Source organism: Acomys russatus, chromosome 2 (assembly GCF_903995435.1).
Source record: "Acomys russatus chromosome 2, mAcoRus1.1, whole genome shotgun sequence".
Taxonomy (NCBI): Eukaryota; Metazoa; Chordata; class Mammalia; order Rodentia; family Muridae; genus Acomys; species Acomys russatus.
The window spans coordinates 2441579-2583963 of NC_067138.1; the positions used below are offsets into that span (position 1 = coordinate 2441579).

The following is a 142385-nucleotide window of genomic DNA, read 5'->3' on the forward strand; positions in this document are numbered from 1 at the left end:
CCTGAGGAAGCCTATTTAAAGTCTGTCAGTTCCGCAGTGTCCGCTTTAGCCATTCTGTCTTTGGAGGTCTGAGTGGTGGCCTAGACTTTGATAAGGTTTTCAGTACCACGCAAGCAGGCTGGCAGTACTTGGTCTGGGCATAGGAGCCTCCGAGTCAGTCCCTGCTATCACGTGATCCTGATTCCTTCTGCTCAGATCCCAAGACCTTTTCACACACTGCCAGTAAGTAGAGACTCCTTATGACCCCTGAGGGCAAGGGTCCCTGTTTGTCCAAAGAAGGCATACTCACATCCCTCACATGTTAAATAAAAGTAGCAACAGAAGCAGCAGCAGCCATGGGCATGAGTTAATATCATTGTGAAGAAGAGCTGGACAGATGAAGAGCCTGTAAATTGCCATCAGGCATGAAGAACTGGGTTCAGACATGGCTGACAGCCAGGCCAGAAGTCTTTGCAGCAGAGTTCCTCAGCTGTATTGTCAGGGTATTATGCCTGCAAACAATGACATCTAATTATTATTCTTAACAGTTATTGCATTACATGGTCTTGATAAATATGTAGCCCAGGTTGGCTAGACACTTAAATATATAGCCTAGGTCTTAAACTTGTCCTCAGTGCTGAGGTTATAGACAGGTACTCTCACATGTAGTTGGGTTTTTTCCCTTAATTTTAAAATTAGTTTTATGTGTATGGGTGTTTTCCCTGTGTGTGTGTGTGTATGTATGTATATATATATGTATATATATATATATATGTATGTATATATATATGTATGCATATATATATATATATATATATATGCGTGTGTGTGTGTGTGTTTCTGTGTGTGTGCAGTGCCCAAGGGGACCAGAAAAGAGTACTAGATCTCCTGGAACTGGAGTTACAGATGGTTGTGAGTCACCATGAGGGTTCTGGGAATTAAACCCAGGTCCTCTGGAAGAGTAGCCAGAGCCCTTCACTGCTGACCCATCTCTTTAATCCCCCCCCCCTACACACGCACTTTTTAAAAAAAAATAAATATGTCTGTGTTTGAACTTCTGGAGACTTTGTAGCTGACTGCCTGGACTAAGAAGCTCATCACTTCACTGTTGTAAGTGAATAGTTCTGTGGTTTGAGAGTAGATCATGTGGCCTCAAGTACTCTGCCCAGCATGCAGAAGGTCCTAGGTTTGATGTCCAAAGCCACTGCTCTTCACTAGAGTGAAACCACTGGAGAGATGTCACCACCACTCCCTTAAAAAAAGAAGCCTGTGGTACCATAACTAAAAGGTAGTAAAGGGGTGTTGGACAAAAAATCGAGGCCAGCCTGGTCTACAAAGGGAGTCTAGGAGAGCCAAGGCTACACAGAGAAACCCTGTCTCAAAAAACAAACAAACAAAAAAATGTCTACTGCAACCATTATCCCACCCCCTGCTAGATGAGGAGACTCAGGGATGGGAAATTTAACTTGCCCAAGGTTTAGGGCTTGAGTCCACGCAAGCCTGCATGCTTGCCCATGTCTCTCTGCTTCTCTGTGCGTGATGTGATTTTCCTCGTTTTGACTTGCAGGGCCCAGAGCTGCCGATCTTAGCGCCGTGAGATTGCAAAGTCAGCCTAGAGCCCGTGGCTCCGAGGAAAGCCTGCATCCAGGCCCAGAGGGAGGAGAGCCAAGCAGGCGGGGAGGGGTGAAGAAGTATGCCAAGACCCTGAGGAAAAGAAGGTCCTTCCTACAGACGGACCATACCTCCCAGGTCTCCTTCCCGCTGGAGCCATCAGCCTCCCAAGACAAGATGGATGATGTGTGCTACTATGACAGAGAGCCATACTTGACCCTCACTGCCCCCTCCCCAACTGTGTCCTCCCTGCAGGACATGCAAAGTGAGCCAGGCCTCCTGGAGACCAAGGCATTGGGGTTGCTGGCTTCCCTGAGGGAGACAAAGAGCAAAAATCCAGTCTCCAGGATCATGGAGATGGAACCGGAGACCATGGAGAACAAGTCAGTCATTGACTCTCGAGTGTCTTCCATCTCTGCCATTCGCCTCAGAATTGACCCCAGCAATTCAGGGAATCTTGAGGCTGCTCCCTTGGCTGCCACCACTGATGATGCCTCAGCGAGCATCCCTCACAACCCCCATTGCTCCAACCCCGGTTCTCCCAGCCCACAGGCTGCCCAGGTCAGGCCTTTCCAAATCTTAGCTCCAGTTCAAGACTCAGGCAGTACCGCCCCCAAAGAACTCACCCCAGGGGCTGGGGACAGCACTGTCCCTCTCTCTATTGCTGGCTCTAATCCAGACAGCCCAAGGCTACACCACATCCCTCAGAAAGACACATCAGAGCCGGAAGGGGTGCAATCGGAAACGGAGTCGGGATCTTTCCTAATAGATCATATACAAGAAGTTACCCCCAAATTCACAGGGCCCTTGTGTCCGGGAGATGAGCCTACAAGTATTGAACATGGAGGAAATTTGGAAGAGACGGCCTTTGCCGCAGTAGAGGTACAACAAGAACCACGGTCTTTGGAAAGTGACAGTGAAGGGACACACAAAAATGGCCCAAATTTATTTCAGAAGGGACTTGGGAAGGACTCGAATGATTCCAAAGATAAGAGGTCACATAGTGTTCTTGATGTTAGTGCTCCAGCTGGCGAGATAACCAGCCCCCTCTCCTCAGAGGCTTCTGGAACAGGGATAGGACAAGCCTCATCTGACTCCCAAGGGGAACAGAAAGAAGCCATAGGCCAGGCCAGCCAGGAACAGGAACTATTGACGGAACTGGACTTGGGCCCTGATTTCTTACTTGGGAAGCAGACCATTCCATCAGCCTCCCCTCCAGAAAGGGTCAAGGCAGAGCAGCTTATTCATGTGGGAGGAGAAGAGGCAGCCCCCGTGGTCAGTCCTCAGCAGGTCTGTGTCCTTACTGGACCATCCCTGCCAAAGCTTTCACCATGCCAAGAGGAGCCACGCTCAGCAGATTCAGGCCACGGCTCCCCAACAGAAAGCAAAGGCAACAGTCCTATCATCTGCCTTCCACCCGAGAGGTCTTTCCTGTGCTTTGCCCTGGAGAGCCATCCTGAAGGCTCTACCAATCTCAACAGGACCACCTCCTTGGGTTTTGCTGACATGAACGAAGTGGTGCCTGCCGAGATTGGCATAGAGCATTGCAGATGTCAGTTCTCCTATGCCACTTGCTTCCGTGGCCCTCAGCCTGAGATGGAGGAAGAAGATGGGGACCCACAAGCACAGCCTACTGCCCCCCTTACCTCACCACCGGCTGCAGGATGCCAGGTGACTCTGCCGGGGAGACCAGCCAGAGCCTACAGCTGTACCACACCCCTGTCCAGGAAAAGCCACATCTGGCCAGAGTACTGCTCCCGAGCTCTGAGACAGCTAAAAACTGCCCCTGCAAGTGCCCCCGAGGGCTTTGTCCAACTTACAGAGAGCCTGCTGGAGCTACAGGACATTTTAGAAGCTTCCTGGGGGGTTGGAAACAAACACCCCCCTGAGAAGTGCACCTGGCATTTTTCAGAAAGCCGGAGCCGCCTCTGCATGGGCTCTCAGAAGCTCCTAGCCAGCTGTCAACACGTGATCAGAATGGACCAGTCCCCTGAGGAGATGCAGGGTGCTGTGCGTGTTACCTTCCAGCATCTGGTCCAGCTGGCCGGCCTCTGCTTCCAGTTCACAGACTGCAGCCGCTGCTCCACCCGGCACAGGGAAGTGGCTGGGAATCTGAGGGACGTGGTATATACCTACCACCAATTTGTGGAGGCTGCAAAACTGACCTGTGAGAGAGGCTACCATGACCTCAGTGTGAAACTCTTGGCTCGTCAGTGCACAGCCCTCACAGCTGCTGTATTCTGTTTGACCCAGAAGTTCCGGGCATCCACTGCCCTGTGAACAGGTTGCCTACCCAGGGCCCCTTTACCCTGCCTGGAAGGTTCTCCAAGAAGCCTCTTGTAGTTCTCCACCCACCTCCTTCAAATGTTTACTACATAGAATATTCAAATAAACTGCTGCTTACTCTTGGTCTGTCTTGTTCTGAGTGATGGTAAATTTGGATGAAAAAAAATGTTCATTTTTCACTCAACAAACATTCATTTCCTCTGTACCAGGCCTGTACTAGGAACTTGAGAAACAACAGGCTGTGTGACATAAGCCTTTTCTTCCCTGATCAGAATGTGCTGGGGTACAGTTAAGGAGATGTCCAGCCAGCCCGCAGGTATCTATCAAACAAACAAACAAACAAAGTTTCAGGTTTGTCCCATATTGTCAGGAATTGCTGAGAAACAGTCTTGGTCGCCTTGTTACATTAATTCACCACTAACCTTTGCAAGCAGGTAGATACATGTATTACTGATAGATTCTACCCTCCCAAGTATGGAGTTGCTGCACCTGTGCCTGTTATTCCGGCTCAGCAGCCTCTCTGCTGCAAGCACAGGTTGCCACTAGGTGGCAGTAAATTCCCTAGCTCTGTGGTTCTCAATCTTACTAATGCTGCAACCCTTTAATAAGTTCTTCATGTGGTGACCCCCCCAACCATAAAATTACCATTGCTACTTCATAACTATAATTTTTCTACTGTTGTAATGTAAATACGTGACCCCAGAGGGTTCTAGACCCACAGGTTGAGAACCACTGCCTTAGCTGCCTCATCACCCATGTGCAGGGTTATTCTGGGCTTTATCTAAAACTGCATCCTTGACCCTTGCACCATGTTTCTACTTTTAATATTATAAGGCAATCATTAAATCTAAGAGTCCCAGCACTTGGGAGGCAGAGGTACGTAGATCACTGTGAGTTCCGGGCCAGCCCAGTCTATAAAGCGAGTCCAGGACAGCCAGGACTACAAGAGAAACCCTGTCTCAAAAAACAAAACAGCAAAATCTAAGAATCAACGTTGCCATTATTTGGCTAATATTAGAGCAGAAGAAATAGAATTAATGCTTTCCTCACTGGCCCCAGCTGAGCGAGTTAATTCTACTTAGCCATCATGGACCTGGAAAAGCTTCTTAAAGTTTTTGTGTTTTGGGTTTTCTCTCTTGTGCGTGAGAAGACTCATATTGCCCACTCCATAGTGTGGAAATCTAGGAAGCGGGGCAGTAAGTTGTCAGTGAGTGCGGGTAACCCTGCTCCATATTTACAGGTGTCTCTACTAGTCTGAACGTCATTCCCTGCCCCGACCCCAACACCCCAACACACATGCATTGCTTTCCCATGCCAGACAAACCCATTTCAAGCTTTCTTTGGAATACCTTTTTCTCTGGCTTCTCTTGTCTGGTCAAACGTGGCTTGGTGGCTCACTGTGGGCTCAGAAATCCCCCCCCCCCTTTTTTTTTAAACTCCTATTGCTGATGCATTATGAGGTCAGCACTCTGCTCTATAAGGCACCCTAAGTCCCTGCCATGCCCAGCAAGAGCAGGCCCAGAGATGAGTCAGTCACACCCTATGGCTCTCTCCAGGCAGAAGGGAAGCCATACTTGGGCAGTGAGAGGAATACATGTCCCTTCCAGCTACTTGTCAGCAGAGAAGTAATCAGTACACATGCCTGGAGAGGATTGGCTTGCTTGCTTGCTTGCTTGCTTGCTTTCTTCCAGAGCTGAGGACCAAACCCAGGGCCTTATACTTGCTAGGCAAGCTAAATCCCCAACCCTGAGGATTAGCTTTCTTAGAATAGTGTTTCTTATAAAGCTTCAAATAAACTTTAAGCTCTTGAATGCAACTTTGGAGTGATTTCATGATAGCAAAGGAGCAGGGCACCAGGCTAGAAAGCAAGTTGGGCGGTGTGAAACAGGACTTGGAACTTCTGCTGAGAAGATCCAATCAGCTTTTCTCTGTGGCCAGGATCTGTTCATTCACCAGGGAGACTCCCCAGGGCTGGATCCTGACTGACCTGAACCATACTGTGCCCAATTAACTAGAGCCTACAGTATGCCAGAAGCCTTACATAGATAGTTTGAATACTTTGTAAAGTATAACATTTTACATTGTTGCATGTTTAATGGTTTTGTGAGAGATAGCTAAGGCAGGGAGGAAGAAGGCTGAGGCCTGCAGTTGAGGCTTTCAGTAATGCGTTGCCACCTTGGCAGAGAGGCCCTGTGGGCACATAGAGGAAGGGAAAGCAGGTTGTCCAGATGAGACCTGATAGGCTGAGGTCAGCTGCTGGGGGAGGGGCGCCCCCATCAGAGGAGAATAGGGCAGAAGAGGGAGGGAGAGTGGGACGAGCAAGATAAGAATGAGAGGGTAATAATCTGGGATGTAGTCTGAATGAATTATAATCAAAAAATTGAAAAAAGTGAAACAAACAGGCACACACAGTCACATAAATTTTTTTAAAAAATGATTATTTTTAAAACCCCACTGTGGAGCTGGGCCAAATAGGCACACACAGTCACATAATTTTCTTTAAAAAATTATTATTTTCAAAACCCCACTGTGAAGCCTGGCGTGGTAGTGCACACCTTTAATCCCAGCACTCGGGAGGCAGAGGCAGGCAGATCTCTGTGAGTTCGAGGCCAGCCTGGTCTACAGAGTGAGTCCAGGACAGCCAAGGTAACACAGAGAGACCCTGTCTTGAAAAACCAAAAATTAAATTAAATTAAATTAAAAACCCCACTGTGAAAGAAAACTTAGAGGAGAAGAAATACAGTATGCAAATGCCCCTGGTGTGGTTAAAGCGTTGAGAGATCAGAGCAGTTAGACTGGTTGGGCTACAGGGTCAGGATAGACTTGGGAACTGCTGAGGCATCTTTGGGGCCGGGGGAGCATATGTGGAAGTGAAGGAAGTAAGAAAATTGGCAAGACTGGCTAGGAGGTCTTTTTTATTTGTGGGAGAAGTGAAATGACAGCAGAACATGAGGGTAGAGAGGGACTCAGTACGGCTAAATAGAGGGCAAAGGGACAGATGACTGTGAGATCAGCCCAGAAAGCACCATCGGAGGCCACTCGACCCACGTTGCATGCTGCACTAACCATGTTGGAAAGCAATGGGGAGCCAGAAGCAGCAGCAAACAAAGAACTGGCAGAGCTGGGTCATATAGGAGAAAGGGATGTTTGTGTTAGCCAACAAACCAAAGCACTCAGCATGGTGGGACGCAACAAGAATCCAGCAACCCAAGCCGGGCATAGTGGTGAGTGCTTTTAATCCCAACACTCGGGAGGCAGAGGCAGGTGGATCACTGTGAGTTCAAAGCCAGCCTGGTCTACAAAGCGAGTTCAGGACAGCCAAGGCTACACAGAGAAACCCTGTCTCAAAAAACCAAACAAACAAACAAACGAAAAGAATCCAGCAGCCCTAAAGCTGAGGCAGGAGGATAGTGAATGAGGTCACTTTGGGTTACATAATAAGACCCTGTTTTCAGGCAGGTGGCCCATGCCTTTAATCCCAGCACTTGGGAGGCAGAGGCAGGCGGATCGCTGTAAATTCAAGGCCAGCCTGGTCTACAAAGTTAGTCCAGGTCAGCCAAGGCTACACAGAGAAACCTTGTCTCGAAAAACCAAAAAATAAAAAAAAAGATAAATAAATAAAATAAAGACCCTGTTTTCTTGTTTGTTGGTTGGTTTTATCTTGTTTATAATTAGATTGAAGTATTGATTGAGGGAACATGTGCAAAGAGAAGTCCAGAAGTAAGTCAACCAGGTTTGGGGTTCTTGAAGGGGAAAAAAATTCCGGCTTATTTATTATATGGTGTCTCTGAAAGAATGTGACTTCTAGGAATGCAGGAGTTAAGTGAAAAGTAGCAGATATCTATATCAACACAAAGCTGAGGGGTGGGGACTGGAGAGACCGTTCAGCGGTTGAGAGTATCGACCCGTCTTGTAGAGGACCTGGGCTTGGTTCCCAGCACCCACATGCTGCTCGTAACTCTTTGTAACTCTAGTTCTCGGGGCTGGGGGGATCCAATACTCTCTTCTGGCTTCTCCAAATACCGGCACACACGAAGGACAGATACATATGCAAACAAAACACCCATACACATAAACAAAAACAAGTCTAAAAAAATAAACAAATAAAGACAAGGCTTGGACTAGTCCCTTCCTGCGTCTGAGCCTGTTTCTGGATTGATAGGCGGAGAGAGATACACAAGGGGTGTGGCTAGCCGCAAGACTCCTTGCCTGCTAAATCTTGTCTGGGTTTTGAACTTGAACTGCAGGGTGGCGGAGGCACCACTGTGTGCTCAGGAAAGGGCTGTGTTAGCTCGTGGCCTCTGCTGGCTGAAGGGAAACCAAAGGAGGCATAAGGGCCCCATACTGATTGAAGACAAGGTAGGTAGGTAGTTTAAAGCTTTGGTTTATCCCAGTTTTGCGGCTAGCCAGAAAGCAATTGGTCACCTGTTTGAGCTAGAATTACCACCTTCAACTAACAGACCCAGTAACCCAGAATATAGTAGCCCAGCTAGCCTAAGTAGCATCCTTTATTGCGTTGCCAGACTAAAAACTACAATTCCCAGAATGCTACTCAAAGCCGATCAGAAACCGGAAGTGGTGCGGGGGCGGAGCCTACTGTGCTTTGGTCTCTTCTAAGCGAGGTGTGAGCGTCAGGTACGTTGGGGGTTGGTTTTGAGGGTTGACTTTAGGGACTGGGGGTCCTGGGCACCACACAGCCCAGGCGCTTCTGAGTCTTGCCTTCCTGAGGTCGCAGGCCGCGGGCCACCCGGACCCACATTCCCTGCGGCCTGGGGTCTAGGTAGGTGTTCTATTCTGAAGGTGCTAGGGCTGAGGTGCAGCTTCTTTTGGCTTGCCACTGCCCAGAGTAAGAAAGCTGGAGACCTGTGCAAGCAGAGGGTGACTGGATACTTAGTTGTGTTTAGCAAGCAGTGGGAATGGGACAGAAATCAACTTGGAAAGGAGAGAACAAAGTTGATTTTTTCCCCCTTGATAAGGGCACTAGGTAACGTAGACTAGATATTATGTGTGTGTTCATTTTACATACACCCCAGATTCACTAAACTGTATCCTTAAATATTTCATCTTCAGCTAGATGGCAGTGGCCTACACCTTTAATCACAGCACCTGGGAGGGAGAGGCAGGCTGATCTCTGAGTTTGAGGTCTAGGACAGCCAAGGCTACACAGAGAAACCCTGTCTAAAAAAAAAAACTTTAAAAAAAGGGGGGGAAGGCAGAGGGCTGGGAATGTAGCTCAGTGGCAGAGCACTTGCGAAGCGGACACAAGAAAAGAAAAAGAAACCTGGTTGCTGGCTTACGTTTCATTAGTGTTATTGACTCGGTGGCTCAGTGGTTAGGAGTGTGAACTGCTCTTGCAGCCCACTGAAGTTTGGGTCTCAGCACTCACATTGGGCAGCAGCTCATAAGCACCTGCAGCTCCAATTCCAGGGAATCGGGGCTCTCTTCCGGCCTCTGCATGCACTGCACACACCCGCAGCAACCCACAGTCACACACAGAAACCCACACTCAGACATACGCATGCACACCTAATTCTAAAAAATTAAAACAAAACAAAAAAACAAAACAAAACAAAAAACAAAAAAAATTAAAAAATAAAAAATTAAAACATAAAATTACTGAGTTTTAGGTTGGGATTAGGACAGAACTTCCAACAATTCTTGAAACATACACTTCTGCTACCTTGTACCACATATTTATGCAGAGTAGCATTCTCGGCTGTGACAGTCGCAAGATCAAACCATCAGCTCTGGAAAACACATCGCATTCCATCCGATAGTATCCAATGTTCAGTCAAGATGTAAAAAAAACCAACCATGTCCTTCTCATTAGGATGCAAATGTGCTCTTATCTCTATAAATGGTAAAACTATTTATAGGTCAAAGAATTGTCTAGAAATGAATTTCTTTATGATTTGTTATCAGTTGTTTGAGGTGTGTGTGTGAGCGCATGCATGCGCATGTGCACACTTGTGTATCCTGTATACCTAGACTTGCATACAGATTTCTTGCATACACTGTCACAGGGAGGAGTCAGGCTCTTGCTGCACAGGCCAGATGGCCTGACTTGGGTCCTCAGACTCCATGCAAGGGGAAGAGAGAACTGACTACTCTGTCTCCTTTGATCTTCACATGCGCGTGTATACTCCCCCCGCATGTCATGCGCGCACACGTCCTGGACACGTGTAATAATAAGTAACTAACGTAATTTAAATTTGCTCTTGGGTGAAAAGGGGTTACGAGTAGGAAGTGTTTAAGCAGCCCTGACTTAGCAGGGCATGATGGTGAACACTTTAGTCCAGGCACCCAGGCTCTCTGTGAGTTCTAGGCCAGCTTGCACAAGCATCCTGCTTCTCTGATTTGGGAGTTTGAATACCATGGTGACTGTGCTGCTCCTAATTTTTGAGCCTCAGGCCTGGAAGGGATATTAGGCGTCCTCAGTGGTGGCTGGCTTTTCCTTGGGATGGTTCGCAGAGGTAGGGTCGATATGAGGCTTGAAAGTTCTGACCTGTCACCAAAACCCCAGAAATCTACCTTTTTTTTTTTTTTTTTTTAAACTGGCTCAGGACCATGTATGTGGTAGGTGCTTAAGAAATATTTGCCAAAGGACTGATTCGAAAATAAACTGAGTCACACGACATGCTGCAGTCAAAAACTTGACTCACTGTGGGTGTGTACTGATTGCTTGGAAACATCCAGTCCTTGTGCTCCACGAATTATCTCTCTGGAGTACTCCCCAGCATGCTTTTCTCAGTCAGTCAGTCTGGGTCGGTATTGTACTCCTGTTCATCACCAACACAGAAGCACTATCTGTCTTCAGATGCAGGGACTTAGCTGTGTAAGTGGCGCAAGCACATGGACCGTACGTGGGAAGAGAGTGCTCAGAGAACAGACTCACAGGTGTTGCAGGCACAGAACGGCTTCCCAGAGGACGCAAGTGAAGATGGACTCTCTGAAAGCTTCCGGCTTCTGCAGATAGATGTGGAATACGAGCCCCGGGAGGAAGAGGCCAGCCCTGCAAACAGTGCAGCATGGAGCTCGGTGGGTGCCGTGAGCTTGCTGTGATGGTTTCCCAGAGACCCCTGTTCTAAGGGTTGATCCAGGAGATTAAGGGAGCTGAGAAGGAATTCTGTGTGTTCTAAGTGGTGACTCTATTCCCTGCTAGTTGGATTAAAGTTTCATTTTTATTTGAGTCACAAGAATGTGAGTAAAAATTTTTAAAAAGCCGGGCGTGGTGGCGCAAGCTTTTAATTCCAGCACTCGGGAGGCAGAGGCTGACGGATCTCTGTGAGTCTGGTCTACAAAGCGAGTCCAGGACAGTCAGGGCTAACACAGAGAAGCCCTGTCTCAAAAACAAAAGAAAAGAAAGTTTGATATCTTCAAAAAGGTTTAGGGACTCTAAACTCTGTTTTGAAAATTCTGTCCCAAATGGGTTTTCGATAACCTTGGGCAAGTCATTGTTGTGAGGTAGGTGAGGGTGATGTTTCTAATTATAATGTGGGTAAGAGTAGCATCCAGTGACAACTCTTGCCTCGCATGCTCAAGGCGCGGGGGCGGGGGGGGGGGGGAGTGGGGGGGCGCGGAGCCAGATCCCGAGCAATGCAGTGATAATAACAACTCATCACCACGCGCAGGGTGAAAATAAAATAGCAAAAGATCATGGCGGTAAAATAAAAAATGAACACAAGCCAGTAAGCTTGTTTTTAAGACAAAAATCTTTTTTCCTCTTTATATATAAATAAAAAGAAGGTGACTGCTTTCCATTTTCCTTTCTGGTGCTTATGAAGTTCTCAAAACAATTTTGTTTTCTGGATAATGGAAGAAAAATGTGCAGAGAAAACAGAGACGCTGGGAAAGGATAGTCTCCTCAAAGAAGAGCAAAAGGAAGCAGGAAAAAGAGAGGAGGCGAGCCAGGCGTGCAGAGCATCCAGACGACGACGGTAAGCATGGCCACTGATGAAAGCACGCGTTGTTTTCAGCCCACTTATGTTCTTGCGTTGCTAGGAGAGCAGGCCCTGTTACTCCGTTCTCTTGCAAGTCAGAGTACCAATGTAAGGTTGCTTCTAAAGTAAGAGCTAAGTGAGCATCTGTGTTTGTAAGCTAGGAACAGAAGAAATGATGCCAGTGGTAGGTTGCTCAGACTTATTCATGCCGTGTGTAGCCCTAAAACCATGCATAGACTATGTCGGGGCTGCTGCACTCCATTGTTATCCCCTTTCTGTAGAAGAGATGGGTTCAGATTAGATAATGTGCTCAGAAAATTTGGCTTACAAATGAACAAACAGAAGTGACCTTAACACACACTTTGTGTGCCAGAGCACACACTCTCCTCCAAAACTAAATGAGAGATCTCTCTGCCTAGACAATTCCATGGATTGTGCAAAAAGAGCTACTAGTTACGGTAAGTCCAGTAAGGACACTGGACTCAAAATCAGTATTTTAAAAAAAAACCGGCCTTTGGCCAGGTGGTGGTCGTACACACCTTTAACCCCAGCACTTGAGAGGCAGAGGCAGGCTGATCTCTGTGAGTTCGAGACCAGCCTAGTTTATAGTGTGAGTTCCAGGACAACCAGGCTACACAGAGACACCCTGTCTCAGAATAGCAAAAACAAACAAAAAAAAACAAAAAAGAAAATAGATTTTTTTTTCCCTCACATAATATGTTCTGATTACAGCTTCCTGTTGTAGAAAATATTTTTTGCTTGTTTCAGTTTTTTTAGACCAGTAGTATTTGGTTTACCCTAGGTTTCGGATAGCTAGTCTCTGGCTCTTGTGTCAGATATGGACGGGCTCCACCTTGTGGAGTAGGCTGTAAGTCAGATCAGATAGTGTTACTCTCACATGCTCTGTGCCACCGTTGCCCTAGCATGTTTTGTAGTCAGGACACCGTATCAGAGGGCTTGTGGCTGGCTACTGTTTATGCTGCTCCTCTGGTAGTGTGTACGGTGCTTTCCTGTAACAAAGCCAGTGGAATACAGAGGTCAAGCTCTACATAGGCACCAGCTCAATGTCTCTGTCCCTGCTCGGTGAGTGGTGCAGGTGTTGTTTTCAGCGATGGTGCCTGGCTGTCAGTTTGTAGAGAACAACCTACAGTCTTAGCAACAGCCTGGCTTGTCTGGGGACCTCCTATGGGACCACTTTGGCTAAAAACTCAGATGTAACCTAATCCCAGTGCTTCAAGATTCATTTGGTGACAAGAGATGGCCAGTTGGGACTCTGTCTCCTCATTATTTAGCTCGCCTTCATATATATACATATTTTTATATATGTATATATTTTAGGAGTCTTCCACTGTATTAGGTTTGCGGTTTGCATACAGCCCCTCAAGTGGTCCTTCATTTTAGCTGTCTCTCCCTGTACTCCCCCTTTCATAGCCGTCTTTCTTCTCTCTCCCCACTTGATCCTCCTGTTCCATCCCTCATCATCCATCCGTAGCTATCTGTTTTATTTTCCTTTCCTAACAAGATCTGCCTGTTCTACCTAACTTCTGTGGCTCTATGGATTATAGCTTGGTTACCATTGACTTTACAGCTAACGTCCACATATAAGAAAATACGTAGGATACTTGTGCTTCGGGCTCTGGGCTATCTTCACTTAGGATGCTTTCGTGATGTCATGTTTTTAAATGGCTGAGTAACACTCCATTGTGTAAATAATACCACATTTTCTTTATCCAGTCTTCTGTTGAGGGACACTTAAGTTGTTTCCAGTTTCTGGCTGTTATAAATAGAGCAGCAACGGACATGGTTGAGTAAGTGTCTCTGTGGCAAGATGAAGCATCCTTTGGGTATATGCCCAAGAGTGGTGTGGCTGGATCCTGAGGTAGATCAATTCCCATCATCCTGAGGAATGGACACACTCATTCCCATGGTGGCTGCACAAGTTTGCGTCCCACCAGCAGTGGATAAGTGTTCCCTCTCTTGGCATCCTCACCACCATGAGCTGTCACCTGTGTTGTTGATCTTGGCTGTTTTAATGAGTTTAAGATGAAATCTCAAAGTAGTTTTGATTTTCATTTCCCTGATGGCAAAGGATGTTGAACTTTTTTTTGTTGTTGTTTCTCAGCCATTTGAGCTGGTTCTTTTTAGAATTCTTAATTTAGATCTATACACCATTTTTTAAATTGGGTTATTTGATTTCTTTCTCTCTTTTTGTTTTTGTTTTGTTTTTGAAAAACAAAAACAAAAAAGGTAGTATCACCACTGCCAGCTGGGTTGCCTTTTGTTTGTTTGTTTTTTGGTTGTTGGTTGGATTTGGGCGGGGGTGGTTTTTTGTTTTGTTTTCAAGACAGGCTCTCTCTGTGTAGCCTTGGCTGTCCTGGACTCACTTTGTAGACCAGGCTGGCCTCGAACTCACAGTGATCCACCTGATTCTGCCTCCCAAGTGCTGGGATTTAAAGTGTGAAGCACCATTCCCGACTGTTATTTGATTTCTTGATACCTAGTTTTTGTTTTGTTTTCTTTCGTTTTGTTTATGATTCTTTATGTGCTTTGGATAAGGTATTAGCTCTCTATCTGATGTGTGGTTGGTTAAACTCTTTTTTTTTTTTTTGGTTTTTCGAGACAGGGTTTCTCTGTGTAGCCTTGGCCATCCTGGACTCACTTTGTAGACCAGGCTGGCCTCGAACTCACAGCGATCCGCCTGCCTCTGCCTCCCGAGTGCTAGGATTAAAGGCATGCGCCACCACGCCCGGCTAAACTCTTTTTCCCATTCTGTAGCTGCGGCTTTCTCCAAATACTTCTCGGTTTCATGAGGTCCTATTTATTAATCGTTGATCTTAGTGCCTGAGCTTAATCCTTTCTGGTATTTCTGTCACAGGCACCTGCCCACAGCACAGCAAACGTTTCTTGAAAGCCTTAACCAAAGAGAGACTTTTGGAAGCCAAACACTCAGGACCAAGACTGTGTGTCGACTTGAGCATGACCCACCACATGTCAAAAAAGGTGAAACACCCAGGGGCTAAGGGGGGCAGGGAGGAGCCAGCTTTTGTGTGACAGCCGCCAGCCTCAGTGGCTGTGGTAGTCTAGAGGCATCTAGTTTTCTGTTTTAGGATACCCAAGTCCATAGCGGCTTCTGAGGAGGAATGTAGGTTCTTCAATTTGGTTTGCATTCTGTCTTCTTTTTGAGCTTCCCAGTCTGGCCATGATGTTGACAGTCTGGATGAAGCCAGACCCTAAATCTTTGTTCTTGCACCTGGAGAGCGCCCAGTGGGTGACAGCTGTGTGACTGTCCTCTGCCAGGCTAGCATGCTTCTGCTGACTTGGGTTCTTGCTTTACAGGAACTGAGTCGGTTGGCTGGACAGATCCGAAGGTTGTACGGTTCCAACAAGAAAGCCAGCAGGCCCTTTTGGCTGTGCCTCACTGGATTCTCGGCTGGCAGTCCCCTCTACGAAGAGTGCTTGAGGATGAATGATGGGTTCTCTTCCTACTTGGTAAGAGTCCAGTGACTACTGCCCAAGTTACCTAATGTGCCCGTGTCCTAATAGAAAAGGCTTTACGTGTTCATCCCTAATGTGCTTTCCGAGTATGGTCTCCACACGCACACAGTTAACTGCGTCTTTATTGCGTTTATTTAGGATGTGTACGTGTGCATACTGTGGCCTGAGTACAGAGGTCAGAGAACAACGAGAGCTGGTCTCTTCTTTCCACTGTATGGGTCCTAGAATAAGACCCAAGCCAGGCTTGGCAAGCCGCTGGCGTCCTTTTCCCCACTGAACTGTCCCATCCCTGGCGTTGTGTCTGTAGTGAACACATAGACACTTTTTTTCTTGTCACCTATTCTCTCTGCAGTACAATATAGCTGAATATGGTGGCTCGAGCTGTAGTCCCAGTACTTGGGAGGCTGAGACAGAAGGACTGTCACAAGTTGGAGGCTAGCCTGCACTGCACAGTGAGTCCTAAGCCACTGTGAGGCCCTGTCTCCAAAAACAGTAAGGGGAAACTGTAACTACAGCATAAGAGCCACTGACGTGTACTAGGCACTACAATAACTGGAGGTGATTTAAGGTCTTCAGGAGCATTAACGTAAATGTAAGCATTGTCATTAAATCTGAGGGACTTGAGCATGCTTAGATTTAGGGATCTGTAGGGACATCTTGGAACCCCATGAGTGCTGAGAGGCAACTGCATTGTCCAGGTAGAAATGATATTTTCTCCTGGTTGCACTCTAAAGTCTCAGGATCTTTCATTAGTCCTGAGTTTTGGTTTCTTTCTCACGCTTGCCCTGCCTTGGCAAGCTCCTGTCCCTGGCATCTAGGACTGTGTTTGGTAACCTGTCTAGTTCCTGCTAGACTATATCCTAAGCAACGTGTTTGGAAAACAGTAATGGAGAGGTAGGAAACGTGGTTGTTGGAGGAGAAGAAATGATGCTTCTAGAAGGCAATGTGGCTTTACGTTGCTTTTAGGGACAAGTACAGGACTTGTCAGCTCTTTGCTGAGGATCTTATAAAGGCAACAGGAGACATGCACGTGAGAAGTCAGCTGCACGTGAGAAGTCAGCTCTGTCTCCACTAAGAATGTCCCTTTGTGCTGCTGGGTAGCTGGCACTAAGTTATTCCAGCCTCCTCTGGGGAAAGCATGAGGCCATAGGCGTGAGGGGTGTGCTGGGTGGGGCTGCACCGCTAGCCGGCTCCTGTTGCTGCTTCACCAGCCTCTCCTGAGGTGATTGCCTTTGCCTTCACCCTTTCCTAGGTGTCAGTCTCACCCCCTCTGCAGAAACCTGGTATTCCTATCCCCAGTGGTGGTATGCCCTCATCTGTAGTACTGGGGTACGCTCCCTGTCCCTCTGGGAGCCCCTGTCACTTTCTGTCTCAGTTCTGCCATTTAAATGTCTGTGCTGGTTGGGTGTGGTGGCGCATGCCTTTAATCCCAGCACTCAGGAGGCAGAGGCAGGCGGATCACTGGGAGTTCGAGGCCAGCCTGGTCTACAAAGTGAGTCCAGGACAGCCAAGGCTACACAGAGAAACCCTGTCTCAAAAAAACAAAAAACAAACAAACAACAACAACAAAAAAAAAAAAACAAAAAACAAAAAAAAAATGTCTGTGCTGCGGCTTCCCAGCACAGCTGGAGCCGTGCTGCCCGGCAGGCGGTGCGAGGTGTGCGCTGTGCAGTCTCACTGCCACCCACCTCTGCATTGCTTTTGTGCTTCCAGCTCGACGTGATGGAAGAAGACTGCGTGAGCTGCTTTCCCCTGGAAGCACTTGTGTACCTGACTCCTGACTCGGAGCACCGTAAGCACCGTCCCTTCCGTGTGGGTTTGCAGAGTGCTCTGTCCATTACTCCCTGTGGCACACGTGCTGCCACTCCATGCAGGTGACTGTGGGGGAGGAAGTATCGGAGGGATGAACTGACCTCTCTGTGGGCAGATAGCCAGCGCTGCAGTTTAGCCATATTCAGTTGGGCTTTATAATGTGCCTGGCAATCCAGTTTCCTGGCCAGCTTGCGTCAGTCTCTCTCTCTCCCTCTCCCTCCTCCCTCCCCGTGTCTCTCTCCCTCTACTGGAATATCCTCCGTTTTACATACTTTTCACACTTATTTATTAATCCGAGGTTGGTCATGGTATTCATAATTATTTCACATTCTTGTCATTTTAGTTTTGTTTCCAGATCAGCCAGGAGTCTGTCTGCTTTGTCTTCCAGAGGATTAGTGTCTAGTTGTGTTGTGTTAGTTGTATTAATATTGTTGATATTTTTTTCATTTTGCTTTCTTTGGATTTAGAAATTATAAAACAAATTTGATCTCAGTGGCCTTCATTTTCTCACTAGCTCTTGAAGACATTGATCTAAACACAGTTTATGTTATTGGTGGACTTGTGGATGAAAGCATTCAGAAGGTAAGTAGACATTTTAGCCCCCACACCCCCCACACCCCTTTTATTTTATTTTTTTGAGACAGGGTTTCTCTATGTAGCCTCAGGCTGGCCTCGAACTCACAGAGATCCTCCTACCTCTGCCTCCTGAGTGCTGGGATTAAACCAGCTCCTAGCCATTTTAGCCCATTTATAGCAGAAGCGTTTGCTCTGTTCCTGTTTTACCCAGAAGGCCTAGCAGCTGTGTGGGAACAGGAAGAAGAGCTTATTGTTCCTAGGGCGCCCCTCCTACCTGGAGGCAGCCTCTCTCCTTTCTGCCAGGTGACTCTTACCTTGGCTCTGCATTTTGTTCCAGCACTCTGTTCTGGGCTTTTCCCAGGGTAAGTTTCTTGCTGGTGTAAGTCATATTCTAAGACCTCAAATTCAATCAGATCGTCCAGGCTTCTTTGTTAGATTTGTTTCTTTTTTGTTGTTGTTCGTTCATTCGTTTGGTTGATTGATTGGTTTGGTTTTTTGAGACAGGGTTTCTCTGTGTAGCCTTGGCTGTCCTGGACTCACTTTGTAGACCAGGCTGGCCTCGAACTCATAGTGATCCGCCTGCCAAGAGTTGGGATTAAAGACGTGCGCCACGTCTTCCAACTGTAGATTTCTTTCTTATTTTATGCATAGGAATATTTTGCTCACATGCATGTGAGCATCATGTGTCTGTGCACCATGTGCATGCCTGGTTAGCGCCCCTGGAATTAGAGCTGTACATGGTTCTCAGCCACCTGTGGGTACTGGGAATTGAACCCAGGTCCTCTGTAGGAACAACAAATGCTTTTAACCACCCAGCCATCTCTCCAGCCCCAGTTTTAGGCTTCTTTTGTTGAATTGGTGTTTCATTAGAATAATTAAGCTGTTACTGAAGTTTTGTTTGTTTGGTTTTGGTTTTTTTTTTTGTTTGTTTTTTTTGGTTTTTCAAGACAGGGTTTCTCTGTGTAGCCTTGGCTGTCCTGGACTCGCTTTGTAGACCAGGCTGGCCTCGAACTCACAGCGATCCGCCTGCCTCTGCCTCCCGAGTGCTGGGATTAAAGGCGTGTGCCACCACTGCCCAGCTCAATTAAGTGTTTTAACCTAGTGTTCTGTGATGTCATAATAGGGCAAAGGACCTCCTACAGAAGCAACCTGCTAACAGGAAGTCATTGTTCTTGCTGCTCCCAGTGTTATCACTGATTCCGGCCGCTGATTAGGTGAAGGCATACACAGCTATCTGAGAAACATGCTGTCACAGTGACCCCTGGCAGATGACCATGGCAAGAACGTGCTAGTACAGTGAAGCCATTGGTAGTTACCACCCTCTCCAACGTGATGAGACTGAGCATCACAGAAGTGACATTCTGTGTCTCCTGGTGAGACGCTCTTTCCTGTCAAGTATCCTTGCTCACATTTTGAAAGATTCAAATTTAATCACGAGGAGACAAGGAGTCCAGGACAGGGCATTCTGCAAGACAACGGACCTTCCAGAAAAGCCTCTGTAATAGAAACTGAAACAGACAGAAAACTGCCTCAAAGGACTGTAACAAAATAAAGCAGAGCTAAGTGGGCTGCCGTGTCTGTGTCCCACCTGCCTGCCCTGCCCTCCAGTGAAGGCGCAGTGCTGAGTGCCGGGCTGCTGGACCCCGGTTGCTCACCTTCACACTCCAGCTTGCGGTCAGCTGCTGAGTGGAGATGACGGGAGCGACAGTTAATGTAATCATTCTTTCAGATTTCTTAGATTTGAGATATTTTAATATAAGTAGTTGGGCTGGGCATGGTGGTGCCCGCTTATCCCAGCACTCGGGAGGCCGAGGCTTGTGGATCTCTGTGAGTTCAAGGCCAGCCTGGTCTACAAAGTGAGTCCAGGACAGCCAGGTCTACACAGAGAAACCCTGTCTCAAACAACAACAACAACAAAGCAAAAAAGCAAAACAAAACAAAAAGCTGGGAGGAAAGGGTGGAGTTTTTTGTTTTGTTTTGTTTGCAGTCAGAATCACTCCTTACCCTCACTTGTCAAGTCTCCCGCTACAGGCAGATGGCCTCTCTGGGGCAGTGAAGTCCAGCAGGTCAGTGAGCAGTGAGCAGTTTAGATGTGAAATCTGAACACATTGTCCTCTTATTTTTCTACCAACTAAAAGTAGCACCATGTGGGAATTTTCAAAACTGGCAGTATCTATTATAATGAATGTCTGTGTGGGATTTGTCTTTTGTTTTGTTTTTTTTGTTTGTTTTGGTTTTTCAAGACAGGGTTTCTCTGTGTGATTTTTGTAATAAAATTTGACTTACAGAAGGTGACATTTCAAAAGGCCCGAGAACACTCTGTCAAGACAGCCCGCTTGCCAATCCAGGAATACATGGTCAGGCGCCAGAATGAGAAAAACTACCATTCAGAAATACTAGCCATCAATCAAGGTACTGCTCACATGTCGTCTCGTAGGCCTTTTTCGTGGGTGGTCACTATGTTTCCTGTCTGCTCCCACTGCACTGCTCTATAGCTCACGCTGGGACCACCACTTTGCTTTGACTTGGTCACCTGCATGCACTTGCTGGCACACGCTCTGGCCACTGAGAGCCGTTCCTCATTTTCTTCTTGTTCCTGGCTAAAGCTATACCTCAGCCTCCTGCAGGGTTCACTCAGTTCAGGAGTGCCTGGGCTGCCTCCCCTGCCGCTGCAGGCCCCCTCAGGCCCTGTTAGTTCCTGTGGCTGTAGCGCATCCCTGTCGTAGTGTTGTCCACTCACAAGCTCCTCCTTGTAAGAGGCAGTGTCCTTGCCGCTCTCCTCCCATCATCTACCACCATGTGGCTTAAAGGACATTTGGTCAGTGAACTATTCCACAACGCCCTTTTCTGCATTAGTCCTTCCAACTAGTCTTTTCTCCTGAATGGTCACCAACTTCTGTCCACCCTCTGGCAGTGTTTGATATCCTGTCCGCTTACTTTGAGACTCACAACTGGCCTGAAGCCTTGAAGAAAGGAGTTTCTCCAGGAAAAGGCTATGTCCTCCAGGACTCAGTGGAATGACAGGCAGCCTAAGATGCCAGCTGCAGGAGGGAAAGTGCCGGAAGTGTGGTAACCAAAGGACCAGGCAAAGGGTGCCAACGGCACAGATTGTCCTTTACTTACTATCTTGGATCTTTGAAAGCCATCAACAGCAAGGGCATTTTATGCTTTGTGTCACCCACAATGTCTGGCTCACTGGAAGTGCCCTGATAAAATATTATGGTTAAAGAAAAAATTATGTATTAAGGAATTGTCAAAATATATGGCATTTTGAATGTTAATTCATTTTGGGTGTTACATTTATCTCTATTCGTGAAGGGTCTTCTTTTAGAGATGTTTATATGATTGTTAGAGGTTTTCACTGAACTTGAATAAAATTACTTTTCTATCACCTATAAGTGTGCTGATTTTCACGAGCTCAGGCATATGCTGCACATAAGCTTCCCTGCCCTGGCCTGCCCTTCTTTAAGCCTCTGTTCTTTCCTGTAGCTCTCATCCTACCAGTGATTAAGGTCACTGAGGGCTCCTCCCTTCTAGTCTGTATAAATAGCTTTGTGTAGCCTTCTGAGCCTTTGTATACATCTAATAAAAAGCAAGCATGTTATCATTGGTAAATCCAGCACAGAGAAGCCAGAAAAGAATGCTGCGCTCCGACAGACCAACACCTTCACCTCCCTTTGCTACACACAGGCAAGTCTTTTCCTCACGTCCCAGGTGCCCCAGCCATTTTGGGTTTACTTGACGGTTAAGTAGCTAGCAAATTCAGATGTTTTCTTAATCTCAAAAGAACCAAGTTACCTCTTTGCCTACTTCCTTCTCTTTTCACATCGAATCCCTCAGAAACTTTGACTTGATATGTTGATTATGTTATTACTGAAAAGTAGGTGAGGCCTCAGGAAACCCCTTAGGATTGTCAGCATACTGGATGGCTCATGCAAAGAGACGAGGCTGCATGAGCTCCAGGGCTGATGTTAGCCCAGAACCACTCACCTTCTATCATCTCCATTTTTGCCCACAGAGGCATTAACATAACATAAACAGCATAGACTCTTCTCTGCAACTCTAGTCCAAACCTCTCCTCTTTACCCACAACCTGAGCACATGCTTTTTTGTTTAAGGTTGTGGGAATTGTGTCACCTAAATAACATTTGCCCAGACTTGGGCCACAAATCCTCATCATACTGGTAAAGAAAAAGACCTGAATACGTTAAAAAACAAAAACCCTGTATTATGAAGTAGAGTATGTGGAGTTACAACATCCTGTAACTTCATTTGAAAAACAAACACCCAATAAAGTGGCTGAGCCTAGGCCATGTTACTCTGTGCCCAGTATTTGTATGAGGGTTAGTGTCCTCTGCGGTTACCAGGAATTGTTTTATAGTTAGCTGGAACAGTACTTTTTACATTGATAAGCACATGAGTATAAGCTGTTACATACTAGTCCACTGGCTTATGGGATTACAGGCGAGTTATTTCTCTGCTTTAATTGATATGTTCAACATCTGCAAACAAGTTTTACTATCATAACCAGAAGACAATTTTAATGTTGAGTTACAGCTCATTATAGAAGCAGCATTATAGCAGAACTAAGGGAGGTAACTTCAGATACTACAAACAAAATTTATTATATAAAAAAACCTTACAATTTTCTCATCTATGCATGATTGAAGACCAGTAACTCTTATAAAAATATTTTATTGGAGTCTGCTAAGACAATAGGCATCTTCAGAAGATCTGACAGGAAGATGTCCACCTGAAAAAAGGTTTCCCCGGGAAACTCAGTCTTGACTAAGATATCCACTAAGGACACGTACACATCAACTGTCTGCCAATCTGGCAAAGATCTGTTTTCTTTGATCTGTTGTCATGTGTTCACACGCCTCTAGGACATTCGCCAGAATTAAAGTCTGCTGAACGGTTTTTGCCTTGACCCATATTCTTCCATTCATTCCAAACACAATCTCCAACGGATAGAGCTTTCCCAGCTCTTGAATGATTTCACAATCTGGAGCTAACAGCCTGGCAGGAAAGATGAATGAAAACAAAACTTAATAAAGCAGTAGTGCGTTCCGGCTGTCCTGAAGGAGACTGCTTTTCTGGGCAGAGCTCCGTGGCTACAGAGCTGCTCAGCATCGTCCCCCCAAACAAGGCATAGGATGCCATCTGCTGCCCTTTTTCTAGCACCGCCCTCCCCTTGCCCTTTTATTAGATGAGGTCTACCTCGGTCACTTAAACTACTCTCAGATTTGTAGGTCTGAGAACTCCTCTCTGCTTCAGTAGCTGGGACTACAGGAATGTCCCACCATGTGCAGCTTAATACCCCTTTTCTTCCCAGAGCCTTCTACTTCTCAGACACAGCACAGTTTACAATGGCGGGCTATGTCCTACGAAGAAACTCATGTCACCGAGTTGCATAACATAGATGGATCAAGTCTCTTTCCCCTGAACACCTTAATTCTAGACTTGAGGATCATAGCGCTATAACAGTGACGTGGTGGTGGCGGGGTTGTTACCTACAGTGCCCACAGGGTCCTTGACATTTACTTTCCTGTCCGTGTTAGTCCCTCCCTGGTACTTGGAGAGTGTTATTTGAAACTAAGGCTGAGGCTCAATAACATGCTTCTTAACCATCTCAAATTCCATCCGCACATGTGAAGGGCAATAGAAAGACGCCTAGGAAGGGAGCTCTGAACTTCAGTGGCTTTAGAAGCAGAGCCCCTTAGAATAATAGCACAGCTAAGCCAGGCATGGTGGCACACAACACCTATAATCCCAGCACTCGGGAGGCAGAGGCAGGTGGATCACTGTGAGTTCGAGGCCAGCCTGGTCTATAAAGCGGTCCAGGACAGCCAAGGCAAACAGAGAAACCCTGTCTCGAAAAACAAAAAAACAAAACAAACAAACAAACAAAAAAAGAATCGCACAGCTTGGGTAGGTGATGGTCTAACTGCCCCCGTGGGAACTGTGAAACCTTTCAGGACAGTGCCAGGGGCCGTCTCCACATGGCTACTTAAGCCGAAGGAGCGACCACATGCCTGAGTATATTACATTACATGTAATACAGACGCTTGGTAATTTTCTACAAGTGCAGATTGCATCTGTATTCAAGTATCTTAGAGTAAGGAAGAGCAGTTTTTACATATGGATATGTCAGTTATGAAGAGCAGCAGGCCTTCTGAGAGAGAAGAAAAGGACAGGATGGAGGAAACTTCAAGTGTAATGTATCAGAAAAGCACTAAAAGGACTGCAGAGCTGGCTTGGTGGTTAAGAGCACTGACTGCTTGTCCAGGGGAAGCAGGTTCAGTTCCCAGCACCCACATGGCTCAGGACCAGCTGTAACTCCAGCTCCAGTGGATCTGATGCCCTCTTTTGGCCACTAAGCATGAACTAGGTACATAGACAGATGCAGGCAAAACACCCAAGCACACACACAAAAATAAAAGGCACTATACCATACAGCCAAATAGCATCTAAATTTGGTATATTTAGACTAAGAGGGCAGAACTAAGTTCATGAACTTACATATATGCTAAAACACTGACCTTTTAAAAATATCTTGTTATGTGTTTATGGGGTTTTGCCTGCACTGCACATCTGCAACCACATGTTTGCAATACGTGCTGAGGCCAGGAGGGGGCGTTGGAGCCCCCTGGAACTAGTTGTTAGTTTCCATGTAGTTGCTGGGAATTGAACCTGGATCCTCTGGAAGATTAGCTAGTGCCCCCTCTGAGCCCCCTCTCCAGCCTCCTAAAATAACACAACTCTAAAGAAAACCCAAGACATTGTCAAAGAATCCAAATCCTAAAGATTTATTATTTTCAACCAGGTATAATAACTGCTGGGGAGCCCCTACCCTTAACTGAGAACCAGGGACAGTTGAGGGCTTCTGCGGGAAGTGGGTCAGTTTTCTTTAAAGCTGATGGTAGGTGGGCCACACTGCAGTGGGTGGCCCCATATTTATGAATATATGCACAGCACAGATTGGACTGAGGGACTTACTTATTTTCACATAAATTTAGGAGGTGGGGAGGGGAGGGGAGGAAAGTTGGAAGGAAGGTGGGAAGGAGATGGGAGGGGGAGGGGGAATATTATCAACATGATATACTATGCATGAAATTCTCAGAATGAACATATCATATTTTAAAATTATCATTAAAGAAGGCAGGACAGTTAACAGGCATCATAACATTTTTTTTTTCAGGCATCATAACTTACTTTCTAATTAAGCCCAAAGTCACTTTGAAGAGCAGACCGTCCTGTCCAATCACACCCATTCCATTGGCCCGTCCACAGCTGTCAATACAGACCATTTCTGGTTCCATGTCTTTATTGGCAACCAGACACTGACCATAGATGAGATCGCCAACCTATAAAATTAGAAGAAAAGTTCATTCTTCACGCAGATGTCCTAGAGGTGCTGCTGCAGGTACGGTTCCGTGCGCAGGAATGCCAGCAACCCACAGTTCTGAAGCTCGGGGGCTGATGTCCTCCCATCACACACCATGAAATCCTCCACTATGAGCCATTTCAAGGCCTCAGAACAGCCTTCAAGATTGTACTGTCCAACTTCTATGTAGTCCCATTCAAATTTATATTTAACCTTATATCTAATTAAGGAATATAAAATTCAGCTCCTCATTGCATTAGCTACTTTTCAGTGGCTCAGCAGCCACATATCACTAGTTCATCAGTCAGAGCAGATACAAAAACAAAACAAAACAAAAAAAACTCAGCATCATTGGAGAATGTTCTATCAGTACTATTTACCAAAAAAAATTATATATTTGTCTAGAGGAAGGAAAAACTCATGACATCCATATTCAAAAGAAACTGTGACGAGGCTAATTCAGATACTACTTCATGGAAGATTCGCTTCAAAATATCACAAAACTGAACATTACAATGAAGAAGCTAAGGAAACAATGAATTTATTTTCTTCATTCAACATCACAAATGCCAGTGTTGAGAGCTGGCTCTCAGGTTAACAGTACTTCCTGCTCAGAGGGCCCAGGTTTAGTTTCTAGCACCCTCACAGTAGCTCACAACCATTCATAATCAAGTGTGGGGGGCTCTGACCTTCTCGTCTGATCTCCACAAGCAGCTATGACAATGGGCAAATACATACAAGTAGGCAAAACTCATATGCATGCATTAAAAAATTATGTTTGAGTTCCCACTGTTTTGGGTGGCTACAAAACCTAGAGGGAGTCGTAACACACTTTATGCCTTGAAGAAACACGTGGTCTCACCAAGGCAATTGAGAATGAATAAGCTCATCAACAAGACGTTCAAGACTAAACCCAGCGCTGTGGTGAAGACACAGGAAAAATGATCACAGCGACCTTACAAACAGTTACGTTTAGCCTGGACCTCAAAGGATGAAAGTCTCATCAAGTCTCATAGGCTGACGAGGAGACAGCACAGTCCAGACAGAGGAACGCCAAGGGAAGGAAACAAAGACCCAAGGGAAGGAAACAAAGTTCAGTGGTGTTGTAAAGCTTAAATATAGTTCCATGAAGTACCTAAGTCTGTGGGAAGACCCCTGGAATACAATGCCAGTGAATTCTGCATGACTTGAACAACTTTTTTTTCCTGTTAAGAAGGGAATATGAGTGGCCTTATTCATAATAGCCATAACATGGAAACAGCCTAAGTGTCCCTCAGTAGAAGATTGGATAAAGAAACCGTGGTACATTTACACTATGGAATACTACTCAGCTATTAAAAACAAGGAAATCCCAAAATTTGTGGACAAATAGATTGAACTACAAATGATCATGAATGAGTTAACCCAGAAGCAGAAAGAGTCACATGGTATATACTCACTTATATTTGGACACTAGCCCAAGGGACATGTCCCATGAAAGTCTTCAATTATCAGGAAAGTGGGACAGAGGGGAGGACATCCTATTGGGACTTTAGGTGAGAGAAGCATGGGAGAATGGGGAAATAGAAGGATCCAGAGGGCCCTAGAAACCTATAAGAACATTATAACGGGCGGTTCTGGGCCCAGGGGTCCTGCTCAAACTATGGCACCAGCCAAGAACTGTATGTGCAGTAAACTTTGAACCCCTACCATCTGTCCTAGCCAATTGACAGAACATTCTCCACAGTTGAGTGGAGAGTGGGGTCTGACTTTCACATGAACTCTGGTGCCCCATATTTGACCACGTCCCCTGGCTGGGGAGACCTGGTGGCACTCAGAGAAAGGACAGCAGGCTACCAAGAAGAGACTTGATACTCTATGAACATATACAGGGGGAGGAAGTCCTCCTCAGGGACAGTCATAGGGGAGGGGAGTAGGGGGAAAGCAGGAGGGAGGGAGGAATGGAAAGATACAAAGGATGGGATAACTATTGAGATGTAATACGAATAAATTAATAAAAAAAAAAGGGGGGGAGGGAATATGGCCAGGCTTGGTGGTATACACCTATAATTCCAGCACTTGAGGCAAAGGCAGGCAGCTCTCTGAGTTTAGGGTCAGCCTTGTCTACAGAGGAAGTCCAGATCAGCCAAGGCTACACAGAGAAACCCTGCCTCGAAAAACAAAAATGAGCCAGGTGTGGTGGCACAGGCCTTTAATCCTAGCACTTGGGAGGCAGAGGCAGGTGGATCACTGTGAGTTCAAGGCCAGCCTGGTCTACAAAGCAAGTCCAGGACAGTCAAGGCTACACAGAGAAACCTGGTCTTGAAAAACAAAACAAAACAAAACAAAGAAAAACAAAAAAGAAAAATAACAAACAAGGTGGGGAGGAGTTATGAAAGGTTATGAGGATGTCAACAGACCAACACAGGAGCATTGATGAGACTGTTGCCCAGTCCTGTCAAAAGGGAGCAAATGCCTGAACACGTTGAGACAAACATGCAAAAACTACGAGACGGAACACATAAGATCAAGTGACTAAAGACCCCCGAGAGCTGAACAAAACGCAACAGAGACGTCATCCAAGTCCCAGCTCAGGTGGACAGGAAGGAGACGGCTAACGACCCAGAAAGCGCAACCTGAAAACCTGCTCCTCTGTCGGCTCCAGGGCTTTGGAGCCAAGATGACCAAACAACTGCCAGTGCCAGTGTCCCTTAGACTAGGGCCACTTTCCTTGTGCGGTGTATTTGGACATGATAGGAAAGGGGATGGGGCGAAGATAGCGGATGTAACTCTTCAACCTGTAGAGAAGAACCAAGGTGACAAGCGCAGTGGTGACAGCAGGGGCTCTGGAGCTGCAGCACAGGAGGCCTTCTTGTAAACCATCTCGGAGAGCTGGAAGGATAGCCTATGCTTTGGGGACAATTAAGATAGCCCTCTGACTAGTTACATTATGGGGAGTGGCTATTTTTTTTTTTTTTTTCCTATTGTTGAAACCCAAAACTCCCACCGTTACCTGCACATTTGGTCTATTTCTTTTAGTTGCTCCTTCAAACGCCAGGTAAGACAAAGAAGCTGGTTCACTCCCTCCAACGTCAACTTTGAATATATCTCCAGATTTCGCAATCACTATGCCAATCACGTGGTCTCCTTTCACGGGTACATACTACAAAACAGAATGAAAGACCCACCATAAGCGATACCATCTTCAGCAAGTTTTATCTAGGTTGCTCACGGTGGGTCTCAACCAATCCTCCCAACTCATATTCCCCGGGGCAAGTAGAACTACAAAAACCGGCCCGCACCAGTCCAGCTTTGTAGCCTCATATGCAGACGACCTGGGCCAGGTTTCATACATTTCAGCATCCTATCCGCATCCGACAGCCCAAGAATCCTTACAGTAAAGGAAGCCGCTACCACTAGACACTACTCCTATGCGGAAGCTCTTAATTATTCTATGGCAAACTTAACTCCCTGTGACTTCAGATGGCAAGCCACAGCTTTCTACTCTTAGGGCTTTGGAAGACAAGAGCTTCCGGGGCCTTTCTCTCCTTTTCTCCCTTCTCAGGGTATGCTCCTGTTGTGGTTCCTCTAGAGAAGATGCAGAGAGGGACCTAGAAGCTACCACGGTTCTAAGCTCGCCTTAACCTATCATCATCCCACTAGCAAGGAGACTTCTCAGAACAAGAATTCCACTTTCGCTGCAGCACTGCCTCTCCGACGTCCCTCACCCGCTTCTGTTGCGAGTCCACCCAGTAAACGCCGCCTCCTCCTCCACCAGGCTCCTTGTGACGCAGACGGCCACACTTGGTGACCAGCAGACGGTCCCCGCAGCGTCGCAAACCCGGGCCACACACTACGCGCAGCCGCGGGCGCGTCCCCGCACTCAGACGTAACTGCTGCTCCCCGGCGCCGCCGAGGCCATCTACGTCCTCGTGCTCCGGGAGCACCAGCTCCTCCCCAGGGAGAACCACCTGATTCAGCACACTGTGCGCTACCCGCGCCCGGCAGCCTGCCCCTGACCCGGCTGCACCCGACAGCACTTCTGCCATGGCGGAGGTCACCATCGCAGCTTCCGGCATTGTACTTCCGCTTCCGCTAGCCCGCCCACCAGGGTTTTTTACTTTCCGGTGGTTGTGGGCTCTCTGATTAAGGAAGGCTTTAGCCTGACAAACTAGTCGCTTCACCTCGTGGGTACTCCTCCCCGCCGCACGCTGCTGTGTCTATAGCTAGCAGCCCACTCATCTTGTGTTCTTTCCATGGATGGAGTCCTCACTTGCCGTGTTTCGTTGTTTGTTTGTTTGTTTGTTTGGGCTTTAGTATCAACAGGTGCTGGAACTTACGGCCTTTGGGAACTGAACTGGGCTACTTTGGAGACCTTTACCTTTCTTTCTACTCTGCCTATAGAAAGTTAGCCCAACTTTTAACCAGGAAAAGTACTGTTGTGTTTTTGGTTTCGTTTTTTGTTTTTTTCAAAATATAACTTTAGCTGTTGTTGCCGATTGACATTGTGTACAATACAAAAAAAGAACAATATCAGTACCCATTTGTCTCCCTCGGTGTGTTGTCAGCTGTAACTGGAATCATTGGTAGCTCATGGTACCTAATAGATTTAACACTTTTCTGTGTATTTCTCCCTGGCCTCCCCCGCCCCCAGCGCTCTCGCAACACATCCACACTTTTTCACCTTGAGTCAACCCTTCATGGCTTGGGAAAATCAGTAACTTAAAACAATTCTTGCAACTACTGGGAGCACATTAACAGCTACGTGAGAAACTTAAATCCAAAAGCCACAACGCAGGAATTTAAGAACTTCCAGGTTTCTGGCTTGGGGTGATTGTGAAACCAGCATTTCTCATATCAGTTGGCATCTTCAATGAGTAGTTCGTTCAGTTTTGCAGCAGCAGTGAGGGACTTGACATTGACGTTGACTGATGCCGGTTGTTCATTGCTTTGCTACCAAGGAGAATTTTTAGATTTTTAAAATTTTAGGGGAGCAACATTATACTTCCTCCAAATTTGGCAAGGCGCTGGCAAACCATTTCATCCCTTGGGTAGTAGGGACAACTGAAATATAACTGGTGCTGCAGCCAGGTTGTTAACTAGTCCTATGTTAACTAGTGGTAGGCAGACAGATAGGGAGAAGCACTACTATAGCCCAATAATAGCTGCACAAACCACTCAGACTCTGGTCGCAGTCAGATACGGATGGTTTATTGAGCGTAACACCCCAAGACTGACCATGGTCAGGGACACAGCAGACTTGGGGGCCAAACTGTGACACCGGTTTGCTTTCAGGGCAGCCTTTTTATAGGAACACCAAGTGCAGAAGATGAGGGTGAAGGGGGGGGGGGTCAGAAATGCATCTTAAGTTCATCTTGGCTAACTAGATAGTGTTATCAGCTCATCTTTAAGCTGGGTGGTCCCAAGTGAGGTAAGGGAAGTGGTCTTCCAGAGTACAGCCAAGGGCAGAGATAACGTAGAGTGCAAACAGAGTGTAGCCAAGTGTAGAGATAAGAAGGCATGAGTTATGACACTATTGAGTCCAAGTAAAATATAAGGTTAATTTGACCCTCTGGCAGGGTCTGTTAGTGTCAGCTGTGAATAACTACTTCTAGGAAGCAGAGTGTTTTTCCCCCCCAATGGAAGAAAATGACACCTGTTTACTAGGAAGGCTAGAGTGGATTTTTAAAAAAGATTTATTATTATGTATACAGAGCTCTGCCTGCATGTACACCTGCAGGCTAGAAGAGGGCATGAGATCATGTTATAGATGGTTGTCAGCTACCATGTGGTTGCTGGGAATTGAACTCAGGACCTGGAAGAGCAATCAGTGCCCTTAACCTCTGAGCCATCTCTCCAGCCCTCTGGAGTGGGTATTAATAACAGGTAATTTTACTATTCTGTGGTGCCAGCTCTCACCTGAATCCTTTATCTTGAGCATTCTCAGTCAATAGAATCCATCCTCATGAGAAAGAGCCCATGTACTTTGCAAAAGTTTGCTGTTATAATTATTGAAAAAAAAACTTTCCTCCCTAGGCCCTATCCTGAGCATTATTTCTCAGTCAGTAGAACCCTCTCTTGTGGAAGAGGTCACAGGTGCTCTGCAAGATGTAAGCCTTGTTGAGATAACTGTCACAAAGAAACCCTTTTTACAAGTTTTACTGTTTAAGTACATTAAAAAAAATAAATAAATAAAAAACAGGGCAGTGGTGGTGCATGCCTTTAATCCCAGCACTCAGAAGACAGAGGCAGGTGTGAGTTGCAGGACAGCCAGCCAGGGCTACAAAAAGAAACCCTGTCTTGAAAATAAACAACATACAAATAACCCCCCCCCCAAACAACAACAACAAAAATAACTCCAGAAGTTTGAACCCCCAGCCCTGCAAAGTCATGCTAAAGCTAGTTTCTTTCTGCTAACAGCAGAGTTTGAAGGACCTCATATTTTTGTCTCCCCCAGCAGGGCCCTTCCTAATGGACTGGTTCAACAATTCAAGGTCAGCTCTGGACATGTCATACAGCAGTTCTGGCCCAATCAACCATCCCTAAATTTAGGGGAGGAAGACTCTTCAGAGACTTTAAAACCTCCAGCCTCCTTGAAGAGACTGACTTTTTAGGCTGAGTGCCCCCTGGACTTCGAAGGTCTTCTTCTCGGTGTGCCTGTTGGTATGTGTCTCCTCGCCCCTAACGAGCACATTTCTTTAACTGATAGTTCTGTCCTCCGTGTTCAAGATGTTTCTGCTTGTGGAACTCCAGGTTTTTCTTGCCTTTAAATTCTTGTTTTGGTTTTGGTTTTTGGTTTTGGGAGAAAAGGTCTCTCTGTGTAGCATTGGCTGTCCTGAACTTGCTTTGTAGACCAGGCTGGCCTCGAACTCACAGCGATCTGCCTGCCTCTGCCTTGTGAGTGCTGAGATTAAAGGCGTGTGCCACCAGGCTTCTAAAAGGAGTGGGGGCAGCACTCAGAAAACAATGATTTTTTTTCATTTTTATTTTATTTATTATTTATTTATTTATTTATTTGGTTTTTTGAGACAGGGTCTCTCTTTATTAGCTTTGGCTGTCCTGGACTCGCTTTGTAGACCAGGATGGCCTCAAACTGCCTCTACCTCCCGAGTGCTGGGATTAAAGGATTAAAGGAAGTGAAGGCAAAATCATTAGAGACCCAAAGCTCAAGGCCGGAAGGAGTGGGCCCTTGCAAGCACTGCCCACCAGATATGCCCAGAGAGCTTCGCGCTAGAAGTGCTTCGACCCCTTGGGTCCCTGCAGCAGCCTGAGAGTAGCAGTGCGCCCCCAGCAGTGGGGGAGCCAGAGCGAAGCTGCCTCAGGAAGTGCCGAAATAATCGGAGGTCCCTTTTAAAGGTGGTGGAAATGACTGTGGCCGTTGGGGAACAAAAGAGGACACTAAATGACCGTGCAGGCCGCATGGGTACCTCTTTCTCAGCCTGGCGCGTGTGACTTTCCCCTCAATTGCCCGGGTGGACTAAGCTGCTTCTGTAGTGGGAGTTGGCAGCAGAGGCCATTTTGGTGGCTGAACTGTTACCACCCTGAAAGGTTGGACGTCTGCCGAAGCCTTACAGACTTTTCCTTTCTCTTTCTTCTCCCTCTTCCCTCCCTCCTTTCTCTCTCTCCTCTCTCGGTCTCTCTTTCTCCAGCATGTGTTTGTGGAGGGGTGGATGTTGGAGGGCTTCTTGCAGGAGTCATTTTTCTCCTATTGCATTAATTCCATGGGTAGATCAGCCAGGTTTTCGGGTGTGGCCGCCAAGCCTTAGCTGGAGTGATGGGCGCCCCCAAGCTTCGTTTCCATTGCTCAACATTGGGGATAGTGTTTCCCCTCTGATGATCAAGGGGCCTCACCCAAATTTGTTATCGTAAGAATTAGAGGACAAGTCAGAGTGGAACAAGATATGTTTATTTAAAAAAAAAAAAAAGATGTTTGTTATATTAAGGAGAAAGACACAATGCACTTGAAAAGATCTAAGTGAGAATGTGAGTAAACAGTAGTAGGTTCCTCATGGACTTGGGGTCTTGGAAGCCACTTAGACTGCAAGTTTAGATGTTCAGAAAAGTATTGCTGGCATATTCTTTTTTCTACCTTCAAAGAAGATACCTTTTTAGATAGGCTCTACGGGATTGTGGCTGGAGAAGTATATAAAATATTAATAAAAAATATCTTCCCAGCACCCGGGAGGCAGAGGCAGGCGGATCGCTGTGAGTTCGAGGCCAGCCTGGTCTACAAAGTGAGTCCAGGATGGCCAAGGCTACACAGAGAAACCATGTCTTGAAAAACAAAAAAACAAAACAAAAAAAATCTTTACTTACTGTCTTAGTTAGGGTTTTATTGTTGTGAAATGACACCATGACCATCACAACTCTTACAAAGGATCCTGGAGAAGGAGCCGAGAATTCTTCATCTTGACCCAAAGGCTACAGAAGGAGGCTGTGAGCCACACTGGACGTTGCTTGACCATATATATATGACTTAAAAGCCTGCCTCCCCAGCGACACACTTCCTCCAACAAGGCCACACCCACCTCAATTAGGCCACACCTCCTAATAGTGCTACTCCTATGGGCCATGCATTTAAACAAGCGAATCTATGGGGCCAAACCTATTGAAACCACCACACTTACACGTAGGTTACAAGAGTTTGGACTTAAGATACAACCTTTGAGTTAAAGCTTTTTACGTTTTTGGTGTGTATGTTTGGGCCTGTGCATGTATGTGGGTGCACGTGCCTGTTGAGGCTGGAAGCGAGCATCTGGATCCCGTGGAGCTGGAATCACAGGAGGCTGCGAGCTGACCAGAGCTGGTGTTGGGAAGCAAACGCAGAACCGTGAAACAACTGCCAGCTCTTTTTATTGCAAGGCATCCCTCCAGCTCCTCATGACCTATGTTTAACAATCTCGTTTGTGATGTTTCTCAAAAAGTATAGTTCTTTTTCCAGGTGGTCAGGTCAGTTATGTTGAAGATTCTTGGGTGTCATCGGAATAAAGACAGAACATACCAGATAAGCGAAAGGCTTTCTTTTCTACACCCCTTTTATCTCCTAACTATATCCTGCCTTAATGAGCTCAGGCTTTCTCTTCCCCATCTCCCCCTTTTTTCTCTCTCCTGTAAGACACTATGATTTGTTCTGAGCAGGTTATTGAGTAAGGCAGGCAAGCTGAACCCTGGTCTCTGTCCTAGGAGATGTCATTGACTCCATGGGAAGATGCCCAGCATTATGTTGTTAATAGCAACCTGATAAAGGACATCTTCTCTGAGACCTTTCTTATACAGGAGGAAGGTGGGGCTCAAGATATGTTTCCTCCAAGAGGTAACTTTTTGTTTGCTTGCTTTTTGTTCTTCTGAGACAGGGTTTCTCTGTGTAGCCTTGGCTTTCCTGGACTCACTCTGCTGGGATTACAGGCATGTGCCACCATGCCCGGCAACTTTTTTTATATAATTTAATTTTTGGGTTTTTGTACATTGGGGTTATGTCTGCAAATGTGAAGGTGTTGGATCCGGTCAGGCAAGAGTTACAGACATGTGAGCTGCTATTTAGGTGCTGGGAATCGAATCCAGCTCCTCTGGAAGAGCAGCCAGTGCTCTTAACCACTGAGCCATCTCTCCAGCCCCTAAGAGATAACTTTTAAAATGGACCTTTGATGTTTTTAGATTGCTGGTTTCTAAAATTTAAAATGAAGTACAGAACAAAAGAGGGGGGGGGGGAAGCCCATGAAAGAATTGTTACTATCTTTATTTGAAGTATAAAATGTAATCTGTGAACATCATACAAGAGACTAGTTAATCTGTGACTGCCCACAGTTACATCATAGAAGAGACTAGTTGCTACATAGGTTTTGGGTTTTGAGGGCTTTGGGGTTTTTGTTTGTTTTGTTTTTTGTTTGTTTGTTTTTTCAAGACAGGGTTTCTCTGTGTAGCCTGGGCTGTTGTCCTGGACTTGCTTTGTAGACCAGGCTGGCCTCAAACTCACAGCGATCTGCCTGCCTCTGCCTTCCAAGTGCTGGGATAACAGGTTTGTGCTACCACACCCAGCTGCTACATAGATTTTTAATCAGAAAAAAATCATAACTTCTCAAATATAAAGCTTACAGAAACATTAAATGTGTTTGAAATTCCATAAAATATCACATGACTTCTCTATTTTCATCCCCCAAATTTGAACTTGTGTTATCAGCTATTAATAGATTTTTATTTGGAATGGCATTCAAGTTGGGGCCTCGTGTACTACAATATAAAACTAATATTAAATACCCTAGTTACATGCTTTTCTAGTTTACAACAGATTTGTCATTTGTGTTTCTAAAACAAGGACACATCCCTCTAGTTTATGTTATCATTTTGTAACATACACATGTGTGACATGCCACCCATGTGTGTCCCTTCAAAGACAATTGCAAAAAGTGGCAAGACTCTAAAGCCAAGATGACTGGTGGTTTGAATGAGAATGGCCCCTACGGGCTCCTACGTGCATGCTTAGCCCTCAGGTGATGGACTGCTTAGAAGGATGAGAAGGTGTGGCCTTATTGGAGGAGGTGTGTCTCTGCAGGTGTGCTTCCGGGTTTCAAAACACTCTCTCTCTCTCTCTCTCTCTCTCTCTCTCTCTCTCTCTCCCTCTCTCTCTCTGCCCCTCCCCTCCCCCCTTTTCCCCCACCCCCTTAGCCCTGTGACTAAGGAAGGATCCAGGATGTAAACCTCTCAGCTACTTCCTCATTAACATGTCTACCCGCCATGCTGCCATGCTCCCTGCCAGGATGACCATGGACTAAAACTCTAAACAAACCCCAAATTAAACGTTCTCCTTTATAAGAGTTGCCTTGGTGATGGTGCCAGCCAAGGCAGTGACTAAGCAGAAAGCAAGTTCTGCCACCACAGCATCAGTGGTTCAGGCAAGAAGTTCTTGTTACTTTTAAGACTGAAAACAGCAGGCACATCAGCAGTGGTTCACATATCTCCTAGTCCCATGGAGAAAGTGCATGGCTCATGACATGGCATGCTTATAAGTCACTGAAGTGCAACAGTTGGAATCTTGCAGTAGAATTTTCTGTGATTCCACCTTCCAGGACTTGCTGGCAGGCCTGAGGTGCTGGGGAGAGCTGCTTGTTGATCTGTTCATTGAGAAGCATCTCCTGGAGGCCTCCACCATGGAACTGCCTGATACAGAACTTGAGTTGGCTGTTTCCAGTCACCAAGTGAAGTGATAGCAAGAGCTGAGGAAGCGGTCAAGTGTTGTGAGCATGTTAGGCCCAGGAAGCTTTTTTTTTTTTTTTTTTTTTTTTTTTTTTTGAGACAGGGTTTCTCTGTGTAGTCTTGGCTGTCCTGGACTCACTTTATAGACCAGGCTGGCCTTGAACTCACAGCGATCCGCCTGCCTCTGCCTCCTGAGTGCTGGGATTAAAGGCCTGCGCCACCACTGCCCAGCCGAGGCTTTCTTTATACTATGCTTATTGTCATGATAGCAAAGGAAAACTGTTTTCAATGTCCAGAGTAGCCAGTGCAAGGTGAATTTGGAGCAGAGGCAGCATGGTGGTAAATAGTAGCGTATGTTCTCATGGAGTTAGAAGACCCAACTTAGCATAACAGCAGTGAAGAGTCTGCCTAGGCCCAGATGACTTCTCTGGTGAAAAGGACCAAAGGTAAAGAATGAATACACAGCCCTGTGGATACGTGTATGCCACTTGACTAACTCCAAGGATGTCTGCTCTTGTGCTTCTGTTCATCTTTATGATAGAAATTCTACCAAGAACAATTTTGTAAGAAATAGTAATAAGGGCTGGAGAGATGGCTCAGTGGTTAGGAGCACTGGCTGCTCTTCCAGAGGTCCTGAGTTCAATTCCCGGCAACCACATGACACAACTGTCTCTGACTCTAGTTACAGAGGATCCATCACCCTCTCACAAACATACATGTAAGGCAAAAACACCAATGCAAATAAAATAAATAAGTTTTTAAAATGGTAATAAAACTATCAGTAGAGGTAAAGATGTGTATATGCGGGTGACATGTTCTAGGATATAGAAAATCCTAAGGAATCCACAAAATAAAGCAATACAAGTTCAGTGAGAGGGTAGGATTCAAGAAATTCAAGAACAGTACAAGGAAATCAATTGCATTTTTTATACACTTGAAATAAACAGCACAACATAGTGATTTCGAAGTAAGCCCGGGGTGTGTGAGGCCCTATCTTTTCACACTCTTAGAGATCTGCCTGGTTCTGCTTCCTGGGTGCTAGGATTAATGGCATGTACAACTGTACTCAGCCCAAGTTCAGCTGATTTTTGACAAAAATGCCAAAACAATTCAGTAGAGAAGAAAAATGGTCTTTTCCAGAAGATGTTAGGACACCTGATACCTGCAAATGGTATCAGGTTGATACTCTTTTCAAGTGACATACAGAAACTCTCTCTGTAGATCAAAGACCTTAATATGAGAACTAAATTAAAACTCTTAGTAGACAGAGATAATCAGGCAGGAGGTTCCTAGAGAGGAAATTGCCAAACTCACAAACACTTAATAAAGGAGAACAAGTAGGGCTGGAGAGATGGCTCAGAGGTAAAGAGCACTGGCTGTTCTCCCAAAGGTCCTGAGTTCAATTCCCAGTAATCACATGGTGGCTCACAACCATCCATAATGAGATCTGGTGCCTTCTTCTGGCTGCAGGCACACATGCAGGCAGAATAAATAAATATTTAAGAAAAGAAAAAGTAGGCTTTAACACAACTAACAAAACACATAGGAGAAAATAGTTTTAAAAATTGAGTATCTGGAAAAATGTGATGAAAGTCATTATTTTACACAAACAAAAATGCTAAACCAGGTGGTGGTGGCACAGGCCTTTAATCCTAGCAGTAGGGGTAGCAGAGGCAGATGGTTCTCTGTGAGTTCGAGGCCAGACTGATCTACAAAAGCTAGTCCAGGACAGCCAAGGCTACATAGAAACTCTGTCTCAACAAAACAAAACAGAACAAAACAAAAACAAGTTAAATCATCTGATAAAATATTTTTTAAAGTTTACATTTCAATAAAAAGACAATTTTGCCAATTTAAAAGAGAATAAGAGAGCCAGGCATGGTGGCACATGCCTTTAATCCCAGCCCTTGGGAAGCAGGTCTCTCTGAGTTTAATGCCAGTATGGTCTACAAAATGAGTGTAAGATAGCCAGAGCTACACAGAGAAACCCTCTCTCAAAAAACCTAAAAAAAAAAAAAAAAAAAAAAATTAAAATAAAAGTGGGCAAGAGGGCTTGAGAGATAGCTCAGGTAGAAGCAGTGTTTGCTGCCAAGCCTGATGACAAGAGTTCAATCACCAGGACCATATCATGGAAAGAAACCGATTCAGCAAATAGTTGTCCTCTGTCTGCACATACCACATGTGCACTGTGGCATGCCTACCTCCAACCCCTGTAAAATAAATAAATGTCATTTTTAAAATATAGGGCCTGAAGAGCTGGGTCAGTAGTTTAGTGAGTGGTCCACAACTGCCTATAACTCTAGCTCTGGGAGATCCAGCATCCTTTTCTGACCTCCATGCACACACACACACACACACACACAGAAGTATTTTTAACAAAGTGTAAGTGGCATGGGTTCTAAATAGATACTCCTCCAGGGGCATATATGTGATATATGTATGGCCAGTAAGCACATGAATAAAGGCTTAAATCTGTGAGTCCTCTGGTCTTATGGGCACACCTTCAATGACCTAACTTGTTTCGTACTAGGCTGCATATCTTTGTTGTTGTTGCTGTTTGTTTGTTTTTCTTTTTCTTTTTGTTTTGTTTTGGTTTGGTTTTTGTTTTTTGTTTTTCGAGACAAGGTTTCTCTGTATAACAGCTCTAGATGTCCTGTGACTCACTCTGTACACCAGGCTGGCCTTGAACTCACAGCGATCCGCCTGCTTCTGCCTCCCGAGTGCTGGGATTAAAGGCATGTGCCACCATGCCCAGTTTATTTTGTTTTTCAAGACAGGGTTTCTCTGTGTAGCCTTAGTTGTCCTAGACTCACTTTTCGACCAGGATGGCCTTGGACTCATAAAGATCCGCTTGCCTCTGCCTCCCAAGTGCTGGGTGGGCTACATCTCTTAAAGGTCCTACCATCTCCCAGTCATACCAGAGGTTGGCCATGAGTCAATGTCCTTTAACACTGCCTTTTGAAGACATTCCAGATACGAACTACAACATCGATGACACCTGTTAGGTGGGTGCCCACCTGTAAGTCTGGTGAGGTTCTTAACAAACGAAAGTTGCTTTTTAAAATTTTTATTTGATTTTTTTTATTTTTCGAGACAGGGTTTCTCTGTGTGGCCTTGGCTGTCCTGGACTTGCTTTGTAGACCAGGCTGGCCTCGAACTCACAGCGATCCGCCTGCCTCTGCCTCCCGAGTGCTGGGATTGAAGGCGTGCGCCACCACATCCAGCAAAAGTTGCTTTTTTGTGTGTGTGATGGTATAGATTCAGAATCAAATCAGCTGGATGTGTTTGGGGGGAAAGTGGGAAACATGTTTATAGATTGGATTAAATTTAAAGGTAAAGGGTAAAAAAATAAATAAAAAATAAAGGTAAAGGGTATAAGTGTCACTGTTTACTTGCCAGGGCAAGGTCACCTGATATGGCCTCCAGGAATGAAATGAGGCTTCGGTTGGAGGGGACACAGCAAGACTGAAGTTGTGACAGTCACACTGAGAGCAATCATGCCTTTATCAGAAACAGAGTATAACAGCAGTTGTCAGGGTCAATACAATTGTACTTGCCAGGACACAATAGTGACATTTGCAAGTTAAACATGGTACACAAGATCAATGTCTAAACCCAGTCCTCCTGTCAAGCAACGATGCTTCCTTGACTTCCGGGGCAGCATACAGACAAACACAGAGGCCTGGAGGCTTCACTGCCTGAAGGAGTGAGGGCATCAGTCTCTTCAGGAAATGGAAGGCATAGTGTGGCTCAGGAGCCATGGACTCTAGCCTGAAAACCTTATGATGCATGCCCCTCAAGGCAGCTAGGCCACACCAGTTCCATGGTACTCTGTAAAAGGGGCCAGAGAGTCGGCCCAGTGCTTACAAGCATGTGCTCTTGCAGAGGGCCAGAGTTTGATCTGCATGTTGAACAACTCATCACCACTATAACCTCAGCTGTAAGGGATCCAGATGCTTCTGGTCTCTACAGGCACCTGCAGTTGCATGTGCATAAATCCCCTGATACATGGAATATTTTTAAATGATAACAAATCTTTAAAGGTTTTGTTGATTTGTTTATTGAGACAGGGTCTCTCTTATGTAGCTCTAGCTGTCCTGGGGTTTGCTATGTAGATAAGGATGGCCTTGAACTCACAGAGATTTGTCTGCCTCTGCCTTCCAAATTATTATTGGGTTGCCATCTTAGGCAGTGAGCTTTTTTGTTGTTGTTGTTGTTGTTTTGTTTTTGTTTTTCAAGACAGGGTTTCTCTGTATAGCCTTGGCTGTTCTGGACTCACTCTGTAGACCAGGCTGGCCTCGAACTCACAGTGATCCGCCTGCCTCTGCCTCCTGAGTGCTGGGATTAAAGGTGTGCGCCACCACTGCCCAGCGGCGGCGAGCTTGTATAGACAGTATAGCACATGGTTCTGAATGTGAGCTCTTGGGGCAAAAGTGCCTGAATTGAATCCTGGCTTTTTGGCCTGTTTCTTATTTTTAAAATGGGAAGAATACCAACCAAATTAATCTTGAGTTTTGAGTATATATCAGATTAAGGGACAATTGGACACATTCTAGGGGTATTTGATTTCTCTTTCATATGAAGTCTATGTGATAGGAGTGTATTTTCTTGAGTCCTAGATGTCTCCATAGTTGAAGGGACCCAGTTTCTTGGCTTTTAACTCTAATTCTTGTTGTCATTGCATGAGGCCTGTTTCAGTGAGATTAGCTAAGCCCGTTGATCATCTTGTCTGAAAATGGAAACTGTCATTCTAGGCCTTGAAGAGACCTCTGCAACAGGATCCAGGGACTCCGCCCAGACAAGACCCAGCTGCTCCTACTTCTCTTACTTGCCTGCATCTCTCTACATGAACCTTTCTTCCTCTGCGCTATTCAGTCTTCTTTTTCACAGTCTCTCCCTTCTATTGTGTGGTCAGCCCATCCTTACTCTAGTAGACTCGCTATACCTCATGACTTTTAACCCTGACATCCCTGCCAACTACCTCAGATTCTGCCTGCCCATGTCAACCTCTCAGATATATGAGTTATAAAGACAGAGCTTTGGGACCTGGGAGCCTCATAGACCAATGGCTATTTACCTCACCCTGGCTACTGCACAGGAAAGATGATTGACATTTGCAAGACTTCACAGCCTAGAACTTCCCCTTCAATAGGATACATGCGTGTTGCAGGATATTTGATCCCATTGTGAACCCCCGAGACTGTGAACTAGAAAAACCAATTTCTAGTTGTGGTGTGGCTTATCCCTAGCACATACCTTTAATCTAAGAGTTTTATGTAAACAGGAGTCAATAAAGTTAACTCTGGGTCAAGAAGCAGAGCAAGCAACCAGCTGAGAGGGATTAAAGAAAAAGAAGGGACATTGAGTTGAAGAGTATTTAAGACTGTGGAGGAGGAGAAAAAGCTTTTCCCTTCTGGGATGTGAGCTAAGTAGGAAGGTCAGCTGGGTGCTTTCTTTGCCTCCCTGAGCTAGTAGGCTTTAGACCCTGCATCTGGCTCCTGAGTCTGTATTGGTAAAAATCAAATGATAGGGATTTTCTTTCTTTATAACAACACATGTGCTTGACAGAAAGATGGGGTGCGGTGAAATGTGTAAGTCAGCAATAGGCTGCTACAGAAGGTGACACCTGTGAAGAGCGCTCTTCACAGAAGTAGAGCCAACAGAAAATATAATTAACAATGCCATTATTTCATGGTGGGCTCAGAATCCTTTTCAGGATAGGTATGGCATTTGACACTTGTTCATATGAATATAGTGTAATACTGAGATTGCCTAGATTGCAAGACCCCCAAAATGACCCCCAGGACTTGATACCAATGCAACATACACAGGGGCCTATATTACAGGCTGAGAGCTTCAGTTCACAATCCTTCCTGATGCAGCAGGATAGGAGAGTGGTACCAAAGCTTCAAGGGCAGTGGGCTTATAAGGAAAAAAATTGTAATTAGGGGTTGAGGTCACAGGGAAGAAAGGAAAAAACTATTAAGCGGGGCTTGTGGGTCACAGGAATGTCGACCTTCAGGCAGGTTGGGTGGAGATTGAATCTGGAGGGGGAAGTTTTTGTTGTTGTTGTTGTTGTTGTTGTTTTTAATCTCAGAGGAACATTGGAAGTTAACTGTATCTCATCACTCCAGTGGAGTTTCTGGAGACTGCTGGTAGGTCTAGTTTATGGCAGTGCATGGTCTTTCCTGAAACACAGGAAGTGAAGTCACCTGGAAGACAAGTTCATTACATACAAAATATAGCATTAATTTTGCCCTTACAATAGAAGTCCCACTGTCTGGTTTGTAAACCACTGGAAAACCAGAAAAGGAGATGAATTCAGTTCAAGGCTAAAGGCTGAGAACTGGCAGCTTTGATACCGTGGAGTAGGAGACAGACGTTCCAGTATAAGAGATGTGAATCTTGTCCTTCTGCTGGTCCTTGTCAAATAGAGTTCCTTCAACAAGAATAGAGGTGGATCATTTTTAACTTGCCTCTTCTAAATTTTTTTTTCGAGAGGGTTTCTCTGTATAGCCTTGGCTGTCCTGGACTTGCTTTGTAGACCAGGCTGGCCTCAAACTCACAGAGATCTGCCTGCCTCTGCCTCCCTGAGTGCTAGGATTACATGCGTGTGTCACCATGCTGGCTCAGATAATCTCTTCTAAACCACTAATGGATGTTAGCCACTATGGTAGTTTGAATGAGATGTCCCCCGAGTCTCAGGCTTTTGGCCACTTGCTCCTCAGTTGGTGGCACTGTTTGTGGAAACTTAGGTAGTATGGCCGTGTTGGAGAATGTCCATCACTGAGGGTAGGCTTTGAGATTGAAAAGCCTCACCTACAGCTAGTTTTTATGGTACAAGATGTGAGCTCTCAGCTGTTCCTGCTGCCATGCTTGCCTCTGCACCACCATCATGGACTCTTAACTCTCTGAAGCTACGAGCCCAAATAAGCTCTTGTTCCTATCAATTGCCTTGATCCTAGTATTTTATCACAGCAACAAAAAAGTAACTAAAACAACAACTACCTGGGCATGACTTACTTGCGCAGTCAAGCTGACACATTAAAAAAAACATTACAGACTAGTTCTGGTCTCTTCCTGTAAGGAGACACCATGACTAACACAACTCTTATTTTAAAAAGCATTTTACTGGAGGCTTGCTTACAGCTTCAGAGTTTTAATCCGTTTTCTTTATGGCAAGGCCCATAGTGGCACACATTGTGCTGCAGCCATAGTGGAGAGCTTTTGAGACCTCAAAGCCCACCCCCAGTGACACACTTCCCTTACACAGTCACACCTCCTAATCCTTTAATCTTTTCAAACAGTGCCACTCCCTAGTTGTTACTCAAGTGCCACAGCAGGGAGCTGGAGAGGTGACTCAGCACTGTGCTTGCTGCTCTTCTGGGGATTATTTGAGTCTAGATTCCAGCAACTAAGCCAGGCAGCTCACAACAGCCTGTAACACCAGCTGCAAGGGATCTGACGCCCTCTTCTGGCCTTGATGGGCAACAGCACTCGAGTGCACATAGCCGGGAATAGACACATACACATGTTAAAAAAATAAATCTTTGCCCAGCGTGGTGGCGCATGCCTTTAACACCAACACTTAGGAGGCCGTGGCATGTGAATCTCTGTGAGTTTGAGGCCACCCTGGTCTACATAGTGAGTTCCAGGACAGCCTAGGCTATGTAGAGAGATCTTGTCTCAAACAAACAAAAATATTTTTTTATTAAAAAAAAAAAAAAAAAATCAGGGCTGGAGAGATGGCTCAGTGGTTAAGAGCACTGGCTGTGCTTCCAGAGGTCCTGAGTTCAATTCCCAGAAACCACATGGTGGCTCACAACCATCTGTAATGAGATCTGATGCCCTCTTCTGACAGGCAGGTAGAGTACTCATATACATAAAATGAATAAATCTTTTTTAAAAAATCAGGCATGGTGGTGCATGCCTATAATCCCAGCACTTGGAGAGGCAGAGGAGAGCCAAGGCTGCACAGAGAAACCCTAACTGGAAAAACAACAACAAAAGGTGTGAGGGGATTTGACTCACTCAGGCAGCCTGATTCAGACAGCTTTGCTTTATACTCTCACAGCTTCTGTTTATCTTGAAAGACCCCCGAAGGGAGACCCTCACTCAAGCCTCGGGATGGCGCGCACCCAAAGACACACAAACGACCGTAGTTTATTGGCAGAGCTCCAGGTCGACACGTGTCTCACGCAGGAGACAGAGGGGTCGACCCAGAAGCCCAGGGGCTTGGGGTTTATATGGTCAAAGGTCGGGGGGAGCGGGAAGTTTTGGCGCGGCCACACACGATTGGTTGTTTCAAACATTTGAACATCAGCAAATTGCATAGGCAGATCTGGGGTAAGGTCAGACTTAGTCACACGGGAACAGTCCGTGGTTCCTGTTTTCCTCGGAACCTGAGGGTAGATGTTTATCTGAGCTAATGACACATCTGGTTAAACTCAAACCTGGAACATTGTGTGTGGGCCTCAAGGGGGATTAAGCAAACACCATAAGATCAGATGAGGGGACTTGACCATGTCTGGTACCTGTTTCTCTCAGAAATTTGTCCTTGTGTATCCTCCCTATCTTTTATGGCCAGCCGGTCCCTGGAACACTCAATAGGTCTTTGTCTCCTAGCTCCGCATTCTTTGTGACTTATCATCTGGGGCCTTGGGCTAGCAAACCTGCTGACCTGCATCTTAACTATTTGGGCTTATGAGTTAGAGAGCTAATTAAAAATTCTCTCTCTCAATCTGAGTGGTCAGCTTTCTGAAAAAACATAATCACGATTTTCTGCAGCCTTATAGCTTTATATGGTAAAAGAAACGAATGGGTTGTACGTTCAGATTGTTTCCCTCTTTCAGCTTGAATAACATTTGTTGTTTGCTGTTTAACTTTAAAACCTTTTTAATTATTATTTTTTAACCTTGACTTTTATGTATCGAGTGTTTTGCCTGCATGTATGTTTGTGTAATACATGTCTGCAGTATCCATGGAGGCTAGAAGGTATAGGATCTTGTGGGATTAGAGTGAATAGATGCTTGTGAGTGGCCATATATTTGCCAGGAATCAAAGCTGGGTTAAGAGCAGCCAGTGTTCTTAATCACTGAGCCATGTCTCCAGCTCCTGTGGACTAACTTGTTCCTTTGTTTGGTTAGTTGGTTTTTGTTTTTTCAAGATGGGGTTTCTCTGTGTAGACTTGGCTGTGCTAGACTCATTTTGTAGACCAGGCTGGTCTCGTACTCACAGCGATCCACCTGCCTCTGCCTCCTGAGAACTGGGATTACAGGTGTGCGCCACCACGTCTGGCTTGGAGTAACTTTTTTAAGAGACAGGACTACATAGTGGGAAGAATAGAGACTCTGGAATCTGACAGTCCTGGGTTTGAGTACAGATTCAAAGTTACCTCTGTGTGACCACTGTAGCCTTTCTGACCATTAATCTCCATATTGGTAAAATAGAGGATTTTAGGAGTACTAGAAAGTATATGTAAAATCCTGATGGAGCTGGAGAGATGGCTCAGTGGTTAAGAGTACTGCCTGTACTTCTAAAGAACCCGGGTTCAATTCCCAGCACCCATATGGCAGCTCACAACTGTCTGTAACTCCAAGATCTGACACCCTCACACCAACGCACATAAGTTAAAATTAAATAAAAAAAAAAAATTTTTTTTTTTTTAAATCCTGATGCTTGGTTGGTAGCAAGCACTACCCTGGCAATCACTTGGTACACTTAAACTGCTCTACTCCTGTTGGATGTATCTCACGTGGACTTCTTCTTTTTTGGTTTTCCTTTTAGTACTGAAGCTCCAACCCATGGCCATGTAAATGCTAAATAGAAGCTTCATCACATCCCCAACCCTTCAAGTCAAGTGCTGCAAATATTCCACCATACCCTCCCTACATCACACATTCCTGATTGTTGCATGTTGTGCCCAGACTCCTTGTCAGACTACTCAAGGCCGTGACTTTTAACCAGTGGAAAGTGACAGAAGATGGAATCATGTGTCATTTCTCCTTCAGGACCAAACAAATAAGAATGGCTATCCAGGAAATTCCTTTAGTAGTGCATCTAAACTTGTCTTTATTTCCTTTTACTCTCTTCTTCGTCTTTTGAAAAGTAAGGTTTGGAAAAAGTTGCCAATGGTGACCCTCAATTCTTACCCTTTTGAGGATGAGCAAGAGGAGAATTCCAAACCCACTGCTCCTTACCCTGTTCCCTACAAGAAGGAGCTGCCTTTTGCCACTGTAGAGCTCATGCAGGAAATGGAAAGAAAGGCAGGATACACCTACTGCAGGGGTCAGTGCCAGTGGAGACCTGTACTGGCCTCAGTGTAATCTCCAGCACTGCTTGCCACAGTCTGTCTAAGCTCACCACTGGAGCAGACCCTTCTTGGGTCCACGTACCCTAGTCCATATGATTTTCTCTTGGTGTGCCTCTAGGCTTCGGTGGCTGTACTCTGTCCCTTAGTCCTCTGTCCGCTGTGACTGAGGTGTACTCTGCAGTTCTGCCTTGCACTGTTTGTAGTGTGGATAACCAGTATACCTTGCAAGAATGCGTGCTAGCTGCTTCAGTGATGGGTATCTTGCTCTTTCCTGTAAAAATCAAGCAGAAAAGTGAACCCAACAATCTGATTCAATTATATTCTGTATATATTCTATTATATCCCATTATAAATATTTTGATGTTTTCTTCCTTATTTTCTTTGTAAAAATTTCCATACAAATTTCTTTTTTTTAATTTATTCATATTACATCTCAATTGTTATCCCATCCCTTGTATCCTCCCATTGCTCCCTCCCTCCCATTTTGCCCTTACTCCCCTCCCCTATGACTGTGACTGAGGGGGACTTCCTCCCCCTGTATATGCTCATAGGGTATCAAGTCTCTTCTTGATAGCCTGCTATCCTTCCTCTGAGTGCCACCAGGTCTCCCCATCCAGGGGACGTGGTCAAATACTAGGCATCAGAGTTCGTGTGAAAGTCAGACCCCACTCTCCACTCAACTGTGGAGAATGTCCTGTCCATTGGCTAGATCTGGGTAAGGGTTTGAAGTTTACTGCCTGTATTGTCCTTGACTGGAGCCATAGTTTGAGTGGGACCCCTGGGCCCAAATCTGCCTATCATAATGTTCTTGTAGGTTTCTAGGATCCTCTGGATCCTTCAACTTTGCCATTCTCCCATGCTTCTCTCATCTAGAGTCTCAATAGGATGTCCTCCCCTCTGTCCCAGTTTCCTGGTTAGTGAAGACTTTGATGGGACATGCCCCTTGGGCTAGTATGCAGATATAAGTGAGTATATACCATTTGACTCTTTCTGCTTCTGGGTTAACTCACTCATTATGATCATTTCTAGTTCAATCCATTTGTCCACAAATTTCGGGAATTCCTTGTTTTTAATAGCTGAGTAGTATTCCATAGTGTAAATGTATCACAGTTTCTTTATCCATTCTTCTACTGAGGGACACTTAGACTGTTTCCATGTTCTGGCTATTAAAAATAAGGCTGCTATGAACATGGTTGAATAAATTTTCTTGTGTGCTGGAGCATCTTCTGGGTATATTCCAAGGAGTGGAATAGCTGGGTCTTGCGGAAGCCCTATTCCCAGTTTTCTGAGATAGCACCAGATACATTTCCAAAGTGGCTGTACTAGTTTGCATTCCCACCAGCAATGAAGGAGTGATTTGCATTTCCCTGATGACTAAGGAGGTTGAGCATTTCTTTAAGTGTTTCTCAGCCATTCCATGCAAATTTCTTTAATGAAGCTGTTATCTTGAATGTGTTTCTAGGTCAAAACATCATTATTTTTAGTGGTGCCTTTCATGAGAGCACCTCTATAAAGATACAGTAACTTATCTCAGCAGTCTACCAGAAGTAGACTTGAGCTTGTAACAAACTGCCCATGTGTATATCTTTGTATATATATATGTTTGTCCATGTATCTCTCTTTGTACATTCATGAATCCCTTTTTGATTGTAGTTTACTTTTGCTTGTTGCTACTTTTTCCACTATAAATAATTTGTTTTGCCATTTGTAGAATAGCATTGTAAAATCCACTGTATCAAATCAACTATATTGTGTAAAATAATTTCTTAAAATTTTTGTGAAAGCACATTTTAATAAAACTGAACCAAAATAATTATCTCTGAACATTCGTATGATAGCTTCTGCATAAATCAATAATTGCTTCCCGTCCTCGGGTACCTTCCTGCAGTGCTCCACAGGTGCAGCAGGAGCATGACTGACAGTGGGCTCACCTTGTGGGGTTGAATTGATGCAGCTCTTCAGCTCCGCTCAATCGTGTTGCATGGATGTTCTTTTTGCAGGGAAAAGAAGGCAGCTCTGACCTTAATATTTACCTTACTGTGCAGTAGCCGAGATTGGACAGATATGGCACCGATAGATTCCTTTATTTTAGACACTGGACAGTCCGATTTTTTTTAAGTGTTAATGTTCTTGAATCTTTAGGCTTCAAGGCTGAATAGGCAGTGCGCCAAGAGATTGACTGTGTGACCTACATTTAATACAGTAATACACTCCCACCCCCACCCTCGTCCAATCTCAGAGCTGGTAATCCGATCCAGTCTCGTCAGGCACAGAGCCAGCCAGTGCTCACTGACAGCTGTGGACCGACTCTCGCTGCTAGTAGTCGGCTCCGGTGCGTCCGGCATTGCTCACAGAGGGATAGTGGCTCCTGACCTCACAGTCCTCTGGGGAGGTGGCGTTTACGACTCGGCGGTGTCCTTGCTTTTTCATCCCTGGCGGAGCGCAGCCTAGCGGCAGCGCGGGTTTCCCAACCGGCGAGTTTAGGACGCAACACCCGGAAGTGGCGGCTGGAGCGGGATCGCTGAGTTGTCGGGCGGCGGGACAGCGGCCCGGAATAGGGGGCGGGGGCGTTGGTCATGTTTCCCTTCGGGCCCCACAGCCCGGGCGGGGACGGGGCGGCTGGAGCTGAGGAGCCGCCGCCTCTCGGAGGGCCGGCGGCAGCATCCAGACCGCCCTCTCCTGCTCCGCGGCCCGCGCCTCCACAGCGAGGAGCCGACGCGGCCCCTCCCCCGTCGGCCGCCGGGAGCCCTTGCCTCCCAGGCCGCCCGGCTCTGTCCCCGGACGATCGCGCCGGAGAGCTCGCGACGCCCGGAGCTCTAGAGTTGTCCGCTGCCGCGTCGCAGGCAGAGCTGTCACCGTCGTCCTCGCCGCGCAGACGCTCGAGGCCAGACTGCAGGGCGGGCAGCCGGAGCCGGCAGGGCCACAGCGCTGGCTTGGGCGGCCCTGGTGCCAGACTGTTCGGGTGGCTGAGAGAGCGAAGCCTCGGCCGCGGCCTGTTCGTAGACCCGGCGCGGGACAACTTCCGCACCATGACTAACCTGTATGGTTCCATCCACCCTGCAGACTCCGTGTACCTCAGCACCCGCACCCACGGTGCTGTCTTCAACCTCGAGTACTCGCCCGACGGGTAAGCTCCTGCGCCCCAGCTCGTTCCCTCTTGAGGCTTGAGGCTGCTGGCCTTAGTGCCCTGGTACTTTGAGAAGCACAATTGTCACCTGTCTGTGGGCCCCTCCTGGCCTTTTGATGTAGGCAGGTCCAGTGCCTCCCTTCGGAGTCGTGGAGGCTTGGTGAAAGGGGAATACGCTAACACAGTAGTTGCACAGTAAATAAAATTTTTAAAAGATTTTTTTTTTATTCATTAAGTATACAATGTTCTGTCTGCATGTGTGCTTGCAGGCCAGAAGAGAGCATCAGATCTCTTTATAGATGGTTGTGAGCCACCATGTGGTTGCTGGGAATTGAACTCAGGGCCTCTGGAAGAGCAGACAGTGCTCTTAACCTCTGAGCCATCTCTCCAGCCCAGTAAATACACTTTAAATAAATGCCCATCATTTTGCTGTTGTCCTCAGTTGGCTTTTCTCTGATCTGAGTTTGTGTTAAAGGTAGAAAGCTTGCAGAGTCTTTGGACCTTGTGCCAGATCCTGCCACGAGGAGACAATCGAAAGCTCCAGAAAGATACTAAGCCACTAGAGAAATACGTTTCTCGATGTTTGGACCATTTGTGGGATCAACTACGTGTTGGGTTAGGGGTATCCAGCCTTTTTCAGGACTGGTAAGATGTTTGCTCTTGGTTCACTTTAAGCTGTAGGGAATTTTCAGAACTCTTATCTTGTGCATGTTTAGCAGAGGAAACACTGCTCATGGCTCCACCACGAAATGACATAACTAATAGCGTTCTTACATTAGGCCTCTGGGCTACTACTGGTCTTTGCTTAGTTATGCATGCATTCATTCATTCATTCCATCAATCCCTCATTAACTAGGGGCTCCTGGAACACTTGATAGGCTGCAAATATATAGCTAACAGTGGTGAGTAAAATAGCTAACTGCACCCCTTTTACTGAACCTGGGCTCTATTCAGCTGGATACTGGATTCTAAGTAATGTACACAAGTTGAGATAAAGGCTTGAAGTTTATTAATCTAGGGCATTTAAGGTTATCCTGAGAAAGCAACACTTGGATTAAGACCAGAAAAAAATTCAGAAGCTTAAATGAGTCAAGATTTCTGGATAAAGAATAGAACTATTTCATAGGAGTATGAGCTTATGTTGAAGGGTCATATTAGCGTATCATGTTAGAGGAAGTAGAAATGATTTTCAAGGAAGAAAGACCTAAAATATGCTGAGGAAGAAGGAAGAGAACACAGTTACTGAGCAAGTAAGACCTGTTCTAGTTTATTGATGAAAATGCTGATTATCCCTGGCACTAAGATGCTGGGGCTCTTCTTCATAGCAGTTGGCTGGGGCTTTAGCAGCCGGTACATACTGAATTTGGAAGAAAACTGATGAGAAGAGAAACTTTAGTTAGCTGAAGCTTATTTGTAGCACCTTCTTCGTTTATTCCTTTGTTTTGTTATTTAGTTTTTTGACACAGTGTTTCTCTGTGTAGCCTTGGCTGCCCTGGACTCATTTTGTAGACCAGGCTGGCCTCGAACTCACAGTGATCCACCTGCTTCTGCCTCCCGAGTGCTGGGATTAAAAGTGTGCACTGCCACTTCCCAGCTCCAGAAGCATTTTTTAGAAAGTAATTTTTCTGGTACTGGGCCAGTGAAATGGCTCAGCAAATTGAGATACTTTCTGTGCAAGGTTGGTGATCTGAGTGCTGATCCCTGGAACCCACGGAAAGATCAAGGAGAGAACTAGCTCCACTAAGTTGTCTTCTGCCCTGCACATGCACCCATGTAAAGCACACACACACACACACACACACACACACACACACACACACACACAAATAATAGTAATAATAATAATTTAAGAGACTTTAATAAGTGTATATATTAAAATTTCAAGAAAGCAAAAGAAAGAATGGATAATTCCCTTTCAAACGAATAGAGAAAAAAGTATGAAATAAGGGAAGAGATAGAAAAGGAAGGTAAGAAAGTGTGACTCAGCGGGTAAAGTGCAAGGAGGACCTGATTTTTGCATTCCTGGTACCCACTACACATGGGTGTAGAAGCTGGTCATGGTGGCTCACACCTCTAATCCCAGCACTTGGGAGGCAGAGGCAGGCAGATCACTGTGAGTTTGAGGCCAGCTTGGTCTGCAAAGTGAGTCCAGGACAGCCAAGGCTACACAGAGAAACCCTGTCTCAAAAAAAGAAGAGGAGGAGGAGGAAGAGGAGAAGGAAGAGGAAGAAACAAAAAACCCACAAACAAAAAGCTGGGTGTGCTGTTTTCTCTAATGCAGCACCTTGTGGAACAAGAGCAGCTGAGCCCTGGGGCTCATTGACTAGCTATTCTAGCCTGAACAGTGAGTTCCATGTTCAGTGAGACTGTCTCCAAAACACAAAGTGAACAGGCTAGAGAGATGGCGCAGTAGTTAAGTGTACTTGCTGCTCTTGCAGGGGACCTGGGTTCCAGGTCCTGCACCCTCATGGCAACTCACAACTGTCTGTAACTCCAGTTCCAGGGGAACCATCCTGTACATACATGGTAGAGGAAGACACTTGATGTTCAGCCTCTGGTCTACATGTAGACACACACACACATGCACACACACACACACACACACACACACACACGTACACACGTTTATCCACATGTGCACAGATAGGCAAAGGTAAGAAAGTGACAAAAGAAAAAAAGAGCTGTTGATGCTGCTTGATATCAGTGGTAAAGCATTGTGGGGTTAATTTCGGTACCTCACCATAGAAGATGAAGTATAATTGATAAAAAGCACAAATAATAGCTTAAAATAAATCCAAATGTTACTACGCACAATAAATATAAGTGTTCTAATGAAAAAAATAAAAAAGCAAAGAAGAAAACATAGTTCTAGGTGCCAGGAGTCTGAAGGCAGGAGGACCACTGGCCCTATAAATTCAAAACAGGCTTAGACAGTATATCAAAACCTTATTTCAAAAGGATACACAAAGATTGTTAGATTACAGGGGAAAATAGTTAAAATGGTTAGAAATATATATCAAAACCATTCTAAAACAACTGGCAAATTGTATTAAAGGGAGAATAAAACTGGCTTGAAGGGAAAAAAAATTCCTCAAGCAACTAAGTTATAATGATGAAAACTCAGCTCTTCCTGGAAACTTGAATGGATAATTACATAGATTAAGCAAGTATTAGATTTAAAATATAACAAGGTTTGACACTCCTGGGAGAAAACAGCAAATTTATCACCATAAGGGAAAACTTAATGTATATAGTATGCCTCTGTTAATTAGACAGACCTCAACAGAAGAATACATTGGTAAGACAGTATCACCATTTTTCAGTATGACTTAAAATGTTTAAGTACAGAGCACTCTGCACTGCTGTGACATTCAGCCGTACACACGGATTCAGCTGTACCAGCTGTTAAAATATTGGTTCATTCCTAGTGATTGAAGTTAGTTCCCCGGATGTGTCGTCACTGCAATACACACTCCTTGACACTCCTAGAGTAACTCTTCATATTAGCAGTTAAACAGTTAAGAACAAGCATAGCAAGAGGCTGTTAACAAAAAGGTATGTGGAGAACTGTAAACCTGCAGTTGCTCTCACTGATCCTCCCCCATACACAGTGTGCTCACGTGCCAGCCCCCTGTGTACCTGAGGGTGGAGCTGTATCTTAGGGCTTCTATTGCTGCAGTGAAAATACCATGCCCACAAAGCAAGTTGGGAGAAAATGGTTTATTCAGCTTATACTCCCAGATCTTAGTCTATAAGTGAGGAAGTCAGGACAGGAACTCAAACAAGGTTGGAACCTGGAAGCAGAAGTTGATGCAGAGGCCATGGAGGGGTGCTGCTTACTGGCTTGCTCCTCATGGATTGCTCAGCCTGCTTTCCTATAGAACTCAGGACCACCAGCCAGGGATGACATCACCCATAGTGGGCAGGGTTCACTGTGTAACTTGGCTGTCCTGGAACTCACTCTGTAGAGCAGACTGTCCTTGAACTTAGGATCCACCTGCCTCAGCCTCCAGAGTGCTGGGATTAAAGGCATGTGTCACCACCACCAGGCCTTGGAAATAAAGATTTTAAGCAGTAGAAATGAATGAAATTTGAAAATAGAAATACTCAACATGAAGAAAAGAATGTCTTTGAAATGATTTGTAATAATGAAAGCATATGGCATTGATCAAGAGGCTGCACAAACAGCATTCAGGATAGAAAGGGGAGCATTTAGACGGCTCAACAGATAGGAGCACTGGCTGCTCTTCCAAAGGTCCTGAGTTCAGTTTCTGACACCTGCATGACGGCTCACAACTGTCTATAACTCCAGTTACAGAGGATCTGACACCCTCTTACAGACATACATGGGAGGCAAAACACCAGTGCAAATAAAATAAATTGTTTAATAAAGTAAAGAAAAGGGAGCATTTATCAATAATCCCTAACCAAGTATGGTAGGTACAAGAGGTAGAAATTTCAACTTTCAAGAACTAGTAGATGAAGTGCTTTGACAGCCTTCCAACAGAATAATCAGAAAAGTTTTAGAAAAGTATGTAATAGTTAATGTAAAGTATAAAAAAGGCTTATGTTGAAGGGATTGTAAAATTACCAGAATAATCAAGAAATTGCAAGCCCAAAATCTAGAGATGTGGGCTCTGCATTTGAGGTGACCTTTCTCTTAGAGCCATCTGTCAGTTCCAAGAGCAGCAGCCTAGAACTGTAGAGGGTTCTAATGGACACACTGCTCAGGGTGAATGGAGGGAAATGCTGCAGCTTAAGATCTGACAGAGATGGGCCTGAGTGGAAACTGTGTAAGAATATACTCAAGGCCTAAAGTTGGATCAGGGGTAGTTTCCATAGCACTAAAGCCAACTTCACATCATCTCATTCCCTAGTAGATTAAGATGATCACAGCCGGTTATGGTGGCTCACTCCCGCAGTCCCAGTATTTGGGAGGATCACTGAGACTTCAAGATCAGCCTGGGCTACAGAGAGAAACCTTGTCTCAAAAAACAAAACAAAAGAACAACAAGGGCTAGAGAGATGGCTCAGCGGTTAAGAGCACTGCCTGCTCTTTCAAAGGACCCGGGTTCAATTCCCAGCACCCACTTGGCAGCTCACAACTGTCTGTAACTCCAAAATCTGACACCCTCACACCAACACATATAAATTAAAATTAAATAAAAAATATTAAAAAAAAAAAAAAAGAACAACAAAAACCAGTACAGCCAAGGCTTCACAGAGAAAAACCTGTCTCAAAAAACAAAACAAACCCCACCAAAACAACAACAACAAAAGTGTGGGGAGGAGGTTCAGGGGTGTAGGTCAGTGAGTGAATGAGAGTGGTTTACCTCTAGTCTTACAAAACCTACTTCAGAATTTTTTTCATTGAATTTGCTTGCTATAATCCAGTGCTAAATTATCTTTGGGGTGTGTGTGTGTGTGTGTGTGTGTCTGTCTGTCTGTCTTTGGGGTGTGTGTGTGTGTGTGTGTGTGTATGTGTGTGTGTGTCTGTCTGTCTTTGGGGTGTGTGTGTGTGTGTGTGTGTGTGTATGTATGTGTGTGTGTGTGTGTATGTGTGTGTGTCTGTCTGTCTGTCTGTCTTTGGGGTGTGTGTGTGTGTGTGTGTGTGTGTGTGTGTGTGTCTGTCTGTCTGTCTGTCTTTGGGGTGTGTGTATGTGTGTGTGTGTGTGTGTTTTCATGTTGGGGGGAATATGCGTGTACATAGGTACCAGAGGTCATTCAGTGCCTCTTCTCACTCTCTTTACTTTTTTGTTTTTGTTTTTGAGACAGACTGGCTAGTCAGAAAGCCCCAGAGATATCCCTGTCTGCTTCTTCAGTGCTAGGACCATGATAGAGATGGAGCTCAGACCCTCATACTTATATGGCAAGCATTTTATTAATGGAGCTGGCGTAGTATAATTGCTAAATGATGTAGGAGGACCAGCCCACTGTGGGCCATGTATGTCTATGCACTTGTATGAGTTGATGTGCACCACATGGGTTTGGGTGTCTGAGAAGGCCAGTGGAAGGTGTGGAATCCTCTGGAACTGCCATCTTGGTGCTGGGAACTGAACTTGGATCTTCATGAGTACAGTAAATACTCTTAACTGCAGAGCCATCCCACCAGCCCTATCTCTAAAAGGGACACTCAGTAGAAGAAACCAAACATATAACAGATGAGCTGTCTGAAAACAAAACAAAACACACACACAGAAACAGACCTCCTTAGGATTAATGAGATGGCTTTGTGGGTTAAAAAGAGGTGCACACACACATAAACTAATTTTTAAAAAAATTTTTTAAGAAAAAAAAGAGGACTGGCAAAAATGACTCAGCAAATTGTCCTCTGAACCTCCTCCTCCAACACATACACCATACACACAAATAAATTAACTTAGTGATAAAAATAGCATTATAAATCAATAGAAAAAGGGTAAGTTTTATATTAAAAAATGTAGCTGGGCAATAGTGGTGTACTCCTTTAATCTCAGGACCCAGCAGGCAGAAGCTGGTGGATTTCTGTCTACAGAGCTAGTTCCAGGACAGCCAAAACTACATAGTGAAACCTTATCTCAAAAACCAACCAAAAAACAAAACACAAACAACAACAACAAATATATATTTGGTATAAACCATCCCCTTTCCAGTATATTTTATAGAAACTGATAAGAAATACATAATTTGTTATCTCCCCTGACCCTGAGTTTTCTGATACACATTTGTTTACAACTAACTTAAATTTGAATGACATTTTGGAAGCTGAGAATGGTGGTATATGCTTGTGATTCCTGCATGCAGGGAGTTGAAGCAGGAGGATTGCCCTAAGTTTAAGTCCAACCTGGGCAACATAGTTCAGGGCTAGCCCGAACCAAATAGTGAACCTTTATCTCAAATCAAAACAACAATCCCCATATATATATGTGTGTGTGTGTGTGTGTTTGTTTTTCATTTTTACATTAAGCTGCTTGTCTTAGTCAGTATTCACTACTAAAGAAAGCATTTAGCCGTGTGGTGGTGGAGCATGCCTAGCACTCAGGAGGCAGAGGCCGGCAGATCTTTATGACTTCAAAGCCAGCCTTGTCTACAGAGTGAATTCTGGGATAGCCAAGGCTATACAGAGAAACCTTGGCTGGGGGTGGGGGAGGAGGGGGAGAAAGCATTTAGTTTGGGATTGCTTGCAGTTTCAGAGGTTTAGCCCATTTTCATCACAGCAGGGAGCACGGCAGCACAAAGCAGACATGGTACTGGGGAAGTAGCTGAGAGTTTTACATCTGGATTTTCAGGCAACAGGAAGAAAGAGCCACTGGGCCTGGCTTGGACTTTTGAAACCTCAAAGTCCACCCCCCAGTGACACACTTTCTTCATTAAGGCCACACCTCCTAATCCTTCTCAAGTAGTGCCGCTCATGATGACTAAGCATTCAAATATGAACCTATGGGGGCGCCCCTATTCAAACCACCACCCTGTGCATTTATTAACTTCTGAAAGGTTGAGTAATTTCCCATTATTCATGACTTACTTTGCAGTTATCTCTAATCAGCCACAGTCCACAAAAGACAAATGGAAAATTCTAGGAATAATTCCTAAGTTTTACATTTTGTGCCATTTTTCATAATTTGATGAAATCTCTTATCATTCCACTCAATCCTACCTGGGACATAAGTCATTCCCTTTTACTGTTTTCATACTGTATGCAAGAACACATGCTAGTCACATGGTAACTATCTGGGGTTTCACAGTGCTTGCATGATACTGTTATTTTAGGTAGTGAGACCTACAAAGCACAAAAGTAGTGCTGCTGGGAGCGGAGTACACCAGAAAGAAGCTAAGGCCTGCAGTGGGGCAATGTGCTCTTAGAGCAAGCACACTTGTGTGACTTGTACCACCGTGTAGTTGTAAATGTTGTGTTTGATTGTAGTTGTTAGTCTTTACTGAGTCTAATTTGGAAATAAACTTTATCATAAGTGTCGGAGGGAGGCAGTATGTGTGGAATTCCTTACTATTTGGAGTTTCAGGCATCCACTTGGAGTTTGAGATAATTCCCTCATGAATAGGAGGACAATTATGATGCTCCATGGCTTATACAATCCTCATTCCCTCATGTATATTTAGGTTGCTTTCAATTTCTTCTTTTTACAGTAAAGCATGTCTTTACATGCTTCTCTGTATTCATTCATAATTATTTCACTCTACTAAATCTACTAAGTGTTGCTGAGGCAAGCTGTGCGTGTTTAAAATGCTGGTGGGCATTTCAGAGCTGCTCTTTGCACATGAGCGACATCAGTTTACACACACTTCATTATGAGAGAGTAGTACTGCCAGAACGGCTAGTACCAGTCTGCTGAATATTTGCTGCTCACATACAAACCTGGATAGGACAATTTTATCTGTAATATGTCTAAGTATAAGTAAGTGAGCCAAAGAGTGTTAGAAGAGTAAACAAGAGAGCTGTGTGCTTTCCTTTCAGGTCAGTGCTGACAGTTGCTTGTGAACAGACTGAAGTTCTGCTTTTTGACCCTATATCTTCAAAGCACATAAAAACCCTGTCTGAAGCACATGAAGACTGTGTGAATAATATCAGGTGAGTGTGCTGGTGAGTAAGCAGCTCTTTAGTATGACTCAGAGTCAGCTTGCAAGTTAGTGAAAATATGTCATGCGTTATCCAGTTGTAAAACTTACATTATAATTACAAATTTTACTGCTCATAATTTTTGAACTAGAACCTTTCTGTAATATATTGTTCACTTCCATGTGATCTTTTTTCTTTTCTCTTTGTGTATCAAGGTCATCATTATAAACCTCAGCCATGTACATTGGCTTAACATCTCTCACAATCAGACTACACCCACATCCAGATCATAGTGAGGAAAAAAACAAACAAAAAACCAAAACACATGCATAGAAAACATCTTTGTAATAGCCTTGGATACTAGCTGTTTCCCTATTCAATTATTTGGGAAGTAAATTACAGTTCAACAGTTAGGGGATTATTATACAATCCTTAAAATGATGATTGTAGAGACTACATAACAGCATAGACAAGTGTTTGGGATTATGTAAGTTAAAGTCTTACAGATTATACAAATATGAAATGATAAAGAAGAAAAGATTAAAAGATTGTTTTTAACTTTTAGCAGTAGTTTAGAGTGGGTAATTTACCATTAACTTTCTGTTTTCCAAGCTATGAAAGCATGAATATGAAATTGTGTTAGTTTTATAATTATTATTTTTAATCTTATTTTTAAAAAGGAATGTGAAAATTGCTTGTCATTTAGGTGGCATGCTTCATTGTAATGTAAGTCCACTGGCTTATCCATACAGAACCAGAGAGAAAGTATCACAAAATTGCAGTCAGGTTCCAAAACAAATGTCATCTCTGGCCAACGAGGACAGACTGAGGTTTGCACAGGGCTGAAGCTGTGGGGCCTGGTCTGACTCCAACACTGAACCTGGACGCTACTAGTTAAAAAGAAGTTTTGTGTGAAGAAAGAGCCCAAGTCACCACATGAAGCCAGGGCTTTAGTTGAAATGTCTGTCATTTTTGAAAGGCTGAAAAAAAAAAACTAGTTTGCTCCCTGAGGTTGTAGGTTTTAGCTGATAAAGACACAGCCTCAGTATGGAAATTAAGTGAAGCTATTTGTTTTGGGTCAGTGACTGAATGTTTATGTGTGTTGTTTCCAATATTATCATGAAGCTGGAGCCCTGAAATGTCCTTATAGACCCCAGTGATAGTCTAGGGGCTCAGATGACCAAGTAAAGGCAAGCCTAAAACTCTTAAATAGGAAGGGAGAGAAAAAAGTTAACTTCTGCTCAAGCCTATAATCAAAAATTCACCATTCATGAAGACATCTAATATTAATACAACAAATTCAAATCACCAGAACAGGGATTTCTCTGGATAAAATTAACGTTATGGAGTAAGTAGTCCAACAAAGACTTTATTTTTAAAAATAAATTATTTATTTTTTTTTTGACTAGGTAATACATGCACGTGGTACAAAATTCAAAGGTACAAAAGGGTAAACAGTGAAAAGTAAGTCTATCTCCACCTCTGTCGCCTAGCCACCCAGTTTCCCTCCCCAGAGGCAACCACTATTACTAATTTGCTATCTTTTTAAAGATAGTTTATGCATGTACAAGCATATAAACATACATACACACACACACCCCACATATACTTTTATATAAATGGTAGCATTCTACACATACTATTATATGCCTGGCCTTTTAACTGAACATATTTAGAGATCATTTCACATTAGTATCCATGGAATGGTCTTATTCTTTTTAACAGCTGCATAGTATTCCATTGATTGGGAGAAACTTAAAACATTTTTAGGCTGCTTAAAGATGTTAAGGAATACTCTCCATTAGAGTGAAGAGTATAAATTAACAGGTGAAAGAAACAGGTTTATAGAGTAAAGAACAACTCGAATGCATGGAAATTAAAAATGTTGCTATATAAAATATATTTTAAAGGGGGAGGTGGGAAAGTCTATAGCTCAGTGAGAGGCCTTAGCATGTGCAAGGTCCTGGGTTGGATCCCATATCATTGCTGTGGAAGACAGAAAAAGGCTGACACTTGCCAGGTGTGGTGCCCCTGCCTCTAATCCCAGCACTTGGGAGGCAGAGGCTGGTGGATCACTGTGAGTTCGAGGCCAGCCAGGTCTACAAAGTGAGTCCAGGATAGCCAAGGCTACACAGGGAAACCCTGTCTCAAAAAAAAAAAAAATTAAAAAGACACTTAAAGGAGTGTAGTTCTAGTTTGGGGCTGGGGATGTAGCTCAGATGTAAAGTATGTGCTTAGCATGTGTGGGGCCCTGAGTTCAATCTCTAGCACCAAAATTAAAAGTAAAAACTCGGGGATGTAGCTTAATTGGGAAAGTTCTTGCTTAGCATATGTGAAGCCCTGGGTCTAAAAACAAATTATTTATTTATTTATTTTTGACTAGGTAATACATATGCTTGGTACAAAATTCAAAGGTACAAAAGGGTAAACAGTGGAAAATGAGTCTGTTTCCACCTCTGTCACCAGAATCGGATGTGGTGGCTCAGGCCTGTAATCTCAGCCCTTGGAGGGAAGTAGGAAGACTGGGAGGGATTCAAGGTAATTGTTGGCTATGTGCTGAGTTGGAGGCCAGCCTGGGCTACATGAGACCCTGTCTTAAAAACAATAAAAAACAGGTAATAACAATACAGAATTTAAAATAGACAAAAAATGTAAATTTAATTGGTCAGATGAACTTTATTCTTCCATGATTGATGAGTGAATTGAAAGTTAGAAAATAATACCAAAATATTCAACTAGTACATACAAAAGGGGGGGGATTAAAAAGTATGAGTATTTAGTTAAATACAGGATTAACTGAGAAACTACAATATGTATAAAGAATTGTAAAATACTGGACTTAGTGGTGCGCACTTATAGTCCAGGCACTTGAGAAACTGGAAGATCCCAAGTCTAAGGCTAGCCTAGGTCTTGAGTGGAAGTTCGTCCGTTAGTTAGTTAGTTAGTTAGTTAATTGTAAATAATAAATCCAGAGATTTCTGGAAAGTTAACTTAATAATTGTTTAGACTATTTAGTGATGAGGGAGAACAGTTATCTTTAGAGTCGGAAACTGATTCAAGGTGAATCTATATCGGGATAGGTTGTGGTAAAACTCTAGATTAAGATCATAAGAAGTGGACGCTGGAGAGATGGCTGAGTGTTTAAGAGCACCAGCTGCTCTTCCAGAAGGCCTGGAATTCTCAGCACCCACATAGAGTTCACTATCTCCTGTCACTCTAGTTCTAGTGGATCCCACACCCTCATCTGACCTCTGGGTACCAGGCACAGATGTGGTGCACAGACATACATGCAGGCAAAAATATTAAAAGTGCAGTGGACATGGTGACACATGCCTTTGATCTCAGTACCTAGCAGGCAGACGCAGGCAGATATCTGTGAGTTTGTTAAGAAGCTAGTAAAATTAAAGGTCAATTACATGTGAAGGTATGATAAATAAACTGACAAAACATTTCCCAGTTGGTATGAGAAGAAAATGAAACGTATTTGATAAGGCAAGAACATGTACCACATTACATCAGGTAAATATAATACAGACTGAAGAATTTTAATTAGGTGAAATGCTCAATATAACTATTAATAGTGCAGAAAATATAACTCTGAGGGGTTTTCTTTAGTTTCGCATTGATATGTTTAAAACAAAACTAAAATGAAAGCAGTAAAGTAGGTCCAGTGGCATGTGCCCGCAGCTTCCGCTACTTAGGAGGCTAACGTGGGAAGAGCACTTGACATCCAGAGTCATAGGGAATAGGAAAACCTCGTGTACAAACCGATAAGCAGTGCTAGGGATGTAGCCTAGTGGTTAGTGCTTGCCTGACACCTAGCCTGTGGGAGGCCCTGGGTTTGATTCTTAGCTTTGCATTGCAAAACAACAAAAGAATAAGACAAAATCTGTAGGTAAGCACTGTCCAGTAGAAATATAATGCTAGCCACATAGGTAATTTTTATTTGTGAATTTTATTACTAGAGAAAGAAGCAAAATTAATTTTAATATATTTAGCCCTATATTTTCAAAATATTCTAATTTCAACATGTCAATACAACAAATTTTTTTTAGATATTTTACTTTTATTTTCTAATATTGCCTTCAAAATGCCATGTATATTTTATATTTAGAACACATCTCAGTGTTGTAAGTATAAGACTGGCCACATAGCAAGTGTTTGGAAGCCAAATGGGGCTTACAGATACCATACTTAACAATCTGGCTTCATATCGTGGCAGCAATAGGTCACTGCGGCAAGTCTTATAGTGTGGATGGTACAACATAGTAAGGCCCACATCGTGCGTAGGAAGAAGACAGGAATATTAAGCAATTTCAGACATTTAAATGCATGCATTTTTTAAACTTAAAGGAATAATTAAAGTCTTATTATACAAGATATAGCTTTCAGACCACCAGAAAGGAAGGACATGTGGCCAGTTCAATAGGAATAAGAAAGTTTAAATTGTTTCTTAACTTAAAGCAGAGGAAGACTAAGAAATAGAAGTCCTAAATATAGATCTTTCACAGAAACACACATACATTGATATTAATTAAAAGACAGTCTGGAAGCAGAAAGTGATGGTACACACCTTTCATCCCAGCATTTGGAAAGCAGAGGCAGGCCGATCTCTCTAAGTTTTGAGGCTAGCCTGGTCTACAGAGCAAGTTTCAGGACATCCAGGGCCACATACCAGGGAACCTTTGTCTTGAAAAACAAAAACAAAAACAAACAAACAAACAAAACCAGAAAAACAAAAAAAGAGAAAAAGAAAAGGAAAAGTTATTCTGGCGCTGGGCATGGTGATGCCTTTAATCCCAATACACAAAAGGGAGATAGAGGCAGGGGAATCTCTGAGTTCTAGGTCAGCCTGGTCTATATAATGAATTCCAGGACAGCCAGAGCTACACAGTCAGACTTTCTCAAAAACACAAAACAATAGTGGGGCGTGGTGGTGCACGCTTTTATCCCAGCACTCAGGGAGGAAAAGGCAGATGTAAGATACCTGTGAGTTTGAGGTCAGCCTAATATAGAAAGTGAGTCCAGGACAGCCAAGGCTACATAGAGAAACCTTGTCTGAAAAAAGAAAAACTGGGCTGGAGAGATGGCTCAGAAGTTAAAAGCACTGACTGCTCTTCCAGAGGACCTGAGTTCAGTTCCCAGCAACCACATGGTGGCTCACAACCATCTATAATGTGATCTGATGCCCTCTTCTGGCCTGCAGGTGTACATGCAGGCAAAGCACTGAATACATAAATAAATAAATATTAAAAAAAAAAAAAAGAAAATCAAACCACAAAACAACAAAACAAAAAAGACAATGTAAAATTTGAGTGAGAAAATATATATGTGTATGAGAATATATATTTTTAACAAATGAGAAAGTTAAGATTATTATCAGTATTGGACAGCTGAAAGAGCAAAGGCATTCAGGGTAAAATGCAGTAGTATTTGTAGTAAAGGAAATCTCAAGATAATCACAAGCTTTGTATGGACCTTAACCCCGGCCCTGACATCACAAAGCAAATGCAAAGTGCCAAGACCAAGACCATAGTGATAATGAGGGTTGATGGCTGAGTACAGAACTGGTCAGTGTAACTCAAGCTGTTGAAGAATTAAGACTGCTTATTTAAAATGTCTAATAAAACAAATGCTGAATAAAGTAATTATATACATGTCTGCACATTTTACTCTAGTGCTTAGTGAACAGGCAAGAAAGGAGCTCTTGGTCCATAAAGGAAGTAGAAGCAGGAACACTGAGAGGTAACAGGCTTCAGCTTTTACCCTGTAAGATCTGTTGGTGGCACTGAGATTTTGTTTTGACAGGGGACAGGAGACTTGATTCTAGGGTCAGTTCCATATAAAGATTCTTTTAGAAGACTGTAAAGTCTGAAACCCAAAAGATGTCACTTTCAGCATAAAGGTGACCTGGAAATAAAGCACTCTAAATCTAAACTAGCATGGCAGAAAGGGTTAACCGCAAGCCAGTCCTCTTACACGCTGGCACTGCTGTATAGTCCAATACCTCCCGCCAGATTGGAACACAGAGTTTCCAAGTTATCTATAAATCAAAACCATGTAATTCAGCCAGGTGTGATGGCACAAAGCTTTTAATCTCAGCACTCCAGAGGCAGAGTTAGGTGGATCTAGTCTGGTCTGCGTAGTGAGTTCCAGGCTGGCTGGAACATTAAGAAACAAATACTGGTTGGGGTAGTACATGCTGATAGGATTTGGTGAAGGAGGTAGAGCCAGGAAGATCAGAAGTTTGAGGCCAGTGTGAGCTATACATTAAAAGCAAAACCAATAAAACCCAAACAAAACCCACATACAAACAAAATGAAAAACAGGCGTGGTAGTGTACACCTTTAGTCCCAGCATTTGGGAGGCAGAGGCAGGTAGATCTGTGGTCCACCAAGCAAGTTCAAGGACAGCTAGGGCTACACAGAGAAACACTCTCTGGAAAACAAACAGCAAAACCCGCACAAACATGCAGGTCCTCTCTGAAGTAAACTAAGTACCATAAAAAAAGCCAACTCTCTCCAGATTAGTGTATTAATGCAGTGTACTTCTGACTAAGATACATACCATCAGAGGCTTTCTTAAAACTAACTTTAAACATTTTTGTTGAGTGGTCTGCCATGAACAGCTGAAGTTGTTTTGGAGAAGACTAAACTGTTGGAATAACACCCTTCCTGATATGAAATTTAGTCTTGGGACAGAGCTAGAGCAAGTGATAGTGGAATGAAATAGAAGCCGACTTAGGAAATGCAAACAGTTTGCATAAGAGCAAAAGCATCGCAAATCAGTGGGGAAAATGGAAAGATGAAATTGGTTATATACATGGAAAAGAAAACAAAATCTGACCCTTCTCATAGCATGGCTGAAAATAACTTATTAACTGGATAGCAAACCTTTAAAGTCTCCAAAGAAAGTAGAGAATATATTTATATTCTTGAGACACTAAAAGCATAAACCATTAAAGGTTGGTGAGTTCAACTGAGTAAACCAAATGTCATTGTAGTTTTGTTTTAGAAGCCCTAACAGTTTGGGGAGGTAAAGGCCAATAGAAGACACTTCCAATCATGGCCAGAAGGATTTTGAGTATATTAAACCTTCTAATAAAATGTGCAGAGAATCACAGTGAGCAATAAATACAAAAAGGGTTTCAAGCTCATCAGTTGTCAGTGGAGAAATACAAGTATCGATGCGAAGTAGAACACTTAGGTAGTCAAACAGTTCAGCAGTGCCTGGTAAAATTAAAGATCACTATACTTTAAAAAAATCAATACACACCATAACCATCTGAGTTAGATGCACGAGGAAGGAAAGATTCGTTATAGCACTACAGTAATAAAAAGGAGAACGTGAGTGTTGTTAAGAGGAAAGTAGATACATTTTAGTGTACAATGGAATACTATACATCAGTTAAACGAACCAAAACACCCCAAAACTGTAAGGATGAGACAGAAAGGCAAATTGTAGAGTGAACTGTATGGTGTGATACCATTTATATAAAATTTTAAAACTTTAAAACATAAGCTTGATAGAGGCATGCATTTGTTCTGTTTTATCCTAGCACCCAAAACTCTGCCTTGTACATGGTGGGTGCTTGCTAAATATTTCCAGAATGAATTGGTACAAACACTCTGAAAAATGGATATGTACATATTATTAATTTATAGTATTAAACACATGCATGGGGAATGACAAATTTTGCATAGTGGTTCCCTCTGGAAAGGGAGGGAGGGGAATGGGCTTGGGGAGGGACTCACCATGTACTTCAAATATGTTTGTATTTTCAGACAATTCTGAAAGATAACCAAGTGTTAACATTTGATAAAGCTAGGTGGTGGGTATCACAGGTGTTTGTTGTATTTGTTCTAATTGTCTCTATTTCTAATATTTTACAATTGAACATTTTTATATCAAAAGGAATATAGACTTGTATCAAGTTGTTTGTCCCCACTCGAAAAAACCTTTGACTAACCTGTTTGAATTCTTTATCAGTGTCAGCTCTCATGTGCTGCTGTCACCATGCTGCCATCGCATTCATGCCTACAAATTTGGACCTGCTTCTTTGATTTGTTGATTAGGGTTTTGAAATTTGTTTAGAAGCACAAGTAACCTAAGAGGTTAAGAATCTGAAAGGTCTCTGGGTGCATGAACTTAAGTGTACACTACTTAATAAGACTAACTTCCATTTATTGTGTGTCAAAAACCAATAAAACACTTTTCATATGATATATTGTTCAAGATTTTTAAAATGGGGGTGAATGGCAGATGACAAGTTGCTTTGCTGCCAGACTTGACAACCTGGCTTTAAACTTTTGGACCCACATAGTGGAAGGAGAGAACCAGCTCCACAAAGTTGTCTCTGACCTTTACATGTATATCGGAGTGAGTGAGTGCGTGCATGAGTGTGTGTGTGTGTGTGTGTGTGTGTGTGTGTGTGTGTGTGTGTGTGTGTGTGTGTGTGAAATCGAACCCCAGTCCTCTGGAAGAGCAGCTGGTGCTTTTAACTGATGAGCCATCTCTTCAGCCCCTAGGCTTACTTCTTACTCATTAGAACTTTATTATATTTAGACGTAAGAGTCGATGTAGCAATCCAGGTCCCTGTAATTATGAGATTGTAAGGAGAAAGTACCAGGGTACCTATAAAAATATTCACTTAGGGCTGGGCATGGTGGTGCATGCCTTTAATTCCAGCACTCAGGAAGGCAGAGGCAGGCAGATCGCTGTGAGTTCGAGGACAGCCAAGGCTATACAGAGAAACCTTGTCTCAGAAAACCAAAAGAAAAAAAAAAAAAACAGTGTAGTGCCTACTTATTAATCCAGAGTCTGTTTTCTCCCTCTCATAGGCTTTTTTGGTCTTATGCTATTTTGAATATCTCATACAATATAAGACAAATACAGTATTTGCCAGTTGAGTCATTCCTCAAATCCCTGAAAGTGATATTGCGGAAGTGGTCAAGATACATACACAATCATTGGCAACAGAGGATCTGTTAGAGGAAATAGCCGAAGAACAAAGTGATGGAAACAGTGGCACAGGAGACACTTAAAATTTTGTGATTATCTTAGTGGCTCTTGGGACAGTTGATAAAATTTGAGGATTTATGGAAAAGTGATTGTAGTATAAAACTCAAAAATGAAGTGAGGACATCATATTCTATTATAATTTCATTGCAAAGATTATACAAAAAACAAAAACAAAAACAAAAAAAAACCAAGATTTAATCCATTCTAAGAATTTTCATCTAGTTACATAAGTGGAGAAATTTCTTTTCCTGATTGTTTTAGTTTAATTTTAAAAAATCAACAATATTTTGAGATGTAGGCTCTAAAAGAATTCATTTTTAGTTGCTTTTATCCTTAACCAGTTTTCCTCCAATAGAGGGCTTAGGCACTCCAGATAGAGGTCCACCAGAACCTTTATACCAACTTAGTTGTGTGGGAACAGTTGAGAGGCTCTGATTTCAGTGTTTGTGCAAGAAGAGCTTCTACTTGTCAGAGAATGTAAGGTTAGAAATTCTATCTCATAGATATTCTTTTTCTAAGACAGTGTCTCATTGTAGTCCTGGCCTTGAATTCACTATATAGCCACAGATGACTTTGTTCTTCTGATTCTCCTACCTGACTTCCCACATGCATTCTGGGATTGCAAACTCAAGGCTTCCTGTGTACTAGGCAAAGACTCTACCAACTGAGCTACATCCCCAACCCAACAGTCTACAGCTTTCTAGGCCATTCTAAGTTGTTCGTTTGCTTGCTTGCTTGCTTGGTTTTGGTTTTTCGAGACAGGGTTTCTCTGTATATAGCCTTGGCTGTCCTGGACTTGCTTTGTAGACCAGGCCATTCTAAGTTTTAATTGGAGAGGATTGGACCACATATCCAAGGACTTATCTAATACTTTATATTCTGTACATGTACATATTTTGGGATTAAAAATTGCCATAGATAGTATCTTAATCCACACGCCACCCTTACGATTGTATGGTTTAGTCTCTTTACCAATATAAGAAATTTATCAGTTAATGCTTTGGGGGGAAATGAATGAAATAAAGTCAAAGTATTGAATTTTACATTAAGGTAAACTCAATTAGAAATTATTAGCTTTTACTCCAAGATTCTTTGTACACTTTGGAAATTAAAATATCCTTTATGCAACAATTACTTTTTAGTTACTTTATTAACAAATACTGAAAAGCTGATTTCCTCCATCTTACTTAATTTTAAAAATAGAAACTCAAAAGTTTGGCGACCTGGTCATCTAAATGATCCTTCTAAAACTCCTGTGTCATCATTTCCCTTTCTTCCTTAAGGCACTTGAGGTGGCTGGGAGTGCTGGTACATACCTTTAATCCCATCACTGGGGAGGAAGAGGCAGGAAGAGGCAGGAGGGTCTCTGTGAGTTCAAGGCCAGCCTGGTTTGCATAGTGAATTTCAGGTCAACCAGGGCTACATAGTAAGATCCTGTTTAGAGGAGGTGGGGGGGGGGGGGGGGGGGGGTGGGGGGGGAGGGGAGAAAAGCCACTGGAATACATCAATGATACGTTCTCCATCTGTCTCCTCATACCTGTGTGTTTCTTAACCCCTGGGAGTTCCTATTCAGTTCAGTCAGCTCTCCTTGTACTCTTCCCTAACCACCCTCTTTATTTTGTTTATTTCACATAATTATTTTATGTAACAATGTGCTTTTGTCTTCTGGCTAATGAGATCCTTTATTCACTCATTTAGTAACTCTTTACTGATGAAACTGGAGATGTAGCTTGGTTGGTGAAATGTTTTCTTTGCATGAGTCAAGCCTTGGGTTTGATCTTCAAACCACACTAACTGGAAGTGGTGGCCCATAAGACAGACATAAATTCAGTGTTATCCTTGGCTATATCTCCAGCTTGAGGCCAACCTGGGCTATGTAAACCCGTGCCTCTAAGTAAATTAGATAAACACATGTGCTTGGCAGTGCAGCTCTAGTCACATGGTGGTAGGTATTTTCCCTGTCTTCAAGGAACTTATAGCTTTATGAAATTGCTCCTTATGCTACAATGTTAAATATTATGATAGAAATGCAGAGGCCAGCCTGGTCTGCAGAGTGAGTCCAGGACAGCCAGAGCTAACAGAGAAAGTCTCTCTCAAAAACTAAAAACAAAAAAAGTGTAGCGTGCTGGCACTGGGGAAATAGCTCAGTGGATAAAGTGTAAGTGTAGGAATCTCAGTTCAGATCTTCATCATCCACAGAAAAGCAGGGCTTGGTGGCACTCACATTTATAGCCTCATCCTAGCAGAAGTGGCAAGCTTCAGGCTCAGTCAAGAGACCCTACCTCAAAAGAACAATATTGGAAGACAACCTCTGACTCCATCAGCGAATACATGTGCATACACAAATATACCACACATGCACCCCAAATATTATAGAGTGATTGGGGAGCTTATGCAAATTTGTACACTACCCTAAACTAGATAGAGTGGGAAGGCTTCCTAGAGGAGATGACAGCTAAATATTAAAAAGTAAACAAAATTAAAATGGTGGTCCTACCACTAAAGCATGTAAGTCTATGGCCATGCCACCCTGAATGTACTAGGGAGGCCCACATGTAGAGCCAAGTGGCTAGTACTGGATGGGACGGAGCCTGGGAATACCAGGTGCTGCAGGCTTATAAAAAAGGAAGGAAAAGCATGATAAACTATAAATTGCAGTAAGGTCATGATGTTGTTTACAGATATTGACACTTATTTTGGGCAGACTTATATGTAATTTTATGTTGGAAGAAGCTTCAGAATTCATTTGTTCTACAGGAGACTAGGAAGTTGTATGTAATAGTGTTCGCTAAAGACATCATCCTACTATTAAATTAAAAACGAAACTGTGAGTAGTGAGTTGTGTTTGTATAAAATATATTGTTACTAAAGATTGGGAAATGAGTAAAAATGATAAAAGTCTATATTATAGCCTAAGTCTGTCTTAAAGTCTTGACTAATAAAATGTTGTCATGGAAGATTATTTGGAGAATGTTCTTGAATTAATAGATTTAAATAATGGCAATTGAATTGCACACTTTGTATGTAAATCTGTTGTAAGTAGGACAAGACATGACTTGTAGATCTCTATTATTAGAATCTTTTATCTAATACAATGTTCCCTGAGCAGTCTAGTCCTTAAAATCTGTTGCCTGTTAAACTTTCTCTTTTCTTTTCCTGGGCAGATTCTGGAGTTCTTTCCTTTCTTTCTACTAACTGTGCTCCAAACACCTATTAACAATTTTTAGTTTCAAATAAAATCAAAAGTGACATAGGCCAGTCAGAGTATGTCTCTAATTATTAGAGCCTGGCAGTGTGGCTGTGTGGACAAGGGGCACTGTCTGTGTCAGAGTCTCTGCCGTACAGGGAGGTTGCATTCCTTTGTTTCCCACCTGTAATATAGAGATTGTTTCTAAAGTCATATTTTCTTTCAGTAAAGATTAAATGAACCAGTTTTTCTTTTCTGCTTTTGTAGATTTCTTGATAACCGGCTGTTTGCTACCTGCTCTGATGATACTACAATAGCACTATGGGATCTGAGAAAACTGAACACCAAAGTATGCACTTTACATGGTCACACTAGCTGGGTGAAGAACATCGAATATGACACTAATACAAGACTCTTAGTAACATCAGGATTTGATGGAAATGTCATTATTTGGGACACTAACAGGTTTGTAAATAGGAGACCATGTTAGGAATGTAATACTGTAAAACTTTTTTCTCTTTAAGAGGTGGAGAACAAGTTTAGTGTTCTGCTCTAAAGTGGGGGAGTGGGGTATCAAAAGTTAGCTTTGGTTGGGGAAAACAAACAAGTGATTGCTAGGCTGGGGACGTGGCTCAGCTAATTGAGCACCTACCTTTAGTATGCATGAAGCTAGGCGTTTGCTCCACATCCTCTCATAAACCAGACATGGTGGTGTAAGCATGTAATCCCAGCACTCCAGAAATAGACACAGAAATCAAAAGTTCAAGGGCGTTCTTGGTTACATAGCAACTTGGAGGATAGTCTGGGCTACAAGAGATGCTCCTGTCTGAGGGGTGGGGATGGAGGGGGGCAAAAGAAAAAGTAAGAAAAAGTGAGCATGGTGGTATGGGCCTTTTAATCCCAGCACTCAGGGAAGCAGAGGCAGGTGGATCTCTGAGTTCAAGGCCAGCATGGCTTACAGAGTGCATTCCAGGACAGCTAGGGCTATGTAGAGAGACCTGGTATTAAAAAACAAAAACAAAAACCCATGGTTCCTTCTTTTGATTGCACTTAGTCATATATTAAAACTAAAGATTTTGAAACTAAGAATATATATAGTTTAGTGGCAGAGACCACTGCAAAAAGATGATGAGGGAATTTATATAGGCAGGAGACCAAGACATATATCTAATGAGTTCCCTAAGTATAAGGGAGAATATCTTTATTTCCTATGTGAATCAAAATATTTCTCATTCTTTGGACCTTAGGTTCTAAATGTACTTATTCTCTAACTTTTAAATTGTGTTTCGATGCATTAAAAGAGCAGGACTCCTTTGGAATTATTCTAATCCAGAAGCAGTGGTTAGAAATGATGCATGGTCTCATTTGGATCGTCCATGGAGGAAGGGGATGGCTGCTGGCACCAGTTTGGCAGAGACTGGCTCACAGCATCCTGTAGCTCACAGCAGTTTACACAGCAACCTCAGTTAGGAAACACTCAGGAAAATGTTTCCTTACAGAGAACTTGTGACACTTGGGAAGTACTTAAAGTGTGCCTGTTGCTAACTGTGGTGTGGTGAGTTGTTCATACAGTTGACATATTAGAGTCTTCAGATTTATGTTAAAAAGAGATATTCTTAGTTAAAAAAAATTTCTAGATACTTCCAATTGTTTGAGTGAAGGACAGAGTTACTGTCTTTCAACAGATAAAAACACACCTTTTAAAATATAGATGTAGCACTCGGGAGGCCACCTGGTCTACAGAGAGCCTAGGACAGCCAGGGCTCTGTTATACAGAGAAACCTGTCTTGAAAAACCAAACAAAAGAAAAAGATATAAATGTATAGGGGTGGAGGTGGGTGAAAGTGTTAATTTAGGAAGAAAATTTGAGTAGGAATATAATTAGAAGCAAAACTTGACAGAATTATAAGAAAAATATTTGAAAAGAAAAGAAAACAAAACAAACAAGAAATCGGTAGGAAATAAGGTAGGCCTTTAAAAAGGCAGGAGATGAGTTAGTATCATGCCAGGAGACCTGTGTTCCACCCCAGAGCCCACATGGATAAAGAAGGAGAGAATGGACTCCACAAAGTCCTTTGACTTACAAGTGTGCGCATGTGCGCGCACACACACACACACACACACACCATGCTTATCTAGAAAAAACTTTAAAATTGAGTAAGGCTTTGGGAGATTTAAATATTAGCAAGTATGACATACATTCTTTTTTTTTTTTTTTTCTTTTTAGACTTCTGCTCCCTGAAACAGTGAAACAGACCTAGAACCAATTAAAAAACAAACAAACAAACAATTTGTACTAAACAACATAGTAGGTAAGAAATGCTATCACACAAACCATTTTCTCTGCAGTCAGCCCAGTTTAGTTAACAGTTATTAGAAGATTCCACATTTATCTTAGCATTGTAATTCGAGCATTTGAGAGATTGAGACAGGAGGAGAATGAGATTGATGTTAGCCTGGGCTACATATAGTGAGATTCTATCTGGGAGGAAGAAAGGGAGAGAAAGTTCCACGTGTAGTCTTCAGTAGTGAAGACTGAAAATTGATGAACTTATTAAAAGAAATTGAGGGAAAAAGGCAGTAAACTTAATAAAAGTACATGTACGGAAATAATAATAAAAGAAATAGAAGTTAGCTGGGTGTGGTAATGCACACCTTTAATTCCAGCACACAGAGACAGGTGAACCTCTAAGTTCAAGGCCAGCCTGGTCTGCACAGCAAGTTCAGGAGAGCCAAAGGCTACACAGAGAAATCCTGTCTCAAACAAAACAAAACAAAACAAAAACAAAAAACAAAAAAAGAAAAAAAAATGTAAAGCTAAAAAAAAAAGCAACAACACATTTATACCAATATACTTTAAAACTTTAATGAAATAGGCATCTCATTCAGTGTGCATTAGAAGCTAGGTATAATGGCACATTCCTGTAGTTCTAGCACTCAGAAGACTGAAGCAGGAGGATAACCAAGTTTCCAGGCCAGTTTGGGCTATGCATTGAGACCCTCTCTCAAATCAAGTAACAAGCAAACAAAAAACAGCAGCTCAGTAAAACTGACCATTAAGAGTTGACTTCTTACCAAACCTGATGTTTTACTAACATGCCCTTGTTCAGCAAAAGCTGCTGTTACAAGATTGCACTTTGTGCAGCCTCAGATACATAGCTCCACGGGGCCTAGGTTTGACTCCCAGCACACACACATAGTGAACTTGATTATGCTCTACTAACGCTGTATCCTGCACCTTCTGGTACCCACTGTTCCTCCAGAAATACCACTCTCAAGATCATCTCATGATGCAGTAGCTGACGTCCCTTTGTACAGGAGTATCATCCAAAGACCCTGTTCCACTCACAACTATTCTCCCTGTCCAGTGTTTATACAATACACAACATTATTTTTGCTGTAATCATTACAAAACGACAAAAACTGGGGCCTGGAGAAATGGCTCAATGGTTAAAAGCTCTTATTCTCTTTTATTTATTTATTTATTTATTTATTTATTTATTTATTTATTTTTATGTATATGAGTGTTCTATCTGCATAGACAGCTTCATGCCAGAAAGTGGCATTAGATTACATTATAGATGGTTGTGAGTCACCATGTGGTTGCTGGGAATTGAACTCAGGAGCTCTGGAAAAGCAGACAGTGCTCTTAACCTCTGAGCCATCTCTGCAGCCCCTCTCTTATTCTCTTTCAAAGAATGCAGTTTGGCTCCCAGCACCTATAATAGGGAGCTTACAAAGGCAAGCAGCTCCAGCTTTGGGGGATCCAGTGCCAATCTCTTTGGCTTTCATGTCTGCACTCACATGAACATACACAGAATATAGTACATTTATGCACAATTTTACAAATAAATCTTAAAACAATCACATGATAAAAAATTAATTAAAACTTAGCTAATGAAAAAGTAGCAAAGGCCATTTGATAGGTGACTTCTATCAAATATTATAAATAACATTCTAATGAAATTGGTTAGGTTCTAGAAAGGGAATTTGTACCTCATGTATAAAGCTATTATGGTATGACGTGGGTAGCCAAACATAACAAGATACTTAAAAGGAAAAAAGAAAATCCAGCATATAATATGAATATTGACACAAATATTCTAAATAAAAAAATTAAATCCTAGAAGATATTGCTCAATATCAAAATCAAGTTGTATTTATTCTAAAAATGAATAGATATTATGTTAATTATACTAACAAGTAAACCAGATTCATTTATGATTCTGTTTTATAAAAGTTCAACAGTTAGTCATAATTTAAAAAACAAAACAGCCAGGCAGCAGTGGCTCACAATTTTAATCCCAGCACTCCGAAAGCAGAGACAGAGGCAAGAGAATCTATGAGTTTGAGGACAGCCTAGTCTACAGAATGAGTCCAGGACAGCCAAGGATACACAGAGAAACCCTATCTCGAAAAAACAAAAACAAAAACCAAAAAAGTTATAAATGAACAAAGAGATAATACATATTTATGCATTAAAAGACTCAATATTATTAACAGTGGTAAGAATGTAGGAAACTGGACCTCATTACTGGAAGCATCATTATTAGAATTCTTATTATAGGAATTAACAGTTTGCCAGCTTGTTTTTGTTTTGTGTTTGTTTTTTTTGTTGTTGTTTTATCTTTGACAGGATCTCTCTATATAGTCCTAGCTGTCCTGGAACTCATGATGTAGAACAGGCTGGCCTCCAACCCGAAGAGGTCCGCCTGCCTATGCCTCCAGAGTACTGGCATTAAAGATGTGTACCACCACACCTGGCTCAATTTGCCAGCTTTATGAGATATTAAATATAGTTAGTCTATGACCTAGCGGTTCTACCTCCTAGGTATGTCTACTCAAGAAAATGAACATATATGTGTACACACAAAGACTTATACATAAATGTTTACAGTAGTATTTTTCATAATTGCTTCCAAAAATGGAGCAATATGATTTTTCTCAAGTGGTAAATAGATTTTAAAAAGGTAGTATATCACCAGGGCATGGTGGTGCATGCCCCTAATCCCAGCACTTGGGAGGCAACCTAGTCTACATAGTGAGCCCAGGACAGCCAGAGCTATGTAGAGAAGCCCGTCTCAGAAGACAAACAAGTAGTGTATCTAATTTAAAAAAAAAAATAGCAGTGAAAATCAACCAATATTGATGTGTGTTACAGCGGAGATAAACCCCAAAATATTTTAAGTAAAGAAGAAGCTGAATTTTTTTTAAAAGAGCACTTACCATATGACTATGTGTATAAGCTAGGCAAATAATGAAGACAAAACGTTAGGTCAATGGTTATTAGGTCTGGGAGTTGGAACAGGATAATTGCTGAGGATGGTCAGGAAGACTATTAAGATGTTGGAAATGTATTGATGGTGGCACAATTCTAAACTTACCAAAAGTCATTGAACTGTGCACTTAACATGAGTGAGTTTTATGGTGTGTTAATTTTTCCTCAATAAAACTGAATGAAATTTGTGAAAATCAAATGATTAAACAGAAGTATAAATTCACCAAAAGTATATACAATATATACTTTTTTTTTTTTTTTTGAGACAGGTTTTCTAGCTCAGGCCAGCGTGAAACTCTCATGTAGCTGAAGATGACCCTGAACATCTTTCTTATCCTCCTACCTCCACCTTCTGAGTGCTGAGATTACACGTGTGTGCATCCATAGCCAGTTATGTGCTGTTGGGCATCAAACACAAGGCTTTGTGCATGCTAGTCAAACACCCTACCAACTGAGTGACACCTCAGTCAACCTCCTCTGTAAAATTGGGTAAGAGAATATGCCCACCATTACTAATGTTGTTAACCAGTATCATGGGTAATGGTACAGTAAAAGAAAAATCATCATGCATATATATGGATTGCAAATATTATTATTCACAGATTATGTGAGTCTCTCAAGGTCTGACAAACTTTCTTTGAAAGATCACATAATAAAATTTTTAGCATTTCATAGTATGTAGTTTCTGAACACCCACACAGAAGCAATACATGGGTTGATGTGTCCATGTTCATGCACACTATATAAAAACAGCCGGTGGACCAGGTTTGGTCTACAGCCGTAGCTTTCCAACCCTTTATCTGTACAGAAAATCCTTAGCTGGGCACAAGAGCGCACACCTGTAATCCAAGCACTCAAGAAGGCAGAGGCAGGTGAATTGCTGTGAGTTTGAGGCTAGCCTGGTCTACAGCATGAGTCCAGGGTGGCCAAGGCTGCACAGAGAAATCCTGTCTTGAGAAAAATAAAATCCTAGAAAGTCTTAAGAGAAATTATCAGAACAAGTGAGCTTTAACCAAATCTGTTAGATGCAAAATAATAGAACTAGAATTTCCAAAAAAAAAAAGAAAAAGAAAAAGAAAAGAAAAATAGAACTCCCATAATAACCCAGCCACCTCTCTACTAGGTACACATCCAACGCCTAAGCCAGATGGTGAAGGTCTGTACTCACTCCTCATTGTACAGCATCCAGCACATGAGTGGGCTTTGAAATGTGGTGCACATAATACCATTCAGCCTCTTAAAATAAGGAAATCTTTCCCAGCAATACAGACGAACCTAGTGGGTCATAAGTGAAATAAGCCAAACAGGGAATGACAGAATTATGCTTTTATGTGGAGCCTAGAAAAGGCTCCAAGAAGAGACTTGGAGAAGCAGTGACTGGAACTATGGCTAAATTATCTAAGGGTTGAAACTGGTACAGAAGGGCGAGGTTGGTCAGAGGATACAAAATTTCAATTAGGGAGGACAAATTCAAGAAGTTTAGATTATATAACATTATAGCCTTAGTTAGTAACGATATATGCTTGAAAATCTTTAAGAGAAGGCCTTGGTGGCACTTGCCTTTAATCCCAGCACTTTGAGAGGCAGAGGCAGGCATGTCTCTGTGAGTTCAAGGCTAACCTGGTTTACAAAGTGAGTTCCAAAACAGCCTGGGCTATGTGTCTTAAAACCAAAAGAGAAAAAAGAAAACAAATCCTGAAAATATATAACACAATGGATATTTTAACTAGCTTAATGTAGCTATTTCAAAACATGTTGTAGGCTAGGAATATAGGTTAGCACAGGGTTAGCATATGCAAGCCCCACGCTTGATCTCTAGCGCCACCAAAAAAGAAGGAAAAATGTTGCATACCGTAAGTATACACACTTTTCATAAACAGTTTTATACACAGTGTTTTACTCAGTTAAAAATATCTAAAGGGGCCAGGCATGGTGGCGTACACCTGTAATCCCAGCATTCGGGGAGTCAGAGGCAGGTGGATCTCTTTGAGTTCAAGCCCAGCCTGTTCCTCAAAGTGAGTCTAAGACAGCCAGGCTACACAGAGAAGCCCTGTCTCCAAAAGCCAAAAAAGGTTACTAGGTGTAAAATAATGTACAATCATGTTCTAATTCTGTTGTGAGTATATCCTTACAAATAGTTGAAAGGCTTTTTCTTTTTTTATTTTGAGACAGATCTAACTTTGTAGCCAGCTTACCTTTGAGCTTGCTGTCTTCCTGTCAACGGAGTATAGGCACACAACAGTAGTTTTGAAATAAAATGTATATGTGTAAATATATATAGTTTTAGTTGATTTATTTGTTTGATGGTTGGAGTTTTATTTTTGAGATGGTCTCATACAGCTCACAGTGGCCCCAACTAATGAGGTGACTGAGGGTGACCTTGAAGTCCTGATCCTCCAGCCTTACTCTTCCAAGAGCTGTAATTACAGGCATGTTCTACCACACTCAAATTGTTACATATCTTTTTTGGGGGAGGGGGGCGGTTCAAGACAAGGTCTCTCTGTGTAGCCTTAGCTGTCCTGGACTCAATTTGTAGACCAGGCTGGCCTTGAACTCATAGCAATCCGCCTGCCTCTGCCTCCTGAGTGCTGGGATTAAAGGCGTGCGCCACCATGCCCGGCTCTACATATATCTTGACATGAGATTTTGCTGAGTAGCTGAGACTGGCCTGGAATTCACTATGTAGACCAAGTTAGTCTCTCCACATGTAGCTAAAGTAAATAATTTAACAGAAAATTGATAACCTTTATGGCAGTTGCGAACCTAAATTTAAGTCTTTATAGATTAAAGTAAAAATCCATAGAAAAGAAGACTTAAAAACTACAATAATCTCAGAAGCAATAGAATCTCAGTAAATTCAATTCCAACTTGGTCTACATAAGAAATTCCAGGTCAGTCAAGGCTACAAAGTGAGACTCTATCTCAAAAACCAAAGTGGGGCAGGCACAGGAGATCAGACATAAATTTAGAAAGATAGAAAATCAATCAGGAGAAGGAACATGACAGAGTTTTAGAAGCTGAGAAGCAGGTAGATGAATGGCAACTGATTTAGCAACTCTGTTTAGGCAGTTTCATTCAAGAAGTTCAAGAAGGCTGGAGAGATGGCTCAGAGGTTAAGAGCACTGGCTGCTCTTCCGGAGGTCCTGAGTCCCATTCCCAGCAACCACATGGTGCTCATAACCATTTATAATGAGATCTGGTGCCCTCTTCTGGCAGGCATGCATACAGGCAGACAGAACACTGTAAAATAAATAAATCTTTTTTTTTTTTTAAGTTCAAGAAAGCTAATTCCTGAAGCTGGAGAGATGTTCAGAGTTTAAGGGTACATTTTACTGTTCCCAGAGGACCTGAGTTCAGTTTCCTGCACCAGCCATCTGTAACTACAGCACCTGCGTCGTACACACATGCATGTAAATAAAAGTAATTTTAAAAACAAACAGAAACCTGGGGCTGGAGAGATGGCTCAGTGGTTAAGAGCACTGTCTGTTTTTCCGAAGGACCAGGGTTCAATTCCCTGCATCCACATGGCAGCTCACACCTGTCTGTAACTCCAGTTCCAAAGGGATCTGATATCACACCAATGCACATAAAATTAAATGAAGTATTAAAAACAAAAAACAACCTAACTCCTAAGTTGCAGAGGGAAAAGTTTAAAACTTTGGTTGGTTTACCCTTTGGTTTTTTTACCCTCAAAAACTATAGGAATTGACAATTCTGGTACCCTGTAAAAAATAGGTACCTAAAATAGAGATTTGAATGAGAAATATTTATGAGCTGATAGCTCTACCATTTACCCCTTCCAATGGGCAGTGGATCATGTTACCAGAAGCTTCTGTTTCTGTAAAGAGGGCAGTATAGAAAATTTTGCCATACTGAAGGATGTCAGAAACAGTTGGAGGTTCCATTGCCTTGCCAAAACCAAGGTGCCTGAGTGGCAATGCACACTCAATGTTGAATTCTGACATTTTCAGCTTCTCTCAGTTGTTGCCCCCTAAGATATTAGCACTAAAAACTTCTTCAGAAATGGCTTCCTCTATCTTGTACTCTGGGTTCCCAGTCAGCTTGAATCCCTGCTCTTATACCAAGCAAGTATGCAGTAACCATCAGACGACTAAGAACAACTTTTTTTTTTTTTTTTTTTTTTCGAGACAGGTCTGTCCTGGACTCACTTTGTAGACCAGGCTGTCCTTGAACTCACAGCGATCTGCCTGCCTCTGCCTCCCCAGTCCTCGGACTAAAGGCGTGTGCCACCACTACTCCCGGCTAGAAAAACTTCTAATAGAGGAACCAAATAGGAAGTTTGGGGGGTAGAGACAGCATAGGAAGAATAAAACATAGCAACTAGTTACACATATTAAATATGAGATTTGAATGCTTGAAGCAAAAATAAAATACAGTAGAGAGGCCTTTTAATGGACTAATATTGTTCAACCTCTAAGTAACAAGTCACAGCCCTTCATTTTAAAATTCTAAATCTGCTTTGTGCACCAAGACTGCAGCCTGAGTTTAGTCCCTGGGACCTGTATGGTAAAAGGAGAAGAGCCAGCTCCTTCAGGGTATCCCTCACACGTGTGCTCCTCCCTACTGTATGGTAAGAGAAGAGCCAGCTCCTTCAGGGTATCCCTCACACGTGTGCCTATCCCTACATCATTTTTCTGAGTTAAAAAAAAAGTTTATATATTTTTCTGTGGGTATTTTATGGTTCATGATTTTTACAATAATCAAAAAAGGAAATTTTTAAAAATGAAAATTATCAAAGAGATTAGGCAGACAGGTCTTGAAGAAGAACCAAATATAATTAAGAAAGAAAGAAAACAGCTGCGGTTGTGGCTTATTGGTAGAGTACATGCCTAGCTTGCAAGAGGTGCTGGGGTACCACAAATGAAAATATGGAAACTTATATAGGACAGATCAAATGATCGAGTAGGCACAGTTAAAGCAGTAGATTAGACAAATGGGCTTATAATTGAAAAGTCACTGAGAACACAACATACAGAAATGGGCAAATAGGAAGATGAAAATACAGTTTGAGAGCCAGGCATGGTGGCACACACCTTTAATCCCAGCACTTGGGAGGCAGAGGCAGGCAGATCTTAGTGAGTTTGAAGCCAGCCTGGTGTACTAAGCAAATCTAAGACAGCCAGGACTGTTATACAGAGAAACCAAAACCACCACCAACAAAACAGAGAGTAGGAGACATCAAATGTGAACGTTTCAGACGTCTAGACCTACAAAAGAAGAGAGGAAGTGGGTGAGAGGCACTATTGATAATGACTAAAATTTCCAGACTATTTGAATAATATAAACATTATCTCAGAAAAGCTTATGAATCTCCATGAAGACCAATACAAATCTAACTTCTTATGTGTCATAGTGAAATTGTAGGATTTTAAAGACAAAAAGATCAGCCAGAGGAAGTGGAGGACAAACATGTAAGTAACAGGCTGGCAGACTTACAAATAGCAGCAATGGAATAGTTTCCTCACCATTCATAGAGAACCACTGTCATCCTTAAGTTGTATATTCTGAAACCTTTCTCAAAAGAATGACAGGCGTAAGAGAGAGTCCACTTTAGTAAAATTTTACTTAAAAATTGTTAAGGATATACTCAGAAAAAAATCTGAAAAGAACGTTGGGGGTTAAAAGGGGGTAGTAAGTAATGCAGCTTAAAATGTGTGTGTAGCTGGGCGTGGTGGCGCACGCCTTTAATCCCAGCACTTGGGAGGCAGAGGCAGGCGGATTGCTGTGAGTTCGAGGCCAGCCTGGTCTACAAAGTGAGTCCAGGACAGCCAAGGCTACACAGAGAAACCCTGTCTTGAAAAGCCAAAAAAAAAAAAAAGAAAAGAAAAGAAAAAAAAAAGTGTGTGTGTGTGTAGCTCTCAGTTCTGCTTTAAAGTGTTTTGGCTGGTGCTGGAAATCATTGCATTTGTGGTAACACTAGGTTTGTCGGTCTGATTTCTTCTGCAGGTGTACAGAAGATGGCTGTCCACATAAGAAGTTCTTTCATACACGCTTTCTCATGCGAATGAGATTAACACCAGATTGTTCCAAAATGCTGATCTCAACATCTTCTGGATACTTGCTGATTTTGCACGATTTGGATTTAACGAAGTCTTTAGAAGTAGGGAGCTATCCTATTTTGAGAGCAAGAAGAACTACTTCAAGTTCAGGTAAGATTTTCTTCTTATTAAAAAGTTCTGAAGAATCTGAGCCACAAAGCTATATAAGATAATAATTTAAAAATTAGGGGTTTTTTGCTTTTTTTTTTTATAAATTAGTATTTTACAGAGGTGGCATGTGTTCCTGTTTTAAGTATGCTAGCAGGCAAAGAGAAAGGAAGCCATTCTTCAGAAAGCTGACTCCTAGTTCCCCAAGGGCGTGTGATGACCTGCATGTACCTCTGACAATGTAAATTTGTGCCTCTAGAAAGACTTTTGGCTCTAAAATCCCTCTAAGATTTACATTACCTTTTGGCCACGGCAGCCATCTTCCCGTAACTCGCCAAAATGACAAACACAAAAGGAAAGAGGAGGGGCGCTCGCCGTGTGTTCTTTAGGCCTTTTAGGAAACATGGCCACATACATGTGAATCTACAAAGAGGGTGCTATCGTGGACATCAAGGGAATGGGCACTGTTCAAAAAGGAACGCCCCATAAGTGTTGCCATGGCAAACCTGGAAGAGTCTACGACGTCACCCAGCATGCTGTGAGCATCATTGTGAACAAGCAGGCTAAGGGCAAGATTCTCGCCAGAGAATCAACGTGCACAGTGAGCACATCAGGCACTCTAAGAGCAGGACAGCTTCCTGAGCACGGGCAGGAGAGCAGCCAGAAGACGAAGGAAGCCAAGGAGAAGGGCACCTGGGTTCTGCTGAAGCGCCAGCCTGCACCACCCAGAGCAGCAGACTTTGTGAGGGCTGATGGGAAGGAGCCTGAGCTGCTGGAGCCCACTCCATATGAATTCATGGCCCAATGTACACAAATAAAGGACCTGGACTGTAAAAATAAAAAGTAAAGAATAAAAAAGATTTACACTAACCAAAGATTTACACTAACTGGCTCAAATTTAGTGGTGGCTCAGGGTGATACCTGTTTTAGGATGTTACATTATAGTCATTTCAAGAGTTCTAGGTTTGCCTGGGCATGCTTGCATATACCTATGATCCCAGCATCTGGGAGGCTGAGGCAGGCAAATTACTGTGATTTCAAGGCCAGGCTGGTCTACAAAGTGAGTCCAGGACCAGCCAAGGCTACACAGAGGAACCTGTCTCGAAAAACCAAAAGAAAAAAAAACAAAAAAAACAAAAAAAAAACGGATCTGAGTTTGTAGTCTGTCCTACACTTTCGTTGTCCACTCAGAAGCTGGTGCCATTTTGGAGCATCCTATTACCAGAGCTTATTCTACTTTCACTGCTGTTCTCATTAAACGTAAATGAAGTTGAGGCTCACAAAAACGTAAATGTTATATCAATATTATCTGATAGGCTTCATATTACATCTACATCTGGAAATGAAAAGACTGGCCTGGAAACATAATATTGTTTATAAACAAGATCCCAGCTAGGTATGGTCATGCACCCTTGTAATCCCAGTACTCTGGGAGGCAGAGGCAGGCAGATCTCTGTAAGTTTGAGGCCAGCCTGGTCTATAAAGTGAGTCCAGGACAGCCAAGGCTACACACAGAAACTGTATCTCCAAAACAAAACAAAGAAAACAAAAACAAGATCCCAAAGTGAAAAAAAAGACATTTTGTTAAACAACTTCAAATGGCTAGATTCTTTCTCCTGTGTGCACAGACTGCTGAAAATTCCTTTTGGTCCCGAAGTGATGGCTCAGTAGATTAAGGCACTTACCACCAAGTCTGACAATCTGAGTTCCATCTTTGTTCATCCCACAGGGTTGAGAGAGCCAACTTCCCACACCTGTAACCTCCCCACTCATGCTGTGGCACACACAATAAATGAATAGCTATTGGTTTGGTTTTGGGGTTTGTTTGTTTTTTACTCCCTTGAGACAGGGTTTCTCTGAATAGCCCTGGCTGTCCTGGAGCTCACTCTGTAGACCAGGTTGGCCTAGAACTCAGAGATCTTTTTGCTTCTGCCTCCAGAGTGCTGGGATTAAAGGTATTCCGCACCACCAGCCAGCATTTATTTGTTTTTAAAAATCCTTTGGGAAAATACAGGTATAATTGTAGTAAATTTTTAATTTGAAATTTTTAACTTTTACAAACCTATGAAGTCTAATAGTTATTTAAGTATAATGCTTTTCAGATTCAAAATTGCCTTTTTAAAAAAAAGTTAAATATTGACAACCAACTTAAGCTTAATAAGAAAGTGATTTAGAAGATATAGTTGGCCACTTTTTTAAAGGTGTGAGACAGGGTTTCTCTATGTGGCCGTGGGTGTCTGGGAACTCAGTATGTAGATCAGAGTCACATCAAACTCAGACCTACCTACCTACCTCTGCCTTCCAATAATGGGGACTAGAGGTGTGTGAATGACTCCCCTTAAGTTGTTCATTTTTGACTGAAAAACCAAAAAGCTCTTCAGTCTGGATACGTTAGGCAACAAGGCCTCTTGTGGACAGCAGCAGCTGCCAGAGATGCAGGGCGAGGTGGGGGGGTGTGAAGTAGCTCAGCACATAGCATGTCTGGCACTCACTTCCTACAGACTTTAATTTTTTTTCTTCTTCTATTTTATAAATGAGAGAGAGGCAGAGATGTTGGTGTGCTTACTTGGCCTTTTATCTTACATCATATGAGACTTTCCTATGAAAGGTTTTTAAAGAATATAGACCTGAAACAGAACCAAGAACTGCTTTGTCTTCATCTTAGTTACAGTCCAATTCACATGAGATTTTGTCAGCACATTTTAGGTGTATTTTAAAAGTTGAAGTAGATAATTTAAAAAATTAAAAGATACTATAAGAGTTATGCTAAGTTTATTTTTCAATTTTCTTTTCAAGATTTGACCACTTCATCAAGTTCTTCTGGTTCTAGAGTTTCTGGTTCACCTTGTCATCACAGTGACTCTAATTCATCTGAGAAACACATGTCACGAGCCTCTCAACGAGAAGGTAGGTTAAAAGTTTGGTTTACAGCCTTACAGCAATAGATTATATCCCATGGCTTTCTTTTGGTTAGGTTTATCCCTAAAAACTAAGAGAAATGAGTTAAGAGAAATGAGGCCCTATATTGCCCTTTCAGTCATCATTTGAAAAAGCTCAACCATTGCCTGGGTATGGTGGTGCAGGCCTTTATTCCCAGCACTTGGGAGACAGAGGCAGGAGGATCTCTGTGAGTTCAAGGCCAGCCTGGTCTACAGAGAATTTCAGGACAATGGAAGCTTTGGTTTTATTACCTGGCCCAACCTTAACTTGGTCTATTTGAAGACTACAAGTAGTTGAGAACTGTACTTTAGAAATGTAGATTCCGGACTGGAGAGATGGTTTAGAGGTTAAGAGCACTGGCTGTTCTTTCAAAGGTCCTGAGTTCAACTCCCAGCAACCACATGGTGGCTCACAACCCATCTATAATGAGATCTGGTTCAGGTGTATATGCAGACAGAACACTGTACACATAATAAATAAATACATCTTTTAAAAAAGAAAAGAAATGTAGATTCCAAACAGAGATGCTATGAAAATTAAATTTTATGCATGCAGAACTAGGCCTAATGGCACAATTTATAATCCAGCCCTTGGAAGAGGCAGGAGTTTCAAGAGCTCAAGATCAGCTGGACATGGTGGCGCACGCCTTTAATCCCAGCACTTGGGAGGCAGAGGCAAGTGGATCGCTGTGAGTTCAAGGTCAGCCTGGTCTACAAAGCGAGTCTAGGACAGCCAAGGCTACACAGAGAAACTCTGTCTTGAAAAACCAAAAAAAAAAAAAAAAAAAAAAAAAAAAAGAGTTCAAGATCATCTTCATCTACAAAGAGACTTCTTAAACCAGCCAGGGCTACATGAGACCCTGTCTCAAAAAAGAACACCACCACTAGGAAAGTTTCTCTCTTGATATTAACTTTCTAGGCTGCTTTCATATGACACTTATGGCATCCTCTCATTAGCAACAGGGGTATTCTAGGAACTAGGCTGCAGGAGATGATGTGGCTTAGTGCTGTCACCAAGAAGATGGCTCTCACCCTTGTTTTATATCTATTTATAGTATGGATGGAAACTTGCAGTTGTTCAACCTAATGGTTTTTCCAGTTTCACTGTGATATAAAATGGCATGCCTTCTACAGAAACCAAACTTCATATTCTGAATTTTGATCTTGTCCCAGGCCAGCAATATGCTTTATTTGTTTGTTTGTTTCGTGGTTCTGGAAAGTGACAGGGATGTGCATCTTCCAAGCAGCCACACAGTTTTGAGCATAAACAACTAACCGTGAATAGTGAGCTGTCCCAGAGCTGTGGGTTAGTGTGCTGAGTGCATTACAGCCTAGGGTGTTTCAGCTTTGACGGCTGCATTAACCCCAGTGTGAGAGCAGCATCTGAACTGTCCTCAGGGGCGGGACAGCCTCATCTCTCTCTAAAAGGCAGTCCTGTCTTTCAAGTATTTTCTTCTTTGCTCTATAGACCAGTAAGTCCTCTGAGTTGAGAATTATGACCTTAATTTTCTAGACTCCTTCCATGTATATGGCTTCACTTCTTAAATGAAGAGCTTTTTGAGATCAGGTCCAATTCAAGAAAGGCCCCACTCAGCTTTGAGAACTTAAATCACTGGTTATTCCTGCTACAAAATTTGCATACCACATATTGGGTCTATAGTGGCCAACCATGTTCTTTTATGTGTGGTATAGTGTAAGGAACAAACTAAGGGGTTAAGGCAAGGAAGCAGCTGCCAGAAATCATAGTTCTGATGTATAACAGAAATCCAAAGCCAGGCGTGGTGGCGCACGCCTTTAATCCCAGCACTCGGGAGGCAGAGGCAGGCGAATCGCTGTGAGTTCGAGGCCAGCCTGGTCTACAAAGTGAGTCCAGGATGGCCAAGGCTACACAGAGAGACCCTGTCTCGAAAAACCAAAAAAAAAAAAAAAAAAAAGAAATCCAAAATTTTTATTTTATTTTTTTGTATCTCAGGAGTTTCACCACGAAATAGTCTTGAAGTCTTAACCCCCGAAGTTCCTGGTGAAAGAGATCGTGGAAACTGCATCACATCCTTACAGCTGCACCCCAAAGGCTGGGCCACCCTTCTTCGGTGCTCAAGCAACACTGATGATCAGGAGGTATATGCTGCAGCGCTCACACATGTCAGGGCTCACTGCACAAACTGCTGTTGTCCTGTGCAAACCTTAGTCCCATGACCAGGCTCAGTTCCTGCCCCAGGGCACATTACCACAGGCCCCTCCTCTTCACCCCTGTACCTGCCCCTCTCTAGGTTTGTCTCTGCAGTCTCTCCGTCCTCCTGTCTTGGTGTAGTGAGCTGGGAAGTACCTTAAAGACCACCAACAGCTCATATTATGCCTACCTTCATTCTTGCCCCCATTACATAAAAAATAAAAAAATAAATAAAAAAGCCAGGCATGGCGGTGCAGCCTTTAATCCTAGCATTTGGGAGGCAAAGGCAGGCAGATCTCTGTGAGTTGGAGGCCAGATGGAGAAACATTGTCTCAAAACCACCACCACCACTACCCCCCAAAAAGGGAAAATGAAAGAAGTAATATCTCTGCAGTACTATTTGGGGATCTTGACCTCGGTATGTCTCCTTTCTCCTCCTCCAGTGGACTTGTGTCTATGAATTCCAAGAAGGAGCTCCAGTACGACCTGTCTCACCTCGCTGTTCCCTGCGGTTGACTCATTACATCGAAGAAGCCAACGTAGGCAGGGGCTACATCAAAGAACTTTGCTTCAGCCCTGATGGACGAATGATTTCTTCCCCACATGGCTACGGGATTCGCTTGTTGGGATTTGACAAACAATGCAGTGAGCTTGTTGACTGTTTACCCAAAGAAGCCAGTCCCCTAAGGGTGATTCGCTCTCTGTACTCTCACAACGATGTGGTCCTGACGACAAAGTTCTCTCCAACACATTGCCAGATTGCCTCAGGGTGCCTTAGTGGGCGGGTCTCTTTGTATCAGCCGAAGTTCTAGGCACAACTCACATCAAATAAGAAACTCTTATGGTGTTTGGCTTATAAATTACTTCAATTTAGGTGAAGTATTTTCTTTTTTAGAAGCTCTTTTAAGTTTGGGTCAAGATCTTGGTTACTGTGGGTCAATGAACATAAATATGACCTGAGTACTTGGCCGTCCAGCATCATCCGGGCATCTCCATTTCGACCATGAACATCGTTCTGTCAGCATTCCTGTGCTCCTGTCTGTGCTGCTGAGCTTGGGTTTTCCTGCTCATTTTGCATGTGACTCTTGTTTTCTCCCCAATCCCTGTTTCTACCATTCCTCCCTGCCTCTTCTTTTTTGATTTTGGTATGAATTTTGTGGACATTTGGCAGGAATTTTGGTTGGGATGAGAAAACCCATAGCACTAGTATTAAATAAAACCCAGAAGTTGGATGTGGCACACCTGTTGAAAAGTTCATCTTCATTTATCAGACATTTGGCTCTTAAAGCTGCTGTCAAGTATTGAGCACAGATAATGCCATTATTCTCATAACTGTCAGATACTCTGACAACAAAATATCTTTTTAAGGTTTCCTGTTAAAAATATATAAGTTAGCCGGGCGTGGTGGTGCACGCCTTTAATCCCAGCACTTGGGAGGCAGAGGCAGGTGGATCACTGTGAGTTCAAGGCCAGTCTGGTCTATGAAGTGGGTCCAGGACAACCAAGGCTACACAGAGAAACCCTGTCTCAAAAAAACAAACAAAAAAAAGTTATGTGAGATTCGTTGTGAAATTCTAGAAAAATACTACAACTTTTCTTTGTAATTTATTTTACATCTATGGATTTAAAATCTTTTTTTAGTATTTTGTTCCTGTCAGCAGCATTGGAGAGGAAAGGAAAAGTAATAAGCTTGGTCATTTCTGTTGTACAGAAGATTTATTAATTAGGTTGGCGCAGTATCTGGCCATAGCGTGAGGAGATTAGATTGTCTGTGATTTTTTGAATCGCACAGATGATGTAATGGCGTGGGAGGGAAGTCAAGTAAGGATTTTATTGCCTTTGTTCCTTCAGCCAGGGTCATAAGGTCAGCTCTCACTGTTAGTAAGAAGGGAGCTGTAGTCTTCTTCAGCTGCCGTCATAAACCTGAGCGTCAGTGACTGAGTGGCACTACTGTCTTCTGGTTATGGAAGTCTGGGAGGAAGGAGTGAGTGCAAGGCTGCTTCTGTCTTGAATGGGAAAAGTCCTTCTAGTCTCTGCTAAATTGAATCGCACTGTGTGTGTTGAGATAAATAGAAGCTGGAATAATTTAAACCATGCAGTAGCCTTGTTCTCTTTGGTCACGCCCTTTAGGCCAGTGTCTCTGTAACATTAGGATGTAGTATAACCCTTGAAGGACTTGTAAAAAGTGCAGGAATCTGGGTCTGACCTTAAAAGACAGATTTAGGCAGGGAAAGGACAGGACTCTGCTTAAACAGAATCTTAAATCTGTGTCCAGGTGGCCTCCAGTTCATAGTTGGAAAACACAACCTGAAATTGCAGTAGATATTTCTGTATCCATTTGGTGCTTAACATAATTCCCACAAAATATTTCAGGTATTTTAATAGTAATAATAAAAAATCAATAATACTAATTTTAGAATGGCAAATAACTTGAAGTGATATCCATTTCATTGTTGGGCAAATGAAAGATGTTACGTGATTTGCCTAAGGTCATACAAAGTTAGTGGTAAAGCTGGGGCTTTAATTCAAGTCTCTTAATTCCTTGCTCAGGGCAGTTTCCTACTGATTATGCTGGCTTTTTAAAACATAAATGATTGTGGACATTTTATCTTCGGATTATTGTAAATAAGATGATTAGACTGAAAAAGGAAGGCATAGAAGTAGATGCTTAAAGTTTCATCCATAGGAAATAAGTATTTTAATGTGTACAGAAACATTTAAACAACCCAGATACACAAATAAACTCAACAGTTCTTTATAGTGTCCATCAGACAGCCATTCACACACCTATAAGAGCTTGTGTCTCACTGAGAACAATGCCAGCTCCAGGACAGTCTTTAAAAATCACAACTTTTTATCAGAGATGCTGGAAAAGCTGGAAATTTTGTAATCACTGAAAAAACAGCAAAGCACAATGAAAATCGGAGGCTTCCTTGCTGTAGCTTTGAAAAAAAAAAATGTTTTTCCCCCAAAGAGAATAGTTTGGGAGGAAAATATTATAATCAAAACTTTCACAATTAAAAACTATTATGTATAAAGATTAAATTGATACTCAAAAGAAGCTTCCATAAATTTTATCAGTTTAGAAAGAGTTCTGTCAGATGTTATGCCCACATATCACTTAACTCAAGCCAGGGGTTTTTGAATTGTTGTTTTGAACACCTACTATGTATTAAAGAATGTGTCTGCTTTACTACTACTGTCCCTTAGAAAGACGGCTTACAAGGTGGGATGAGTCTCATGTCATGTCAAAGGTGGCAGTGACTTGCCTGAAGCCTCAGAGTGGGTGGCAGTGAGTGGCGGCACTGGATCCAGATTGAACTTTGCAAGTGTGTTTATTTGGTTGCAAGGAAGTCTCTACTTATTCCCTACAATTTTGCCCCTTAGTTCACAAAGGATGAGCTACACTGGTCTGCTCATCTGTGAGCTTGTTATGCAATTTTTTTTTTTATTACAAGGCTGGATTCAATTCCTTCAGCGTAGCATAAAAAAACATTTCAGACACTATGTTTCCATGAGACCGAAGATCGTAAATTCAGGCATGCACGTGGGCCGTTCCTAACAGAAAACTAAGCAGACAAGCAGCCATGATGTACAAAAAGTGAGACTAGTCAGCCTTGTTTCGTGAAAGCCAAGCCACACAGATGAGAACTGACAAGAGCCAGCAGACTTAGCAGGGCATCTGTGCCCTCTCCGTGCTGTAGTCAGGATCAGACAGAATCAGACAGTATTAACCAAGGAACTGAAGGACCTCAGAAAACCTATACTATTGGGGAGCATTACATATTACCACCTTAAGGTCCTATACTGTTGGGGAGCATTACATATTACCACTTTAAGGTCCTTGTTTGTGTGTGTGTTTTTTGAGACCCCTTCTTCGTGTACTAGGCTGGCTTCAAACTCACAGATATCCACCTGCCTTTGCCTACCAAGTGCAGGAATTAAATAGGTATGCACCACCACAGCCCAGCCTTAAGATCGCATTTTAACAGTCTAAAAATCTGGTACTTTTGTACTGTTTTATTCAGTAATTTTTATTATAATTGACAGAACTACGTTATAATTAATAATGAATTTATTACTATCGGTAAATCTTGGTAAATAAGTCCTGGCTAAAAGCTTCCTTCAGAACAGTCTATTAATGGGAATGCTGTGTTCAATGACTTAATACATGTATCAAATGCACAGTAGCTGCTTATTTTCAATCAGGAAATGAAGAGCTAAAGCAAGTAACTTCTACTTTTAAATAAAGTGTTAAGGAGGCAGAGGCAGGCGGATCACTGTGAGTTCGAGGCCAGCCTGGTCTACAAAACGAGTTCAGGACAGCCAAGGCTACACAGAGAGACCCTGTCTAAAAAAAAAAAACAAAAACAAAAAAACCATAAAAATAAATAAATAAAAGTGTGATCACAGTTGGTGGGGGGTGTAGTGCACACCTTTAGTCCCAGCACTGGGAAGGCAGAGGCAGGTGGATTCTCAGTGCGTTTGAGGTCAGCCTGGTCTCCATAGTAAGGTTCCAGGCTAGCCAGAGAGTTAAACATTTATTTTTAAATGTTGTCTTTTTTCCTCATAGCCCTGCTGTATCCCTAAGAAGGCGGCACAGCAAAAATTTTAAGAAAACAATGCAAGAGAAAGATAAATGCCGTATTCCCTACTCCTGTGTTGAGGACCAGGTCACATGATATACTTTTTAAGATTGTGTTCTCGGAAAGGTGAGAGTAGGGAAAACACTTCCGGACTCTCTTAGAAAATTGCTGTTTGTCACATTGGAGCACGCAACAGTGTGTCTATAAGTATCTGTTATACTTGCCTTTTATTTTAATTTGGCATTTTTAGAGATAAGGTTTTTCTGTGTAGCCCTGGCTGTCCTGGGACTCACTTTGTAACCCAGGCTGGCCTCCAACTCAGAGGCACCCCCTCCCCTGCCTCTGCCTCCCAAATGCGGAGATTAAAGGCGTGTGTCACCATGACAGGCTGTCATAAAAGCAGGAGACAAGGCTTGATAGCTTCCTGATGACAATCATCCTTATTCAGTGGCCAGTGGTCTAGTCCACTCAGTAACAGTTTCATGAAGGTCACGAAGGAGTCTGTGTATATGAACTTTGTTTGGATAACAAATACATATCTCTTAAGTGCCAAATTTTTAAATGTATAGTTATTTTTGATGCAAGTCTCCTTAGGGATGGTCATCTACCTCCCTGCCTTCTTAAACAGCATGCTCAGTCTGTTCCACTTTATCATGATGAAGTTACATCCATGATGTGTTATTGCAAATACCCAATGAGCTCTGATACATGTAGAACATTTCATAGAACACAAAGGGCTATAAAAAATGTGACGAATGTCTCTTAGCAAATGATTCGCTCGACTATGTAATTATTTGCCTCATTGTTAGCTTTTAAAGAAATGCTTCATACCTGCAAAGTAAATGCATTCTATCAATATGCCTGTTTCTACAGGCTCCACTTTCTTCTGTGCTGTCTTCAAGCTATGGGCTGTGACATGAGTTAACCAGTCCTGGTCGGTGCCTACAAAAATATCCGTTCAAGTTCTGGTTAGTTTGTGAGGCAGCTCCTTTGGCTTTGTTCTACTCATCATCTGAAAAACAACACCCCCAGTTAAAGCTGGGGCTCCTTTTCATTGGAGCCAAGGAAGGGATGTACAAACCAGGGCCGCTGCTGGCTTAAGAGCTAGCGGGTGACAGCACAGGCTCTGCGTGCACAGGGTCCTTCACACTGCTAAGAACAAAGAAGACAGGTGCAGAAGAGGAAGGAAGGAAAAGGAAAGTCCAGGGAGGCTTAAAACTGGGAGTTGCCATTGAATAACCAGTACAATGTGTACTTGGTTATCACGTTAGTTTCACTGTAGAGTAAGACTGCTGTCACATGCACATGCTGTAGAGAACTCTAGACTGTGCCCAGAGAACTGCGCCCGCTCAGTGATAGCAGACATCAGCACCAACGCCTTTATGCTGCTGTCTTGTGTTGTAAATGACCTGAGAGGTTTAATCAAAAGCTCTAAGGAGCATGTCTCATGCACACATCGTTTGAATGTATGTATATATAAATGTCACTATAAGTGGCACTTACCCCTAGGAATAATAGTGTTCATGATTTAAATCTGGTCAGTCTTTTAAGATAGGCTCAATCTGTACTTGCCCAAGCCTCCAGCTTGTAGATTTCATGGCTTTTACACAGAGAATAGATATTTGAATTTTCATTTAAATTTGACCATGTCCTTCATCTCCAAACTGTTTCATTTTGGGGAGGGTGGGGGCACAAATTTTAGGTTTATATTTTTGGCAAACTTGGAATATTCTAGTTAATATGCCATCCACCAGAATACTTTCTGAGCAGGTTCTAAGGTGCTATTGGTCCTTCTGCTAGACTGTGCGCTCCTTGAGGGCAGGGCTCCCTTCTTTATTCTTGTATCCACAGTGCCTGGGACAGGGTCTGTCAGAGTAGGTGTTCAATAAATATCTTGAATGAATCAAACGAACCCCCACTATGTGTGGCCTGAAGTTCTCACAAAGCCAAAATGTGATGGAAAAAATACTGAGCCAGAGGTAGCCTCGGATTGTTTTCGTTTGTTTTGTTTGTTTGTTAATGATTAACATGCTATCTTCATCTGGGTATTTCGTACTGATTTTGAAAACTAAATTATGACTCCATTTTTCATTGAACATGGATTTGAATCCCTACCATATGCCTAGACTAGTTCAGGTACGCAGGGGACAGAGATAAAACTAAGGTCTCTATAGAAGCATATGAAATAGACATCAGTCCAGGGCAGGTATTGCGGGCTATGAGTTACAGGCTGCACACTTGTTTCCTGCCCTGTTATGAGCAGCGGCCCTACATTGTCACGTGGGTCTGGGCTCACAGATTAAGTAGCTCTTACCTAGATGGACACTAAGAATCATGGGTTGCACATCTTCCACCTCCCTGTGAGGAAAGATACCCATTCAAAGATAGTCACAAAGAGCACTGTGTTGTCCCTTCATTTGTTATCTATAATTAAAGCTACTTTTAGAAAGGTTTTGGTATGTGAAATCTTCATTTCAGAATAGAGAAGCTTTCTAAAAATGTAAATGGTTTTTATTTTTCCCAGTGAATTGTTTTTAGCCATTGAGTGGATAGGCAGATGACACGTACCTACATAAAATCTTCAGGTTTCACTGAACCTTTCTATGTGTACTGAATATTTATTTTGGTATAGGTCTACCTCAGTGTAATTTTAAGAAATAAATGCTACTTGCAAACATTTGACACACTTTTGTGTGTGATTAGCATGTTTGAAAGGTTGATGGAATATCACATATTCTAGTGGCTTGAAGAATTTTGCTTTCACCAGATGGGTAGGCATTTTTAGACCAGTTCTGAGCACAAGGCACAGAATACTTTACTACTGATAATAACTTGGCCTATCATCCAAACTCCAGAAAAAAATTAGAGGTCATGCCAAATTTGGGAGGGGGTTGTTTTCATGAATTTTTGTTTGTCTGTTTGAGAAAGGTCCTCACAATGCAGGTCTTACTGGCCTGGAATTCACCATATAGACCAAGTTGGCCTCAGACTTAAAGAAGTCCATCTGCCTCTGCTTCCTGAGTACTGAGATCAAAGGCGTGTACCACCAGTACAGTCCGGCTCTACATTTTGATTATTAACCAGTTATTCTATTATATAAACCTATTGTCATTTTAAAAGATGCAGAAGAAAATGTATAAGATTTTATACTTTTTATACTCAGGATTTTGATTTCTCCATGTACTAGAGATAAGAGAAAATGATTTGACCAGGTCAGTGGCCCAGACCTGCACTTCCAAGCACCCTGAGATGCAAAGACCACTCAAGCCTTGGCATTAAGAGTCTAAGGCCAGCCAGACACAGTGACCTGTAATCCCAGCACTCTGGGAGGCAGGGGCAGGGAGATCTCTATGAATTTGAGGCCAGCCTGGTCTACAAAGCAAAAGCCAAGGCTGCACAGAGAAACTCTATCTTGAAAAACCAAAAAAAAAAAAAAAAAAAAAAAAAAATGTAGGGTCAGTGTAACCCCCATCTTGCAACTAAGCGAGCAAGAATGAATTTCGTTCATATTTGAAGATACTTAAAAATAGGGCTTTTTAGCTGGGTCTCATGCCTATAATTGCAGCACTTGAGTGGTTGAGGCATGAGGACCACAAGTTCAAGACCAGTCAGTATTAGTGAGATTTTTTTTTTTAAAGGCAAGAAATCTGCATTCTAATGCATATTAATGATATACATTATTTTTTTCTCTTAGTGGTTTAAACCAGAACAGAGATGAAGTTACAGTTTCAGGTTAAAAATGGGTCCTAAACTGGGTGTGGTGGCACATGCTTTTAATCCTAGCACTTGGGAGGCAGAGGCAGGCGGACTGCTGTGAGTTTGAGACCAGCCTGGTCTACAAAGCAAGTCCAGGACAGCCAAGGCTAATACAGAGGCCCTGTCTCAGGGGAGAAAAAAAAGAAAAAAAAAGGGTCCCTATACAAAAGAGCAGCCCAAGGCATCAGTGAGTGAGCTGTGTTCCTTCTGGGGACTCTAGAGAGGATGCCTCGTACACTAGCTGGCTCTCCCCACTGCAAAACAAATGGCATGGCATGTTCTCATCTTCTCCCTGATACAGGCTTTTGGTCATTACACTTGCTGTGTGATGAGTTTGGCTCAGTACTTAATCCTTATGCAGCAGGCATCGTTCTTTTTCAGCATCCGTAGCGAGTTAGGGCTCTAGCCTTTGACCTTCTTGACCTAACAGCTGTACTGCTTCGATAACGGTCACTGGGTTCAACCTGCAGAAAACATGGTCACAGTTTTTTATACAGCAATAGAACTTCAGTGCAGTTTTGCTGTATAATTTAAGTAAAATTTTTCTAGGATCAGGACAAAAATGTGGAAAGACCAGAATATTTAGAATCAGTAATGACTTTAAAATAGTCCCCAGTGCTGTTCCTTAAAGACACTCTACTTAAGAGTGAACAGCTGTTTCTGCGTTTAAAACTATTAACTTCTGGCTTTCCATCTGGGCAGGTATTCGTGAAACACTATATGTACTTGGTTTCTGCATCTCGGAGCTGAAAAGAAAAACCACAGAGCTGGAGAGAAGGCTCAGTTGGTGAGCATCATCTCCAGCATCCACATGAAAGCCCAAGTGTCCTGCTCTGTGCTTATGAACCCCAGAGCTGTAAAGACGGACAGACAGATCCCAGGGGCTCGCAGGCCAGCCAGTCTAACCTAACCATGAGCCTCCAGGTCCCAGCGAGAGACCCTGTCTCAAAAATAAGATGGATGGCTTAAAAAACAACACCTGATATTAACTTCTGCATGCATGTGTGTGTGCTCATAGGCACGCTCATCAGATTCTTAGTTTTTGCTTGAGATGATCTCCCTGTGTAGCCCAGGTTGACTTCAGATTTGTGGTCTTTCTGCCTCAGCTTCCTGAGAAGTGGAATTACAAGTCAGTACCACCACACCTAACACATTCTCATCTTCCAAGTCCTATAGGACGCAAACAACCAGCAACACTTGCCCCTGCAGTCGTTTGGGTCCGCGGTGTTTCCTAACCCACGGCACACTGAGGAGGTAGTAGGTCTATTTGGGGGATGTCCGTTTGGAGAGTGGCCCCTTTCCCACCCTGCTTCCTGACTGCCACACAGTAAGCACTTGGCTCTGCCATGTGATACCCCAACAGCACAGGCATACTGCTTCAGAGGCCCCAAACAATGGAGTCAGCAAACCATGAACTATAACCTCCAACACTGAGCCAAAATAAACCTTCCTACCTCTTAAGATCTAATTATTACATTTATTTGTTATGTAGGAGTGTGGGGGTGGGGGTGGGTGGGTGTTTGTGCCACGGTATAGCTATGGAGGTCAGTTCTCTTTTCCAGATGTTCAGCATTGGGACATTGAGCCCTAGTCATCAGGCTTGGTATCAAGCACCTTTACCACAGGAACTGTCTCAGTGGCCCCCTTTCCACATTATTTAAGGTTTTATGTATACAGTATTGTGCCTGCATGCCAGAAGAGGGCACCAATTACTGGGCATTGAACTCAGGACCTCTGAAAGAGCAGTCAGTGCTCTTAACCTCTGAGCCATCTCTCCCGTCCCCCTCCCTTTCCACATTTTAAATTGATTTATTTTGTTCAGTAACAGGAAGCGTACGTAGGTCCCAAACAGCGTTTCCTTGCTCTCACTCACAATTAGAAATCTGTGCTAGAAGCTGTGTTGATTAGCTCTGACTTGATCATCATGTACTCTCACTTTGAAGAGGCTTCGTGCTCTCTAGCCCATCCCCCAGTGGGAAAATCTGAGCCTTCTGAATAGTGAGGTAGACCAGCTGCCTTTTCCTCCAAGTCCCTCCCGTAGCAAAGGGCTCTAACGTACATTAGAATCATCTACAAGAGTTAAGCCATTGGTGCTAGTCCACAGCTTGATTGTCTGCCTTTGCCTGTCTGAAAGCCCCACCTCTCTTATCTACCCAGTTTCCTGCGGCTACTGCAAGCCTAAGGACCACAGAAATACAGAAATGATTAGGATTAATTTTTTATGGATAATGGATGGATTTCTGCATAAAGTCGATCAGAAAACACCTTTAATTTTTTTATGTGTAAATGTATTGTTGTGTGTGGGAGAATGACATGGTGTGTGTGTGGAGAGGTCAGAGGATAACTTTCAGGGAGTCATTTCTCTCTTTCCTCCTGTCTTAGGGTTTTGTTGCCGTGAAGAGACACCATGACCAGGGAAACACTTATAAAACATTTAATTGGGTCTGGCTTACAGTTTCAGAGGTTCAGTCTCTTATCATCACGGTGGGAGGTTTGGCAGCACTCAGGCAGACATGGTGCTGGAGGAAACGAGTTACACATCTTTTTATTTTTTTGGTTTCTCAAGGCAGGGTCTCTTTGTGTAGCCTTGGCTGTTGAGAGTTACACATCTTGGTCTGAAGACAGCCAAGAGGAGATTCTTCTGCACTGGGCGGAGCTTGAGCATAGGAGACCACAAAGCCCGCCCCCACAGTGACACACTTCCTCCAACAAGGCCACACCTCCCTGTGGGCCAAGCATTCAAACACACAAGTCTATGGAGGCCATTCCCATTCAAACCACCACACTACGTCTAAGTAGGTTCTCGGGTGGTCAGGTCAGCTGAGCCATCTCACTGGCCCCAGAAGACAACACTGGGATTGACAGGATGGGTGGACAACAAAGTGTTCATCAGCGCCATCGTTCCCAGCATGTTAGCAGCGTGACACCTCTTCCGCTGGAGCCAAGATCTCTCCAGGTTAACATCTACCTTACTAAGCATTTACACTGAGATCATCTTTCTAGAAAAGGACTTGATGCGGTGTGGCTTTTCTAAACTAAGAGGAAAGCTGCTGGGCCGGTCGTGGTGGTGCTGGCCTTTGATCCCAGCACTCGGGAAGCAGAGGCAGGTGGATCTCTCAGTTGGAGGCCAGCCTGGTCTACAAAGTGAGTCCAAGACAGCCAGGGGCTCTTTTACACAAAGAAACCTTATCTTGAGGGGGAAAAAGGGAGAGCTGCTGTTAAAGCACTAGCTGGAGCTATAAATAACAGCCCCCAGCCCCAACTCAACCCCTCTTGTTGCCAGTAACAATGAAAACAAAACATTTAGGAGTAAGTAATTCATTTGTTTAGGGCTTAAGTAGAGAGCCTGCTTAGCAGCCTGGAGGCAGAGTTAGATCCCCAGCCTTGGAAAATAAAATTATTCTCCCTCTCTTCCTTTCTTCCTTGGAATCCATTTACATTTTGAGTATGATGCACGGCTGTGTTTACATTAACTAGCAAGCCCTCTGCAATAAAACATTAGTTTTTGTTAGGGTAAAATGTGAACAGACTGCTTTATTTTATTTTTTTTTCAGACTGCTTTTTAATATTAAGTAAATACTAGGTAACAAGGGCAAAAAAGAAAAAGAAATACAAAATATCAGCTCTTATGAATACACTGTACTTAGAAGGGGTTAACCTGAACTGTTCTTTGAGTAAGCTGTTTTTGTTTTTTCTGAGACAAGACTCATTATGTAGTCACCTGGTGGCCTGAACTGACAAGAGAGACTGGTCTTCTACTCGTAGCCATGAACTACTACCCTCATCCTAAAGTCTTTTTCTTCTTCTTCTTCTTCTTCTTCTTCTTCTTCTTCTTCTTCTTCTTCTTCTTCTTCTTCTTCTTCTTCTTCTTCTTCTTCTTCTCTTTTTCTTCTTCTTCTTCTTCTTCTTCTTCTTCTTCTTCTTCTTCTTCTTCTTCTTCTTCTTCTTCTTCTTCATTGAGGAGCTGGAGAGATGCTCAGAAGTTAAGAACACTGGCTGCTTTCCCAGAGGACCAGAATTCAATTCCCAGCTCCACACTGCAGCTCACAACTGCCTATTTCTCCAGTTCTAGGAGGGGCCTGACACCCTCTTCTGGCCTCTGGGGGCACTGAAAGCACGCATAGCTAAAACATCCATACACAGAATACAAACCAAACCAATGTATTTCATTAAAGGAGTTCCTAGTGTTTCTTAAAAATTACAGTTCCTGACAGGAAAACAATGGCTCCTCCCTTAGCGCCTGCTGGTCAGAAGTGGGTAGGCGCCCACACTGTAGCTGTTTTACGAGAGAATGAATTGGGAGCACACCACAGAGGAGCTGGTGGTACAGTGCCTGCTTTTCCGTGCAGTCCTGGATTCCATCCCCAACACCAAACACAAAATGAAGTAAACAACTGCCACATTAGCTGGGGTGTGCGCCTGGGCTTGCCAATACTGGAACAGAAGTTCCTAGGCCATATGATGTTATGGCATTCCCACAGCCTCTGTAACTCCATGGACGTCTTGCCAGCTCACTACAAGAACAGCACTACTACTGTCCACACTTACACCAGCATTCAGTACATCGAAATACATAGCGTATTCTAACAGTTTATTATTGAAAGGCTCACAGCAAAGCTGTGACCATCCATTAACCAGGATTCTCCACCAGCACTTAACTGCTTCTATCACCAACACTCAACCCACTTACTTTTTGAACTGCTTAAATCTATACCCATATTTCTTTTTTTTTTTTAATTTATTTATTTTTATTATGCATATAGTGTTCAGCCTGCATGTACACCTGCAGGCCAGAAGAGGAGAGCAGATCACATTACAGATGGTTATGAACCACCATCTGGTTGCTGGGAATGGAACTCAGGACTTTTGGAAGAGCAGACAGTGCTCTTAACCAGTGAGCCATCCGTCTCCTGCTCCCTATACCCATCTTTGTAAAACTCAATATAATCAAAATTGTAATTTTAAAATAAAATTTGCCTATGAAATTTAAGTATTAAGTATACATTAGCTAAGTTTAGACAGATGTCTGTCCCTGAAAACCCCAACTCCCTAAGCAGAGTACTCTGGCCCCTTCTCAGTCCCTGCCATCACCCTTCTGAAGTGAGTTCCCCCAATATAGATTCAGGTGTGCAAGTGGCTTTCTGTGTATTTCTTCTTTTTGTTATTTATCATGGCTAGACATAAAACTTTGCTTATATTTTTGTGACTGTGAAATGAGTAAATCTGTTATAGATTTAACTTTTGAGGGGAGAAACAAATATAATTTAAGACCAATCTTGTTTAAGTGGGGATGAGCATTTTGTAGACCTCTGACTCTTAGAAGAAATTCCTAAGCAATTATGAGTCTGTGATCTCTGTGAGTTCGAGACCAACCTGGTCTACAAAGCGAGCCCAGGACAGCCAGGGCTCTGTTATACCAAGAAACTCTGTCTTGAAAAACCAAAACAAAACCAAAGCAAACCAAAAGAACACCTTTGAAACAGGAGACCCGGATGAGAGTGTGCTTCTTGTGTGGAACTAGAACCTTAGTGGGTCGAAGTCCTAGGACACAGAGCCTGTTTGAAAGCTCTTGATCAGCGACATAGCCCAAGCACACCGACTGAACCAGGAGTGCCAGCCATGGCATGCTGGGAGAAACCATCTTCATTTCAGAATAAGAGCATGTCTGATTCAAGACTGTGTCAAAATGAAGCACTTTATTTGACCACGCTGCCAAGCCAGGTGTCAACGCAGAAAAAAGGAAGAAATGGCTGGCACGCCCGTGTGGTGCAAAGCAGTGGTTTCTATGGTCCTAAGTACATTTCCTTGTCCCTAGCACCCTTCCTGCTTGCCTAGCACGGCTCCACTCCAAACTCCCTATCCTCTGGCGGTGAGGTTCCCTCTCTTTTTTTTTTTTTTTTTTGACACATGACTTTAGTCTCAAAGCAAATTACAACTTAACCCTAAGAAAAACTGACAAGCACTCAGGCACCCACTGGAGCAGGTGCTGACTGCTGGCCAGGGAAGAAGGGCTTAGTGCCACTTGTTTATCTGCAAATCACTGATGAGCTAAAAGCACCTACTAACACGGACGACTGCGATTCATTTCTCAAGATGACCTGCCCCCCCCCATGTAGGATGCACACAACTAATTCAGCATTCAACAGAGGTTTCCATTTTCCTTCAGAATCTACTATCAGCTAATGTTTTAGGGGCAGACTCTCAATACTCAGAATGCTTTGCCCTAAAAGGGCAGTTTTGTAATACTGGGCAGGTATATGGATATTTCCTAAACAAAATCAGAAATTAAGATGATAGAATTGGGTCTCCTCCCTCGCCTAGCTTTTTCTAGGAACAGGGAGTAACTTAGAATTGTATGTTTGCTTTCTCATTGCTGTGAGAAAACACTGAGCAAACAACCTGAGGCAAAATGGCTTATGTCACCTCACTGTCCACCACGGATGGAATCCAGGGTAGGCTAAGCCTGGAGCCTGGAATGGAAAACAGGACAGGCTGCTGCTAACTGGCTCGGTTCCAGGCTCAGTCGGCTCCCTCTCTTGTACAGCCCAGGCCTACTTGGCACTGTCCACAGTGGGCTGGATCCTCCTAGATCAATTAGCAATCAAGAAAATAATATTCCAGCTGGCAGAGGCAGAAGAAGGTGGGTCTCTGTGGGTTCCAAGCAAACATGGTCTATACAGTGAGTTCCAGGCCAGCTGGGGCTACACAGTGAGACTCTTTCAAAAAATGGGAAAAAAAGATTTGTCTCTACAGACATGCCCACAGGCCAGTATGCCATGGCAGTGATTCCTCAATGGAGACCAAAGATGTGAAAAAGCACCAATATCCAGGCTATTTACCTCATTTACACGATTAGAGGGGAGCCAGTTCAGCAGAAATGACTGACAAATGAAATGACGATGTGGGGAAGTGTGTCACAGGGGAGGAAAGCATTTAGGAAACAAAATGCTTTGCAACAAAGGGCAGACCCTCCTACTAAACATGTGTGGTGCCCTTGCTGAGCCTCCAGATGAATTATCATCACAAAGACTGGTAGGCTAATCGACCACACCCTCCCCGAAAAGTGCTAGTGGTAAGAGACTACCCAGCCACAAAACACCAAATTGTATTCCAACTTCCCAAAAGTTAACACAAATATTTAACAGACTTTCTCAAACTCAGTCCCAACTCAAAAGAGCATCCAAAGCTTGTGTAGACCTCCTCAGTAATCTGGCAAGCAAAGAAGAGCATTACATTTATACACAGAAGAGTGTTAAAACCTAAAAACTATTTAAAAAATGTAATCTAGAGAGACCATATTCAAGTTTTTGATATGCATTTATTTGTATATGAGAAATGATACATTTGACATAAAGAAACCAAGTATGAGTGCCCATCTGCCGACCATCTGGCCCTCAGCTGTGACCGCAGCCCACACTGCACATAGCTCCTGCGAAGCTGTGTTCATCAGCCAGCCCTTTGACCTTACAGGGCTATCTACATTTATCTACAGTGCCACTGAGTTCAGGACTATTGGGTACCCAGATATAGCTATTTATGTACAACTCAGCTTTATTTATTGCACAGGGTCACAATATACAGCGAGTGATTATACAGCCAACCACAAGATAGATGCTGACAGGCACAGACATCTGTTTCTAACCACAAAGGAAGGTAAGACACCAATCTGCCACCGTGCAAAGGCTGCGCTGACTCTGGAACGGTCCTGAGGGTTCGCATGAGGTGTGTTAAATGCAAAACTCATGTTTCTGAAGGGATCAGCTAAGAAGCACAGGACATGAGTGTTCTGTGCTCATGAGCCACCTGTGCCACACGCGTAACAGAAGAGGCCACTTTAAAGCTTTTCAGAGCATCCTCCAGTCTTTCTGCGTTTAAAAAACATTACTGCACTAGTTAGAATCTATTAATTATATCCTGACATGAAAGTTCAGACAAAGTGGGTTACAAGTTCTGATTTGGGGGCGAGGGAGGGGGTCAAACTTAAATTTATAGGAGTCAAAAGCTGTCTCTGTCATATGCTGCAGTTTAGGCTGAGAGTGACAAAAAACGTTTACAAGTTAAAAATCATTTAAAAAGTTTAGCAATTGTTTTAAAATGCCACATAATCAAGACAGCAAAAGCCAAAGCATTGCCCTTACCATCCTCACATATTTCACAGGAGTGCTTAACAGTGGAAACATTCACCACCTGTGTGGAGTGTAAAGAAAAGGAAACGAAGCCTGTGAAGCCAGTGACACTCAGGCCCGGCCAGGGCGTAATCCCTGGCGAACACACCTTCCCTGTGCTGCCTCCAAGGGGCCCATGGGAGCGCAATGCTATATATGAACATGGGGCCAAGAACCAGGGTGCCCCTCCCGTCTGTCCCTCCTTCCAAACTGTATCTGTGTCAACGTCTTGTCTGCTCGGTCCTCACATCTCCCTTACTGTCCACACTGCACTGCACAAAATCTTCTGTCAGTGTCGCTCCAAAGCCACTGGCCTCCTTTACTGCCACCCACATACCTTGGCTCCCCACCTTTATAGCTGGAAGGTCGTTTGCTGGCCTCAGTGTAGTCAGAGGGGGCCAGAGGTGTTTCTTCCCCAGAAACTTCCCAAAAGCTGCAGTTGAGGGTCTAATTTCAATTTGTAGGGATATATGCACACTTGCATGCAGTTACCCAGAGATGAAAAACTGTTAGTAAGAGACCTATCTTTAGAGACTGGGGACACCTTTAATCCCAGCACTCGGAAGGCAAAACCAGGTAGACTTCTGTGAGTTCAAGACCAGCCTGGGCTACATGTTGAGACCCTGTCTCAAAACAAAACAAGACAAACACAAGCCTGGCGTAGCTGGAGTGCCGCGCAGTGCGAGAGCACATGCCTGGCGTGTGCACAGCACTGGGTAGGTCCCTTCCTAGCACCATTGAAAAAACAACACAAAGAAACTGACTCTGTCCTGACAAACCCTGGGAAACAAGCTTCACCATGGGCGTGACAGGCAGCCTCTCCAGACTCAAGCTACTCGTCCAGAACGGACATTACTTCAATTGAACTGTGAGTTGTGGTACATTTGCCCAGAGAGTTAACTCTGATTCCTTGGCCCCGTTTGTGCCAGTGGACGCCTGCCCAGCTTCAGAAGGCAGGTGCTGTATGCAGACCACGCCCTCTCAAAGGGCACAGTGGTACGCCGGACTCCAGGACGTCAGAGCCCTCAAGTCTCTCCTGAGAAACAGGAAAGTGAGCGGTGGGAAAAAGCACCTGCTTCTCACCTCACTCTGCAGCACGGAAAAAGCAAGAAAAAAGAAACCCTAGGAGTTTATGAACAAACTCCCCAAATAAAACTTTATGGAAGGGTTTATTTTTTTTAAAAAGTCTAGTACCAGAGAACAGGATAGACGAACATGCCAGTTACTACTCACAAGGGACAATGTCTGCACTGTCAGCTAAGTTGGCACCGGCAGCACAAAGAAGCCAAGAGAAACAGTAGATCACTTGCTGCGAACAGTCTAACACAACGAGGTGAACAACCTAAGTTCACATGGTCACCTTGTCCTTTGGCAACAAGTTCAGTAAAGACAGCACGGGGTATTCTGGAAGGGCTTCAAGTCACATTCAGAATCAAACAGGCAATGTCCAAAGCTAAATGGTACAACGGAGGCTTCATTAGCTGCTCAGTGCTATCAACGCTACACAGGAAGTTTGGATAGTGACTATCTCAACAGCACTTAGTTTCAAAGCTAACCCCAACCACCATGGAACTACAGCTACAACTCTGACCTCCGTCTTCGAGGCACATCCACTTGGTCTTAATGAAGACGACCCTCCTAAGAGAGGAGCAATAAATGAGGCAAGGAAGTGAGCTGAGGAGCCTGGGCTGGGAGCACACTTGGGCTGCACCACCATACAGAAGGTGCAGCAACCCCTTCTGGGGGTCAAAATAATCTGTCTTGGCTGACAGCTGCCCTGGAAAGGTCATCAGATACAGGCAAGTTACCAGGCAACAGCCTAACACTCTTGAGTAATGACCAAACCAAAGCCCTGACATCTGCCCAGTGAAACCTTTTATTCTGTTTTTTGTCAATGCATTGTTCATAAATTATGGCCTGGACTTACTGGCCCCAACTTGTATTTAAGCCAATTAGGAACAAAGCCAAATTTCATTCTCCTTGGATCTAGGTAGTTGAGAATAACATTTTATGTCATGACCTTATCATACAATCTTTAACAAAAACTCGTAAGTTGCATTAATTATTCCCCAGGAGATGAGAGAGCGATGGTAGTTCAGATGAGCGCCTCTGAAAAGATTGATCAGTTTCCTGTCCCGTTCCAGCCAGATTGTCTTGAAAACCATGGGGAAAGACTGGAATGGCCCACCGATCTGAGACTGTATTCGGGCTTTTACAACATTAATTGGGAAGCTTAGAAAGCCCAGCATGGCACCGAGCACACCCCCACAGATGAAGTCGTTGACCAGATGTGCACTGTGAGTAGTGGCAGTGGGCAGGTGCTCCTTAATGGGCCCTCGGAGGCCGAAAAAAAGGACATTGCTGAATCCATTTCGGAAAAGGATAGGCACCAAGCCTCGGTAATACTCTGCGATTCCATGGCACCTGAGGGCCCGGAAGGCCTGATAAGTGTTTGTGAACTTATCATGATGCTTGTGGTCCTGAAGCAAAGTCTGAACCCTTTCTAATGGAGTGAGAATGGCTTCTGTTGTCCCAGCGAGCAGCGCTGCCACGCTGTTGGTGGCAAACTCGGGAGCACTGCTCACATGCTTGCGGAGCAGGCGTGACAGGTCCTCATACAGACCAAACATCAGCGCCAGCGTGGTTGTCTTCTGCATCAGTGGGGGGAGGATTCCACGATACAGGTTTCGGAACCCGTCCGTCCTCAACTGGAGTATTGCATCCCGGGTTTTGATGCCGTACAGCTGCTGCCGAAAGAGGATCTTCTGAACAGGGTATGTGATCGCCACGTTGTTGAAAGCTGCACAGCAGCCACAGAAATAATGCTTTATGTCACCCACGTCCGCAATGTGAGGTGACAGGTCCTGGTTTGAAGAGGTCAGCACTGGGGGCCTCTTGTCATGTGCTTCTGAGTCCATCATGGTGCTGATGGCCTGTCTTCTCCAGGAGACTTCTTTCAGCCTAGAGATAATGATGGCAAAGGTGTTACAGACGGTGAAACACATGAGCTTTGCCCCAGTGCTACTCCAATTTCCAGACTCTACATTTCCCCTTAAAACTAGATTAGTAATACTGTATTTTTATTTTAAAAAAAATTTTTTTTTCTTCCTGAGACAGGGTTGCTCTGTGTAGCCTTGGTTGTTCTGGACTCGCTGTGTAGACCAGGCTGGCCTGGAACTCACAGAGACTTGCCTGCCTCTGCCTCCCCAAGTGCCGGAATTACAAAAACTTTTACTAATTGTACATATTGCTCAGGTTCAGTCGGTGTGCTGTTTCTACAGATGAATTCAGTACAACAGGTTGGTAGTTTGTTTTCTGTGGGGTTTTGTTGTTGTTGCTATTGCTGTTTTGAGACAGGCTTGTTGTATACAGCCCAGGCCAGCCTTCAACTCACAGTCTTGAGTTCTAGAATTACAGTGCAGGGTAGTGTGATATTCAATCCTTGTAAAAAGGTTGTTCTATCCCCCAAAGGGTCAAGAGCCACAGGTTGAGAACCCCTGTTGTAGAAGTTCACAAGACAGGCAGCCTGGAGTGGTAGTGCTGAAACAATACAGAGCAGGCCTCAGAAACAAGGTGCAAGCCTTTCCAAACGCTGTCCTCAGACTCCACAGGCACAGCACAGTGTGTGCACACACAAATACATTTTTGAAAAAGTAAAAAAACAATCCATGGCGTACTATAACCGGGACTATAATGGTACAATGCTATGAAAAACATTACAGAGGCTCCTTGTAAATTACAAACAGAACTGTCAAATGGGTAGTATGCCAGCTGTGGGTATGCAGCCAAAGTCATGAATACCTGTGCTCACAGCAGCAGCACTCAAGACGTTATCAATCAATGCCACACTGGAAAGTGTTCAATAGGAAATCAAGCATGTCAGACCAACTAAGCCTTTGGTTTGAACAAAACCAAAAGCTTTTTAGATTTCCTCCATTACCACACTATGCTTCTGAAAACGGCTAACAGTCAGGACAAAACATACAAACAAAATAACATTAAACAGAAGGCAGAAGGCAGAGCCCAGGCCCAGAGAAGCAGCCGACACTGCAGACACACAACAGAATAAAGCATGCACAGCCATGGCTCTCCTTCTTCTTTTTTTTTTGGCTCTCCTTCTAAGAATACAGCGTAGGGGAACTGGTAACCTGCCACAAGCAGGGGCCTGCACTCTCCCTCTTCTGCACCTACAACTGTAACTTACCTTGAACTTGGTCAAATGCTCTTAGGGTAGCTATGAAAAGCTCAGAGATACTGCAACTACAGTGACACACAAGAGCCTTAGCACCTGCTGGTTGCCTGGATTAGAACCACACAGTGCCTGTGAACTTGTGCAAGGCACAGTTGCCTTGTTGATAAGACAGAGAAGTCACCTACCTCAGAGGCTGTTCAGTTCATTGAGTTATAACCTGGGGACCCGAGAGAGCGCTCTGCAGTACAGAAGGCGCTCAACAGGCTGAGCTATGTCACTGGGCTTTTCTTAAGTACTTATTTGGTGTATAGCTGTTCCTCAGGCTACACCCTGATAAATCCATTATGAGATAAAAATACCCTGTCAGAAATGCATTTATTTTGGTGCTGGGGACTGAACCCAGGGCTTCCTGCATTCTGATAACCACAGCTTGATTTAGCCCAGTCCCTGAGGAGGGTGACACACCTAACATACAGAACACTGTATCTTAGCAAGGCAGTGCTGCTTGCTTACCTTTGTGATTGTGTGGCTAATGGAAGCTGCAGCCCCTGCTGCCACCTTGCATCAAAAGAACGCAGTGCCATTTTTATCACTGGACAGTGAAAATTGCTTAAGGTGCAGTTCCTACTACATACATATTATTTTGCACCAGGAAAAAGTCAAAAGAATTCTATGATGTCACTCAGCCCGGCACAGGAGAGGGAGGCAGAGCACTGCAGATGGAGCCACTGTAAGTCAAAAGTGACCCCTCTCGCCTTAGAGCACAGAGAGGACTCCGCTATGGTCACATATCCTTTTACCTAAATAACGCTTGCCAAGACCTTTGTTTTGTGTAGCCCTGGCTGGCCTTGGACTCAGAGATCTGACTGCCCTTGCCTCCCAAGTGCCGGGATTGAAGGTGTGTTCCTCCACCACCACCCAGTGTCAACTGTACGTGTTCCTTTAACATTACAAGAACTCACCTGTGACATCAGCTGAGCCTGGCACTGAGGATGACAGTTTTCTGACAACCGTCCCAATGCTTTCCATTGTTAGCCTTCTCTCTTCTGAAGTCAATTTTGATGACTGCATTTCCTTTATAAAAAAATCTCGTTTAATTTCTATACTCTTATAAAGTTCTTGTTTTTAAAAGATATGTCTAAGAGGGCCCAGTGGCACACACCTATAATCCCAGGTCTTGGGGAGGCAGAGGCAGGCTGATCTCTGTGAGTTTTGAGGCCAGCCTGGTCTACAAAGTGAGTCCAGGACAGCCAAGGCTACACAGAGAAACCCTGTCTCAAAAAAACCAACCAAACAAAAAAGTTATGTCTGTGTGTATTTGTCCACCCTCCCCAACCCCTGTTTTTTTGAGCATAGTAGCCAGTTGTTTAATGTCCCTGTACTCCCAAAAAAAGAACCAGCTCTTCATTGACTTCCAACACTCTTATCCACCTCCCCAGTCCTACAAATTTCAATAGTATCTAATTATATTTGAGACAGTATTATTTTCCTTAAACACACACACACACACAAGCACACAAGCACACGCGTGCGCGTGCGCACACACACACACACCTATGTGGGTATAAGCCTATGAGTACAGAAGGCTGCAGAGGTATAAGACAACGCCCCCGCCCATAGCATTACAGGTGGCTGTGAGTAACCTGATGTGGGTGCTGGGAATCAAAGGCAGGGCCTCTGGAGGAAGAGCAGCATGTGCTCTTAACCTGAGGCGCCTCTCCAGCCCTCTTCCCTTACTTAATATATGGAGGTTTGTAAGAATACGGTGAATTAAGGCGGGGGTGGTGGCGCACGCCTTTAATCCCAGCACTCGGGAGGCAGAGGCAGGCGGATCGCTGTGAGTTCAAGGCCAGCCTGGTCTACAAAGTGACTCCAGGACAGCCAAGGCTACACAGAGAAACCCTGTCTCGAAAAACCAAAAAAAAAAAAAAAAAAAAATGGTGAATTAAACTAATGTTCTATAGGCAATTGAAGCCGGCCAGATACTGAGCCTGTTAATGATTAACTGTTTAGTCTTCAACACCCATGCTTTTCACTGCTCAGGCTGAAGGGCAGACCAGCTCTTGCTTTATAGCTTGGCCAAGACTCATCATAAAGCCATGCTCCTGCCTCAGCCTCTAAACAATATAATGACAGGTGCTATCAGGCCTAAAATCGGTTTTGTTTTGTTTTTTTGTTTTTTGAGACAGGGCTTCTCTGTGTAGTCTTGGCTGTCCTGGACTCGCTTTGTAGACCAGGCTGGCCTCGAACTCACAGGGATCCACCCACCTCTGCCTTCTGAGTGCTGGGATTAAAGGCGTGCGCCACCACCCAGCTAAAACCTCTTATTAGTACTACACTTGACAATATAAAACTAATGTTTGCCAATCTTAGATTAAGTAAGAGTTTAAAAACTATAAACTGGCACAGAAATACCTGATAGTATAATGTCTTGCTCTTTTTTTATTGTCACAGTTAACATTAAAATCAACAAAAATCCACAAGCATGATTGCCCAGGTCTTTAATCTCAGCACTCAGGAGGAGGAGGAGGGGAGGGATCTTTGTGAGTTTAAGGGCAGCCTGGTTTACATATTGAGTTCTAGGACAGCCAGGACTGCACAGAGAAACCCTGTGCTGCTACCCCCCAACCCTCACAAAAATCAACAAAAATATTTCATGTACATAGTCACACAATATTCTAGTGATTTACAAACTCAGGGACTCAGTTTGACACTGTGACACTTCATTTACAGGGTCTCATCATCTAGCTAAGGCTGGCCTAGAGTTCAGTACGTGCCAGAGGCAGGCCAGCATTTGCCAGCATGCCCAGCCAACAATATAAAACAGTTCTAAAGTCACCATCTCGCAGCTGTTTACAACTGTGGTCTTGGACAAACCCAAATTATTTGTACACTTCCACAATAAGGTTTGCTCCACTCTGGGCATATTCAGCAAGAATGCTGACCTTTTTTTGTTGTTGTTTGAGACAGGGTTTCTCTGTGTAGCCTTGGCTGTCCTGGAGTCACTTTGTAGACCAGGCTGGCCTCGAACTCACAGCAATCCGCCTGCCTCTGCCTCCCGAGTGCTGGGATGACAGGCGTGCGCCACCATGCCCGGCTAATGCTGACCTATTTTGTCTCAATCTTCAACACTGCAAAACAAACAAGGGCATACTTACTTTTCACTTTTACAGAACTGGTCCTTCGGTTTCTTGACAAAATTTTGCAGACTAAAGTTGCTCCATTCAATCTGTTATGGCAATAATAATGGGCCTTGTTAGTAAACAACCAAAAACAGCCTAGATAGTCAGTTATTTACTGGCTACCTATTGTTGATCATTTGGATTATTAGATATTAGAAGTCTTATACAGGGGAAAGAAGTAATTTTTTTTTTCTTTTTGAGACACGGTTTCTCTGTGTAGCCCAAGCTGTCCTGAAACTTGCTCTGTAGACTAGGCTGGCCTCGAACTCATAGCTCTGACTGCTCTGCTTCCTGAGTGCTGGGATTAAAGGTGTACACCACCATGCCTAACAATGTTTTGAAAACCTCCCAGACTTAAAGCTCTTCCTGTAAACTGCACTCCACTCACTACAGCGGTGTAACTAGCTGATTTTTGGTTGTGCGCCTACCCTGTAGCAGCCGAGCCACCTCTCCAGCCCAGGCACAGGTTCTTAATGCAGCAACAGAAAGAAAGACAGCGTGCAGTGTTCTGATAAGAGCTCAGAACATGGGAGCTGGCAAGATGGTTCTCAGGGAAAGGAAGTTGCTGGCAAGCCTGATGACCTAAGTTTAATCTTACTCCCATGGTGGAAGAAAAATTCTGGAAAGTTGTCCTCTGACCTCCATACACGTATAGTGGCACATTAGAGCCCTCTAACCCATAAGTGTTTAAAAATTTAAAACATGGCATGTTTAATTACTATACTCTGAATCCTGACTAAACCCTGATAAACGGGTTTCTGCTTAAATTTCTATGAATGATGATCCTTTGTAATTTACTACAAAATTTATTTACTGTAACACTGAACCTATCACAAATGGGCAAAATTGACTTTGATCCAACAAGGGCCAAACTTCTGTAATGTAAGAAACAGTGTAAATTCTAAATACTCAATGAACCTTGCGGCCCACAGGGATATGCAAAACGCACATATGACCTTAGTATAAAGGTCTTTGGCCAAAAACAGGGCAGAGGGTAACTGTAATTCGCAAAGGATGTGAATTGCCATTCGTCAGCAGGTCTGAGTCAGCATTCAAAAACAAGGTTTGCCAGAGTTCAAGTACTAGTTCCAGCACAATCTGCCACTGCAAATACAAAACAACATCTGTGACGAAAAGCCACTATCTTAGCTTCCTTCCTCTGTCAAAGGAAACCAGAGTCAATTCTTGTCCTAAGTGTCATGTGGCTCTAAGAAACGCTCCGGGTGACTGTGGCTTGTTTCTAGTGTGCCCTGGACCCTAGTCTACGAATCCTTTCAAAGCAAAAGGAGCCAGCGGTCAATTTTGGCATGATCACTCCACATACAGTTCGGTCTTCCGTGCACCAGACAACAGGTAAAAACAGACAAACAGCAGGTGGGCACTAGGACCAGCTGTGCTCTGTAAGGGCCAAGACAAAGGTTAAGCTAAAAGGCACAAACATGGCTGAGGTGCTGACATCCCCTACCTAAACTTGATAACAAAACTATCCACACGGAACGACCCATTGACGGCCGCCCCCACCCGTCCAGCTCAGTTCGACTGTTTACTGCGCGATGAAACATGGTGTCTCAGAACCAGCATTCTCCAGGCTTCCATTTGCCCACCCCGTGAGGAGCGGAAGGCGCTGGACAGAATCGCCAGCGCCACGGGGGAACCACGGGCAATCACGGGCCGCGGACAAAGCCGACCCCTTCCCCGGGCCTGCGGCTCCGGAACCCCGGGCACCCCGACTGGTGGGCGCTCTCGGGCCCGAGCGCGCCGCTGCACCACAGGCCCCTCGGCCGGAGCCGGGCCGCAGCGGGCAGACCCCGGCTGCGAGGATGCGCGTGGGATTCCGGAGCTCACAGGGCTCTGCTTCCAGCCGCCCTGCTCTCACTCCGCCGGAAGCCAGGGCACACGGGCCGCCGCTCCCCACCCAGCCCAGGACTCACCCACGACCGCGGGCGCTCGCCCGCAGGACAGCCGGCGAGCGAGCCCGCGCCCGCGCAGGCGCAGAGCAGGCCCGACCCAGGCAGGGCGGGGCGGGGCGGGGCGGCGTCGGGCCACGTGACCAGGGCACCGCCTCGCTCAAAGTACCAGGGTGGCTGGGGTTGCCCTGTGCTGCCTTGGGTCCTGGTTGTGACTTTTGGCACTCCTTTTGTCAGCCTGTGGGGTGCCGCTAGTCCTCAGGCGTTGAGCTGAGGTTATACGGTGGCCTCACTGTGCCATAAAGCAGCCAGCGCGCCCGGTAGCGTTGGGGTCTGTCGCGTCCCTGGAGATGCAAGGCTGTAGGTAGCGCGAGCTCCAAAGCTTCTCAAAGCTTGGTGGAGAGCCCTTTGTCACCGCACTTCACTGGACACCTGTGTGTGCGCGCCGGCCTTTCCTTAGAAGCTCACACAGAAGGAGCTCTATGCCGTGAGTTAGAAGACCCAAGTCAGGGTTTTTTAGCTTTAGCACTTCTTGAGTGACTCTGGGCAAGTAACTTGTCTCTTCCGTGTGCGCGGTCCTAGGTGTAGTGACATTTGAATAGTGGTTCTGATTTCCACCGAGCCTCAGGCGACAAATGTGAGTTGACAAAATAGACAAGGTCGGGCTGTGTGGGGAGGCTCTTCAGAAGACTTGTGTGAAGGGCATGGCACTTGGGACTGGGGTTGTCCTACCATTATGGACCATCTCTAGGTGGGTGGTGACCCAGCCTGCCCAGTGTCTCCTTGCTTCTGGTGTAGGAGGACACGCCCTGCAGCGGCCGCAAACAGGCGCGTTAACCGTGGCGTTGCAAAGCATCCTTCTGCAAGGTCCACCTAGAGAACCACCAGAGTTTCTAAGAGGAAAAAATTTACACTTCTTTCTCTCTCTCTCCATTTGTCTATTTATAAATAAATATTTAATGTTTGTGTGTATATACATGCCCAGGGTGGCCAGGATAGGGAGCACCCGACTCTTCTGTGTTGGACTTACAGGCCGCTGTGAGTGGTCCCATCTGGGTGCCAGACTCTGGCCCTCTGCAAGAGCTGTGTATGTTCTTAACCACCGAGTGACCTCTCCTGCACCCAACCCTCAATTTTTTTTTCTTTCTTTATTATTATTTTTTTGGGCGGGGGGGGGGGTGTTCAAGACAGAGTTTCTCTATGTAGCCTGGCTGTCCTGGACTCACTTTGTAGACCATACCGGTTTCAAACGCACAGGGATCTGCCTGTCCTTGCCTCCTGAGTGCTAATATTACAGGCATGTGCCACCACACCCAAGCCAATCCTCAATTCTTAAAATAAGTTCATGAGTTTGTGCTGGGCCACACTGATAGCATCCTCTGCCTCACATACAGTCACGGGCTCTGGGTTGAATACATCTTTGAGGAGGTAGCTACCTACTCTGCAGCAGGTGCCTCCAAGGGGGTTCAGAGTCTGATGGAGGGTACATAAAGGAAGCCTACAAATGCCTTTAGTACAAGGGGCTTTCCCCCTTGAGGGAACGAGGGGTTCATAGGGTTGGAGGTATTTGAAACTGAGCCTTAGAGGATGAGCAGATGGACCATGGGCCAGTAGAGGACATCACTTCAGCAATAGGAGGGGATAAGAGCAAAGGTCAGACGGTGGGCTCGTTAGTGCAAACCTCTCCAAGTCAGGTGCACAAAGGACAGGTTTTAGAGCATGGAACAGTGACAAGGCCACATTATGGTTTAGAATAATTAATCAAACAGCAATTGGGGAAAGGGCATTTACCTCAGAATTATGTTTGCCTTGGTTCTGGGAATTTCTATTCAAATGTATTATTCAAAAAGCAAAGAAACCCCGGCAGGTATCCAATATGTTCATAAGCATAAATAATTAATTTGAGATTAGAATGGGAAGGTTATTCTCCTGTGGGGGACAAAAATAAAAAGAGGGGGAAAGATTGAAATTAAACACACAGCTGGGGCGTAACTGACCCAGAAGAGTGAAACCCCTCATCAGCAGAACACTCATATCTGGAATGGAGCCAGCATGTTCAGTTGCGCTACAGGCTACAGTATAGGCCTTTAGTTTCTTTTCTGAAGCCTCTGGGGACTTTATTCACTTGTTCTTGCCTATCTGTTAAAGATCAAAATCCCTCTGTTTTTACATCTAGAATTCACCATAAGGCTCACTTCTCTCCTTTTGTCCCCATCCATTATTTTCCCGTCTTTGGTTCAGGTCCTAAAACTGTTCTACATACCTGCAACCTCCACATGGGCCACTGGACAGCAGCAGCCTCTAGCCCAGGCGCGTTCATGTCACTCCTCGGCTCAGGAGGCTTCCCAGCCAACCCACTCCTAACCTTGGCACGCGGCGACAGTCTAAGGTCTGTCTCTGCCTTCCTGTGACCTTACCCCTGGGCTAGCCTTCTGGGATGCAGTCCTGTGCAACCACTCACGTTTTGCAAATCCCTGTGTTCTATAAACCTGTTTGTCCTTGTCACCATTCAAGTTGCATCAGGTTGCCTGGCCAGGTCCGGTTGCCTCCTCCACCTAAGGCTTTCCCTGGTCACCTTGGGTAAAATTGACTTGTCTTGCCTGTCACTTCCCCAGAAACAGAGAGGTCAGAATGTAGCAGTCATAAAGGTGTCTCTTTCCCCCAGACAAATCACAAGGACCGAGCTTTCTGACTCATTCATGGCTCTGCAGCTCAAGGTTTGGCCCAAAAGGGAGCACAGAACACATTTGCCAATAAGGCCCACAGTAGTAGAGGCGCACTCCTTTAATCCCAGCACTCGGGAGGCAAAGGCAGGCAGATCTCTGTGAGTTCCATTCCAAGACAGCCAGGTCTACAGAGCAAAACCCTGTCTCAAAAAACAGCCAGTGGAGAGCAGAGGTTTTAAAGCACTTCTAGGAAAGGCTGGAGGCTAAGTTGGTGGCAGCATGCTTGCTCAGCACACTTGGAACTGTGTATCTGGGTCTTTGGGAAAAGGTGCATGGAATGCTGCAAAGGCTATTTGTTTTAAGGACTCTCTACCTGCCCTACCCCCCAAATGATTTCTAGGAATCTGCCACGTGCCCTCAAGGCCTATCAGTCCAGCTTAATAGCTAGCTTTATGCTATGACTCTCAATTACTCTGAGTGGCTCTGCCCAGATAAGGCCCTCCTCTGACAGGGGTCACTGATCTTCCTGTGAGTTTGCTCCTATTTCCCAGGCTTATATAATCTTATGGCCCGCTCCCTTCATGCACTCAGGCTCTGTCCCTAGGTCTGAATTTCCTCCCTGAACTGGGAAACACACACTTTTTGTTCCCTCTGCCCAGAAGATAATGTCCTGTTCTTTCTTTACCCCTCAGTTCCAACAGTCTCCTTGTCCCAGCTCTTCCTGTGACCTGACCTCACTACCTCATACTCCAGAGCCCTCTGTGCTGGCACCCCTACTCCCCCACCCAGTCTGTTTGTCCAAATGCTGGGCATGTCAGCTCTGAGACCTGCTTCTTTTCTTGGTTCATCTTTCACTTTTTTTTTTCCCCCTTTGAGGAGCTACAGACGAAGTCCAGAACCTTGCATAAGCCAGGCTAAAGTTCTCCCCTTTTGAGCCACACCCTGGGTCCCCTTGGCTCTGTTCCAAGCCTGTATCTGTACACAGAAGTCAAGGTTAAGGCCTCAGCTAGTGAGACTGTTCTGTTTCACTTATTTCCATGTGGATGGGAACCCACCAAATCAATGACCTTTCCCCCCTAAATGTGTGCACATTTGACATCCCTTTAAAAAAAAAGCTTAGGGAAGAGGGGGAGTACCCCAGTTATAGACCAATGGCTTAGTATGTGCTTAAGCCTGGGTACCATCCCCCCAGCACAGCAAAACAAAACCCAACCCCCACCTGGAGATTCAAACTTAACTGGTTTGCAGTGGTGTGGCCCTGACATCAGTTGGGATCTCCCAGCAATGTGGCCTATGGGCGCCAGGTCAGTATCTTAATGGGCTCCAGGTTGATTGAAGGCATAGAACAGGCTGAAGAGACTGACTAGATTCCAGGTCCTAGAGGCATGGCCAGACAATTGTGTCCCAAAGGGATGAGGTGCACACTTGTCACCCCTCCGGTGCAGTCTGTGTGACAAATACTATACCGGCCTGAGGCTATGACCCCTGAAAAGGCGAGAGTCTCCTGGACTGGGGCTGATGTTTCTGCCAGGAGAAAAACTGCAGTTTCTTTCCTCATATTGTGCTGACATTCTCTGTCTTAATCCTATTTCTTAAACGTCACTACCAAATCAGGACTTCTCAGGCATAATCACGGTCACTAGAGGACAACCCCGACCTGGCACTGCAGCCAGGGACTGTCCAGGTCCGGAGTAAAAGAAACATGACTAGAAATTAATCATTAGTTAATAAGTTATGTTATAGCTTACAAAGAAATGGAGTATTTCAAAAGACCCCAGGTAGTGGCACTCAGATATCAGAAGGGGAACTAAAGAAAAGGAAAAAAAGGGGCTGGAGAGATGGCTCAGCGGTTAAGAACACTGACTACTCTACTCTTCCAGAGGTGCTGAGTTCAATTCCCAGCAACCACCTATAATGAGATCTGGTGCATACTGTATACATAATAAATAAATAAATAAAAAATGAAAAAAAAAAACTGTTTTGGCACACAGGTGCTGGGCACTAGTTTTGTTAGGGAGAGAACATTGACCCTGGACAAAGGGAGCACATGCATACTGATACCAAGCCAGTAACTTAGAAGTAATGACGTCTTTGCTGTGTGTTCTGTACCCTGTATTGTTACATTCAAAGTTGTAATTCAAAATATGACAACACAATAACTTTGCATTCGGTACCTGTACTGTGTATGCCTGATTGCTCACTGACTTCTGTGAATCTGCTCTGTGGGAAAATGTAACCCACAGGCCCCCCTGCTTTTGAAATGTATGTTTAAAAACTTAAGAGTGCTTGGCTGCAAAATACACTCAGCCGCAAAACTCAATCTTGAGTCGCTCTGTTTGTCAAGCCTAATCTCTGTTCACTGATGCTTCAAGAACACCCCGCCCCCTCCTCCCAACCCCCCCACCCCCATTACCAGGGACCTATCCCCAACTGAGCCGGTCCAGTCCGTGGCAACTTGTAATCCTAGCACTTGGGGAGCTGAGGCAGGGTGGTGAGAACTCAAGACCAGCCTGGACCACAGATCAAATTCAAAGGTACTAAGCAAACAGACATATGCCAAGGTAGCATCCCAGCCCCAAGGCAGATGACCACCTAGGGCAGAACTTCCAGGGGACGGCACAGTCAGGTGGCCGAAATACCTGACCTGTGTCTCCGGTTAGCTTCAGGTAATTTTGTGGAAACAGTAGCTTTGTATTGACCCCTGATAATGACTGGGGTCCTTTACGAATCAGGAGTGTGTATGTGAATGAGCTCACAGCCCAGAAGACACAAAGTCTTAAGGAAGGAGGCATGGGGCATTGTTTGAGGTGGGAGCTGCCAAGTGCTGCAGTCAGGGAGGGCTCCCTGGAAGAGGGAGTCATAAAAGATGGCCAAGACTTCAGCACAGTGGCACGAGGAGAAGCATAGTTCAGGAAGAAGAGTTCCGGCTGTGTCTCCTGGGTGACCCTTGTTCTGTCCTTCCATGCTGCTTTTCTCCTGGGCACATCTAAGTGTCAAGCTTAGTCCTAGGAAGTTTGGTAACCTCTGCGTAGGACCAAGAGACACCTCATTTGGTATCTGAGTGACACATACTTGTGAAATACAAACACATTTTTATCTAGTAGGAGGCCAGTCAGTACAACACAAACATTTGCACAATACTCTGGATTTCCAAGCGGTTACGCAATGATTCCCTCTTGTCACATGTTTTGTGCGTCTAGAGAAATCCTTTGACCTGTTTTTACCTAGCAGAGGTGACGTGGGGCCACACCACCTCTATGGCCTGGGGATGAGATCACAGATGTGCAATTCACCAGCCCTAGCTGAAGCCTTGCACTGTCCTGCCCCTCGTATAAGGCCAGGGCAGACTGCTCTTTATCCCGGAAAACGTTCCCCAAACTCCGCCGCCCTAGGGGAGCTTATGGTTCCCGAGGCCAACCTCAAATCTGAACAGAAATTTCAAGCACAAGGGCCCAGAGATTTGTAGCATTGCAAGAACCACTCCACTTGGGGTCCTTATGATGAGGCAAGCTGGGAAGTGCTGAGCTGGACACAGCATCCCCTTCAGTGAGATCAGGCTACTGGGACCTGCAGCCCAGAACCAGCAGCATCTGTTAGATGTACAGCCCGGTGAAGCCTTCACATCTTCAGCTGCACACATGGGGTCCTTCCTGAATCAAACAAAAACAAAAAAAGGAAGAAGGAAGGAAGGAAGAGAAAGAAGGAAGGAAGGAAAGGGAGAAAGAAAGGGAAGACATGACTGCTTCTAAGGGGTTGAGGTTTTTTGTTACATATATAAAGGAGAGCACAGCCAGAGACAAAGGCATCTGGAAGAGTGCAGAGCAAACATGGCCAGCAAACTGAACTGGGCCATGTGAGGAGGTGGGGTGGGGGTAGGGGTGTAAGAGAGGAACCTGGAGCCAAGAGGCCAGGAGTGGAGTGAGCCAGAAGACCAGGAGACCAGGAAACCAAGAGACCAAGAGAGCTGTAGCCAAAATTACTGAGGTTGTATAGGGAAGAGGAGTTGGGAGAAGGGCAGCCCAGGCCCTGGGCTGCAGAGCCTAGGTAGCAGACAGACAGGCCAGCAAAGGTGGGCATGCTGAGAGAGGCTGGCAGGAAATGCCAGCTTTGATATGTCAACAGACACCACAGGGAGCCATTTGTGCCAGGTTTGAGAGCTAACACTTCCTGGTGCTCAGGACTGGTGCCAGGGTAGCCTGCCAGTTTCCTTCCTTCTCTTGCTCTTGGGGATGGTAGGCCCCATAGTTCCCACCAGGCGACCCTCACTTCTGGGCTGTGACCTTCCTCTGCGTCTCCACGGTCAGGCTCAGCTTCTGCGTTTCGTACTGTCATTTGTCGTTCAGAGACTCTTTCTTTGCAGAGCAGAGGCCTCAAAGCATGTGCTGTGTTAAGTTTACACAGCAGGCTTGCTGCACAGGGGGCCCTGTGCTGAAGTCCTGTCATTTCTCAGTCACTGACTACCCATTCTCTTGGCCTCTGCTTGTAGGGGGTTGATATCCTAGGAACATTCCAATAAGCAGGGGAAGGTAGACAAAAAATAATGAACATGATACATTTAATATTTATGCAGTAAAGACACAGGGAGTTCATATTTATATAATAGAGATAATTCAATGTTGAGAAACATTAACTCTGATAATTATTTAAATTGTAAACACACATGCTTACCACTTAGATAATGGCTATAATGTGATAAAGCTTTTTTTTTTTTTTTCCTGAGACAGGATTTCTCTGTGTAGCCTTGGCTGTCCTGGACTCACTTTGTAGACCAGGCTGGGCTCGAACTCACAGTGATCCACTTGTCTCTACCTCCCGAGTGCTGGGATTAAAGGGATGAGATACCACACCCAGCCAATAAAGCTAATTTTTTTTTGTTTGTTTGTTTCTGTTTTCTCCCCATTTAGTTAGTGTGTGTAATATGTGTGCTATTGTGTGTGTAGAGGTCAGAGGACAGTTTGAGGAGTTGCTCTTCTTTCCACCATGTATATTCTGGAGATTGCACTCAGGTTGTCAGTCCTGGTGGCAAGTGCCCGCCTTACCCACTGAGCCATCTTGCTGGCCAGCTTTTGGGGTTTTTTTTTTTTTGAGACAGGCCAGGTTACCTTCAAATTTGCTATGTAGCTGAGGCTGAGCTTGATGAACTCCTGATCCTCAAATCCACTTCTGGAATGCTGGGATTAGAGGCGTGAGTTTATGTGGTGTTGGAGAAAGAGTTCAGGGCTCCTTGTATGTTAAGCAAGCAGTCTATCAACTGAACTACATCCCTGCATCATCCTCCTTTCTTAAAGAATTAAGTCTCTAACTCAGGCTGACTTCAAACCCAGTGCAAGCCGAGGTGTGGTGGCACTCGCCTTTAATCCCAGCACTCGAGGCAGAGGCAGGTGGATTGCTGTGAGTTCGAGGCCAGCCTGGTCTACAAAGTGAGTCCAGAACAGCCATGGCTACACAGAGAGACCCTGTCTCGAAAAAACAAAAACAAAAGCAAACCCAGTGTGTAGCGAAGGAGGACTTTTAAATCTTCATCCTTCTGCCTCCACCTCCCAAGTACTAGGACTACAGGTGTGTGCCACCGAGTCTTCTAGGCAGAGTCGTTTTAAACAACAAAGACAGGATGTTAGGGTGCGCTGCTCCAAGCCTTCGTCTCTAGGACGACCTAAGCTGTCCGTGCTTCAATCTGTCACCCATCATTCAGGTGAGAGCATCTTTTATTTGCACAATGGCCCCCACACTTAGATGTTCTTGAAACTCCCGGGGAATATTCTCGACCCTCTAGCTGTTGAAGTTCCAAGGCTGTCATGGCCTCTGCTGATGATCATACCTTGTTCCTTTACCTTTTTGGTGTCATCTGAAGGCTGATGAAATTCCTGCAAACTGCATGTGTCTTCACTCACGATAACCCCGTGTGATCACTGACTGGCTCACACAGCTGCAAAGAGACAGAGAGGTAGAGCATGAGCCAGGGGTGTCGTGTTCTCCTCGCCTGCATGTGCACCCATGAGGGCACAGATCTTCTAAGTGTCTCCCAGTCTCCCAGCCCTGCCTCACACTGTCACTGGGCAGAAGTGCTACTGCCAGAAGGAAGTCAAAGGGCTTTGAGAGGCACACAAGGAGCTGGCAAACAAAGTGACAGTTCTGGTTCACCTAGCACCTTCATGGATTGAGCAGTCTTGTGTTCTATCAATGCCTTAGCTGGGGACAACTGGTCACCCCAGGTTGTCGACACTCTTACACCTGCTGGAACTTGATCTCTCTCTCTCTCTGTTTTTCGAGACAGGATTTCTCTGTGTGGCCCTAGCTGTCCTGGAGTCTCTTGACCAGGCTGGCCTCGAACTCATAGAGATCCACCTGCCCCTGTCTTCCAAGTGCTAGGATTAAAGGCGTGTACCACCATGCCCAGCTTTGAGTTCTCTACTCATAGAGATCCACCTGCCTCTGTCTTTCAAGTGCTGGGATTAAAGGCGTGTGCCACCACGCCCGGCTTTGAGTTCTCTACTCATAGAGATCCACCTGCCTCTGTCTTCCAAGTGATGGGATTAAAGGCATGTACCACCATGCCCAGCTTTGAGTTCTCTACTCATAGAGATCCACCTGCTTCTGTCTTCCAAGTGCTGGGATTAAAGGCGTGTGCCACCACGCCCGGCTTTGAGTTCTCTTTGATGGAAGGAACTGCTAAGCCTATGTCTGATCCTTTAGGCAAGCCTGAGTTATTAAGGAAGAAATCTCTAGATGTAACCACATGGTTTTTATTTGGGGGCATTTTCAAACATACAGTGAGGAACCAGCTGATGCCTCTCAGGAGGACACAACACTTAGAAATGAGTCTACCCTTTGACCCCATTTCTACACATTACTCTTGGAACAACAACAATAAACCCCTTTCCCCAAAAACAAAAATAAACAAACAAAAACCCAAAACCAACCAACCAAACCCCAACAATGGATGGTAAGTTTTGAACAAAGATATTTCACCACAGGGCTGGTTATACAAATACTTGAATATATGTCAACTAAATTAAAGCAGTGAGGCAGGGACTGTTGAGGACTTGCTTACCCTGTCTTGGCAGAATTTGGCCATCGACTCTGCCTGCATCCAAGCTTGCCCTTTTTTAGGCAGAATTCTGTCTGTGGTAGAAATAAGGACAATTTGCCCAGTAGCTTGTCTGCCACATTTGAAGCCACCTCCCTAAGGAGGTTCTTTGATGCTCATCATCCTCTTTAAGGTAGGCTGGGTGTTGCCAGGAGCTAACCTGTCTCATTGTCAGTGAATCTTTAAAATAATAAAAACCCTTTAAAATGCCATATTCTGCATGTCTCTGAGGTTTTTTGAAGACCTTATCTAACTATCCTACCTTATTTTTCTATAGAATCATCTCTATCTGCTGCACCTAAGATGTATATTATTGTGATAAAAGTAGACTAGCGATTGGCATGACCACGATTTGACCAACTAACAACTAACTTTATAACTTATTTATCCTAATCAGCTGGCAATAGCACTTTCAAAGTACTGAAAGTAAACCTTGCATTAGAATTGAGTTATATGGGTACAATACCTCATATTAGAGCAGAAATATATATACGTGTGTGTGAAGAAAAATCTTACATTTGAATTCTATACCACTGTATCTAGAATTAAATTTATTTTGCATCTATATACAAAATTCTATACCAGTGAATTAAAAATATGTCTGTCAGATATATCGGGCCATAAGGCTGAAGAAGAATGTAACATTTATATAATTCCTGATTATTTCATGGTTCTTCTTGCTGTGTGTGTGTGTGTGTGTGTAATAATATAAATGTATATGTAAAAAGTGGGGGGAAAAGCTGTATCACAGAACCACAGAAAAGAAACCCATACCCTCAGGGATTTAGTAACAGAAAGGCCAGGACCCTCTGAAGTGGAAAGAGAAAGGTGTGAAGCCACAAGTGCAAAATGGCTCAATTCTGTTTAAGTAAAACAATTGCATGCATACGTGAGAGGATGGGGTGGGTGGTCTTCAGAACAGGAACTGCACAGATGGCAGTAATTTTTGTCTTCTTCACATTTTTCTGAAATACAAAATTAGTTTGGTAAGAAATAAACTAAATGTAAGTTTTCTAATCCGAAGACTGTGAACTTTGGAGAAGTGCTGCATGAGGTTACTCTGAACCGAGCTGTTTCTCAGGATGCTTGCCTTCTTCCTGCCTCAGCCCTGTCCTCCCCCTCAGCCCTGCTTTACTTACTCAGCAACTGAATCTGTGCAGCTTTGTCGGGGTGCAGTGTGGAGTCAAGGGATGGGGTGGGGGGTATGGGAGTTAGGCAGTCTCTCAGCTTCACTTACCACCCTGGGGTGCTATCCTCCCCCATGCAAAAGCCAGCTCAGATGCCACTTCCTCTGTTTGTCCTTCTGCCAGAACAGCCACCATCCACTTCTCAACTGTCTGTTCACTCTGCTACCTCTTCCCTCCAGGGGATCTTAGTCTCACCTCCATTTTGCTTTTCACCATGCTATTTGCCTTTTCTGAGGCACAGCTGTATTGTAGACAAAAGCCACATGAGGGCACCAGAGCCATGCTAGTAACTTCCACCCTATGAAAACTGTCTTCCAAGTAAAGGCATAGCAATAGCATGGGCCATGACAGGCCTGAGGTGTTCCCACTCCAGAGGAAGACAGTGAAAAAAACAATTGGCTCACAAGCTCAGAGGCCATCCCAGCTTCCTAGAATGGCACTGGCCAAAGTGACCCTCCAAGCTGTTGGCTCAAGGATCCTGGGGCATCCACTTTTTATGTTGCTTTGAGCAAGGCTCTGCCTCTCTGGTCCTCTATTTCCCTCCACCTGCTGGATCTTCCAGGAAGGGCTCATCTCTCTCCCTTGCTGGCCCCACTGGTCCCTGTTTCACAGTCTGTGTTTGTTAGCTATATACATATGTATACACACATGCAAACAAAAACCTCTCCAGACGATGTATGTACACATACACACACATATATGTACACACACACACACATATATACAAAACCAAACAGTCTCCCCAGAGAATGTGTGTGTATAAATATGTATGCATATATATGCGCGCACACACACACACACACACACACACACACACATATATATACAAAACCAAACAAAAAACCTCCCCTCAGCCGGGCGTGGTGGCGCATGCCTTTAATCCCAGCACTCGGGAGGCAGAGGCAGGCGGATCGCTGTGAGTTCGAGGCCAGCCTGGTCTACAAAGTGAGTCCAGGATGGCCAAGGCTACATAGAGAAACCCTGTCTTGAAAAACCAAAAAAAAAAAAAAAAAAAAAAAAAAAAAAAAAAACCTCCCCTGACAAAAAATGGTCAGCAAGGTAAAGAAAGCACCTTCCTTCCTCTTAGGACTTCCTGGGTTCAGATCAGTGGCACCTGGGTCCTGGCTAAGCCCAAGAACATTTTCTGCCCCCAGATCCCCGTGCCAGAGTTTGCCCTTCCAGACCAGCGTTTCTTGTGTGTGTGTATGTGGTTGGGGACCACCACTGTGCAGAGGGAGAAGGAGTCCTAAGGGAGGATTTTTTTTGGGGGGGGGAAGGAGGAAGCAAGGCTCCCTGAGTAGGGTCTCCCCCTGGGAGGGTAGGGTCCTTGTCACACAGGAGCCCTCTGTGCTGCTCTGTATGTGAGAGGGGCTTTCTTGCTTCAGGAAGACTACAAGCTATAGGTGTGACCATGGTGTTAGGGGAAAAAAAAGGGAGACCCACATTAAGTGGCTCGGCAGCAGAGCACTTGCGTAGCATGCTCAAAGCCCTGGGTTCCATCCCAGCAACACCACACACACACACACACACACACACACACACACACACACACACACACACACACACACACACACACACACACACACACACGCCCTCCCTCCCTCCCTCCCTAGGACTTCAGAAGATGAAGAGTTGCTCTATGGGGAGGGTGAAGGCTCCTTTTGTTCCATCCTGGTTATTTACCTCTGACAAAGCCCCAGGAGACCCTGAGTGTTGCTATACCGAGGAAACACAGTAAGTCCAAGTAAGTACCCTTGCTGGCTGACACCTGACACCTCTACCTGGAACAGCCATACCCCTCTAAGTTCCCTGGGGAAGTCCTGCTGCTTCTCCAGGGCTCACTCCACGCTGATGTGTTGTAAGCAGATCCAGCCATGCATGCGTCCCTGCCCCTGCATCCCTGCAATGGCCTGTACTGTGTCATGAGTTATTTCATGTTTGTTTTTCCCGCACAGGAAACCTCCTGTGGCCAGAGGCAGGGTCCACTCACCTCAATATCCACCAGGAAGTGCTCAATGGATATGTGCTGAGAAGATTAATTTGTTTCCATTTAAGCAGCTCATTAGGGACCCCGATTCCTCATCTTGAGGAGGCTCAAAAGTTCTTTTTCTCCTGGAACTGCCCCTTTAAGGGACAACATAGCTCAACCCCCAGGCAGGCAGCAATCTGCAAAGATTCCTGGGGCCCATGATTGCACCTGAAACAAACTCACCGTAGCACATGGGCCCAGGCTGTTTGTTTGACCTAGGCTCACAAAGTGTCGCTTAAAATGGATCTTACAAGGTAGTTTATCAACCAGAGTCGGAACACAACAGGGCACATTTCAGCTGGAAGGGAGGTGCCCTTGTACCAGGGCCCCAAAGGAGGCCTCCTTGAGATCTGACCGTTTGCTCAGGAGCGCAGCTGGACTGTACTGAGGCACCTGGGGCCCCTTCAGGGGCATGCCCACTAGTCCCAATTTTCTTACGAGCTGTCCTGAAGTCCATTGAGGGCTTGTCCTCAGGCCCTTGGCCAAGTTCACAGCAAACACCTGACTGCCTTAGCACTCAAAATCTTGGTCCTCTGACCACTGCTCCAGCGGAGCCTGAGGGTGAGAGAGTGGCTCTGCTTTTGACAGGAGGCCTTCCTGCTCACCAAAGGCCACCAGCCAGAGTTTCCCTGGACAAGCTTTGAACTTCCTTACAAAGCGCTGCTCAGGGAGCTTCTCTAGAATATGCTGGAAGACCAGCAGGTGGGCCCTTCCCTCAAAAAGTCTTCTTTCTTCTTTGGGTGACATCTTGCTTTGCTGAGCTGCCAAAAGGGTCCTTGACTCCTTTAGTGCTGCAGGAAAAGCTGCTCAAGTGGCCCGGACATTGTGGTCAATGAAGCCAGAAAAAAACAAAAAAACAAAAAACAAAAAAAACAAAACCAGACAGACAGACAGATGGACAAACAGCCCTGTGGCTCTGAGCAGCCAGGGGCCTGTTGGTGGCTGGAGGGTGTGCTCTCAGACAAAAAGCTGAGAGCAAGAGGCTGTGTAGTAGCAGCCTTTTTCCTCCTCAAAAAACTCCTGCTCACCCCACCCCCATTAATTGGCAGCAGATTAAAAAAAAAAAAAAAAAAAAAAAAAAAAAGGGCCAAAACAAAAACCAAGTCAACGCCAATACCCGGAGTGTGAGGGTTTCTGAAATGGAAAAGCCCTTTCGATTGTTAGCTGTCCAAGAAAACATGAATACATGCTGACAGAGGAAACCGGCCACAGTTAGAGGAAAAGGGAGGGACTCATAAATTAAGAGGAAAAATTCCTTTTAGCATCTCCCATCCTGTAGGCTGGGTCTGGGAGAGACTTCAGGAAGATGAAGGCAGTAGTGGCAGGGAAGGAGGGAGGAGTCATTTAAAGGAGCACAGGCAGAGGATGTAAAACCCCTCCCCCCCTTTCTAACACTGCTCTGGGACAAGCCTCCCTGTGGCTCAGCACACTTCAGAAAATGCCCTGGAGACCCAACTCTGAGCTTGCCAGTGTAAAGCAGCCACTGGGACCCCAGGCCTGCCTCCCCCTGCCCCCCCCCCCCCCACCTCCAGCAGGCCTCCAGGGTGCAGGCCCTGGCTTGCTCCTCCTCTTCATCCTCCAATGAGGGGACACAGGTCACTTTAGGCACTCCCCTCACCACTCCCGCTGAAAGTGGGGGGAAATGAAAATGGGGGGAAAGGGTGACTTCAGGCAGCATGACCACCAGGAGGCAGGGCTGGGGCCACTGCAGCGCGGCGAGGTGGCTAGGAAGAAGACCCAAGAAGGCAAAGAAATGGCTTGGCTTCAAGCTGCCATTGGCAGCTACCCAAAGGAGGCTTTTAGTTCTGTCCTGTTCTGCCCCAACCCGACAGGCAGCTCTGGCAAGTCTAGACCTGCCTCAGGCCTCTGCCTCTGCATACTGAGCCTGAATCCACCGCTGGAGACAGTCAAAACTGTCATCCTCTGTGCTCTGTCCACATGTTCTGGGGACAAAGGTGTACAACCTTCCAGTCCACTCAGACCACCCATGTGGCTAGGACATGAATTTGGGAGAGGCGCTGGAGCCTTGGCCAGCCAAGGGAAGCCATGCCTTTCCTACTGCCCATGGGCACAACAGAGCCAGGTGTAGTCAACATTTATCACCAACTTGACTGAACTTAGACTATCCTAGGAGGCACGCCTTTGGGTCTGCCCAGGAGGGTGCATCCTGAGAGGCTTAGGACCCACCAAGAACATGGCCGTGAATTTGAAAAAGAACAAAGTAGAGTATATGGGAAGGTTTGAAGGAAAGAGAGAGAAGGGGACGTAATGCAATTATAATTTCAAAAATAAGAGATGATGATGATATAATAATAATGATGAAGAAATATGGGTGGCAGTGTTCCATGGGCTCAGGTCCCAGGATAAACACAAGCGGCCAGGTGGGAAGGGGCATTCACCTCTCTGCTTCCTAAGGCCTCACACTCTGACTGAACCCTAGACTGTGGGAGGATAAACTCTCCTTTGATTGTCTGACCTGTCACTGCGAGAAAGGCAACCGACACACCAGGTCTGCATGTGTGCGTGCGCACAGCAGCTTTTATCCATGTGGTGACCAAGAGGGTTCCATGTCCCTTCACATACCAGGAATTCACTCCACCCTAAACAAGGTGACAGTGAGGCCATTCAGAGCCCACGGCAGCACCAGCTGTAGAGCCTGCTGGGTTGCTCCTGAGCTGTGTGACCTTGGGAGGCTCCTTGCCCCCTCTGAGCCTCTCTTTCTCCCACATATTAAACACCTTCCAGTGCAGCGTGACCAACTGATTAGGGGAGAAAACTCTCTGTAGACCCGAGGGCACTATATACCGGAGGGGTTAATTCCGATTTGCCATCGGCTGCCATGCATACATAGGAGGAGAGTCTGAATCCAGGGTAAGACTGCACATTCACACAGGTTGACTTACCCCTCTGGCCACACTGTGCCTTCCGGCCAGATCCAGTGGTGACCACTCAGGTGCCTGGAAAGTTGCCAAGACCTGACTGGAGCTCTTCACTCTCCTCCGCAGGGCCTGCTAAACCAGCCAACGAGTCCAAGACACGCATCTTGCTTAGGAATTAGACCAGCAGGCAGGCATTTAAAAAAAGGGCTAATACTATATATTAAATGACTATTTTATTTACACACCCTATTCATAAATAATTGCATCCTCTTCGACTGCACAATGGTTCCTTGACATCTAACGATTACAGAGTGTACATCTAATAGTAGATGGGGGCTTACTCTGGTTTATGGCATGGTCTCGTCAGTGTACACTCAATATGTACTCCCAGAGACTCACACATGCACCAGAGGGGGCGGCTCTCCCAGGGCCTCCTGGGCTCCCAGCACCAATGGGAAAACCTTGTCCCCACACACAGGTGAGCTCTTGACAACTGGAGAACAAAGAGATGCAGGCCAGGGCTCCGCTCCACCCACCGCCGGGCCCCACCCACCACTGGAGCAGCTCCACCTTTGTTCACCCTGGAAGGCATCTCTTTGGATTGCAAATAGTTTAATTCACAGAAACTCAAGGAGGGGGGTGGGGCAGGGGCTGGGGCGCTGTGGCAGCAGGCTGTCCCTCTTCATCCAGGCCTTCTCCAAGCCTGTTAAGTGGCAACAGCATTCTAAGACATGCAGTGTGCTAGTACCATACACACGACACACACTGGACACCGCTGGCAACACAGAGAGCTGGTCGGTGCCTTGCCAGCTCCTCCAAGTGATAGTCTTGGTCACAGAGCAGGGTGAGGCTGGTCTTTTCACAGAGTCCGCACAGCCACTGGGTAGAGGAGGGACAAGTGCTCGGCCCCTTTGATGGGTAGCTTCCTGGTGGTGTAGTAGTGGATGACTTCCGGGACACTGTCAAAAGGGGGGCTGTTCTGACCCAGAACATACTTCTCTTTGGTCTTGGCCAGTTTCATGTGCATAAAGCCCTGGTTGCTCCTGTGAACAAAACACAGAGGTCAGAGGACGCGCACGGTGCTTGAGGAGAGAAGAGGTACTGTGAAGGTGCTGCTTGCACTTGCTTTTGCTCCAACATGCAGAAGCTAGCTCTGGGCACTAGGGAAGGGTGCAAAGTTTCCCAGCTGTCTGAGACAACGGGTCGCAGCCACACCCGGGAACACCTTTCACTCCAGCATCTGACTGGGGTCCAGAGATAAAGCAATGTATATAAAGACTTTCCATCTGAAAACTTTTGAGGATTTCGTGAGGGTAACTAGCTCTTCTCCCTGCACTGATGCAGGGACCTGTTTAAACCTTGCAGGTTTATGCGAGATGCCCCCCACTGACAGGTGGCCTTGGCCAGTGTGGTAGGCAGCAATGGCTGCATATTCTTTTAGATAGAGTGCAACTGTCTGAGGGAAGGGGCAACCCAGCCAGGAACTACATTTCCCAGCTTCTCTCAAGTACAGTTAGCCACATGACGAGCTATAGCCAATGGAATGTGGGCAGAAAATGCTTTCCACCAGCAGCCACCCAGAAGCTCAAGGGCGGAGTCTCTTCCTTTACTTGACTGCCCTAAAGATAATGCTGGCTTTATCTGCACTCAACTGTCTAGGGTGTGATAACACGTGCCCACCCCACCCCGTACTCAGTTTCCCCAAGAGCCTGTGTGAGAGCAGGGCCAGATCTCTGTGCCCACTCTACCTGGCTTCAGGAAGAACAGCTTTTGAGAAACTGAAAGAAAAGCAGTGGCAGACCCTGACTGCTGAGAACTCATGAGTCCTGTCCATCACAGCCTGCACTCCAGCAACATGCCAGGTGGGTACAGGTCATGGATGATGAAGGCCAAGTGTTTCAACTCTTAGCATGGCCTGTCCCGGAAGACCTCTTCCATTTGAGGTCCCTAACCCTCCAGTCACACCCTGGCTCACACATGGCTCCATCACCTTGCCTTGGTGCAGGCTGCCACTTCCTGTTCATTTAACCAAACCTGACCTGTACCCATTCTTGTGGCACTGTGCAATTTTACCCAGTGTGTTTCATTTGTTAGAAACCTAAGGATTCAGGACTGGAGAGATCCCACTGGCTGCTCTTCCAGAGGACCTGGGTTCGATTCCCAGCACCCAGATGGCAGCTCACAACTGTCTGTAACTGGAGATTCCAGGGAATCCAATACGCTCACACTCATAAATGTACAAGCAAACACCAATGCATATAAAAACAATAAAACAAAACAAAACAAAATAAAATAAACTTAAGGTTTCTGATTGGGAGTGTGCCACCATCTCAGAGCCCATCCTGGGTAACTTGTGAACAGCCCTAGGGATCCAGCAGCCAGGGCTATCTAGGTAAGCCAAGAGTCTCATGTGGACTCTTGAGGGCTATGGTCTTCCTGAGCCTCAGTTGCTTTTCTGGTCTCTACGGTCCAATGGAGGTCTTAAACCTTATCTGCTCTCTGGGTGGAATGGGGCCCCCCAAACCTACTATGCTCTCCAAATGGAGAGAAGAAATGTCTAATGATGTGCATGCGTCTAGCAATGCATCTGCGCACAATGATGCATTTAGAGATGTCACCCCGGGCTTAAAGGAAATCGTTCAGAGAGCAATTACATTTCGAGAGAGAATAATTCTTGTGAAGAACTGAAATTTAAATCAAGAGTTTTAAGGCTGTGATGTTCTAATTACAGAGCCTGTGGCAAGCTCGGCTCTGCAGTGAAGGGTCACTGCACCCTGGGATGGGGGAGGAGGCGGTGGGGGGAAACACTTACTCAGGCACCTGGAAAGGCCAACATATCACACAGAAAACAAAAAGCCCAGTGTGCCAAGGACTCATGCTCTCAGCATGATGTAGAGCCTGCAAACACCAGCCATTCTGAAAGGGACTTGAAGCTGCAGTGAAGTGACACCCAGAAGACGCCCAGGAAGCTTGCTCAGCCTGGGTCGAAGAGGGGTGCCAAGGAACCGACCGCGTTCCACAGTCACATCGGAGGGAGCAAAGCAGAGAGTTCGTAAGACAGAGGCAGCCACGGCTCTTAAGAGGCTGACACAACAGCTCCCACCACACTTCAAGGGGGTCTGGGTGAGGGATTCTCAAGGTTAAAGGTTAACAGGAGATTTCTACACTAGATTCTTATGCCATCTAGTAGGCAGCAAAGGGTGGGAATGGCTCTAACAGCCACAGGTAGAGGAAGGCACCAGGCTGTATTTCCTATGCACACAGGGCACTCAAGGCCACCGCAGCAGTCACAGCAAGGCCCAACCTTCTCCCAGAACACGTTCCAGACCCTTAGTGCTCCACACGAAGCCAGGCAAGGTAGCAGGAGAGGCAGGAGGCACTAGGCAGGTGCCCTCTCCAGGCACATGGCAAGGGCAAGCCAGAGACCAGAGGGACAGACTTGGGGGGCCACACACAAAACTGTCCCAGGAACTGGGACTAGCCTGAAGCCCTAGCCAAGAAGACAGGGTGGCAATCCTACCCCAAGAGGTTCTTGGGTCTTCAGTCACTTCAAAGGTCACGTGACACCCCATGTGCACGCACACTCACTGAAGTATGGCGTGGTATCCCAGCCCAGCCGGTCATAAGAGACTTAGAAGTGCCACCTGGGGTGCTTTGGCCACTCGCACTTCTACATGAACAGAGACCCCCAGGTACGCTGGCTCATTTTTATTGTCTTTTTGACATAACCTGGAATCAGCAGGCAAGTTTCAACTGGAGAACTGCTTAGATCAGGTTGGCCAGGGGTGGGGGCAGGGTGGAACATCTGGACTGTTTATTGTCCTCTGCTCTTCACTGTGGATGTGGTATGACCAACTGTCTCAGACTCCTTCCTCAACACTCCCTCAACAGACCCTTCTTCACCCAAGCCGCCTTTGGTCTGGGTTTCTTTTTGCTTCTTTTGTGACAGACTCTCACTGTGCAGTCCTGGCTGGCTCTGAGCTTCTTATGTAGATCAGGGTGGCCTTGAACTCATAGAGAGCTGCCTGCCTTTGCCTTCCTAGTGGTGGGATCAAAGGTACGTGCCAAAACACCCAGCCTGGTATTATCGCAGCAACAGCAATTTAACTGGAACAGAAGGAAGAATTCAAATCTCTGTAGGGAGCAGACCGGTGTGCTCAGGGAGACCGTGGCTGCTTGCCTGTGGCCACTGTACCTTCACCCATGGGATACACTGAAGCACCCAGCCAGGGAGCTGCAGAGACCACCAGAGCTCTGTGCTCCTATGCTCCTCAAGACATGGTGCAGCAGCAAGGGTGTCGCTGTGGTCCCAGGACAGCACCTCTCCCAGGGAGCTCCGACAGGCTCCTGCCAACTGTTCCTTTGTTGGCTCTGTCTCCTTTGATAGGACATCTTGTGAGAGCCAAGTCACAATTAGGGGTCTCTCTCTGGTGGATGACCTCTCTTGTAAGGCCCAGGGAGGCGGAGTGCGCAGGCTGTCAGGGCACTTACATCGCTCATTACCATCACAAAAAGCACCTCCTTGTCACTGTCCCCAGGATTAGCAAGCAGGCCTGGTGTGTGCTGGCCTTAATAACAGGCCCCACCTCGCCTCCTAATCATGAGCTTTAATAAAACATCACTCAGCCCACAGCTGCCCGCCACTGAGCCAGGGTGTGAGGCCTCACCTCTTGCTTTTAGACCTAATTGCTTGATGCATATTTCATGAAGGATCTTGGGTAATAGTTATGTTAAATCGTTTCTTTTCATGATGAAATGACTTAAAAACACTTGCATATAATATTTATGTGGGAGGAAGGAGGAAATAGCCCTGTGGGACTAGCATGGATCAGCACAGGAGGAGTTCCGGCTTTGCCTTGGCCAGAAAGGTGACAGGGAGCTGCTCTCTCGAGCTAAGCGCTTCACATCCGTCAGCTCTGGACCATCCTTGGCCCCCAGAGGCAGTTCAGAATTCAGGATACCAGCTGATATGACCAGCACCACTTGCAGATGGGGAAACTGAGGCTCAGAAAACCATGCACCTTATTTCTTGGGGAAAGATGGGTGGGGTGGGCAGGATTTGGATCTTACCCCTTCCTTTCTCTCTTCCTCCAGGGACATAGGCCAGGCTGGCTTCAAACTTGCTGTGTAGTCAAGGATGGCCTTGGGCTCCTGATCCTCCTGTCACCTCTCAAGTGCTGGCATTCGGTGTCTTCAACCATATCCAGCTTTAATGCATGTGTTTTGGACTCAGTAGCCTGGGCTCCCCTCTCAGCCTGGCACTCAGGACCTGCAGCTACCACTGTGACTTCACCTTCTCTGAGAAGCACCCCACCTGAATGGATGCAGGTGGGTCTTAGAACTTGCCCTGTCCCAGGAGAGGGACCTCCTGTGCTTTGTGAGACCCTATCTGCTCACTGTGCGGCTTCCCAGCTGAACACACTCCGTCCTCTGGGCTCATAGCGCCTGCCTAGGCTGCAGCCAGGGTCTGCCTAGAGCAGGGAATTGTGGCCCTCTGAGGCCTCCCCAGCTGTAAGCTCCAGAGAGTAAGCTGGAGAGGGAGCCCAGAAAGGCTCCTGTGGGGAAGAGCCATGCCTTTCGAGCCATGAGATTTTCTACAGTGGGCCAGACTCCTTCCCTGGAGTTCAGAACTCACCTATGCGACCCCTGAGCTAGCCACCAGCCTTCGCAAGGGCTTGCATGCATGAACAACAAATTAAGACCATTTTCTGCTGAACTGTCTTCTCAGAGGTTGCAGGCTAAGCCTCAGGCGGGGCGCTGCCATGCTGGGACCCTGAGGGTTTGCGTGTCTTCTTGTTAGGGCCATTTACAAACATGTAAATCTGAGCAGAGAACCCAGATTTGGGGGCAGATTAGTGAAGGAGCCAAGAGTGAGGCCGTGCATTTACAACACACTCAACAACCGGAGGGGTGGGGGGTGGGGGTGCAGAGTCCTGTTCTCCACGACAGAGGGAGGACTGTGCTTCAAGGCCAGAGAGGGCAGGTTCTGTGTTCATGTAGGACACATCATGTGCCCATGACAAACAGGACATGTGTGCTAAACTGAAGGGGAGCGAGGCCCTGCTCTAATGGCAAGTCTCTATGACCGTGGGAGGGAGACTGTCTTGGAAGATGGACCTCCATAGCCACACAAAAGCTGCAAAAGAAGCAGTCCTTGCCATAACCCTGCCTCTCAGCTGCCCCCTTCCCCCCCACCCCCACCAAAGCCACCAGCTTTATGACTCAGACCTCTACACCCCTCTCACCTCTCCAGACAAGGTCTTGCTATGTAGCCCAGGCTGGCTTTGAATTCATGATTCTCCCAGATATCCCCACCTGCCCTGACCCTGAGGGACACTGTGCTGGGACCATGTCTCTAGGGAAACCCTCCTTCAACCCGGGAAGCCGGTGCTCCAGCCATTCCACTAGGTGACTTGAGAGGACAGTGTCACCAGTCAGCCACTGTATGGCTGCCCTGCAGAGGTTTCTGTACGCACCACAGCAACCAAAAGACAGGCCTCCCTAGCTGGAACGTACAGGTGAGGAAACAGTTTCTTAGGCTATCTGCCTAAGTGAGACTGAAAGAGTAAGTTGTCACACTTCTCCTGGTGACACCTTGACTGAGTTCTACTCCGTGGAGAGCCACAGTGATCTCTAGGTGATTTCTCTATGGACACCTCTAAAAAATCATGGCAGTACCCTTTGAAGTTTATTTTTTTTAAAGATAGGATCCTGTTATGTAGCCCAGGCTAGCCTTGACCTGACACCTCCCAGCCCCCACCCCTAGTGTGGGGAATCACAGGTGTGGTCACCACAGTAGGCAGTGCTGCCCTGGGTCTGATCACCTGAGAAGCTCTTGACTGTTCCCGTGATTTATGACGAAGGTAGGGGACTGGCAGTAAATCCAGATGTCCGCTGCACAGATGTGAAAAACAGATGTTAAAGGGAGGGAGAAGCAATTTGCTGGGTCACAGGGCAATGACCCTGGAGCATGAACAGGTGACCTTCACTGTGGACTGTGCCCTCCAAACCCGCAAGCTGGGGCCCCAAGGCCCCTTCCAGCAGAGATGCCCCAGGAGTCCAAAGAAGTAGGTGGACAGAACAGGCTGACAGAGCACAGGGTGGATGCCTGCACCCCACCACCTCTGGGAAGCCTTGACAGTGATAAGCCAGAGGTGGGAAAATGTCTAAATATAAGCGCTGCTCAGTCAGACAGCTTGATTTATAGCCAAATAATTACACTTTCAGTAAAGAAACCGGCAGGGACCAGGCTTCCAGAGGTGCCCAGCGTCCCTCAAGTTCTAAGTGACAGCCCGGGTGAAGGCCTTCCGTAAATCACAGTGCATCGGTGCAGGGCCGTCTTCAGAGGGACAAACAGGCAGGTGGACAGAGAAGTAAAAGGCTTGATATCACACACGAGGAGGAGGTGGGGCAAGATGAGACCATTAAGGGCAATTTTCTGAGGTTGGAAAAACCCACATGAGGTGCCATCCTAACAGCTAGCTGTCAATGACAAGACTTGAGCTGGAGTGAGCGGAGACATGTACAGTGCAGGGTAATGTGGTTTGATGGTGTCTCCCCCTTGGGTCAGTGCTCCCACCCACCCTCTGACTCATCTGTGAACATGTGAAACCGGCAGGAGGGCTGGCAGTGGCAGCCGCCACCGGCCCAAGCAGACTCAAGCCACAGATCCTGGCTCGGTCTCCGCTCCTACTGATGTCCCCAGGCTTCAGGCTCCTGAGGTGGCGGTCATTCCACTGCTGCTCTCAGGCCAGCGAGAGTCGCGGCTGCATGGGTGGGAGAGGGGAGAACAGGCACTGTCGTCCAGCACCATCCACGTGGCTTTCCGGGCTTGGAGACACAGACACAACACAAAGCCAGGAGCCACAAGCTTGGGCCAAATAGGATGGACAGACAGGTCTCTCCCGGCCCACATTCTCCTTAGAAGATTGAGGCTCTCAACTGGGCCTATCACCCCAACTTCCTCCTTAGTCACCAGCACAGAAATCACACCTAGCTGTCTGCCCAAACATTTCCAGGATAAACAAATGTGATTGAAGGCCAGCTGGCTCCTTGGTAAAGGCTCAAGACATAACACAGGACCTGCCAACAAGGCTTGGGTCCTAAGGCTTCTAGACTCCTTCCAAGAACCAACCCTGGCACCTGGCCCTCCTATTCCCATAACCAAATTTCAGGGACTGTATCTCACAAGAGGGAGGACACTCCTGGCCTTGGGACCTAGTATACTTGGGAGACAAGGATGGATACAAGCCAGGGCCCAAGGCCAGCCAGCCTGCCCTGGGTCTGAGGCCGGCCCACGCTGCCCCTCTTAGCACCTGCTGTAAAGGCTGTCCTGAGTTCTTGGGGTCTGAGCTGGCAGGTGAAGAGCAGCAAGGGTTTTTTCTGGTGCAAATCCAAGGCCCAGGGCTGGGCTCCCAAGACTGGACTCACTTTCCCTGCTGGTCAGAAACTGCCACACAGCTGCTATCCCTCTGCTCTGTTGCTCACGGCCAAATTGCTAACCTCAAACTCATGATGGCCAAGCTGCCCTCTGGCTGCAGCCTCTCTAGTTAGTTGGGAAGCCTGAGGTGTTGGCCCCAGTGTTGTCACTGAGTATCAGTGAGCAGAGGAGGTGACACTGGCAGGGTGTTTACGGTCCTGAGGATCACTTCCCAGCAGCAAGTGGTGTTTCAAGACACCTGAAAGCATACTGTTTCTACCCAGCTGGTGGCTTGGGCCTGTAATTTCAGCTGTTTGGCAGAATGAGACAGGAAAACTGCAAGTTCAAGGACAGCCTGGGTTAGAGTGAGGTTAAGGTGACCCTATGTAACTCTAAGAGCCTGTTTGGAGATATAAAGTGCAGCCAGGTGTGGTGGCACATGCCTGTAATCCCAGCACTCTGGGAGGCAGGGGCAGGTGGATCTCCGTGAGTTTGAGGCCAGCCTGGTCTACAAAGTGAGTCCAGGACAGCCAAGGCTACACAGAGAAACTCTGTCTCAAAAAAGAAAAAAGAACAGGTGAATAGAAGAGTGGAGTACTTGCTTAGCATGCTTGAGGCCCAAGTTCAGCTCCCCCCACTCCCAGACTGCAAAAACAAAACAAACCCACATTGTTGTGTGAGGGAGCCACAAGAGCACAGGAAGAGGAGCAAAGTGTGGTGGGAAACTCTGGAATCCCAACGTCTAGGAGGCAGAGGCAGGAGGACCAGGAGTTTGAAGTTAGCCTGGGATATTTAGTGAGTTTAGAGTCAAGCCAGGTGATCTGAGATGCTGTTTCAAAAAGCTAAAGAGGGGAGTTTTCTCTATTAAAAACAGCTTAGCCGGGCGTGGTGGCGCACACCTTTTATCCCAGCACTTGGGAGGCAGAGGCAGGAGGATCACTGTTGAGTTCGAGGCCAGCCTGGTCTATAGCCAGGACTACAAGAGAAACCCTATCTCGAAAAACTAAAAAACAAAACAAAAGAAAAAAACCCCAGTTTATTCCATGACCTTAGTAGGCACTGAGAACTGGCTGGGAGTACAATAGGATTCAGAGCTTCTGAGAGAGGAGGCTCCCAGCAAGCAGCAGGGCTCAGTCCCTCTACTCTCACTGTGATCTGTCCAGGCTATCAGTGGTAAGGACCATAGTGACCATAGTGACCCAGCCCTATGAGGTCAAGTAAGGAACAGGAGGGTGGGAGAGGAAGCAGCCATTTTCCCACACTGTCTGGAGTCTGGGTTAGGGTGGGCTCAACAGTCCTCTAACCTCAGGATGGTTTTCTCCCCTCTGCAAATTCTAGGGTGCGTAGTAGATTGCCAATAGCTCAGACACGTGAACAACAGTGATTGTCTTCAGAGACCTCCTGGCCAGCAGTCCTTTTGAGCCCAGTGTTGAGAGCTCAGGGTCCTAGCCTGCTTCCCTCTCCCAGGCCTCAGTCTCCCACTCTATACACCGAGACAGGGGACCATGGAGGCCCCACCAACACAAACTAAGATGCCTAATGCACAATCAAATCATGCCTATTTCCATACAGAGGGGGAAAAGCCTTCCATCCTCACAGGTACCTGAAAGCCCAGGACCGGAGGGCCAGAGGTAGGTATCATAAACTGTTTCTTAGGGTGTGCCCTTGAAGACACTTCCCAGGCCTGTAGCTCCCTGGGCCTCTTTGGGGCCAGCACCTGCCTTCAGTGTTTTTCAGGGGATTCTGAGGGCCACCTTTCTAGTCCCACTTGAGGAGGGAATGTTCTCATTGCTCCTGCAGCAGCACCAGTGAGTTCTCAGGCGCCAGCGAATACCCCACCTTCTAGTCTCCGCTCTGAGCTGGAATACACCTGCTGTAGCTTTGCTGGTGGTAGCTCCTGCTCCAAGCTCTGGCTCTGGCAGGCATGCTATCCGCCTGGGAAGGGCAGAGGAGCACAGAAGGCAGCTCCTGCACAGCCTTATGGGAGTACAACGCCCTCCTTCCCCGGGGTCACTTCTGTGTTTGCAACCCAACTGGCCTGCCTGGTATATCTCTGGTGGGTTTGCCTAGCTAGGCTACTGGTCCTGCCATCTGCAAATGCACTCCACCATTAACGGGGGTGGGGGTGGGGGCGGCCTGCTGACTTCCCAAGGGCACCTGCTTCCTCTCAGTCTCAAAGGACAGGATCTCACTTGACTTCCCCTGCCCCACCCCCATTAGCCATCAGCTGCATAAAGTTCTCACCTTCTAACCCAAACGAAAGGACACATGTTCAAAACTGCTAACGAGCAAAAGCCACAGCTTAGGCCACACTCAGAAGATCGACAATTCCAGAAGGTCATAGTCTTTTCTCAGCTGTCTTGGCTTTGGAGGGCAAAACTGCTCATGTTGGACATTCAATCTGGCAGCTTCCTGACAGCCTCTTTCCACAAGGTAGAGAGCATTCTGAAAATTAAATCTCCAGCTCTGTGCTCCCTAATGAAATTGATTTCTGCTTTGATACACAACAAAGCCTCCATTTTATTATTTGGCCAGGGTTTGGCCACATTAATTATGTTTTTTTTTTTCCCCAGCATGGTTGCAAGTAATTAGTTACAGTTGCTCACCATCAGAACTGCCTGCCTGCTAAAACTGTGATTCCCACAAAGATCAACCCTGGATGGTGTTTTGGGATTGGAACTGTCTTGGACAGGAAAGATGACCTCCACAGCCTGGAAATTGGAACTCCTAAGGGGCATGCTGCTCTGTGGATGCAGAACACATGGTCCATGTGTGAGAGTCATCATCCCAAGCTCATAATCACTGCTCCTGGCGCTATTCCACCTGCCTCAGAGGACACTGGTCACCGCCTGTTCAGGGCACAGGGCGGACGCCTCACTTTGTGGAAGAATGTGTCTAACACATCACTTGCCCTTTGACAACAAAGATGTGCCGGAGAATTAGGCAGAGGATGCAGGGCTATAACCACTGGTGGCTGGCACAGCTACAGGTGGATCATCCCTGACTTCCCTGGACTCACTTTGTAGATCAGGTTGGCCTCAAACTCAGAGATCACTGGGCAGGATTGCCAACTTCCCCTGTTTTCTCCTTTCAGATCTGTTAAGGCCTCAGGGTTTGAAGGCTTGTTGCCCAGCAGGTGGTGCTGTTTTGGAGGGCGGAGCCTGAGCTAGGGAGGGAGATCACTGGGAGTCAGTCTTTGAAGATTACACCTGCCTTGGTTCTAGCTTGCTGTTCCCTAATCAACAATGATGTGAGCAGCCTCCAGCACGTTCTCCTACCACTGGGCTGCTCTGCCCTCTCTGCTATGGATGGAAATCATGAGAAAAAAATAGCCATCATTCTCTGAAGTTGTTTCTTTCAGATGCTGTGGTCACGGCAACAGGAGGCTAAACAAACTTCGTGTATCTTATAAGGCCTCCATCCACATGCAAGAAGCCCGCTAGTGCCCCATCAGAATTCTTCTGCCTCCCTGTCTGTCTGCCCTACCTTAAGCATCGGGCTGAGAATGTCGAAGGATGAACCTCACACCTGGAGGCCGTCAGCCGCATGTGGATTTCCGAAAGGAAAACTTTCAAAGGGGGCAGGGAAAAAAAAGATATTCTATTTAAAGCACTTCTAATAAGCCAGCTTTGCCAAACCCAACTGTTGCTGATAACCCTCTTGGGTGAAGTAATCTTAAAAAGCAACAGAGGAAAAGGTGCAAGCATGATTAAAGTGACAAATGTTTTGGGGGGGCAGGGCGAGGATTACCCACTGGGGGTACCAACCTGGATCTAAGCAGTTGGAGGGGGAAGTGCCAGGATGTACACGCATGCTAGGGGTCCCCTTCTCACTCATAACCCCACACAAAGCCAAACGGTGCATTTACAGCTTTAGCATTTGAGCTATGGGAGCCAAGATGAGGGCTGTAAAACCTGACATCTAATTTCATAAATCTGCCTCAAACACCAAGAACATTTATGATGAAAACAGGAAGGAAAGACAGCACTTGTGGGCCCAGAAGGGTCTTAACCTTGCAGAGCAGGGAGGTGGGACAAGACTATGACAAGTTGCTGGCAGCATCTACATCTCTCACCTCCTGACTCTGCCTTACCTGCCAGGAGGCCTAGGGAACAGTTAAATCGTGTATACGCCCTGGAGGTTTTTGAGATCCACCAGATGCCTCTAGTCAGGGCTGATGGGGTTTGCATTGGGAGCCTTGAATTGTTTACCACAGTGGAAGAGTAACAAAATCCTCCACCACACCCCTCTTGAGGGGGGCACCAAACCTGCAGTGAACCCCTGCGTCTGTGCAGCATCTCAATGCCACAGCTGAGCACAGTTCCATAAAGCCCTGTATCCTTATGCAAGGCCTCAGGGGCACAGAGGTGGGAAGCCACCGGTAGTAGATGCCTGCTCTTCCTCCTCACACAGACACAGATCTGCAGCTGCACTCATGGCCTCTCCTCCTCAGCACTGCACGGGATCACCCTGAAGGCACCAAGCAACCGTTTCCTGGATGGTTCTGGCAAAATTTCATTCAGTACATTATATTAACAAGCTGGTGTGAGGGTGATTAGAAAAAACAAACAAACAAACAAAAAAAGTTCTGGTTTGGAGAGATCAGCCGGCACCTCCAAAGGAAAGTGTCCAGGCCACAGAAGCTTCCTGGTGACGGATGGGCGGTTGGAATGCCTCCCCTGGTGGCTGAGGCACACCAGCAGATGAAACAGGCTGATAGGAGATAATTAAAAGCCTGCTGGAAATGTAATCGGGGTGGTTCAGATGCTGGAGAGGACCTGGGAGGAACAAAGGGCAACACTGTATCTGGATGGAGCCAGCTGGGAGCAGGGACAAGCATCACCTCCTGGTATAAACGGTATGGACTGGCAGTGTGAGGCAGTCAGCACAGCACATACTGACCCCAGGGCCTTCACAACTGGGGGTGAGGACAGGGAGCTGCATCTGGGAGAAACTTTTTTTTTTTTAAAAGACAGGGTTTCTCTGTGTTAGCCTTGGCTGTCCTGGACTCGCTTTGTAGAGCAGGCTGGCCTAGAACTCACAGCAATCCTCCTGCCTCTGCCTCCCAAGTGCTGGGATTAAAGGCATGTGCCACCATGCCCAGCCTGGGAGGGACATTTTCAATACCCTTGATCCCCTAGATTCTCAGAAAGCTGGGAACAGCCCTTAATTCTGCCCTTCCTTTCCCTTCCTGCTTTGTCACCCATCCACAACAGCCCTTGTCCTTCCCCGAGCTGGTGCGACTACCCTCCCTTCCCCCTCTTCAACCCCCGCCCCCAGTGGCTAGCTCTTCTCTCCTGACCTAGCACACATCCATGAG

The 142385-nt window shown here is 44.9% G+C and overlaps 6 protein-coding genes across 11 annotated transcripts in view; 3 read left to right on the forward strand and 3 right to left on the reverse strand.

The window, feature by feature from the left end:
• The window catches only part of Frmpd1 (FERM and PDZ domain containing 1), a 174212-nt gene extending 170192 nt beyond the window's left edge, over window positions 1-4020 (forward strand). Inside the window, exon 16 of the mRNA XM_051157516.1 lies at window positions 1547-4020. Coding sequence (XP_051013473.1) covers window positions 1547-3870 — 2324 coding nt within the window. The 3' untranslated portion in view covers window positions 3871-4020. The remainder of the gene's footprint in view (window positions 1-1546) is intronic.
• Window positions 4021-10655: 6635 nt separating this feature from the next.
• Trmt10b (tRNA methyltransferase 10B) lies at window positions 10656-21366 on the forward strand. The gene is made up of 8 exons (XM_051157564.1): window positions 10656-10914; window positions 11696-11813; window positions 14692-14816; window positions 15153-15305; window positions 17025-17103; window positions 17638-17705; window positions 19988-20111; window positions 20614-21366. The coding sequence occupies exons 1-8, from the start codon at window positions 10729-10731 to the stop codon at window positions 20718-20720; spliced, it is 960 nt and encodes a 319-aa protein (XP_051013521.1). The 5' UTR covers window positions 10656-10728; the 3' UTR covers window positions 20721-21366.
• A 656-nt stretch (window positions 21367-22022) lies between these two features.
• Exosc3 (exosome component 3) lies at window positions 22023-29143 on the reverse strand. Its single transcript, XM_051157488.1, has 4 exons — window positions 28794-29143; window positions 28079-28228; window positions 24915-25066; window positions 22023-22718 (listed from the first exon to the last, which is right to left on the reverse strand). The coding sequence occupies exons 1-4, from the start codon at window positions 29127-29129 to the stop codon at window positions 22517-22519; spliced, it is 840 nt and encodes a 279-aa protein (XP_051013445.1). The 5' UTR covers window positions 29130-29143; the 3' UTR covers window positions 22023-22516.
• Window positions 29144-48901: 19758 nt separating this feature from the next.
• Window positions 48902-88062, forward strand: Dcaf10 (DDB1 and CUL4 associated factor 10). Of its 2 annotated transcripts, XM_051157578.1 has the most exons (7): window positions 48907-49694; window positions 58147-58260; window positions 70724-70921; window positions 81702-81904; window positions 84698-84808; window positions 86813-86958; window positions 87454-88062. In XM_051157578.1, exons 1-7 carry the CDS (start codon window positions 49144-49146, stop codon window positions 87820-87822), a joined length of 1692 nt encoding a protein of 563 aa, XP_051013535.1. In that variant the 5' UTR covers window positions 48907-49143; the 3' UTR covers window positions 87823-88062. The 2 variants fall into 2 exon arrangements, with proteins under 2 accessions (XP_051013545.1, XP_051013535.1); XM_051157588.1 differs by lacking the exon at window positions 70724-70921 and having other exon boundaries at window positions 48902-49694.
• A 16438-nt stretch (window positions 88063-104500) lies between these two features.
• On the reverse strand, window positions 104501-112551 carry Slc25a51 (solute carrier family 25 member 51). Of its 5 annotated transcripts, none has more exons than XM_051157622.1 (4): window positions 112357-112551; window positions 110868-110938; window positions 108672-108783; window positions 104501-106478 (listed from the first exon to the last, which is right to left on the reverse strand). In XM_051157622.1, exon 4 carries the CDS (start codon window positions 106436-106438, stop codon window positions 105542-105544), a length of 897 nt encoding a protein of 298 aa, XP_051013579.1. In that variant the 5' UTR covers window positions 106439-106478; window positions 108672-108783; window positions 110868-110938; window positions 112357-112551; the 3' UTR covers window positions 104501-105541. The 5 variants fall into 5 exon arrangements, with proteins under 5 accessions (XP_051013579.1, XP_051013587.1, XP_051013603.1 ...); XM_051157630.1 differs by lacking the exon at window positions 112357-112551 and adding an exon at window positions 111848-111870; XM_051157646.1 differs by lacking the exon at window positions 108672-108783.
• Window positions 112552-128826: 16275 nt separating this feature from the next.
• Shb (SH2 domain containing adaptor protein B) overlaps window positions 128827-142385 on the reverse strand; it is a 111255-nt gene continuing 97696 nt past the window's right edge. The window contains exon 6 of the mRNA XM_051157666.1: window positions 128827-129689. Within this exon, the coding sequence (XP_051013623.1) occupies window positions 129506-129689 (184 nt within the window). The 3' untranslated portion in view covers window positions 128827-129505. The remainder of the gene's footprint in view (window positions 129690-142385) is intronic.

Coding starts and splice junctions, on each gene's coding strand:
- Dcaf10 (XM_051157578.1), top strand. CDS start 49,144: ATGTTTCCCTTCGGGCCCCACAGCCCGGGCGGGGACGGGGCGGCTGGA. Junction 84,809..86,812: donor ACGAGCCTCTCAACGAGAAG/GTAGGTTAAAAG, acceptor TTTGTATCTCAG/GAGTTTCACCACGAAATAGT. Junction 86,959..87,453: donor GCAACACTGATGATCAGGAG/GTATATGCTGCA, acceptor CTCCTCCTCCAG/TGGACTTGTGTCTATGAATT.
- Slc25a51 (XM_051157614.1), bottom strand. CDS start 111,919: ATGGCAATTCACATCCTTTGCGAATTACAGTTACCCTCTGCCCTGTTT. Junction 110,939..111,847: donor CCAAAGACCTTTATACTAAG/GTCATATGTGCG, acceptor TTGCCATAACAG/ATTGAATGGAGCAACTTTAG. Junction 106,479..110,867: donor CAGTTCTGTAAAAGTGAAAA/GTAAGTATGCCC, acceptor CATTATCTCTAG/GCTGAAAGAAGTCTCCTGGA.
- Exosc3 (XM_051157488.1), bottom strand. CDS start 29,129: ATGGTGACCTCCGCCATGGCAGAAGTGCTGTCGGGTGCAGCCGGGTCA. Junction 25,067..28,078: donor GAAATAGACCAAATGTGCAG/GTAACGGTGGGA, acceptor CTAATTTTATAG/GTTGGCGATCTCATCTATGG. Junction 22,719..24,914: donor ACTTTGGGCTTAATTAGAAA/GTAAGTTATGAT, acceptor CTTTCCTGCCAG/GCTGTTAGCTCCAGATTGTG.
- Trmt10b (XM_051157564.1), top strand. CDS start 10,729: ATGGACCGTACGTGGGAAGAGAGTGCTCAGAGAACAGACTCACAGGTG. Junction 10,915..11,695: donor ACAGTGCAGCATGGAGCTCG/GTGGGTGCCGTG, acceptor GGATAATGGAAG/AAAAATGTGCAGAGAAAACA. Junction 17,104..17,637: donor GACTCCTGACTCGGAGCACC/GTAAGCACCGTC, acceptor TTTTCTCACTAG/CTCTTGAAGACATTGATCTA.